At 40.0% G+C, this 144,179-nt stretch overlaps 1 protein-coding gene across 1 annotated transcript; it reads right to left on the reverse strand.

Moving 5' to 3' along the window:
- Positions 1–8,273: 8,273 nt before the first annotated feature.
- LOC126260078 (DDB1- and CUL4-associated factor 13) lies at positions 8,274–68,757 on the reverse strand. The gene is made up of 9 exons (XM_049957283.1): positions 68,594–68,757; positions 65,134–65,333; positions 43,274–43,471; positions 28,003–28,171; positions 27,779–27,926; positions 23,072–23,225; positions 16,064–16,210; positions 8,566–8,729; positions 8,274–8,409 (listed from the first exon to the last, which is right to left on the reverse strand). Exons 1-9 carry the CDS (start codon positions 68,661–68,663, stop codon positions 8,322–8,324), a joined length of 1,338 nt encoding a protein of 445 aa, XP_049813240.1. The 5' UTR covers positions 68,664–68,757; the 3' UTR covers positions 8,274–8,321.
- Positions 68,758–144,179: the final 75,422 nt, after the last annotated feature.

Consider the following 144,179-nt stretch of genomic DNA (forward strand, 5'->3'; position numbering starts at 1 on the left):
ACTGTCCATTCCATTCAATTGCTCTTCCAAGTCCTTTGCTGTCTCTGACAGAATTACAATGTCATCTGCGAACCTCAAAGTTTTTATTTCTTCTCCCTGGATTTTAATACCTACTCCAAATTTTTCTTTTGTTTCCTTTAGTGCTTGCTCAATATACAGATTGAATAACATCGGGGAGAGGCTACAACCCTGTCTCACTCCCTTCCCAACCACCGCTTCCCCTTCATGCCCCTCGACTCTTTATAACTGCCATCTGGTTTCTGTACACATTGTAAATAGCCTTTCGCTCCCTGTATTTTACCCCTGCCACCTTTAGAATTTCAAAGAGAGTATTCCAGTCAACATTGTCAAAAGCTTTCTCTAAGTCTACAAATGCTAGAAAAGTAGGTTTGCCTTTCCTTAATCTTTCTTCTAAGATAAGTCTTAAGGTCAGTATTGCCTCACGTGTTCCAACATTTCTACGGAATCCAAACTGATCTACCCCGAGGTCGGCTTCTACCAGTTTTTCCATTCGTCTGTAAATAATTCGCGTTAGTATTTTGCAGCTGTGGCTTATTAAACTGATAGTTCGGTAATTTTCACATCTGTCAACACCTGCTTTCTTTGGGATTGGAATTATTATATTCTTCTTGAAGTCTGAGGGTATTTCGCCTGTCTCGTACATCTTGCTCACCAGATGGTAGAGTTTTGTCAGGACTGGCTCTCCCAAGGCCGTCAGTAGTTCTAATGGATTGTTGTCTACTCCCAGAGCCTTGTTTCGACTCAGGTCTTTCAGTGTTCTGTCAAACTCTTCACGCAGTATCGTATCTCCCATTTCATCTTCATCTACATTCTCTTCCATTTCTATAATATTGTCCTCAAGTACATTGCCCTTGTATAGACCCTCTATATACTCCTTCCACCTTTCTGATTTCCCTTCTTTGCTTAGAACTGGGTTTCCATCTGAGCTCTTGATATTCATACAAATGGTTCTCTTTTCTCCAACGGTGTCTTTAATTTTCCTGTAGGCTGTATCTATCTTACCCCTAGTGAGATAAGCCTCTACATCCTTACATTTGTCCTCTAGCCATGCCTGCTTAGCCATTTTGCATATTGTGTCTGTTGGTAGTAGTTTATCTTGTAGTGAAGCTGAAATAGATAGTTCCTGTGAATTACTATGGGTAGAGGTTACACTCAACGGCCGTACCAAAATAATAATTGGCTCCTTCTACCAACCCCCTAGCTCAGATGATATAATAGCTGAGCGGTTCAAAGAAAACTTGAATCTCATTACATATAAGTACCCCACTCATACAGTTATAATTGGTGGTGAAAACACATGTTCAAAGCCAGTGGTAGACACAAAACATCTCTTTCTCTGAGAATTACTTTGAACAATTAGTTCATGAGCCCACACAAATTGTAAATGGTTGCAAAAACACGCTCCACCACTTAGCCACGAATAATCCTGATCTAATAGAGAGTGTCATGATGGATACAGGGATTAGTGAACACAATTGTAGCGAAGCTAAAAACCATATCAACCAAAACCACTAAAAATAAATGCAAAATGTATCTATTTAAAACAGTAGATAAAAATTTGCTTGATGCCTTCCTAAGAAAGAGTCTCCATTACTTCCAAGCTAATTATGTAAGTGTGGACCAGATATGGCTCAAATTCAAAGATACAGTGTCGACAGCAATAGATAGATTCATACCACATACGGGACTGATCCACCATTGTACACAAAACACATCAAAACACTGTTGCAGAAGCAACGAAAAAAGCATGCCGAATTCAGAACAATGCGAAATCCTCAAGACTGGCTAAGTTTCACGGAAGCTTGAAATTTAGTGTGGATGTCAATGCGAGATGATTTTAATAGCTTACACAATGAAACATTATCTCAAAATATGGTTGAAAACCCAAAGAGATTCTGGTCATGTGTAAAGTACACCAGTGGCAAAAAAACAGTCAATACCATCACTGCGCGATAGTGATGGAAATGTTACCGATGATGGTGCCACTAAAGCGGAGTTACTAAATCCAGTTTTCCGTAACTCCTTCACAAAAGAAGATGAAGTAAATATTCCGGAATTCGAAACCAGAACAGCTGTTAGCACGAGTGACATAAAAGTAGATATCTTAGGTGTTGCGAAACAACTCAGATCATTTAAGAAAGGCAAGTCTTCTGGTCCAGATGGTATACCAATCAGGTTCCTTTCAGAGTAAGAAGACACAATAGCACCTTTCTTAGCAATCATATACAACAGCTCACTTGACAAAAGGTCTCTTCCTAAAGACTGGAAAGTAGCACAAGTCACACCAATATTCAAGGAAGGAAATAGGAGTAACCCATTGGATTACAGACCGCAATTTGCAGTAGGATTTTGGAGCATATACTGCACTTGAACATTATGAATGACCTTGAAGAAAATGACTTATCGATACATAACCAACACAGATTCAGAAAATATAGTTCTTGTGCAACACAGTTAGCTCTTACTTCCCATGAAGTAATGAGTGCTGTTGACAAGGGATCTCAGATCGATTCCATATTCCTAGATTTCCAGAAGGTTTTGATACTGTTCCTCACAAGCAACTATTAATAAAATTGTATGCATATAGAGTATTGTCTCAGTTGTGTGACTGGATTCGTGATTTCCTCTCAGAGATGTCACAGTTCATAGCGACAGATGGTAAATCAGCGAGTAGTACAAATCTGGTGTTCCACAAGATAGTGCCATAGGCCCGCTGCTGTTCCTGATTTACGTAAATGATCTAGGTGATGATCTGAGCAGCCCCCTTAGGTTGTTTGCAGATGACACTATAAATCATCTAGTAAAATCATCAGACAATCAATACCAATTACAAAATGATCTAGAGAGAATTTCTGTATGGTGCAAAAAGTGGCAATTGGCACTAAACAAAGGAAAGTGCGAGGTCATCCACAAGGGTACTAAAAGAAATCTAATAAATTTTGGGTATATGATATATCGCACAAACCTAAGGGCTGTCAATTCGACGAAATACCTAGGAATTACAATTACGAGCAACTTAAAAGTGGAAAGATCACATAGATAATATTGTGGGGAAGGCAAAACAAAGACTGCACTTTGTTGGCAGAACACTTAGAAGATGCGACAAACCCACGAAAGAGCCTACATTACACTTGTCCGTCCTCTGCTGGAATATTGCTGCACAATATAGATCCTTACCAGGTAGGATTGACAGAGGACATCGAAAAAGTGCAAAGAAGGGCAGCTTGTTTCGTGTTATCGTGCAATAAGTGTGAGAGTGTCACTGATATGGTACGCGGGTTGGGGTGGCAGTCACTGAAACAAAGGCGGTTGTCTTTGTGGTGGGTCCTGGCAGAGGTTCGAGTCCTCCCTCGGGCATGGGTGTGTGTTCGTCCTTAGGGTAATTTAGGTTAAGTAGTGCGTAAGCTTAGGGACTGATGACCTTAGCAGTTAAGTCCCATAAGATTTCAAACACATTTGAACATTTTCTTTGCGGCGAGATCTATTTATGAAATTTCAATAACCAACTTTCTCCTCGGAACGCAAAAACATTTTGTTGACGCCGATCTACAAAGGGAGAAACAATTATCATAATACAATAATGGAATACAGAGCTCGCACGGAAAGATATAGGTGTTCGTTTTTTCTGCGCATTGTTCGGGGTTGGAACAAGAGATAATAGTGAAAAGGTGTTCAATGAATCCTCTGCCAGGCACTTAAGTGTGACTTGCAGAGAAGGCATGTAGATGTAAATGTACTTTTACAATGTATTTTACAATGATACAATTACAGAATTACTGTGTACAATGTTTCTCATCAATATAATTTATTTAAGTAATATTTTTAAATTATGCTTCATTTTAATAAACCTGTTTACAAAATTGGGTAAATCTATGTGCAAAAGAATAAGAGAAAATTAGTATGCAAATGGGGGTGGGAGGGCGAGTGGTGGGTTCAGCTTTGGCAGTTCTGGCAGGGGTGCACGATCACCTTAGTATAGTTGTGATTGGAAGCGTACCATATCTTTTGGGGACAAAATTCTTTCGGAAGTGTACATTCTTTGTCCTGTCCACACAATGTGAGTTTTCGATAAAGACGAGCGTGCTTTTTGTAGTAGACGAGTCTGTGATGAGTTAACCAGTAGGCTGGGTTGCATTGCGAACGGAGGTAACTAGAAGCAGGAGTGGAACAAAGTTACACTTAATATTAGAGAAGATTTAAATGAAACAAGTATGGAGCGGGAATACTATGAGAGGAAGAAAATGAATTAGAGATCAGAGAAAAAAAAGCAAGTAAGATGTTACAATGGAAGCGCACTCTTGAGTCCTACTCCTAAAAACTACGACTAAAACAGCTGTCGAAGTTTCGAGGATTTTATTCGAAATACCGTGGTTTGAATATGGAGAAGATTTTATTCGTTGAGAAGAACAGCGGTATCTTAAATAACCTAGTACGGAACCTCATTATATGATTAGTGATGCGTACGAGTATTCCAACTTCCACAGTCTGGAGAAGCGTAGTTGCTACGAATAATTCGACGGAGGACATCGAAAAAATGCAAAGAAGGGCAGCTCGTTTCGCGTTATTGCGCAATATGGGTGAGAGTGTCACTGATATGATAGGCGAGTTGGGGTGGCAGTCACTGAAACAAAGGCGGTTTCATTGCAGTGAGATCTATTTACTAAATTTCAATCACCAACTTTCTCTTCCGAATGTGAAAATATTTTGTTGACACCCATCTATGTAGGGAGAAATGCTCATCATAATAAAATAAGAGAAATCAGAGCTCGAATGGAAAGATTTAGGTGTTCCTTTTTCCCACGTGCCATTCGAGAGTGGAATGGTAGAGAAATAGTATGAAAATGGTTCGATGAACCCTCTGCCAGGCACTTAAGTGTGAATTGCAGAGTAACCATGTAGATGTAGATAGACGTCAAAGGCCCTTTTTGTCAACTGATATGTGGAGGCCACTGTTTTTTGGGATTCCCAAGGAATAATGCTCACATCTTACTCGAAAAAAGGCAGAACCATGACTGGACCCTACTATGCCTCAATTGTTGGATCATTTGAACCTTGCATTAGCTAAAAAAGACTAAGATTAGCACATAAAAAAGTGCTCTTTTACCAGTATAGTGCAGCATTCCACACATCAGCATCAACAGTTGCAAAAGTGTATGAAGTGGGTTTTGAATTGAACCCTCATCCATCCTATTCATAGACTTAGCCCAAGGAACTTCTTCCTGTTCCCTAACTTGAAACTTTGGTTGGGAAGAAATTTTCATCAAATGAGGACGTGACATTTGCAGTCAACAAGTATTTTACAGAGACTGACAAAACCTGTTTTTTCAATGGGAAGAAAAAGCTGGAGGATAACTGGACCAAACATATATGCCTCGAGAGAGATTGTTGAGAAGTAAGGTGGGGTTGGGTTGGGTGGATTTGGGGGTGGAGACCAAACTACAAGGTCGTCGGTCTCATCAGATTAATGAAGGATGGGGAAGGAAGTCAGCCGTGCCCTTTCAAAGGAACCATCCCAGCATTTGCCCAAAGTGATTTTCGGGAAATCAAGGAAAACCTAAATCAGGATGGCCGGACGCGGGATTGAACTGTCTTCCTCCCAAATACAAGTCCAGTGTACTACCCACTGCGCCACCTTGCTCGGTGAGAAGTAAGGTGAGTTGTTTATTTGTTTATGACACAGAAATTTTTCTTACTTTTTTACTAGACTTACCAAATTGCCCTCATATGGATAAGCAACTGAAACTTGATTTATGCACATCCTAGTCATTCAGGGTTTCTGGAGTGAGATGGACAGCACCAGCAATGTTAATTCGATACTAAATTTTGCAGTTTCCATGTGCTGACAGCAGTCCACTCAATGACATCACTGAACAAAGAGGTGGCACCACATACTCTTTTTGGATGTGTCTAGGCTCTGTACACAACATGATGGGGGTGCATCCATGTGTGGAGTCCCTAGAGAACAAAGGTTGCTGGACTGTATTGACTGCCATCCAACAGGTGCAGCACCTTACATGACAGTATAGGGTGCTGCAAAATTTGAAATTTTCCCAGCGAATCAACTGTTCAAAAAGATTTCGGGCTTGCAGCCGGTCGTCGTAAACTTCATTGCATGATATTTCATCTGGACAACTGCCAGCCATCTTCAGGTGAGCTGAATGAGGACTGACGAAGATGTTCTCCACTCTGTCTTATATAGTGCGCTGATGGTACTGCCACGCGTGCGTTGCAGTCATGGTGACAGAAGGACCACACCGCCCAGCGACAGTGCGCTCACTGGTGGAACTGCAAGACTCAGCTGCCATCAGTATTGTCGCAGGCCGCACCTATCGAAGTCTTCTGGTATCTTCATCTCAAGCAAATTTTGGAGATGACGGGATTCCACGCGTTATTCAATTGGTAACCACTGTCACGGTTCATCAGATTTCCCGCGATGCGTATTTCATGATTTTTTGATAATGGAGTCCCAAAAAGTTGTTGCTGTGGCCAAAATCGAAGTTTTGTCGTACTTGATTGAATGTCCATTGGAAATACAATGTTCTGCAACTGCAGACTTACTGGGTTGCAGTATGCGAGTGCAATGTTGATGTTCCGTACAACGCTCTTTCACTGTATGCATTGTCTGTCCTATATAGGCTCTACCACATTGACATGGTATTTTGTTAACTCCCATCTTCTGCAGTAACAAATCATCCTTCACCAATCCCAGCAAATCCGAAATCTTAGAAGGTGGACAAAAAACCATTTTCACATGAAAATTATTAAGAATGTTCACTTTTTTGAAGGAGATATTTCCAATGAAGGGAAGAAAAGCTAGGGACTTGGCTGGCACGTTCTCTTTTTTATACACTTCCCAGTTCCTGGCTCTATTTGAGAAGGCCCTCTTAATTTGTCGGGTCAAGTATCCATTGTCTCTGAACACCGTCCTTAAATGTGGAAGTTCCTTAGGCAAATTCTCTGCTTCCGACACCATATGTACCCTGTGCACAAGGGTTTTAAGTACAATCATGGTTTGGGATGGGTGATGGCAACTTGAAGAATGCAAGTACAAGTCAGTGTGAGTGGGCTTATGATAAACAGAATGTCCCACCGAGCCGTCACTCTTCCGTTTAACCAAATAATCCAGGAATGTAAGGCAACCATCTTTCTCTAGTTCCATAGTAAATCGAATATTCTCATGGATGGAGTTTAGATTATGAAAAAACTCCATTAACTTTTCTTCTCTGTGGGGCCACACTATGAAAGTATCATTGACATATCTCTAAAAAAAAAAAAAAACAGTTGGTTTACAAACCACTGATTCAAGTGCTCTCTCCTAAAAATCCTCCATAAAAAGGTTAGCCACCAGAGGAGACAGAGGGCTGCCCATGGCGACACCATCAGACTGTTCAAAATATTCCTGGTTGTCCAGCCGAAATATCGTGCAATGAAGTTTACGACGACCGGCTTCAAGCCCGAAATCGTTTTGAACAGTATAGGGTGCTATTGGGCACACAACACTATCATCTCTGATTTGTGTACATGGTAATTTGGACAGCAACATTTTCAATTTTGATGTGTTAAGTCTGGTGGGCATACCACATCTTTGAGGTTTCCATGATGTTACCTTTCAACAAGATAATAAAAGTCCACTTGTTTCCCAACCTGTGTACGACTGTTGCCCTGGTTAACACATTTTCTAACATACTAAAATTATCTGGCCATATGTTGCCGAGAATCTGGCATGCTACCACTCCACCAGCTGCTACAATTTATGAACTGTAGCAAAGAGTGAAGCAGCATGGAATGGCATACCCGTGTCTGTCATCCAAGATCAATTTGACTTGTTGTCCAGCTGGGTTAGAGCCATTGCTGTCCCGACTGTGAAACTGCATGTTGCAACCACTGAGCCATAGGACACGGGATGCTTACTCAGCTTTTTAACTGGTATTCATACTTAACACAGACCAAAACATTTTAAGAAAAATTAATAGAGACTGCAAGTTCATAAGATTTATCATGTGATTTATATTGAAATAACTGCCTGTGAATGACCACACTTTCAGTTGATCTGCATAGTTACACTTCTCCACAGTATTTAGTACAAGGCTCTTGCAAATAAAGTGTGCATAAACACATTTCAAACTTGGATTTCTGTAGATCCTGCACAATCTTGAAAATATTAATCATCACTCACACTAAAAACATTTAAGGCATACAAAATCCAGTAACAAGAAAGGTGTCAGGTTATTTACAAGAATAAAGTCATTACCTTCAACAAAAGAAGTTTTATTCTGAGATGTAGTATACAAAAATGTAAATTATTCTTGTTCTTTGACAATATGCTTTTTCTTTTCGGAAATGAATGGAACAGATCCAGGTTTGGAGTGTGCTCGTCTGCGGGCTTCCCTGAAAAACAGAAGCAGCATTTTAAGACCATAACTACAATGAAGTGGTGATAACACAGAGCTAAGGAAGAGCTACTGATTGGTAACTAATTCTCCAGACATTCAACATAAATAAATTAAACATGGAAACCTTAGAATGATGTGATATAAAACTCACTTTTTCTTTTGTTTCTCTTTGATGATACGATGTTCCTTCTGAGCATTATAAATGTGCTTTGGTACTTGTCTGTGATGTGCTATGCGACGGATATGTGGGTGTGCTGCAAATTTTGCTTTGAGCGATTCATTGTAGTTGAAAGCTGCTTTTTCTCGAGGTCGAAGCTATCGGTAAATGAAGAAGACAGTTATAATTGTCTCAATAAGCATGAATGGAATAATGTTACCTTCCATAGAGGCTACAGTGAAATGCTCTAATTTTGAGATTCTCACAAATTACAGCACATTTGTTGAGATAAGTATAAGCAAAACAACATGTGCATCAAAGCCTGCAGGATCAGATCATCCTTAAAGACCTACACATAATGAAGACGTTTTCCACATAAATAACTTTAATAACATTGAATATTTAACATCTACACAAAAACAACCAAAAATAATTAGGTAATAAGCACAGTTCATAATACAATGCAAATACCAAGGCCACTCTGTTTAGGCAGAGGCATAGATTAATATATTACTTACAGTTTATATCAGTACGTGATAGTAATATCATGCTAACATCTCTCAAATTCATTTTTTTTTACCCTTAGCATTATACATTTGTTATTATTAAAGAAACTTAGATAATATTGTCACCTGTTTTAACCTGTATGTGATGCCTAATGCGAACAAAGTATATCTTTGCTATGCAGTGTCTCCGTGTGCAATCAGTACACATTAAAACACAAAGTGTTCCCGTGACATCAAGTTGGTAAGAGTCCAAATGCACAGAATAGAGTGAAAGTGTATCAATACCACATTTTACAATACACAATATAATGCAGGTTTTAATAAATAATTTGGACACTTTCACCGCATGTAGACGAGCCATGCAGTTATCCTGTTGTTTTTTAACTTTACCCTTGATTTTCATTCCATTTACAATATTTCTCCATTCTCAATTGTTTTTCATTGCAGGACACTTGAAACATTAAAGAGCTGTAAATGCAATGCAGCTACACTGAAGAGCCAAAGAAACTGGTACACCTGCCAAATATCGTGTAGGGCACCTGCGAGCACGCAGAAGTGCCACAATACGACGTGGTATGGTCTTGACAAATGTCTGAAGTAGTGCTGGACCGAACTGACACTGTGAATCCTGCAGAGCTGTCCATAAATCCATAAAAGTACAAGAGGGTGGAGATCTCTTCTGAACAGACATTGCAAGGCATCCCAGCTTTGTTCAATAATGTTCATGTCAGGGGAGTCTGGTGGCCAAGGGAAGTGTTTAAACTCAGAAGTGTGTTTCTGGAGCTATTCTATAGCAATTCTGGACATGAGGGGTGTAACATTGTCCTGCTCAAAACGCCAAAGTCCATTCGAATGCACAATGGACATAAATGGATACAGGTGATCAGACAGTATGCTTACATATGTGTCACCTGTCAGAGTCGTATCTATATATATCAGGAGACCCAGATCACTCCAACTGCACACACCCCACACCATTGTACAGGGCCTCCTCACCTTGAACAGTCCCCTGCTGGCATGCAGGGTCCATGGGTTCATGAGGTTGTCTCCATACCCGTACACGCACATCCACTCGATACAATTCGAAACGAGACTTGTCCAACCAGGCAACAAGTTTCCAGTCATCAACAGTACAATGTTGGCGTTGAAGGGACCAGGCAAGGTGTAAAGCTTTGTGTCATGCAGTCATCAAGAGTACACAAGTGGGCCTTCAGCTCCGAAAGCCCATATTAATGATGTTTTGTTGAATGGTTTGCACGCTGGCACTTGTTGAAGGCCCAACATAGAAATCTACAGTAATCTGCGGAAGGGCTGCACTTCTGTCACACTGAATGATTCTCTTCAGTCATTGTTGGTCCTGTTCTTGCAGGATCTTTTCCCCAGGCACAGCAATGTCAGAGATTTGATGTATTACCGAATTCCTGATATTCACGGAACACTCGTGAAATGGTCGTATGGGAAACTCCCCACTTCATCGCTACCCTGGAGATGCTGTGACCCATCGCTCATGCACCAAATATAACACCACATTCAAATTCACTTAAATCTTGATAACCTGCCATTGTAGCAGCAGTAACCAATCTAACAACTGCGCCACTAGTTATCTTATATAGGTGCTGCTGACCACAGCACTGCATTCTGCATATTTACATGTCTCTGTATTTGAATACACATGCCTATACCAGTTTCTTCAGCACTGCAGTGTATTAGATGATGAACAAAAGGTTGAAAACTGGCAATGGCAAAAAACAACAAAGTTTTTACAATTGTGTCATCAATTTAGTGCTTGCCAACTGTTTTAATAGGTAGCTCATTAGGAGGATTCCTGAGAAAGGTGGGAGGTACTCAGTTGTTACTGTAATCCAAAATTGAAGTGTCTAGATCCGTCCTCATGAAATAGGGCAGAATGTAACAGAACACATTGCTCAGGTACCACAACTACCAGTCAAAGATCCAGCTTTCTGGTATAACAGAGTGTGTAGCCAGGAGGCTCAACTGGGACGTAGGTTCCGCAAGTGGTGAAGAACACAATACCTCCTCTACATGTAGCAACCAGATTCTGCATTGTTCATGGCACAAATGACATCATTTGGTCGCAATAAGATCCACAACAGCACATTGCAACTTCTTATAGGGAGAAGTAAAGAAATCCTAGCCTATCAGGCTGAAGCACTAAGAAAATGTAGCCACACATGTGTTTGTTTTGTATTAACAACCTAATGAAATGAATAGACTGCTACTTAATATAAAGGTGACACACTGAGTTACAGACAGGCATAATGTAAAGACTGCTACATATAAACTTTGTGCCAAAGCTTTCTTTGAATTGCACACACATTCACACAAGCAAGTACACCAGAGGTGTGGCCAAAAGTTTGTATGCAACAGCCTTTCATCATGCCTGTTTGCAACTCAATGTGTCATCTTTACAGTGAGTAGGAATATCTCCTTTTCATAATATTGTTAATATTTCAAACTGGATTTTCCATTATTTGTGTTTTGTATTAGTTAGGACTGAAAAGAACACTGTCTGAAAATTCAGCTATGTTTCCAATCATGTACACTACAGCACCACAAGCACATGCCCTATCCATGTAGAGTTAACTCAGCTTTGGTGCATGTGACAGAAGGTACATACACTTGTCACAGCCAGACAGTAGTTGATCAAGATGTTTGACACTACCTCACCTAATTATAAGGCAGACTGTGTGGCTAGTATAGCCACAAGAATAGCACAAAGATGCACAAAGTCCCCATTGCAGTGTGCACAGGCTCGATGCTCTTCTGTAGGCCTTGCATTGGGTTGTGGCATGGCTGACCACCATCTTTCCTTCGCTGCATGGAAGAGGCCATGTGTCTGTCTGCTCACACTGGGCAAGTGCTTGCCTGCTGAAAGTGAGTGATGCGAACCAACTGCCACTCACTATACTGTGCTCCGGTGTATACCAACTGCTCAATGCATCAAATACACAGGGAGTGGTTGCCTTTACTACTTGGGTTATTATAAATCCAAATCAACCATTTTACTTATACCTGAGTGACAGGGCAATTTCTCAAAGCACAGCTGTAATACTGATGGTATTTTGGTATGAGTGTGTGACAGCAAGGTCTTTCGTGTCTGTACCAAAATTTTATGAGAAAAGTGTGGATAAAGGGTGCAATGTTATTAAAAACTACAGCTATAAGATAAAAATGCAAACAAACAGGCACGCATATGCACACGCACACATGCCCCTACAATAATCATACATGTTGTCAGATTGAAACCTTGCAGGAAAAAATAATACTGCAGATAGCTGTGGCTGGCTGATTGCTGGAATAACAAGGATGAGCCACGAACTTGGCAACACACTAAAATCTCCAGCCTAAAAAATTATGCTGGAGGCCAGACACTTCACAAAACTTTAGAACCTTTACCAGTCTTATCTTGTCAAAAGCTAAAATAGAGGGCAGCTCATCACCAAAATTCATTTCCACCTTCTCATTGCAATATAAAATGCATTCCATTAAAATGTTATGTACAGTGAGTTGCACGCCACAGGCATAACGGACTGGGGGATCCTCTTTCCACAGTATGAATCCATGTATTAGGGAATAGTGCCCAAATCAGATGCATGTCAGGCTCACTGCATCTCTTCTGCGTGACTGACATGAGGAATGCCATAACCAGATAGCTGACTTCACCAACTGCAGCTTATTGTACCTCATTGTCAATCACCCCCTTCTCCCCCCCCCCCCCCCCATCCTCCTGCCACCAATTGCATGGAGAACTGAAGCAACACTGAACTGACAACCTGCAGGCAGGCAAATGGCACACTGATCCTGTGTTCCCTGCAGCCTCCTTGGTGGTTTGGTTCACTTGTTAATTTCCCCAAATTCCCACATGGCCCAGAGAATGATACCTGCCTCTTCTGCTGTTGAAGTACAATTGGTCATGTATTAGATGGACCACTTTCTCCGCTGGGCACATGTGTTGCAATGATTGTAGGGCACTTAGGGAATCATAGCAGATGAGAAATTTTGGCCCTGAAGACCTCTTAATCTGCTCAAGAGCCTTAAGGATCATATGGAGCTGTGTGGTAAATACAGTATATTCATGGGGAAGATGAATCCTAAGACATGGTTGAGGGACACTAGTGAACAGACAAGGAAGTCCCCCTTTTTGGAACCAGCAGTGAACATAACTTTAAAACTGTGATACCTATCTAAAATGTTAAAAAAAGAGATAAAACTATAATATCAGCCACACCCATCTCCAAATGGAAATCCTTCGTGTGATTCCCACAGGGCCTCATTGCTTCTTGTTGTTGATGACAAAAAAACCAGTGTGATCAAAGAATGATATGGTATGCAAATGTGTTTGGCATGGACTTTGTTTTGTAGGCCTGTTGCACCATGAGGAGATGTCTTCTGAAGTGAAGTTGCAGCTCACTAGCCTCAGCATGAAAACTTAGTATGGGGATGGTTTCAAAGGCCCCAGTGGCCACTGAAACTTTCATGATGCATCATGTCCACCTTGAACCATGTAAGGAGCTCCCAACTGAAGCCTAGGAATGCCATTACATGCCCAAATAGTATCACAGCGTTCCCAGAATCAGTATTCCTGGACTACTCTCAAGACTGAATGGTCACCAGTGGCTTGCATCAACCTCAAAATGCCAATAGCACTTTCTGGAGATTAATATACAACAGGCTACTCGGCATTTTCCCCATGACAGTGAGCAGACCTTCTAAACTATTCAGACGCATGATATCGACACACAAGGCTTTGAAGAATGTTATACATGTTTATACACACCTTTCTCTCAGCACTTCATGTTTAACTTATTTAGATCCATTTAAAGATATCTATCTGACCACTTTGAACTAGAGAAGACTGTCCCTCAGCTCATAATGTAAAGTGTGGCTGTCTTAGTTATTGCAATTTACAATACAATGTCCACAGTGAGGAATCCTGTCTTGTGCCCTTTTTAGCTTTTCGGTGGTGAATTAATTTTGTTAGACTGAGGATGAAGTACAATGTTTTAATTTTTTAGGTTATTAATGTTTCTGGGTCTCACATTTGATTTTAAATTTATAGATTGCCACATCATATTAGGGTCCTGAAAGCACAGTCCATAAAAATGTTGAATATTTTAACAAGTTTTATCATAGCGATAAAACATAAGCCCATCTGGTCCAGTTTTACAGACTTTATATAATCCTGTCTTGGTTATGAATACATGAGCTATGGATCTGCCAAACCATCTGGTTTAAAACTGTTAGTTATGGTGCACCTTAGGAAATTAAGCTGGTCACTGGAAGTTTTAAGCTTGATGAGACCTTTTGGGAGATGAGTGATGGGATGCCTTTTAGATACAGCTGTGGCTCATATTGAGAATGAAGCATCTTAAGAGACTCAAAATTCCTTTGGATCTGACAAATTCAAAATTTTGAGTGCACACTTAGTGCACAATATTTTAGATACATGGCACTATGAATGTTCAAAGTAAGAGAACAACTCAGCTGTTTACTTGTTTTCCATGACAATGTCTTCATGATCCTCCTTCCTAATAAATTCATTGTTTGTACCACAGAGCTTTAAGTATATAAGATCCTGAACACATTCAAGCTGGTGTAATAAGAGTAAAACATTTCTCATGTACTCCCTGTCTCTTATGGCCCCACAAGCACTACAAGAAATATATCCAGACGATAAAGTGACCAAAAATATTCAAAAGACATTTCCACTGCTTCAACAGCAGAGGAAGAAAATATAACTGTCCTAGGTATCGGAAGGAGGTATTTACTATCAGCTCGGAAAAATAAAGGTACATAATTAATTTTCTGTTTGTTTTCAAGCATGTATTCAGTCTCGGTACGCAATGAAATCCCCATGACAGAGTCCCATAGCACACCGCTAGAGCGGCTAAAACAAAATGGCACTGCCAATCTGTACTTTACCAAAGGGCTGTGGGATTTTGTTTTGCAGTGCGTTATGTTGCTGGGTCATGGGCATTTCAGTGTGTAGCAGGACTGCAAACATCTAGCTGCAGAGAAACAAAAAATTAATTACATAACTCTATTTTTTTGAGCTGATAATTGAAAGTTTAGGACCAACCCCCACAGACATGGAATTCTGTGGAAAGGAGACAGCTGTCACATCAGTGACAAAGGCCTGCAGGGATCACAATCTGTCATTCCTCCATAGCCTAGGAGAAATGGCTAATTGTCAAGTACAATACAATGCAACTGTCCCACCAAGGCAAACCCCTCACTTACATCTCTGACAGAACAAAGTTAATACAAATAGCTTCTGAACTGGGCATTATCTTTTATGCATGGCTTCATATCCCAGTGGAAGCGACTCCTAATGTATGGTACTCCTGGCATACATATCACCAAACACCATATTTTAAATTTCTACAAGACAACAGAAGCTAATTTAGGTGGAAATCTGGCCTCCACTGTAGCTAACAACAAGAATCAAGATAAAGTCTGTGGTGCAAATCCTGACTGGGCTATTGGCCTGACTGTAAGTATAGGGCGGCCTTTCTTCGCCATGGCACTAGGAGGGGAGAATGGTGGACCCATCACCTAGGCTGCCTTCTCCCCCCCCCCTCCCCCCTACCCCTCACAGAGAGGTCCCCAGTACTCATTTAATAGCAGACTGAGTGGAGCTGGAACTGTCCTGAAGGGACTAGAACAAAGATAAATCACTGTCTCTATCTGAGACTGAACCTGGGACCTTCACGGCTGGGGTCTAGTGCTCTACCTGCTAGACCATAACAGACCCCCTACAACAAGAATGATTGAGGCGTGTGTATGCTCTGAGGGGGGATGGATGGATGAATGGATGCCAAGAAGTTAAAATCAAATAATGGAAGTGAAAATGGAGAGAAAGTCAAAATATTTTAATGTTTACCTTACTTACTACTTATATAAAATGAGGCCTTAGCAACAAAAATGTATGTACTGTAATATCAATATAGTGCTACAAAGCTTACCACTCCCAGTTTTTCAGATGCCCGTGCTTTCCATATTCGAATATTCATTTCATCTGAGCCACTTAGAATGTATTTGTTATCAAGAGACCAAGCAACTGATGTCAGTCTTTGCATTCGTTTTGTGTGGTAGATGTCTCTTGAATGCCCCTGAAGAAAAATTGTACAAGCATGTTTATTTGACATACAGAATGTTACCATTAAAAAAAAATAAAAATATTGAATACAGAATTTTATTTACAGAACCATTCTCAATTACCACACAGGATAAAGTCACAGTTAAAACTTTACGCTTTGCCCTCTTAGTTTATGGTTAATGAGACATCACCTTCAATCACAAATTAGTCCATTATGTAACCTGCAGAGTACTTAGAAAATCAAACTCATTATACATTCTTCTCAGTCTCAGGAGAAGACACATCGACCAAGATTCTAGAGCTGGTGCCTGTTTGAGAGTTACAAGTACAGCACAGCAGTAGATCGCATGGCTTACCTGTCCAGTGCCGCACCATCTCACTTCTGTTTATGACATTATGAGATAAACCATCTGCTCCCTTAACTTTGCTCTTAATTTTTAGTTGTTCTTGGTTTATCTTAGCGAAATGGAGTATGCTTACTTTGTGGATAACCTACAATTTCAGACATGAAATGCAAGTAATAATTATCTGGCAGTTTTCTTTCCACTTACACTGACTCAGCAAATGAATGAACAAACACACAAGTGAAGGTCTAGATTGCAAAAGTGGGGAAATTCATGTTTCTTTAGGACAATGCACCTACCAATGAAGTGGAAAAACTGAGAGATTTGAAATACATATTGTTTGGCCAGCCATCCTGTTCATGATTGGTAATACCTAGACCACTGTTACAAAGAAGTTGTTTCCACATGTTTCAGAACACACTCTCTATTTAAGACTGTTATGATGAACATACATGTGTTATAACAGTCATTTGTTATTTCAGTATTCTAGATTAGTACATAGGGACTTCAGGACGTAAGTTACACATCATCCCACACTAAAGTTGGGTTCACAGACATAACTAATGTGATGCCACAATTTTTGGCTTTCAGTAGTGCCACCATGAGCTACCATTCACACAGGATGCCACAAACTTTATGTAGTTCCACTGCTTGCAATATGACGTCAACTGAAATCATACGGGTGAGTGTCAGTGTTATAGTGCAGATTATGGCATTAGAACTGTGACAAGAGTTAAATACAAAGCACACGAAACCCATCTGTTGGATCTGAAAATAGATGTGCCCACACAATAACAGTAGAAACATATTTGGTTTCCTAATGTCCCCGATGAAGATACAATGCAAAATGAACAAACTTTGTGAGTACTTCCTACACCCTCTGAGAAGAGAGGGATATTTATTTTTTGAGAAGATGTGCTTTAGACTCTTAGGCCATCTAACTTCATGGTCAATGTTTGATGTGTTTGCAATTTAATTTTGAATGCTGAGTGAGAAAAATGATTTTGGTCTTTTAGTAAAATTTCTTTGTTTTGTCCCAATTTTTATACTTTAATTTAGAACTTTAAAAATTCGCAATTTAATTTATTAGCAAATAAGAATTGGCCTTTAATATATAAATTTTACTACCTCAATCCTTACCACTTACTTGTAATGATGGACATCCTTAAAATGTGTTAAAAGTCACTAAAATGAAAAAGGAGGAACAGAGAATTAAAAAAAAAAAAATGCTAATTTATGTCCAAACTCCCCACCACATAATTTGCTACTTCAGACAGAGATTTTAAAAAAAGACAGCTGTCCAAAATCACCCAAATCCATAGGGTTCCTTCTAACACTAGTTATCTTTCTGGCAAGGATCGGTACACGTAAATTTTCTGTTTTTAGCAACGATTTTGTTGATATTCCTACCTGGAGTTTCCACTGTTTGATATTCTCATTTTAGGCTATTTTATTCATTAAACATATACCCCACTACATTTGTTACACACAATGTAACGTAACAATCCTATCCAAGTTAAATGAAAATAACCTCAAAACAATCTGAAATCACCCCCATTTGAAGGTAACTGATGTTCTGAACCTGATGTTGGCATATCACATCATTACTGATATCAGTACTGAGCATTTTGAGTCCACATATTGTTTTTCTCATAAGAGATGTGGACATCAGTTTTGAGTGAGGTTTAATGAAGCTGTTCTAAGCCATGTAGTGGTCCTAGTAATTATTACCAGGTCATCAGCAAAGATGAAATTTCTGATATTGTTTCATTTACTTTTTGTCCTCATATTTATTCTAGGTACTTCTTTCTGTCAAGTTCTGATAACTGGATACAGTAACAAATTGAAAATGAGTGGAAGTAAAATCCATTACCTTGCTTTACACCCATTTTTGTTTCAAAAGATCAAGAGATTGTGTTTCTTCCAGCAGCTGGAGGAGCATTCCAGACAACACCTCCATAAGTTATCCAACTTGCTGACATCCTACTGCTGCCTCAGGGCACCACTATCCAATCCCTATCTTACCCACAGTGTTCCTCCTTGTACACCTCTCATAGCAATAAAACCCTGCCTGGCTGACCTTTTCAACTAACCACATCCCCCAAAACTCCCTATCAACACTCCACCAAATCCAGAACCGAAACATTCCCATAACACTGTTGTTAACCTTTCCACCAAAATCATCAACTCCATACAAGTTTCAGTCCTATCCCAAGGCCGCACCTTTAGACCTACACTGAAATTTAATCATGCTGGAATTGTCGAAAATCTACTCTCCTTCTTCCGATCCCTGCAATGGAAGCATTTCTTTGCCACCAATCTCTCCAACCAAAACCAACCTAACTCCAACACTGAACCCAGCCTCTTCTATTTCATACCACCGTCTAACTGTGATCCTCCCCGGTTCCACCTAACCACCCGCTGGAATTCCTTACCTGAAACTTACCCTCACCATCCTTCCCCAGGTCCGTTCCTCTGAACAACTGTCTTTATGCAGAGGGGACAATAACCATACACAAACTCAAAACAAATCCTGATCTAATCATTCTACCTGCAGACATTAATTCCACCACTGTTGTAGTGAATCGCAGAAGGACTCTGCCACCTATCTGATTCCTCCACCTATAAACTCATCCAAAGTTATCCCATCCAAGAAGTCCACCACAATCTCCAATCCCTCCTTAGAGTCGTAGGCCCTTTCCAGAACCTTTCCCCTGACTCCATTTCCCTACTCACACATATGAAACCTGCAAACCTACCTACATGTTCCTCAAAATCCATGAACCCAACAATCCTGGATGCCCCATTGTGGCTGGTTATTGAAAGAATTTTGGCCCGCATTGACCAAAACCCCCATCAAACTGCCCGTAATCTAGTCTCCCGCGTCAAAAATACCAACCACTTCCTTCATTAACTCTCCACCATCCCCACCCCTTTACCTCCTGGAGCCCTACTCATCATTGTTGATGCCACCTCCCTATACAGCAACAAGCCCCATACCCATGGTCTTACCACTACTGAACTCTATCTTTTGCAATGTCCTTCAGATTCCAAACCCACTACCTCATTCCTCTTACACTGTACTAACTTTATCCTAACCCATGACTACTTCTGTTTTCAAGGGAATGTCTAGAACCAAATCTGTGGCACAGCTATGGGCACCCGCATTGTACCCCCTTATGCCAACCTGTTTATGGGTGATCTAGGGGAGATCTTCCTAGCCTCCCAAACTGCCAAACCTCTAGTATGGTTCAGGTTCATTGACGATATCTTCATGATCTGGACTCAGGACCAAGACACCCTATCTTCATAACTTCATGACCTCAACACCTACTCTCCCATCCACTTCACCTGCTCCTTGTCAACCCAGCATGCCACCTTCCTTGATGACAACCTCCTCCTCCTCTCTTATGGCTCCACCCACATCTCTGTCCACATTAAACTCAACAAACACCACAGTACCTGCATTTCGATAGCACACATAAAAAAGTCCCTCCCATACAGCCTGGCCACCCGAGGATAGTGTGTCTGCAGTAAAAAGAACTCCCTTGTCCAGTATGCTGAGGCCTCACCAAGGTCTTCACAGACAGGCACTATCCCCCAGACCTAGTGCACAAACAGATTTCCCATGTCATTTGCCCTCACACCTCCAATCCGCCCATCTTTCCCCTCTCCTCTCCTTTCTCGCTCCTTTTCTCATCATCTCCCTGCCCCACAACCTCCTGACACTGTATCTGTAGGCATTCTAGTCACTGCAGACTCTGACAGACAGCAGTTCTCTCTCCCCCTACCTGTACACTACTATCCCTTCCCCTTCCCCTCCAGATTGCTGTTGCCATCCCATATGATAGATGCATTCTGACCCGAGCTGCCAAAGTTGGTGGTCGTGTGTGTGTGTGTGTGAGGTGTGCTTCCTTGTGTGTATCAATGGTGTGTGTGTGTGGGGGGGGGGGGGGGGTTTACTGATGAAGGCTGTGGCCAAAAGCTTTGTGTGTCTTAATTCTGCCTGTCTGCAACTTAATATGCCATCTTTATGGTAAGTAGCAATCTATCTTTTCCTACTTTGTTGTTTCTTAAAGTCCGTCACATAAAGTGGTACTTTTGTTATCCAACACCATATTAACGTGATACATTGAAGATGATGGTTGGTCAATCAAGTCAGAGCCTTTTTTGAAATCTATAAATGTGACCATTGTGGAAATTCACTCATGGTATAGTATATCTTGAGGTTTCAGATCTGTACTTGAAAAGATCAGCTAGATCAAAATTCCACCTGACATCCAACTACCTTCCTCTTCATCTGTTGCTCTAATCAGTTAAGAATATCATGGGAGGAGTACTTTGTGAGTGACTGGCAGAAAATAAATACCTTATCCCTCGTGTTGCCTTTTTTGTGAGACAGTAAATCCAAGCAGTTTTAAAATCAGTATGTATAACTTTGTTCCCCCATTTACTCATAATGATGACATGTAGTCTGTCAATCATGAGTTTTCCTTTGATCTTGAGAGTCTCAGCAATTCTTCCTCCAGTGTGTTATTGTTTTTATGATATATGCATAGTATGCCTGTGAAGCTGGGTCTTGGTTCAGCATCGATCTGTGATGTTATAATTTTTCTGTAGCAGAGTCACAGCTGTGTAGTTTCTCATATATGTCACAGTTAGCTTGTGTGTTCATCCTAAGTGTTCCCTCTGTGCAATGGAAACAAATTCTGGGCAATTTCTAATGTGTTTGTTCTTCCGTAAAAGTCGTGCAGAAATTTTTGTTGTTCTGACATCGTCACAAACTTCATCCACTCTATTGAAATGGTGTTGCGTTTAATTTAACCAATTGTTTTGGATGTTTTCTTCCTATTTCTATGAAGTCCTGTCAATTATGTGGAATTTTGTGGCTATTCCAATTTTTCTATGCTTGGACGCAGACTTCCAAGGCTCTACAGTATTCTAAGATCAACAAATGATTATGTCTTGTGGAGGTATACCAAGTTTCCTTGCTGATCCTTGAATGGGCCCAAAAAGTGTATCTCATATTTGTGTGCAGTGACTGTATAAATTCAAATGTATTTCTTTTAAGTATTCTGGGTTAATGTGTAATATTCTAGGTTTGTGACAGTTTTTCTGGTTAGGTCTGAAGCAGACTTTCAGTTGCAAGAAATGATGATATGAACCCTTGATAACCCTTGTATACTAGCAAATGTTTGATTTCCAGAAAGAATTTTATAATGATCGCTACACTGTCAATTTGGTGTTCATACATGTAAGTGATAAGTAATTTCCATGTGGTCACTTTCTGTGGAAGTTTCTTAAAATGTGTGGACATTAGCTAAAGGGTATACCTTTATTAAGCACTGTCCATTAGCATTTGTCTTCTTGGGTGGTGAGAAATTCCTGACGGTGAGGCTGTTTTTCCATTTTCTACCAATTTGTGTATTAAAACCTGCAAATAGGATGTTAACATGGTGTCCAGACATGTTCTACAGTGTTCGTTCAAGCTGTGATCAGAACTGTTTTTTTCAGGTTCATTGTTTGCTGGAGCATGTGTGTTCACCAACGTATAGGTCTTGTTAACACATTTAACTGTGAAAAAGAGACTCATGAAGGCAATGTGAAATTTACCACCTACCACTGGACCGTAGTATGTATATGAAGAAGCCAATATATGTAAATTACTGTTTATGTGTTTAACCACAAGTTTTCTTTTGCATATGATGAAGTAAAAAAATTCCGAATAGGCTGCAGGTATCCATCAGTATTCTGAGTTTCCAGTTTTGGATAAAGTCTCAATACTGAGGGTGCCAATTAATGTTGTTTTGTGGGGTTTGAGAAGCTTCGGGAACCCTCAGTTCTTTTCAATGATTTCTTAGTATCCAGAATCCAAATGATCAGGTCTGTATTTGCTGTAACTGACTTAGCCCTTGAGTAATTGCTCTATTGCTTGTCTTTCCATCATGCTGTGTTTACTGCTGTTTTTAGTCAGTGGGCATGAGACTGGGCTGTTGACCCACTCTCATCGTATGGGTTGCTAATCCATAGGGAAGGGTCTCAAGGCATTTTCTGGCCATAGGTAGGCATTTCCTCTTACCCCAAATAAGTTTAGCTTTGTAATCAATATTTTGGTGACAGATTGCAGTGGTTTCCTACGAAGCCATAAGACTGCCACAACCTTATGCTCTTATTTTGTTTTTAAACAATTGGTCTTGTTTCAATGACACAGTTGTTTGTCTACAGTGACTTGGAAAACCAGAATTGGGATGATTGGATTAGGTAAACAAAGCTGAACTCTCTTTGAACCTATAGCACAAAAATTTATAAATATTTCCACAACTTATCATCATTTCTTAAAGTGTATTATTAATATCTTACAATTTTCTAGGACTTAAGTACTTACAACAACTTTTCCTGTATTTGCAATACAAAATTCCCCATTTTAGCTGTATATAAAATCACCAGCCTAAAATATGCTATGAAGTCACACACGCATGTACATGCCCCCCCCCCCCCCCCACACACACACACACAAACATGAAACATACCTTTGCAGCTTCAAAAATTCTTATTGATTTGTCATAGCTTCCACTAACAAACTCCTTTCCTGTAGGAGAATAGTCGACTGTGATCACAGCTGATGTGTGGTCACAATGAACTTGAAATGGTGCATTTAACTTTCTCATGTCAAAACTGTAGAGGCTGTAAAAGACAATTTTTAATTAATCTCAACGATTACTATACAATGAAAATAACTGTAAATATTATCACACACAGACACTAGCCTAAGCCACTATGGAACGGAGGGAAAATGTGAGTGTAATATGTAACAATAGGTTTTTGATTCTTTCTGACGTTACACACAGGAGTATGTACATCGAAATATAGCTTAACACACCTCAACTTTCTTATGTTGTTTAGCTCATTCAGCTGCAAGACAACCAAAATGTTTGTTCCCAGATATGGTGAACACTGTCATAATCAACACTGCACTGCACTTGTGTATCAAGTCAGTAAGATTGTTTTTGAGTTCCTGAGGAATAATCTGTCATTCCTCAAGACAAGAAATCCTTAACATAACAACTGTCATGGGAGGTACGAATATAGCTGTAATAATACTTCCAAGTGAATTCCAGAGAATTAATGAACAAATAAAATTTATTTTGAAGATTGTGATTTTGATTTCAGAAGCAGACCCTGTATGTGAAGTTCTTGCTAATTACAGGGTGTTTAAAAATTAGTTACATAAAAGCAACCTTTAATTGTGAAAAGAGTAAATAACTTACAGAAATGTTTGATACAACAATGATTAAGTTTTACAATGTTTAACAATGTTTAAGTTTTACTCACACCTAATACTTAGTTACTAAGGTTCCTGCTAGTAGCATGCGCAAATGAGTTATTCCAACAGTTGCCATGAAGTCATACAATGGTGCAGAGCATGTGCAGTGTTGTTTATGGTTTCATGAATCCAAATATGCTACTACAGTTCAGACACAATTCAAGACTAAATATCACACACACACACCAACACCTCAAAGGTAGACTGTTATTAATTGGTAATTGTTTCACCGAAACTGGCTGTATATCACATAGGATGCCAGGACAGGGTCATCCAGCAGCTTTTGATGCAGCAATTGAAAAAGTTTGGCAGTCTTAACACTCATAGTCTGGGTAAATCAAAGAGACATGCCAGCTTAGAATTGAATATGCCTAGTGTTACAATGTAGAATGTATTACAGAAATGCTGGTCATTCAAACCTTACAAACTGCAACTGTCGCAAGTTTTAAGAGAAAGTGACAAAGAAAAATGAGCTGAGATTTATGTAGAAATGTTTATGAAAATGCAGAGTGAAGACAATTTTCTTAACGGTTTTCAGTGTCGAAGGTGCCTTCCATACCTGCAGTAAAGTAAATCGGTATAATGTTCAGATATGGAGTGAGGAGAAACCACGTCACATAATCGAACATGTATGGGACTCACCTAAGGTTGCTTTTTGCGCTGGAAGTTGAAACAAGGTTTACGGTCCTTTCTTTTTTGCCAAGTCAACTGTAACTGGCATATCGTACCTGGACATTCTTGAACATTATCTAATGCCTCAATAACAACAAGTTTAGGCACAGAATTTATTTTCCAACAAGGTGACATGCCACCACATCATCATTGTGTAGTTGTCGCATATCTCCATAGGGACGTGCCAGGACACCACAATCACCTGATTTAACTCCAATAGATTTCTATGTATGGTGTTCCATTAAAAACAGTGTGTCTGTTCCTGTGCTGCCAGCAAACATCGACAAACTGTGACAATGGATAACACAAGTAGTTGCCATTGTACTTGCTTCTTAGGATTTGGCAAGAAACTTATTACAGATGTGACATTTGTCATGTTACAAAAGGTAGCCACACAGAACATTTGTAAATAAAACTTGGAAGATAAACTGCATTCAGTGTTGTATCAAACAAAGAGGGTGACAATTATTGAACTATTGCTTTAGAATGTTCAAACTGCACAGTTGGCCATGGGGCATGATGGAAATTATTATGCGCATGTGTACATGCCTTGTTGTCAGCCATTTGCATGTGAAAATGTCATGGTACAGCACGCCTGAGCATCTAGCACTTGTGAAGGCCTACTATACAATCAATAACAGCCCAACTGAGGCTCAAAGGAAGTTTGAGACCGAGTTCAAGCTGAAGACAACTGGTCCAAGTGTGCTCACAATCAAGAATTTGATTTGCAAGTTTGAGAGGATGGGTTGTGTTCATGATGACTGTGTCTTCTAACCAAACTGCGTGTCTATGGAATATCGCTTCAGTTGTGCGACGATTCGTGATGTCCCCGTCAGAAGGGTCACAAAGTCATCGAGAAAAACAGAAGTAATATCTGACATTCCCCAAGGAAGTGTTATAGGCCCTCTATTGTTCCTGATCGATATTAACGACATAGGAGACAATCTGAGTAGCCCCCTTGGATTGTCTGCAGATGATGCTGCCATTTACCATCTTGTCAAGTTATAAGATGACCAAAATGAACTGCAAAATGATTTAGATGTGATATCTGTATGCTGCAAAAATTGGCAATTGACCCTGAATAAAGTAAAATGTGAAGTTATTCACGAGTACTAAAAGATATCTGCTAAATTTCAAATACGCGATAAGTCACTCAAACCTGAAGGCTGTAAATTCAACTAAATACTTAGGGATTACAATTACAAATAACCTAAATTGGAATGATCACACATATAGTGTTGTGGGGAGAGAAAACAAAGACTGTGATTCATTGGCAGAACACTTAAAACGTGCAATAGGTCTACTAAAGAGACTGCTTGCACCACGCTTGTCTGCCCTATTCTGGAGTATTGCTGTGTGGTGTGGGATCAGCATCAGGTGGGACTGATGGATGACATCAAAAAAGTTCAAAGAAGGGCAGGTCTTTTTGTATTATCGCAAAATAAGGAATATAGTGCCACTGACATGATACATGAATTGGAGTGGCAATCATAAAAACAAAGGTGTTTTTCGTTGTGACAGGATCTTCTCATGAAACTTCAATCACCAATTTTCTCCTCCGATTGCAAAAACATTATGTTGGCATCTACCTACATAGGGAGAAATTATCACCATGATAAAATAAGAGAAATTAGGGCTCAACAGAAAAATTAAAGTGTTTGTTTTTCCTGCATGCCGTTCAAGAGTGGAAAAGTAGAGAGACAGCTTGAAGGTGGTCCACTGAATCCCCTGCCAGGCACTTTATTGTGAATAGCAGAGTAATCACGTAGATGTAGATGTAGATGTTAGCAATGTCGATTGTCCAAAATGGGTGAGAGCGCCTGAAAACATCGAGAAGACATGCACTGTGTTTCAAACCAGCCCCAGGAAATCAATCAAACGAGCTGCGTAACAGGTGAGAATCAACCGGGAGAAACTGCAACAAATTGTTGTTAAAGACCTGCATGTCTTCCCATACCAAATTCAAACTCATCAGCCATTAAGCCTCAGGATCATGGAGCAGCAGTTGTGTTTTGCCAACACTATCATCCACAGAATAGATGAACAGAACTTTGATGTGAATGTGTTTTGGTTTGGCAACGAAGCCCTCTTGCATTTGGATGGGTTCATCAATAAGCAAAATTGGCACATGTGGGGGACTGATAATCCGTATTTCGCGGTCGAGAAATCTCTTCACTGTCAACGGGTGACTGTGTGTTGTGCAATGTCCAGCCATGGAATAATCAGTTCGATATTCCTCGACGGCACGGTGACTGCCGAATGGTACGTGATTGTTTTAGAAGATGATTTCATCCCTATTACCCAAAGTGACCCTGAGTTTGACAAGATGTGATTTGTGCAAGACTGAGCTTGACTCCATCAAAGCAAGAGTGTGTTTGATGTCCTAGAGGAACACTTTGAGGACCACATTCTGGGTCTGGGAAACCCTTGAGGCCAATGGCATGCGCCTCGATTGACCACCACATTCTCCAAATCTGAATACATGCGACTCCTTTTTGTGAGACTATACTAAAGGCAAGGTGTACAGCAACAACCTCAAAACCATTGCTGAGATGAAAACAGCCATTCAGGAGGCCATCGACAGCATCAACGTTCCAACCCATCAGTGGGTCTTGCAAAATTTTGCTATTCGTCTGCGGCACATCATCACCAATGATGGCAGGCATATTGAACATGTCATAATCTAAATCACAATATCTGAAGTGGCGTTTACATGTTGAATAAGGTGTATGCATGCTGTAGTTTGTAACTAATTTATATTTTTTCCCTATAGTTCAGTAATTGTCACCCTGTATCAGTAAGCCATTTGCCGTTCTCCCAATGACGGTTACTTTTGTATAACTAATTAATAAACACCCTTTAATAAACCTGGATATCATTAACTCAGTGGTTTATATGTATTTAAGATAAAACAAAATTGGGTGGACCATTCCAACACCAGTTTTCACAGGCATTATTCAAAATCTAATTTCATGTGGTCAACATAATAACTGCTGCTATGTATACAGAAGATGATTACATAAAATAAACATTAATTATAATGAAAAACAGCTAAGTAAAGCCCTTAGAGTGAAACAACAATAGTAAAGCACATAATTATATCACAGGATTGGACTTACAAACAAAACAAGATGAAAACATTTATGTTTTCTTATATGCTTCTGTTTTTCATTTATTTCATTAGTATGAAAAGAAACAGCAACGACAGAATTACTTTGTTAGGTACGAACAGTGCACTCACTTGTAATCCTCATTTGCTGTAGTAAAAACAAATGGCTCCATCGGGTTCCAACTAATTTGATTTGTACGTAAGGTCATAACAAGTTTTCGCATTGGTCCAGTATCACGTGTATCATACAAAATGATACTTCTATCACTTGCACATGTCACTGCAATCATTTCCACTGTTCATGAACATGTCAGGCATCAGAATAGTACTTAGTTTATGCATAAAAAATAACTTACCTAACAAGTCACTTTCTACAGGATTAAATGCAATGGTATGTAAGCTGTCAACTCCCCACTGATATGAATGAATGGGCTCATTGCGAGAATGTTCCCAAATCTGGCACAGTTCACCACAAGTAGCAAAGACATCTTTTCTGTAATTATGGCTCACTCCCATAAGTACAGTCTGAAAAATACAAATACATTGTTTTTCACATCTCAGCAATGCAACATATAAAAAGTCATGTATGAGAGGTGTTCAATAAGTAATGCAACAACTTTTTTTCTAAAAGCAGGTTGGTTTCACTTAGGATTCCAACACACCATATTATTCCACACTCTTTTGGCTACAAAATTCTGTTTTTCAACATAATCTCTGTTCAGTGGGAGGCCTTACACCGCCTTACTGGGAGGACCTGTATGCTTACATGGTACCACTATACCGGTCCACGTTGGAACCAAGATTTTGCTACATCAATAACATCCCCATCATATACATACAGCCTTCCAGTGGAGTGCATCCTTCATTGAGTCAAACAGATGGAAATCTGAAACTGCGAGATGGATGAGGAAGAACAGTCCAATGTAGTTTCGTGAGCTCCTCTCAGGTCTGCAGATTTGTGTAAATCCTTGCATTGTCATGGAGGGGGAGAAGTTCGTTCGCATTTTTGTGATGACACACTCATTGATGTCGTTCTTCAGTTTCCTGACGGTAGCACAGTACACTTCAGAGTAGACCATTGTATCATGAGGGAGGATATCGAACAGAATAACCCCTTTAGAATCCTTGATGACTGTCACCATGACTTTACCCGCTTAGGGTGTAGCATTGAACTTTTTCTTCGGTGGAGAGGTGGTTTGGAGTCACTCCACTGATCGCCGTTTTGTTTCCAGTTCAAAGTGGTGAATCCATGTTTCATGATGATTGATAAAAAACTGTCACAATCCGCCTCATAATGCACAACCATCTCCATACAGATAGTCATTCGCTGCTCTTTATTGCCTTCTGTTGGATGGCAAGGAACCCAGTGGGCATATACCTTTGAGTATTTAAACTGGTGGACAAATGTTTCAGCACTACCAACAGAGATGTCCAGTTGAGCAGCAAGGTGTTTGATTACGATCCATTGATCATCTCGAATGAGTGTCCACACATTCCAACATTGCAGGTGTCACAGCTGTGTGCAGCCGGCCAGCATATCGGCAGGTTTGTGCAACCTTGTTGTGATTCTGAAAGACTCTTCACCAATGACTCACTCTTCTTTTGTTCACTGGTGGATCTCTGTAGACATTCTGCAAATGTCTATGAATATCTGCGATGCTCTGGATTTATGGTAGAAGAAACCCAATGATAGCTCTCTGCCTGGAATGCATGTCCATTATAGATGTCATTCTGAGGACTACACATAGCTTCAAGCAACTACAGGGGTTGAAGTTGGAATATGTGGGTATACCCAAAAAGAACAACAGAATAACATTGCAGTGGGTGGAGTTTGTGTAGTACGCTTTTCTGCTGCTAGGGGTGTATAGCGTAACTCACTGCCAGTTCAGTGCTGCCAGTGTTGCCGACCTGGCTTGTTCTGTTCATCTGCAGCGATTGTTTTAGTTAGTGCTGTTTTGTTCTTTTTTCCTTTTTTATGATTGCAAGTTTAAGTGAACAACTTGCAGCTGCGAAATTTCGTTTTCCACTTGGTAAAAATGCTGCTGAAACTGTTTTTATGTTGGAAACAGCTTACCACGATGATGCTATGGGAAAAACTGAAGTGTATGAGTGGCGTGCTCGATCTAAAAATGGCAACATGTCAACTGATGACAGATCTCACTCTGTACATCCATCAGCTGCCCGAACTGATGAAAATATTGAGAAAATTCGAGAGCTTATGCTCACAGACAATTAATCAACTGTCAGAAATTAGTGTGTTATCTTGGAGCTTGGTTCAGAGAATTTTAACAGACGACTTGGAAATGAAAAGCACTGCTGACAAGTTTGTTCCTTGGATTCTGACTGACAATCAAAAGGAACATCAAGTTGAAACATGTCGTGCTTTGAAACAACAGCTTGAAACTCATCCAGGGTTTTCGTCAAAGTCATTACTGGTGATGAGTCATGGTGGTGTAGTTACAACTCAAAAACAAAGCAACAGTCAAGCTAATTGATGACGTCGTCAGGCTATCCAAAAAAATGTTGTCAAGTCAAATCAAACATCAGAACAATGCTGATTTGCTTTTTTGATGCCAAGGGGGTGGTTCATTCAGAGTTTGTTCCCTCAGATCAGACCATCAATCAAACCTTTTATTTGGAATTTTGAGAAGATTGTGCAACAGCGTTTGTCAAAAAAGATCGGATTTTTGGCATGTGGGAGACTGGTTCTTCCACCACAACAATTCAACTGCACACAAAGCCATTTCTGTTAGACAGTTTTTGGCAAAAATAGCAGGGTTCAGCTGCCCCATGCAGCTTACTCGCCTAACTTGGCTCCATTCAACTTTTTTTTATTTCCACACATGAAAAGGGACATGAAAAGACACTAATTTGAAACGCAGAAGAAGTATAGGAACAAAAAAAAATCCAAACAAACAAACATGGGAGGAGCTGTCAGCCATTTTTAAAGATGGCTACTAAAAATGTTCTGCACAGTGGGGCAAATGTATTAGTTGTAATGGAGAGTATCTTGAAGGGGATAAGGTTGTTTCGTAAACAATTTGAAAATACATAGCTTTTAAAAAATAATTCCAGTTTTTTGGGTACCACCTCTTTTTTCATATTCCACAATGTCCCACATAAAATCCACATTTTTTCACCCAAAAAGAAGTGTGGCATTGCTTAAGGAACACCACTTGTATAAAGGAAAATAATACTCAATGAGCTACCCCCCCCCCTCTCCCTCCCTCCATGTGTGTGTACACATTTTTAAACTTCAAGATAATGGCACAGAATAACCCCACTTTTACATTCCCGGAATTAACATTTTACCACCATTTACGACATTTTTTATAGGTCTCATCATATTTCCCACAAAGTTAATTTTCACCTGATTTTGCATCAACATATTTATAATTTTCCCAAGATTTACACATTACGAAAAAATGTTTGTGGAGAAAAAATGATGCTGGCATGATGTTGGTCATCATTTACAAATATTACGTGGTAAAGTTTCTTGACACCATGGAACTCTACTTAGCGGATTTGAACCAGTAGACGTGTAAAAGTTGGAACAATTCAATCTCCCGCTGCTGCCAAGCTCTACTTGGCGTGGTGTCTGATGGGAGTAACTAGGTTCATTCGAATGAAGATATCATGGCCAATCACAACCAGTTCCAAACTGTCCCTACTGCACAAACACAGTTTCGTGATTGTTATCACCATTGTGACATCTTTGTCGAACCATATTTAGCATGTTTTGGAGAGCTAGTTGATACCGTCATTCACTTTGTGTTGCTCAAATGTTTTTAGTTTAAACACAGCATCGGTTACGTATTTTATTCATGCTGAGCAAAACGTGTTTCAAGAAATTATTCTCATTGTCAAGTGCAGTATTTATGTATGTATTTGTTGTGATGTTACACAAACAAACAACGAGAGTCACAGTTTGTGTGTGTGTGTGTGTGTGTGTGTGTGTGTGTGTGTGTGTGGTGAGCTACATATCTGATGATGCACAGTACCTGATAACCTTAGAAAGATGACTGCAGTGCAAGAGATGCAGAATAACACATATTCAAACACCACATAATATACTTATGTACATATTTGCACTTGACAATGAGAAAAATTCTTGAAACATGTCATGCTAAGCATGAAAAAATACATAGCTAGTGCAGTATTTCATTATTTAAGTAACAAACGGCAACTGCAGGCTTTCAAAAACATCGATTATGACATAGGAAATTGAGTGAAATGTTCCTACTTCCCAGACAGTTATCAGTTCCAGTTACATCAGTAGTTTTTATTAGATAATAAATCTTCATTAGCTAATAAACAAGTGCCTGACAAGTCTTTTGATACCTGTTACATACATATATCATACATAAAGTGCAAGGGGATACCCTACACACAACTTTTACAGCTTTAATGTTATTTGCCTCATTTTACACCATTTTCTGAAGTCCCTTGAAAAGTGTAATAGCGGAGTTTCACTGTATCTTCCAAAACTTGTACTGCACAACCACAATAAGATGGTGACAGTTTAAACAAGAAACGATAAATAAAAACGTTTACTTTTCAAAACAAAACAAAATAGAATGAGGAACCCCAGACATCATTGTGGCCAGGATTTCTCAAGGAGATTATGACAGGAGGGGAGAAAAGAGGAGAGGAGGATAGAAGGTTGAGCCACTCGTAATTGTGAAAAGTGTATAAAGAAGATTGGAGTAATATATTATTAAGGCAAAAAGAAAAGTAAAACACGAGAAGCTGGTGGCTTTCTGTTATGTGCCTTAATCTTAAGTATAAAATGATTAGTCCTTATTTTCTTTCACTTTTTTTTTAGAGTAAGTTATATTGATTATGTGTGGAAAGCATTTATTATTAAAAGTATGAGCATATGGGGTACCAAGCAAATTTTTTAAACGACTGAGGATTTCTTGTTAGATAGGTTATCTGTTTCATCTTCTATGGACAATCATTGACACTTGTAGAAATAACCTCAGGTGTTTCCCAGGCAAGTGTGTTGGGACCCTTGTTATTCACATTGTATATTAATGACCTAGCACACAATATTAATAGTAACCCTTGACTTCTCACAGATAATGCAGTTATCCATAATGAAGTACCTGTCTGGAAAAAGCTGCACAAATATTCAGTCTGATCTTAATAAATTTCAATGTGGTGCTAAAATTGGCAATGTGCTATAATTGTTCAGAAATATAAAACCGTTAACTTAACAAAACAAAAAAAATGTCGTATCCTATGACTACAATATCAATGAGTCACAACTACAACCAGACAACACATTCAAATATTTGGCTTAACAGTTTGTAGAAATATGAAATGGAATGAACAGATAGGCTCAGTTGCAAGTAAAGAAGGTGACAGGCTTCAGTTCATTGGTATAATAATACGAAAATGCAAGCAGTTTACAAAGTAGACTGTTTACAAAACACTCATGAATATTGCTCAACAATGAAGAACTTGTGCCAAATTGGAATACATGAAATACTGAAATATACAAAGAAAGGCAGCAGGAATGGACACAGCTTCATTTCATCCAAGAAAGAATGCCACAGAGATGCTAAAATAAACTGAACTGGTAAATGTTTGACGACAGACACAAACCATCCTACAAAGTTACAGAAACAAGCTTTCAGAGTGGAATATAAGAATATACAACTACCTAATATTTTAGGCCTCAGAACTAGAAACAGGCTTGATCTTACCGACAGTATCAGTATAGAAACAGGGATTAGTGATCATGATGTCATCAGAGCAACAATCTGTCCAGAAGGCCAGGAGAGTATTTATGCTAGAAAAAGCAGATAACCAGTTGTTACTGTTCCACTTGCACACAACGAATAGCCATAATTTACCTTCCATATGATAACCATAGAGGGACTAAGGGTAAAGTTTAAATCACACTCTGGAGACTTAAGAGCTAAGAAAGCAGATTGAGGATGGAAAGGATACTCCATGGTTTAATAACCAAATTTGGAAACTGCTGAGGAAACAAAGGTTGTAGTACTCTTGGTTCAAAAATGAGTGCGCAAATGTTACCAGACAAATTGTAGTAGAAATTCATGTGCCCACACAAACACTAATGTGCATAGCACGTAACAACTTCCACCACTCTACCTCAGTCTAACTTTGTCGAGAACCCAAGAAAACTATGATCGTACCTAAAATCACTCAGCAGGTCAAAGTCCTCTATCCACTTACTCGTTGATCAGTCTGGGGTGGAAATAGAAGACAGCTAAAGGAAAGCTGAAGTTTTAAATTTCATGTTTAAAAAAGCATACATGCAGGAGGATTGTACAAACATATCATAGTTTGGCTGTTGTGCAAACTTCCACATCAAGGGCATAGAAACTGATATCCATAGCATGCAGAAGTACCTAAAAAAAAGTTGCTAAGTTCAGATGGAATCCCAGTTTGGTTTTACAAACAGCACTCTGCAGTATCTGCCTCTTGCTTAGCCTGCATTTATCATGAATCTCTCGCCCAGCAAAACATCTCAACTGAATGGGAAAAAGTGCAGATGACTCCTGTAAATAGGAAAGGTAAAAGATCTGGTGCCATCACTGATTTATGGCAGTCTGCAAAAGTTAGCTATTCAGGCTGAGTCTCAGCCTGGCAGAGAGTTATAACTTCTGCATCTTCGTCTAAATTCTGGAGATCACTGTGAAGTGCTTGGCAGAGTGCACTTCCCATTGTACCAGTTATAAGGGCATCTTTGCATTCCATTTACATATGGATCGCAGAAAAAATGGCTGCTTAAACAACTCTGTTCATGCTGTAACTAGTCTGATCTTGTTTTCGCAGTCTCTACAGCAGCAATACATCTACATACATACTCCTCAAAGCATTGTACACAACATGATGGAGGGTATGCTGTGCCACTATTGTCGCATAATTACAGAACAATGTCCTTAACATTGGTTTGCTGCAGAATTCTTGAACACATTCTCAGTTTGAATGTAATAAATTACCTTGAGAAAGAAAAGCTAAGAAAGAAAAGCTTTTATCCATAAATCACCACGGATTTAGAAAGCATCGCTCCTGCGTAACTCAGCTTGCCCTTTCCTCATATGATATCCTACAAACCAAGGATGAGGGAAAACAGGCAGATTCCATATTCCTAGATTTTCAGAAAGTATTTGACATGGTGCCCCCCTACAGACTGCTGACAAAAAGACCAAACATGACATGCGAGTGGTTCAAAGAGTCTTTAAGTATTAGAACATGGTCCTTGATGGCAAGTGTTCATCAGACACAAGGATATCATCAGGAGTACCCTAGAGAAGTGTGACAGGACCACTTTTATTCTCTATATACATAAATGCCCTGATGGACAGGGTGAGCAGTAATTTACAGCTGTTCCCAGGTGATGCTGCAGTGTGTGATGTATGGGAAGGTGTCGTCATTGAGTGGCTGTAGGATTAACATGAAAACTTGGACAAAAATTCTAGCTGGTGTGATGAATTGCAGCTCGCTCTAAACATAGAAAAATGTAATTTAATGTGGATAAGTAGAAAATCAGTTCTCTAACACTCAAATATAGCATTAGTAGGATGCAGCTTGACATAGTCATGTCAAATATCTGTGTGTAACATTGCAAATTGATATGAAATGGAATGAGGACATCAGGTTGGTATTAGGGAAGGTGAATCCCCGACTTCATGTTATTGAGAGAATTTTGGGAAAATGTAGCTTATCCATCCATGTAGAATACTAGTGTTACCCATCTTTGAATACTGTTCCAATTTTTGAGGACCCCACAAACAAGATCAGACTAGTTACAGCATGCACAGAGTTGTTTAAGCTGCCATTCTTTCTGCAATCCATACGTAAATGGAACGCAAAGAACCCCTGTAACTAGTGCAATGGTAAGTGCCCTCTGCCAAGGACTTCACAGTGATCTCCAGAGCATAGATGAAGATGCCATTAAGTGCCTCTGAAAGGTAATGTTGGGAAATGGAAGAGCTGACCAAACAAGAAAACTGGAGCAAATGAAACCATTGCTCCCCAACAGCGATCCCTTTCCGCATCAACCTGCTATGAGTTCTGGAGGGGGACTGCTGCTGTTGGAGGGATACTAACCAGCCAGCTCACATATATATTCCTCAAATCACACGTTCATTCTCAGCTGTTTGTTATATCCATTAGTATCCACGTGCATATGGTACACTGTGCAATGCAGTGTACACCAACTGATGATTACGAGACAGAAACTACTTGCAGCACAACCGTCTGCCATCCACGGACTCTACTGCCAGTGCCACTGGTTCCTGCCAGAGCTGCATGCAGTAAACTCCATGCCTCTGCTCCACTGTGTCACCTGGGTGACTATCTACTGTTACCGGTCACCTCCCTGGAGGGCTACTATATTGATCCTGGGCCGGCTTACTTCCCAGCTACAGCTTCGCTGTCAACTGGCCTGTAAGGGCCTACATTCTTGCTTACTTTCTCATACAATAGGTGCTTGCCATCATCTTCGGTCACACCAGGCACTATAGTTTTATCACTGTCTGTCTACCTTGGCGTGTTGTTGCTGCAGCCATGAAGCAGCAGTGCTATGAAGAACGGCCATTGTCATCCCTCACTGACAGGATGTCAATTGCGTCAAGACTCCACAGCAGGGGGAATGTCAGCAGCTGTGGCCTCTTGCACACGATGCTTGTCATTTGAGTGAAGTGCTCATGCCGGAATACCGTATACCCACAGCCACCTATGTCACCAAGGACAATAACCTCCTCTCCGGCTACAGCTATATCCTTGTAAATGACATGAATAAAGGACAGTTACAACAAGGTAAGTTTTACTGATTGTTTGCCGTAAGATTCCAGCTATCAGCCTACCCGTAGCCCACACCAGATGGGGAGACAGCAATCCAACTTAGGTGTCCATACGCCGATCCACCCACTACTGTAGAGGTTACGTCTCAAATTCAACATACAGGTGTCAGAAGTTCTTCATCATCAATGGCTACCATTTATTGAGAGGTTGCTCCAGCTGTGTTGTCATCAGCACGATCTGGTTTTCATCTCCAATGGTTTGAATGTGGTGAGTGAACTTGTTGCTTCTTTTGCTCCATTGTACAAACATGGTAGGGGAAACTGATTGCCGGATTCTGCAGGTGTGATTTTTGAGAACAGAAGGACACGCGAATTTGCTTCAGTTTAAAAGTAACATTAGGGAGGATTATTTTGGCCAATGAGATGCTAGATGTGTCAAAGTAGTGGGCATGAAGCCCATGAGTGTTCAAACAAAGCCAGCTGGCTGAACATCATCCAGTTAGACCTGCTGACCATCCATTTTGGTGGCTTCTGTCCATATAATGCTCCTTCCAGAAGCTGGATCCACAATGGAAAGTGGTCATTGGAATGGAGGTCACCACTTACTTCCCACTGAGCAGAGTCTGCAAGGGTTGGAGATGAGCGAGTTCAATGGCTGAGGACAAACTATTAGCAGCCGAGAAATGAGTAGAACTGCCTGTGTTGAGGATGCACAGCTCCAGAGACATCATGAGGTCTTCCAAGACTCAACCCCTAGGACAAGTATAGTTTGAGCCCCATAACACATTATGGGCACTGAAATCACCCAGTACAAGAAATTGTGGGGGGGGGGGGAGGGGGGTTGTTCTATAAGGTGTGTGACAGCCTCACTGTCTATCATATCTTGTACATGTAAGTACAGTGAGCAGATAGTGATCTTCTGGCCCATATGAACTGCAATGGCTACGGCTTGTAGGTCAGTAACCAAGGAGAGAGCAGAGGAGTGGTGTGTGTGTTACTGACAAACACAGGAACCCCTCCCTTGGCACTTTCTCCAGTCAGACCATCCTTGCAATGAAGGGTATAGCCCTATAGTACAGAGGCATCAGAGGCTTCGAAATGTGTTTCATCCAAACACAAGCACAGAATATGTCTCTATGCTAAGAGTTTCTGTTCCTCCACATGTGTACTGAACCCATTAATATTCCACTGTAGTATGGGAGCTGTTTGCCATGTGTGCTGCAATTTCACTTGGTCTTTCTGGTGGGAAGGAGAGCCCATAGTGGATGGAGGCTCAATCTTGGGGTGAGCTGAGTGCCCTAAGTCAACATTAAGGTCCATCGGCTCTGAAGACAAACCATGAGAGGTGTCAGAGAGAGCAATGAAATCATGATCAGACTACTTACTTCTCGTCTCCATCAGTGGCTGGTTCTTTGTCTTGGACTTCGGTTTTCTTTGCCTGGGAAGGTGGTAGTGCTATTGCTGGACAGTGGACCAGACTAAATTTTTGGAGGAGCAGAGATCTCCACAACATCAGTATTCAGGCCTTTTCTAATGTTCTGGGAGGAGATAAGGACATAAAAGTAACTGCAGCAGCACAGGCTCATTGACAAATGCAGGTACTGTTGCTAACACTAGCAACCTCCATCCATGTAGCAGCATCAGTCTTCTGAACTGCTGTTTAAGAACAGAAGCAAAGGAGGTAGCAAAAGTAAGGGACTGCATGCCCGTTTAGATCTTTTTGGGCTCACCATATGGGATGCACTGCACTAGTTTACTTTCCTGTGTCTTTCTTTCTTCAAGGAAGCAGCAGTGTTCAAACAAAGCCAGCTGGTTGAACATCACCCAGTTAGACCTGCTGACCATCCATTTTGGTGGCTTCTGTTCATGTAATGCTCCTTCCAGAAGGTGGATAATAGAAAATGGTCACTGGAATGGAGGTCACCACTTGCTTCCCACTGAGAACAGTCTGCAAGGGCTGGAGATGAGCGAGTTCAATGGCTGAGGACAAACTATTAGCAGCCAAGAAATGAGTGGGACTCCCTGTGTTGAGCACGCACAGCTCCTGAGACATCATGAAGTCCTCCAAGACTCAACCACTAGGTCAAGTATAGTTTGAGCCCCACAACACATTATGGGCACTGAAGTCACTACTTCAGACAGGGTGATCCCAAGAGCAATTAACACACTTCGGAGGAGACGAATAACTGACTCTGTTGCGGGCAGCCTGACCACATAAGTGGCTTCTCCCTTACAACCAAGAATAGTGTGCCCAAAGTGCTAGCATTTAAAACAGCGCATTGGGTTAGGGACATAAATCTGCCTTGACGTGCTCTGAAAGTTTCTTACTGTTGAAAGTCGGTATAAACAAGTCTGAATTCAGTAAATCACCATCCTCCCTTTTCATAATGTTTCGCACGTCAACAATGCCTTCTTGGATCCACTCAACTTTCAGTTCTTCTCTGGGAATGTTAACTGGATCCCTGCAAGCCACAACATCTTTGCTGTAATTAAATGTGTTCTGTAGCAGTTCCTATCACATACTCCCCACGGCATTGAGCTTTCTGAAGGCTCTTTACTTGTTGGGAACTAGACATTTCTACCAACAGCATTCCATTGTGCAACTGCTTGATAGATTTTAAACATACAGTAATTCCCTCTAAACAATTCTGAATGTAAAAAGGGGAGACCTCATAAAGCTGTTGCCTTTCCTTTTAACTATTACAAACACATTCTGACCAGCAGCATGCGTTCTATTACTATTACGATAAGCACTCCAGCTGAGTCAGGACGACGAGCCCTCTTGTTGGATTGAGTGTTGACACCCACCACTGGCCCACCCATCCTGCTAGGAGGAAGAAGAGGAAATTTTGAGGGTTCCATCTCAGTCCCATGAGCAGCTGGAGAAATAAAAGTCCACCTAGACAGAGCCCCATATGCCTAGGTAAGCCTTACACTACTGAAGTGCAGCATGTCTCCCAGAGGTTGCCCACTGATGAATGTTCCACCTCAGCAGCCATGCATCTCATTAAGTTTTTTTATAGAGGTGTTACCATCCCCACAATCCAGGTGATCAACCCAAGATCCCCGTTCCCTGTGACACACAATGTTCCACCACTGAGCTGTGCAGTGGTCATCAAGAATGTCCAGCGCTTATCATGACAGAGCACTGGTGGCACTCAGGATCCTCGGGGGTTGCCAAGCCCATACCCAGCAAACGAATGGTGAGCCTCTGAGGGCAAGGGTGAGCTGCCCTCAACAAATAGACACAGGAAACCTCCCTTCTCATTGCAATCCTAGCTATTTATCACATTCCTCTGTTTAGTAGTGTTTAAAACTTTGTACAATAGCTATGGAAAATAGGAAGAAAGCATTTTCAATGAGTCAAAAACTGCAAATCACATAGAGGTACCACAAAAACAAGATGCTGCCATAAAAAGAATTTGCACACTCTCTCTGGATGTCATGTTTGGGATTGTGAGGCATTGTTATCCAATGGAAGGAACTTGAAAAATTGCTTGTAAAGGGGCAACAAACTTCCAGAAAGATTTTGTTGGGAGACAATCTGAGCTGGAAAAAATTTAATTCAGTGAATACATCAAGCTAGGGCTGTGTCAGTCTCTCTAAGTGGACTAGTAATTCATGTAACATCTCTCGAAATTGGAAAGAAAATGAAACCAGAAAATGCTGACTTGATAGGTTTAAGCTGGAATTGTTTACCAAAAATCAATGGTGAGGTGAAATCTACAAATGAAATGACATTCTGGCCTTGAAAAACTGTGTCTCAGCAGGCTTGACAACATGATTTGAAATGCGTGATTTGGTTAATCCAGATGGATACACACTGTTCTTGAAACTCATGTATGACAAGTCTTACAAAATATAAACTGAAACTTGCCAGGATGGGAACCACAGTATACACAGAATAATGGTACTCGCTTGTGCCAATGCTGTTGGGACAGAGAAATTGGCATTGCTCGATACTGGTAAAGCTGCAAATCTCTGTTGCTTCAAGAACATACGACTTCACAAATAAGTGACAAGCCTAGATGTCAGAAATACAATTTGTCACATGGTTAAAATGTTTGATCACAAAACAACCAAAAAAACTGCAAGACTATGCTTCTTATAAACAACTGTATTGCTAAACCAAAAGATGTTTCACTGCAAAACAATGAATTTGTTTTCTTTCCTTTCCTAGTGTTGGTAGACAACCAGCAAACTTCTGTCCATGGATGGAGCATCTCATTCAGTGGTATCAACAACACATTAACATGCCAGACTCTGTGAATCTTCTGCATGCACTGACCTATATATCAGCTGTGTGGCATAATGTGGCACCTCAAATCATCGGAAACTGTTTCCAGGAGGCCTGAGTTATTAAGATGAGTTTATGAAGTTCTTGGAAGTTTTAGAGGAATTTTTCTGTAGTCTACATGAATAACTGGATAAATTTTATGTCACAAACATGTGGAGAGGCAAATGTTGATGTTAAACAATACTAGCAGCATAGAACTGCATGCAGTATGTGATAAACTCAGCAATGTCCAGTTCCAATACTTTGTATTGGTTGATAATAATGCTCAGTTTCATTCTCAATTTAAAAAAAATCAACACAACATATTATGTTTTGTAGATGTAGAGGTCCCTATACTAATGATAAGGGTAACATAAAGTGAGAAAATAATAAACAGAGAGGAAGCTTCAGAGTCTTTATTTGTTCATACTGATGAGAATTTAAACTGGAAGAAGCACTTTTGGAACTTCTAAAACAACTTATTTGCAGTGAGAATCATTGCAAATCTTTGGGAGAGACAAATGAGTATGCTGACATATTTTCAGTCAATAGTGTCATATGGAATAATGTTCTGGGGCAATACATTTTTAGGAAAAAAAGTGTTCATTATTCAAAAACAAGCTGTAAGAAGGATATATGGTGCACACCCAAGATCATCTTGTAGACATTTGTTTCAGGAGTTAGGCATTTTGGCTACTGGTTCACAATGTATTTATTCACTCGTAAAGTTTGTTGTAAAAAATCCACTGCACTTCAAAAGAGGCAACGATGTACGTAATTACAATGCCATAGGAAAAAATTATATTCATTATGCCACATTGAGGTTGTCTTTAGCACAAAAAGGAATATAAAATGTGTAGCAAACAGCAACGTACAATTTGAAAACAAACTGGATAAGTTTCTCCTTAGCAATTCCTATTCTACAGCAGAATTTCTATTATTGTAATGTGCAAAGGTGGTGGGTAGAAATTATTAACTCAAATCTGCAATTTTTTTTTTCAAAAAAAGGTTAGCATCTAGACATATTTGCAAAGTTATTTATTATTTGAATGTAAAATGACTCGTTCCACGTCATTATAATTTATCATGCAAATGATCCATGGAACATTAGAACTAGCTACCCAACCAACCCAAGAAAGCATTTTGTACTTTACTGCATGGGTTAATTAAATTTAGATTATAATACTGCAAATATTTTTATAACATCTGGAATCACTTTTGTACGTACATATTTATGTTAGTTTTCAAAGAAGCAGCTGCTATGGAATTTTCCATTTAAGATATTTTCCTGTTTAATGCATGCTTTACCTTTGGACCCATGGAGAGTGTCTTCATGAGATTTTAGTGTACAATTCTCTTTCTATCCTACTAATGTTCAAGGCTTCACGGTTGCCTCAGAAACACTGAGTCTTGTCAGTCCCTCGTCAAGCATTTGAACCTAATTATCTCTGCTGTACCTAACCTACTCAGTATTCTATGACTGTTCATGTCTTGACACAGCATGAGCCTTCATAAGTCCATGAGTGTTACCACTGTTCTAATCCCACTATTAAATTCTACATATTATTTGTATACCACTGAAAAAAAAAGAAAAAAAAACTGACCAAATGCATCCTGATAATATCCAAATATGAACTAACATATACCACTGCACAAAGTTCAAGCAAGAAGGAAGTTACAAAGCTCTAGATGCTCTGTGTGCAGTTGTGTCCACTGATGAACATAATTCTGGGTCCCTCAGAAGGTTATAGAAATCTTCAGATGGTATGTACTGCCTAACATATGCCATAAGTGGAAAAAATTAATGCCATGTCCTCAGGAGACTTATCTATCCACAGTAACACATTGCTGAGTGCACATTCTGAATTTTAAACAAATATTGCGGGTAGGGACTACAAACACTTGTGAACGTCCATAACCTCACTTTGCTTTAATTCATTCAATTTTAGTAGTTCATAAATACCAGGTAATACACCATGAACACATTTAGTTTTCTGTACATCTGTCTTATCTATGCTGCCTTTTGTTTATCTTCCACAGTTTTATACTGCATTTGTCAGAGATTCTGCACCCTGCAATTTCATAGCCCCTGTTTATGGTTCTCACCATAGCCTGTATAAAGCTGACATACACCCCACAGTTACATCAACCGGAAATACTCCAAGAATAAGGACTTTAGCTGGTGTAGTTCTGAAAATTCTGATGAGACTTTGGTGTACACTACATGGTGCTCACCTCAGTATGTTTCTGTAGATTTTTAGTCACTATCAGTGTGATATACATTCAACCCACAGATGACTATTGCACTCAAGATGGTATTGTGACTGACACACACACACACACACACACACACACACACACACACACACACACACACACCGCGCAGAAGTAACTTTATTTATTTTATTTTTTTATTTGGAGTACTTGCATGGACCTCTTGCAGAGCAACAGAATGCTGATAAATAGTATAGTCATTCTCATAACTGCAATGCACTTTTGCTCTGAAAATAAGAAACCAGTGAAAAACTGCCAGCCTGACTTTGACAGTTCAGCATGAGAGTAACTCACCCTACTAAGGATAGTATTCAGAGGCTCCACATCTGCTCCAAGTTTTGGGGCATTTGATGGCCATGTCTTTATCGTTTTGTCATCACCAACTGTAATAAGTTTTTGCCCATCAGAGTGGAAGGTAATTCCTCGCAAGAACCCATCATGAGCCTGGAAAGAGTGAATGCAGGCCTGCTGCGGCAGATCCCAAATGCGAACCTGCAATCAAACACAGTATGTTTCACTACAATTCTAAAGCAAAAATAACAAGTACATTGATCCAATATTAAAATGCTACCCTTTTTTTTTAAACTTCCATGTAAAAACAGTACGCAGTGGAATAAAAAACATTTTTTCACCAGTACTCCCAAAAAATATACAAGCAGGAGTAGGATATCCTGCATCCTAATTTCTTGGCAATAGCCTATTTGGTTGAACTGCATGCCAATGTTGACAATTCACTGACATTAGTTTCAGTCATTCGGCTGATAGTTTAGGTAGCCAATGAAAACGGCTGACTCTAATGACTTCTTTTGGTGGCATATACAAATTGAATGCATCTGTTTTCCATATGGAGTATGGGAAGAAAACTAGATGTGCTGACAGCCTAGGTTGTAGAGAAGCCTGAGGCCTACATTATGTTGGGCAGTGACAATTTGGTTGAGAGTCAGCAAAGCCAACAAATGTGAATGGAAGAAAACTTGATGTGCTAATAGACTTACATGTACTGAAGCCTGAAGTCTACATTAGGCTGGAGTGTCACAATCTGGTCAAGAGTTGGTGAAGCTAACAAATCTCAACACAAAAATATGATTGCAGTAATAGACTGATGTGTCACAGAGTCCGAGATACACAGTCATCATCACAATAACCTACTTGTATGTCTTATTTCCCATTTTGCTGAAAATTATGACAATGTGATTAAACGCTAACTTAATAGAACAAAATTACAGTCACCTTTATTTACAATCCATGGGAAATTATGAATGGACATTTTGACTGGTTACTGACAATTGTCTCACAATTTGTCATATTCAATTCCCATTGTTCAACATGCAAGTTGTTTGCAATATCAGCATACAAAGCAACAAGCCTGTGTGTGTGTGTGTGTGTGTGTGTGTGTGTGTGTGTGTGCGCGTGTGCGCATGCGCGCGCGCGCATGCGCGCGCGCACACACGTGTGGAGGGGGAGGGGAGGTTTTAGGTGCACTCGCACTCAATCATGAGGTCATCAGCACCCTTATGAAATTAGTAGAAACAAATTTGGTTAAAATGCAGAAAATATGAAAAAAAGAGATTAAAAGAAATCTGAGATAAACTCACAATCACACGAGCTCACATCATGGAAGATAAAATTAAAGGAGCTCATATGTTCTAAAACAGTTAAGTAAACCTAAGAGAGGCAAGAGGAAAACTAAAACAGACTCACAGGAGTATATGGCTGACTTATCACTTATCAAAAACATGGATGACCCAGCCAGCATAACAACATACGAGGCATGTTCAGAAAGTAATTGTGCTGTGACCATAATGGGCTGTGGTTTCTTTGTTTTTTGAGTGTTGTCAACACCTAGTGGTAAAGGGGGATCCTCTGACCAGAGCGAGTACTGCAGGAACAGTGGTACATAAACTCACATTGTAGTGTCCAGTTGCGTGAAAGATGACAGTAAGAAATCCCCCCACCCCCCCCACCCCCACCACAACCACCCCCACCACAACCACCCCCACCCCCCAAGTCCGAGCTACGTGCTATGATCTGCTTTCTATTTGTGTAAGAAATAACACAACTCAAATTTTTCCATGAATCAAATGGTGTACAGTGAAGGTGTTATGAACAGAAGGAGTGTGTTTAAGTGGTGTACGGAGTTTAGTGGAGGCAGAAACAATGTTCATGAGGAACAGAGGAGTCCAAGATCTTTTATTTTTAATGATGAGTTGGTGTAAAACATCGACATAACTGTCTGTGGAGGCCACCGATTGACAGTAGATGAAATTTCTATGATGTTTCTACAACTCCCCAAAACTGTCTTATACAGAACACTTACAGAAACAATCCAGCACATGGTGGAAGAATGCCCAGATAGAACTTACATGGGAACCTTTGTCGATTTCCTGGCTGCAACAGAGGAGGTCATAGATCATATTCAGTGTCTGGATGTCAATTTGTAATTAAATTGTATATTAAGTGTGTAAGAATAGCAATGTATGCCATATGATAAATAAAATTAAAACCTCAAAGAAACATTGGGATACCAGAAAATGTGTGGAAGATTGGTCCCAAAAAAGCTGACCGAGCAGCATAAGGAAAATCGGATCAATAGCGCATGCGAGTCAAGGCACTCTTGGACTCATCTGGTTGTGATGTTTTGAACCACCCCCATATTCTCATGACTTAGCACTTTCAGATTATCATTTTTTCAACTCTCTGAAGGCACACATGAGTTGAATTAAATTTTAAACTGACAAGCAAGTGCAGATAGAGATTTTCATGTGGGGAGAGGAGTTGGCGGAAGACTTCTTTGAGGAGTGTATAAAGGAGCTTGTGCCACAGCTCACCACATTCATTGAATGGGATGGCAAATGTATGGAAAAATAGTCAACTATATCCTGTCAATTTTTCAAATACTCTTTTCCTAAAAAAAATTATTAAAATCTACTACACTTACTATCTGAGCATGCCTTATATTAAAAACATCATCCTAAAATTTTAACAAACAAGCTGGACAATTCATAAAGCCATATCATATTTTTCTGGTTGTCAACTAAACTAGACGGTACACGTGTTGGCAAATGAGCTGCTGCCCTCTGGCTGGAAAATAAAATACAGTCTAGTAAAATGTGGCATACTGTGCTCTTTATGCTAAGGGCACCAAACACTCAAGGATCCTCTCACTGGAGCATGAAGCTATGTATGTGCCTTATGGCTGTGGCTTATGTGTAGATGTGTAAGGAGGACCTCATCACACCGGCATGGCTGGAAGGGGGTACGCCATGGCCGTATTGTGGACTTTGCTAGATGCAGCTTATTATCTGTTCACTTCCATTCTTATTCCCAATGATGCACAACTCTGTTCAACAGCAACACAATAGCTTGCAGGAGGATGGCACACTGAACTAAGATCATGACACACTTACTTAGTTACTACATGTGCCCTTTTGTTCCCTGCGATACCCGTGTGCCCTGCCGTTCAGCAGAAAGACATCTCATCCCCAGCCTTTGTTGTTGGAGGAGGGCGTCCTGGATATGCTAGATTACTTTATATGCTGGGTACAAGCATTGTAGAGTCTGAAGGGCATTCAGGGAATCTGAACAGACATGTCTCATCTGCTACAGTTCTAGCTAGATTGCATAAATTTTGCATTGAAGATAGTAAAGTCCTTAGGCAGTCAAATCTTGGGGACACAATGAGGGAAAACAACAGAGCAACCAATGGCGTTTGGTTGGTTGGTTGGTTGGTTTGGGGGATCAAAGGGACCAGACTGCTACGGTCATCGGTCCCTTTTTCCAAAGACAAAGAACACCCACAGAGAATAAAAACGAGGAACAGAATAGAACACAGACGAAACAGAACAAGAGAAACTCAGACAAAGACAAGACAAAACGAACTAAAACCACACAGAGTGTGACGGTGGTTGGCCGACCATAGAAATAAAAAAGGAAAAGTCAACCACTGAGAAAAACATTAAAAAAATCAGTTTAAAATCATAGGCCAAAGGCCAGAATCAACACAAAACAATAAAATAAAACAGAAACACTCAGATTAAATGATAAAATCCCCCTGCCCGAATAAAACGTAAAACTAAGTCAGCCATAGTGGAGTCGTCTGTTAAAAGGGCAGGGAGCGTATCAGGCAGCGCAAATGTCTGCCTGACCACAGCTAAAAGGGGGCAGGCCATCAAAATGTGGGCCACTGTCAAAGCAGCCCCACATCGACATAGAGGAGGGTCCTCCCGGCGCAGTAAATAACTGTGTGTCAGCCGGGAGTGGCCAATGCGGAGCCGGCAAAGAACTACTGAGTCCCTGCGAGTGGCTCGCAGGGATGACCGCCACACAGCCGTCGTCTCCTTGACATCACGGAGTTTATTGCGCGTTGTCAGTTCGCGCCATTCATCGTCCCATAGCGCCAAGATTTTGCGGCGGAAGACTGCCCGCAAATCAGTCTCTGGGAGGCCAACGTCCAGAGATGGCTTACTGGTGGCCTCTTTCGCCAGGCGGTCAACATGTTCGTTACCCGGGATACCGACATGACCGGGGGTCCACACAAAGACCACAGAGCGGCCGCTACGGGCAAGAGTATGCAGAGACTCATGGATAGCCAGCACCAGACGAGAACGAGGAAAACACTGGTCGAGAGCTCGTAAACCGCTCAGGGAATCGCTACAGATAACGAAGGACTCACCTGAGCAGGAGCGGATATGCTCTAGGGCACGAAAGATGGCGACCAGCTCAGCAGTGTAAACGCTGCAGCCATCCGGCAAGGAACGTTGTTCGGAATGGTCCCCTAGAGTTAGCGCATAACCGACTCGACCAGCAACCATCGAGCCGTCGGTGTAAACAATGCCAGAGTCCTGATACGTGGCCAGGATGGAATGAAAGCGGCGGCGGAAGGCCTCTGGAGGGACTGAGTCCTTCGGGCACTGTGCCAAGTCGAGCCGAAGGCAAGGGCGACGAACACACCATGGGGGTGTATGCAAAGTAGCCCGGAAAGGAAGTGGAACAGTGAAAACCCGAAGCCCAGAGAGAAGCTCTTTGACGCGGACCGCTATTGCACAACCAGACCGGGGCCGACGTTCTGGCAGACGGACGACCGATCGCGGGAACAGGAGACGATAGTTAGGATGCCCGGGCGAGCTTAGAACATGGGCAGTATAAGCGGCCAGCAAACGTTGGCGTCGGAACCGCAGTGGAGATACACCTGCCTCCACTAGTACGCTGTCCACAGGGCTGGTGCGGAAAGCACCAGTGGCAAGGCGTATCCCGCTGTGGAGAATTGGGTCCAGCACCCGTAACGCAGATGGGGATGCTGAGCCATAAGCCAGGCTCCCATAATCCAGGCGGGACTGGATGAGCGCCTGGTAGAGCCGTAACAGGGTAGAGCGGTCGGCGCCCCAGCGGGTGTGGCTCAAACATCGCAGTGCATTGAGATGCCGCCAACACGCCTGTTTGAGCTGCCGAATATGAGGCAGCCAAGTCAACCGAGCATCAAAAACGACCCCCAAAAACCTGTGGGTCTCAACCACTGCAAGGAGTTCGTCGGCAAGATAAAGCTGCGGCTCAGGATGGACTGTCCGGCGCCGGCAGAAATGCATAACGCAGGTCTTGGCTGCCGAAAACTGAAACCCATGCGCTACAGCCCAAGACTGCGCCTTACGGATAGCGCCCTGTAGCTGACGTTCAACAGCTGCAATGCCTGTAGAGCTGTAGTAAAGGCAAAAGTCGTCAGCATACAGGGAAGCGGAGACAGAATTTCCCACGGCCGCAGCAAGCCCGTTAATGGCTATTAAAAACAGACAGACACTTAAAACAGAACCCTGTGGCACACCGTTCTCCTGGACGCGGGAGGAACTATACGAGGCCGCGACTTGCACGCGGAAGGTACGACACGACAGAAAATTGCGGATAAAAATCGGCAGAGGACCCCGAAGACCCCATCCATGAAGCGTAGAAAGGATGTGATGGCGCCATGTCGTATCGTACGCCTTCCGCATGTCGAAAAATACAGCGACCAGGTGCTGACGGCGGGCAAAGGCAGTACGGATGGCCGACTCCAGGCTCACCAGATTGTCGGTGGCGGAGCGGCCTTTACGGAACCCACCCTGAGACGGAGCCAGAAGGCCCCGAGACTCCAGTACCCAATTCAAGCGCCGGCACACCATCCGTTCAAGCAACTTGCAAAGAACGTTGGTGAGGCTAATGGGACGGTAGCTGTCCACCTCCAGAGGGTTCTTTCCAGGTTTCAAAACGGGGATGACAATACCTTCCCGCCATTGCGACGGAAACCCCCCCTCGACCCAAAGACGGTTGTAAAGATCGAGAAGGCGCCGCTGGCAGTCCACTGAAAGGTGTTTCAGCATTTGACAGTGGATGCCATCTGGCCCAGGAGCGGTATCAGGGCAAGCAGCTAGGGCACTGCGAAATTCCCACTCACTGAATGGAGCATTGTAAGATTCTGGGTGGTTGGTGCGAAACGAAAGGCTCCGACGTTCCATCCGCTCTTTAATGGAGCGGAAGGCCTGGGGGTAATTCGCAGAAGCGGAACTCATAGCAAAATGGTCTGCTAAGCGATTTGCAATGACGTCGGAGTCAGTACAAACTGCTCCACTCAGTGAGAGCGCAGGGACGCTGACAGGTGGCCGATAGCCGTAGACGCGTCGAATCTTGGCCCAGACCTGCGATGGAGTGACATGGAGGCCAATGGCGGACACATACCGCTCCCAGCACTCCTTCTTGCCTTGGCGGATAAGGAGGCGGGCCCGCGCATGCAGCCGTTTGAAGGCGATTAGGTGGTCTATGGAGGGATGTCGCTTGTGACGCTGGAGCGCCCGCCGGCGATCTTTAATCGCTTCAGCGATCTCAGGCGACCACCAAGGCACAGCCTTCCGCCGAGGGGACCCAGAAGAACGGGGAATGGCAGATTCAGCGGCAGTAACGATGCCGGTGGTGACCGATTGAACCACCGCATCAGTGTCATCAGTAGAGAGAGGCTCAAAAGCGGCAGTGGAGGAGAACAAATCCCAGTCAGCCTTATTCATAGCCCACCTGCTAGGGCGCCCAGAAGAGTGGCGCTGTGGTAGTGACAAAAAGATTGGAAAGTGGTCACTACCACACAGGTCGTCATGCACACTCCATTGGACAGATGGTAAGAGGCTATGGCTACAGAGGGAAAGGTCAATGGCGGAGTAGGTGCCATGCGCCACACTGAAGTGTGTGAAGGCACCATCATTTAACAGCGAGAGATCGAGCTGCGACAATAAATGCTCAACGATGGCGCCTCGACCTGTTGCCACTGACCCACCCCACAGAGGGTTATGGGCGTTGAAGTCGCCCAATAGCAAGAAAGGTGGCGGCAATTGGGCGACCAGTGCAGCCAGGACTTGCTGCGAGACATCACCATCCGGTGGAACGTAAAGACTGCAGACGGTAACAGCCTGTGGCGTCCACACGCGTACAGCGACAGCCTCTAAAGGCGTCTGGAGAGGGACAGACTCGCTGTGCAGAGTGTGAAGGACATATATGCAGACGCCACCAGACACCCTTTCATAAGCTGCTCGGTTCTTATAATAACCCCGATAGCCACGGAGGGCGGGGGTTCGCATTGCTGGAAACCAAGTTTCCTGGAGAGCAATGCAAAAGAAAGGGTGAAGGCTGATAAGTTGGCGGAGCTCAGCTAGATGGTGGAAGAAACCGCTGCAGTTCCACTGGAGGATGGTGTTGTCCATGGCTGGGAAAGGCGTGACGGGACTGGGAAGGCAGATTATGCCGCTGGGTCACCTGATGCCTCCGATGGAGCACCCGTGCAAATGCCATCCATTGCGTCCGAGGGACCGGCAAGAGCGAGGTCCTCAGCGGACGCCAGAATCTCCACCTCGTCTTCAGAGGCAGAGCTTGTAGGAAGCGGTGGGATGGGTGCCACCGCAACATCGTTGGACTTGGGGACTTTCTTCTGTTTCAGCTCGTCGCGCTGTGCCTTTGGTGGTTCAGGCTTCATGGGCTTCACTGGGTCGGTCTCAGGGACAGACGACGACCGCGAGGCCCGATGACCAGGGACTGGCGGTTGTTTCAAGCCCTTGCGGGCGTCCGCTTTTCCACTGGTCGGGACTGGCGAAGGGAGGTCCCCAAGGGATCCCTTCCTGGCAAGAGTAGCCGAAGAAGTCTTACGCTTCTCCGGCTGGGAAGGGGGAGCTGATGTCCCCGATGGTTTAGAGGGTGTTGCTCCTGGAGAAGATGGAGCAGGAGCAACAGGGTGTGAAGTGCCCCCCACAAGCAAGGGGGGTTTTGGATGCTGACCAATCATAGAACCAACCGTATGGGACGACACAGGAGATGGAAGAACCGTCGTAGCAGCAGCGGCGTACGTTGACGGCATTGGCACAGGATGGAGTCTCTCATATTTCCGCCGAGCCTCAGAGTACGTCAGGCGGTCCAGGGTTTTATATTCCATTATCTTCCGTTCTTTCTGGAAGATCCTACAGTCCGGCGAGCAGGGGGAATGGTGTTCTCCGCAGTTAACACAGATAGGAGGCGGGGCACATGGAGTATCAGGATGCGAAGGACGTCCACAATCCCGACACGTGATGCTGGAAGTACACCGAGATGACATGTGCCCGAACTTCCAGCATTTAAAACACCGCATCGGAGGAGGGATATACGGCTTCACATCACAACGGTAAACCATCACCTTAACTTTTTCGGGTAAGACATCACCCTCAAAGGCCAAGATGAAGGCACCGGTGGCTACCTGGTTATCCCTCGGACCCCGATGGACGCGCCGGATGAAGTGAACACCTCGTCGTTCTAGGTTGGCGCGTAGTTCATCGTCGGACTGCAGAAGAAGATCCCTGTGGAATATAATACCCTGGACCATGTTTAAACTTTTATGGGGGGTGATGGTGACGGAAACATCCCCCAACTTGTCACAAGCAAGTAACCGCCGTGACTGGGCAGAGGATGCCGTTTGTATCAGGACCGATCCAGAGCGCATTTTTGACAAACCCTCCACCTCCCCAAACTTGTCCTCTAAATGCTCGACGAAGAACTGAGGCTTTGTGGAGAGAAAAGACTCCCCATCAGCTCTCGTACAAACTAAGAATCGGGGCGAATATTTGCTACTGCCATCCTGAGATTTACGTTCCTCCCACGGCGTGGCCAGAGAGGGGAACGTTTTCGGACTGTACTTTTCAGCATTAAATTGAGCCCGAGAACGCTTAGAGACTGCTGGCGGCTGGCCGCCAGCGAGAGATGATGTACCACGCTTCATTGCGGGTCATCCGCCCTGATGCCACCCACTCCGACCAAGGGCCCTCCCCACGGGCGCCACCCAGCCGCAGCAATAGCCACCTGGCAGGACGGCCATTGCCGGGAGTCCCGATGCCCCAAGGAGATGGGCATCTACTCCTTGGCATACGTGGGGAGTTAACGGCGCAGGCATCAGTAGAGCGATCCCTGTGTTGTCAGGGGGCTACAACCAAGAGGGTACATGGCGGCCCCACCACAACGGGCTGGCTACCGTGCTGGATCTTAGGTGCAAAACTGTTTAAGGTCATCGTCGTCGCAGGTAAAAGAAACACTGCAGAGTGCAGCGTGGTAATCGCCCAAGAGATCGAAAACGAGCGGGACACCATTGCAACGACGAGAAAGCCGGCTAAAGGTCTAATTGCACGACGGATACAGTGCACCATGTAAGGCGCCCTTCCCCAATTGGCTCGCTCTTCGGAAGAATTTAGAAAGATGGAGGTCAAACCCGAGAGGGGACCATCACATAAAGCCGAAACATTTGAGACTCCTTTTAGTTGCCTCTTACGACAGGCAGGAATACCGCGGGCCTATTCTTACCCCCGAACCCGCAGGGGGGAATGGCGTTTGTTTAGACCCATGCATAAATAGAGCTACAGAGTTTGGTGCATAGTTAAAATGTTATAAAACAATGCATTAAAAACATATGCAGGAGTGCAATCTCTCCTGTACTACATCAAATCTAAAATTACTGTGGGCTTCTGTAATAACCATGGCGGCATGGAGTTAAAAGCCTGGATTTAGGATTGTACATGCTCTGGCACACACTGCACGCAGATCCCAAACAGCATCATTGCTTGTGGACAATTGGAAAAAAGGCATTGCAAAAGTGGACAAGAAAAAGTACAGTATGCAGATCAGTTTGGAGCGGCAAGAAACTTAACACGCCTGACACGCCACGAGAAGCTGCCACCAGAGTAGCGGTTCTACAGCATCACCACCAAGACAATATCGGGCCGGTCCTGTAAGCACACATGGCCAGTCTAATCCCATCATGTAGTGGAAGCCCATCATTTTCACAAGTGTGGAACAGCAGCTACATAGCACGCTTTCCTGTGCTATCACCACCTAACGGATGTATGTTTGGACATCAAGAAAGCCTAAAATGCTATTTGGAGCCACAATATCTTAAGAAGTTCCATCAACTGATGACTTCTCTGTCTTCTGTTCCTCCTTAGGCCTCACAATTATAACTAATCAGTTGCAAATGGAGGAATTTATGAGACGAGCAGTTTTAAATTCTAAAACATGAAATGTGTGAGTGTTTTTCTTTTTAACTGTTCACATACTGTTTTGAATTTCCCTGAGTTGAGGATTGTGGACATAGTTCTTATTTTTAAGCACACAGTGAGATTTCTAGGCCTCACATCTGACTCTAGTTGCCACACCTCAAGGACCTGAAAAAACAGTCCCTCAACACACTCAGTATTTTAAAATACATGAGTTTTCGGCTTGATTGTAAGTGCACAATGTACGGATTTGCAAGACCCCCTGATTTTGAAACATCAGACACGGAGCAGCATGGAGGACTGGTCAGTGGGGCCTTTAGAATGAGCCCTGCATTGAGCTTCTATGCTGTGACTTGTGAGCTGCTGCTCCATGTTAGAGGTGAGTGTGGCTGATTTTAAAGTTTTACACTAAGCTTGGAACAGAACCCAATCTTGGCTCCTAAAGAGGCCCGGAATTATTTTAGACTAGATGAATCACAGGAAAGATTGTGCCTTTTGGTCTCTGCTTTTTAACATTTTAAATAAGTTTTAAAGTTGTCTGCACTGCTGGTTCCAAACAAGGCAACTCTCGTGGCTGTTCAGTGGTTTTCCCCAGTGATGTCTTCAGGATTCACCTTCTGTGTGAATACACTGTAGTCCCTACTCACCGCAAAGCTCCATGTAATCCTGAAGGCACTCAGGCAGATAAGACATCTACAAGGCAAGCGGTTTCTCATCTGCTCTGATTCCCTTACTGTCCCACAATCATTGCAAGACATGTAGCCTACAGAGAAAATGGTTCAGGTAATATATCACCCAACATACTTTCTTCAACAGAGGGGGAAACAGGCATCATTCTGCTGGATACTAGAACATATAAGAATCAAGGGAAATGAATAAACAGACCAAGCCACCACGCAGCCCTGCAGGGAACATGAGGTGATACAACGTGGCATTTCCCTGCAGTCTGTCAATTTGCTTCCATGCAGTTGTAGCAGAAGATCAGCTGGCAGTGAGGGACAATAACCTGAAGTTGGTAAAACCAACTATATGACAGTGCCATTTCTCATACTGATCAGTCAGGTAGGATGAAGTGACCCTGATCTGCCATGAATTGGGCACTGTTCCCTACGGCCGGTATTACACTATCAAATTTCTTTGTCAAATATCTTTGTCCAATATCTTTGTCAAGGATATTTGATGGTGTAATAGGGAACTTTGTCAAATGTTGTCCAATATTTGATCAAATCTAGGGCCTCACTGTAGATTTGATCAAAGAAGTCGCTTGTCTTCTGTTCACCGCGATGTGACATGTTACCACATGGAGCACTAGCATTGCTGCATTCTGTCGTCTGTAGTGTTTTTATAAACATTGCTGGTAAATATAATTGGTGTTTGCCGACAACTACAAAATTAATAGAGATGTATGAAGCTGATGAGGTGCTTTACAACGTGAGGCACGCTGAATACAAAAATAGATTCCGAAGATTGGAGACCTGACCTGACCTGACCTGACCTGACCTGACCTGACCTGACCTGACCCTCTCCTGTAGCAAGGAATCAGTGTGTTACAATGAGCCTGTCTTCTGCAGATGTAGCAGTTCTTAAGTGAATATTTTGCTTTGTGATATGAGGATACACTTCACTGAGCACATACAGAAATGTATGCTCATCCATTCTTAAGTAATTGATGTACAACTTGACGTCCTCCACTATAAGCTCACGTAACAAGCTTTGTTGAATGCTTTTATCGTGTCATCGTAAAACCCACGGCTTCACCCAGGTATGTTTCCTTTTTTCCCCCCACTTCTTTTCCGCATGTGCACACAGTACAATTGTGGTACATGCAACTACTGCGGTTAATAACAAGTTGTTGTTGTCAGCCATCTTGAACTTTGATGAAAAATTTGATGACAGTGTAATAACCCTTCTAGCACAACGTCAAAGATCTTTGTGAAATATATTTGACAGAATATTTGATCACATCTTTTATCAAATCTTTGACAAAGAAATTTGATAGTGTAATACCGGCCTAATACGTGGCTTCTTACTCAAGGAAGAGAGAGCCTCCCATCTCCACAGTCTGTGGAACCTGTGGCATGCAAATCACTGTACGCCACATATATTATTATAAGCAGGCAGAAACGAATTTATGTTTTTCTTTTCAATTCTCATTTTAATAATTTTGCATCCTATAGTCACATTGGTCTTATAGAATTTTGTGCTGCAGCTGCGCGTCTGGCTGGCCTGTCGAGCACGCCCTTGAGGTCGCATAATGTGTTTACCTGCACTGGTAGCCATCTCCACGGACTACTGCCTGTGCCTGAGCTCTTCCCTCGTCCGACCTCGCCCTTTGTTGAGTTTTTCGGGAGCAAGGGTGGTCGCAACTGTCTGGCAGTCTGAGTGTGATTATCGACGTTACAAATAAACACTGTGTATCTGGATACTTATTCTTTAGCTTTGAATCTGGAGATGAATTGCTCAACAGATATAATGTTCACTGAAACTGCTGATTCTGCTAACTCCTCATTAAGGGCTTCCTTCATTTGCAATTAGTTCTTGTGAATCATCATAAGGTCTCTGTATACATCTGAGTTTTATTTCACATACTGATACTTAATTATCAGCTTTTTGTACGTAACTTACGATGTAAACGCTGGAGAATCCATAACAATCAGACGTTGGCTTTCATTTGTACTCGCACAATAATTAGCCTGCAAACAACTTTCGAGCAAAGTGTCTGGATGCCGACACATACTTTCAAAGATAATCAATATACTGTATTTTGACCTCATTGACCCAACAAATTATCACCAGGGAAACTTCAAAATCAAAAAGTTTACAATTCTGAGTTCGTTTTATACAGCACACAAATGTAATTATACAGCATAAATAAATTATGATGCATTTGTTTAAGAATTCAATAAAGAAATGCTAAAGTTTCTTTGTTACCTAATTAAATGCCACTTTTAATTCGTAATGACCTCTTGTGCCTCAGAAACGGGCGAGTATGTGCAACTGACCATATACAAAAATGAAATGCTGTGTGTTAGTCCCACTAAACACAAAAATGGCTTAACTGATGTGGGTGATGCTTTTTTTGTTGAATTTTGTATGAAAGAAAAGTTTGGAAAAGTTGCCTAGAAACCTGGAAAACTCTGGAAATACTGGAAGAGCTTTTTTCTATAGGATTTTCATGAATTTCGTCATTCACGACTGAAATAATCAATATGAATAATTCATTTTTTTTTTTTTTTTGTTCATTATGGTCTTGGACTTGGAAGCATCTGGTCTGTGTGTCAGCACGGACTGGATGTTTCACACGTTCATACATAATGTGTTTGTTAGAACAGTAATTCATCTGGAGAGCTTCTTCCAGCTCAGATAAGTCTGTGTTTGTATTCATTTATTTTTATTTTGCACTGTTATATTTCCATCCTTCTCCTCATCTACGCCTTGGACCAGCAATGGTAAAGTTAATAATATTTTTTTATAATTTTTGTACAATTTCATTTTTTTTTAGTTTTATTTTTTAAATAATTTTGTCAGAAGTTAGGACTTAATTTCATCTTCCAAATGTAGAAACTTGGCTAAAAGTTGTTCTTAGTGTGGTTCGTTTCAAAACATGGTACAGCACACAAGGATACAGTGCATATTTTGCATTCATATTTCTCTGCGCTCATTCTGTTTCAAGTAGACTGTATGTCTACGCCACAGTCTGCATTTCTTGAACCAGTCACTTGGGATGACATTTGGAAAGCGCCTGCCAGTAAAGTGCACAGGATTCACATCATCCTTTCCTATCTCTTCTCCGATCTGAAGCAAATTTTTCCAAGAATTTCTCATACCAGACATGAATGAAAATCTGCTAATGGTATTTTTCTCCATGTCAACGATCTGTGAAGAGTGTGAGCATTCAAAACACAAGATCCACACCACGAAAAAATAAATAAATAAATAAATAAATAAACCTTTTTGTGTCATTTAACAGATTTACGTATAGATCCAACTGAGCTTAATAGCATGTCAGGGCAGTCTACTGCACCCATACTTGCACTGTACTCATAGTCGACAACTCACTGCGGCTTCATTACTTTCTCGCCAGCCTTCCCGTTTGTCTTTCCCGGGTCACACAATTCTGTAGTGTTACAGAACAGTCAACATCAACACTTCTCTCTTGTTGCAGAACTTGATGACAAGCACTTTGACAGTTGACATAAAATCAACTTCTCCTCATTTAAATTCAGAAAATTGCGCCTGTTGCTACATGCAGTACCACATGCTGCTGTTCTATGGCTGTGAAGCCAGAGGAACAGATCTGGACTTGTACACCAATTGTCAACATACAGGTTATGTCTACATTCACAGTATGGTTCATTAGTGTTGCCACTATATTGCCAGATTTCCCCAAATTATGGATTTCAATTTCTGTTGTGCCTGCATATACAATGAAATCAAAGACATTTTCACTTTTACAAATCATACAACAGAAATGCCTTGATTCTAAATCTACTTCATTTCGAATGAATGAATTGTTTAAAAGATACGCAACCTTTGAACAATAATGGAGTTTCATAGACGCAGAGCTTTTTGTATGGATTAAATGCACTGCAAAACGAACAGTATCAATTATTTTGCTAATTTCAAACAAACTGACATCTCTATGATTCAGACATAACTTCATTGAAAAATGGAGTGCTCTGGACTAATATTCCTTATTCTTAACTTTTTAATGCGGGGCACAAGAAGCCACATACCAATGAATCAATACAGTTCCTCAAGACCAGTATCTTTCCAGGTGGATGGTCGAGAATGATTCTAACGTATTTGCAATGGTGAAAGTGTAAGATCAGTTCATTTCAAATGCTATAAATTTCATCCCATTTTCTGACTGAAATAGCACGAAAAAGGATAGAACACTTGAATCAGGCGCTAGTTGGCAGTTATGTCCTGCAGATGAGTAATAAAATGCATGCAGTGCTGGACTGAAATCATGCTTTTGCCAATCAAATCTGTCAATAAGGCATGGCCTTTTACAGATTGATTGGTCTTCACTTTCAGAATCTGAAGAGGGTCGGGGGTTGATTTGAGTGGAAGAGACCGAACTGCGAGGTCATCGGTCTCATCAGATTAGGGAAGACTGGGCAAGGAAGTCAGCCATGTCCTTTCAAAGGAACCATCCCAGCATTTTCCTGAAGCGATTTAGGGGAATCACGGAAAACCTAAATCAGGATCGCCGGATGCGGGATTGAAACATTGTCCTCCCGAATGAGAGTCTAGCGTGCTAAACCACTGCGCCACCTCGCTCAGTCAGAATCTGGAGAAGAGCTATCCTGGCGAGCTCTATTAGGTGAAGTATGTAGATTCATTACAACAGGTTTATTCTGAAGAATCATCATCGTCACTACAGTTATTGAAAATGCCTCACAGACTGTCACTATCATTCCTCATGAGTATCTCCAGAATCTCTTCGTCAGTGCATCCATGCCAATGTGCCATTTGTTTGCACAACAAAAAATCCAGATGAATAGGCAGAAAGCTAAAAGACACCACAGAAGCAGAATGCGGATGATCACACAAATCAGCTACCATGAATGTCGAACAGCAATTGTGAAATCTGACAGAAATACTGCTGATAGTGGAACCGGCTGATGGTAAAAGCCATCATTAGGACTCAGGTACTAGCCAGGCTGCAATGGTGAATGCCATCTGCAGTGCCCATGGGAAATACCACTGCAGCGGCTAATGAGGTCCACAGCCCCCAAGGAAAGGTGGAGTGTGGCCGGATATCACATCTGCAGCATTCAAAGGGTTAATGACCTTGCTCCTGTGTGCCCACACCACCATTTTATCATGTCCTCAAGATTACAATGTCTGTTGGATTCTACTCACTGTCTCCAACTTTCTGTTTGCTGAATATAGTCCTCCTTTACCATATTGCCTGTCCCCTACCGGTTTTCATTCCTACCTAACCACTATCTGACTCAGTACGAATAAACGTATGATCACCACTCCAAAATTCCCTCCCCCCCCCCCCCCCCTTCCTCTCTGATTCCTAAACTCTCTACCTACATATATGCATCCTTTCCATTTATAGCTCCCCACACAGCCTTAGCACCCAACATTCCACATGTTCACCCTGATTAGCATTTTATTTTTGTCTAATAACTCTTTCTAAATAAATTCACCTACAGATGCAAATGGGGCTATTGTACCTTCAGGATACTTTACCCATGAGGAAGCCTTCATAATATCTTTAGCTGAGAGGTGCATGTACTACATAAAGATAATGGGATTCCGCTTTCAGTACTGTGTCCTATTAAAAGTTGTCCTGACCATGGCTGCAGGTAGCATCACAGTTGTTATACCAATCACTTCGGTTTTTGCAGACAAGTTGGAGCTTCTCCAAGTACCAACTCAACAGAGAGGACTGTTACTTCTGCTCTGTGAGCTAACACCCAAACCTCCAGATGTCAGACACTCAGATCAGTACCAAACGTTATACATCATTAGAGTATCGACTCAAAGCCTGATTCAGTTCATATTATGTGCAGTTGTCCAGTGGAATGGGCATAAACGTTAATTTAAAGTAATATCAGAACTATGGAGCACAGAAAAAGCATAATTTTGAGTAACTATTACATATAGCTTCCTCTTTACAAGAAGGGGGATAAGGAGATACAATCAAACTATCAACCAATCTCACTTTCGCTGGCTTTCTCAAAAATATTTGAAATGGTTGTGTTCAAGCTTCTCACTGCAAATAACATATTGTCCAAGTCGCTGTTTGGATTTCTTAAGGGTTCTGAAACAGATAAAGCTATTTGCACTTACAGTGAGAATGTACTTAATTTGTTAGATAATAAATTAGAGGCTACTGGCATTTTCTATGACCTGTCAAAAGCCTTTGACTATGTGAATCACAGCATTCTCGTAAGTAAATTAGAATCTTATGGTGTCACCAGCAATGCTGCGAAATGGTTTGACTTTTTTCTTTCTAACAGGAAGCAAAGAGTGTCATTCCAAAATACCTGTGCAGTAAGCTGTCAGTCTTCATCTGATTAGGAATCAATTACACGTGGTGTTGCTCAAGGCTCCACCTAGAGTCCATTGCTTTTCCCTGTGTACATTAATGAGCTCTCATCTGTTACATTGCCAGATGCTAATGTTGTTTTGTTTGCAGATGATACAAAAACATTGCAATAAGTAGCAAGTCAAGTACAGATTTAGAAATAGCTGCTAATCAAATTTTCACTGACATTAATAAATGGTTTAAAGCTAATTCATTGTCATTAAACTTTGAGAAGACCCACAATATGCAGTTCAGAACCTATAAGAGATTTCCTTCCAGCATGTGTATAACATATGAAAACATGCAGATCGAAGATGTTAACCGTGTTAAATTTCTGGGATTACAACTAGATAATAAATTCAGTTGGGAAGGACATACCACAGAATTGCTCAAGTGCCTAAACAAGCTTGTATTTGCAGTGAGAATGATGTCAGATGTAGGAGATATAAATATAAAAAAAACTTGCATACTTTGCTTACTTTCATTCTATTATGACATACAGGATCATATTCTGGGGTAAATCATCAAACCGAGCAAAAGTTTTTAGGGTGCAAAAGCATGTGATAAAAACTATTTGTGGTGTAAATTCCAGAACATCCTATAGAAACCTGTTCAAGGAACTTGTATTCTCACCACTGTTTCTCAGTATATTTATTCCTTAACGAAATTTGTTGCAAGTAATATATCTCCATATCCAACCAGTAGCTCAATACACAGTTTCAATACTCAGAATAAGAACAATCAACATAAACACCTAAAATCACTCACCTTGGTCCAAATGGGGTCCAATAGTCAGGAATACACATTTTCAATAAATTTCCAGTAGCCATTAAAAACTTTTTGTTTCAGAAAAAGCAAGGTTTAAAGAGAGTTCGAAAGACTTTTTGATAGGCAACTCCTTCTACTCTATAGAAGAATGTCTTAACAGACACCGTTAAGCCAACTTCAGTAAAAATGTCTGTTAGATTTCAGTTTTGACAGCACTCAGTCACAACAGTCAAGATTAGGTATTTCTGTATGATAAATTTATTAATAGTGCACAACAATGTTTCATTCTGGCAGCATGTTAATTCTGTAAATATTAGCTGTTCCAGTTTACCGCATTGTACTCACCTATTTCGACAATCTCCTGACAAATGATCAGGGTAGTAAGTATTATATTCAAATGTTTTATGTTATACTTTATGACATGTTCCACACCCACGAAAATCATCTCATTTTTTGGATCTATGGAACAAAAACTGAATTTAATCCTATCTAATTTCACAGGGAAATTGGTAGAGCATTACACTGTTGTACCTTGGGTCATAGATTCATATCCCAATGACGACAAATTTTTACTGCATTATGCACGAAAGTGTTATATGGGACTATTAATACTTCCGCACGTGGGATGGAATTGTTTCTTTATTCTACTATTCAGATTGTTTATGTTTATTCAGTGAAACTACAAATACATTAGCTGCTTCATCACGAGTGGTGCCTGTTCTAACGGACATGAGCAACAGAACACAATACCTATCTATACAAATGTACTCTATAGGTTTGCTACTTTCACCCTAACAAAGCAAAAGCAGACTGCCAAAAGAACATTGCTACAGACTCCGAAAAGTCCTTTTACATGTCAGAAAAATGTTCTCCCCTGTGACAGTTTCACACATAAACAGTTACAACAAAGTCATCAGTTAGATCTGAACACAGGACGTTTAGTACGACGGCCTCACACTCTACCAACTTATGCACATGAGATTTACAAAACCACCGTTCATGCATACACCTTTCACGTGCTTTGTAGTTCTGGTGTCACTTTCAATCACCGTTTACATTTGGCACTGATCTGAGTGTACGACATCTGTAGGTTTTGGTGTAAGATACTTTACAATAAAGAAAGTAGTCTTAATAAGACTTTCATTACAGTTGCAAAAGACATTGATTAACCTATACAACTTGCATATCTGCAATGGCAAAAAAAAGACAACATGTAATACATTTCTGTTTGGTCACATTAACAACTATAAACAGTGAGAATTCAGTAAGTAATATTTTTTCCTTCAAAGAACTGAAATGTATCCAAATGGCAATAACACGGTGCACAAATGGAAAATGGGGTCAGGTGAACATTTGTGAACCGTCTGTATTTTTTTGAAGTATGACTTCAAATGTCATGTAGATGACATTTGTGATGTATCTGTTTGTTTCAATAGCAGATGCCATTGGTGTGTTTTGTTCATTTGGTTCTTGTATCAGGTTATTTACTATACCATGTTGAACTAGTGTAGATAATGAGCGAATTGAAGAGCACAATACTGTCATTCCGTTTTGACCAGTGACGGTCATATTACTGGAGGCCAACTGAAGATGAAGGTATCACGTGTCTGTTTTGACCCATGACGTAACTGTGTGGTGTGACATATTTGAAATGGATCGTATCTGTAGAGGGTGTGTTGCAGTATATGGTGGTGAGCTGTAGTGTGGGATGTTTGTTTCTAAATTTTTTGTGACTGCTGTCGGTGATTCATTGGACTTCTTGAGTGCTGTTTGCGAAAATAATACTGGATGAGTTTGCAGCAGTTCGTTAGTGAGTTATTTTAATGCTGGTGGTTTGGGCAATACATTTATTTTTAGGTTTAGAATTATTAGTGCTGTCTGTTGTTTATATTTGGAGACTTAAATTTATGTTTCATCTTTTGATAGTTATGGATATGAGAATTAAGTACACAAGTATGTCCCTGCATGCCACAATGGGGACAACATGTTGACCATGATAAAATTCCTACAGTTATTTGGTTTAAATGCCGAGTATGTGAAGTGTTACATTTGTGGAGGAGGTACGAGACTGACCGAAGCTGGTATATGTGGTGCTGTCAGCATTCTATGTGGAGGGGTTCCTAGTTTGAGAAGTTTAGATTGGCCATTTTAGAGATTGTATTGATGATATATTACTTTTGCTACCATTGGTTTTCTAGATTTACATGATGGCTGATTTGGATGGTTTGCCGTCTTATTTTTATTGAAGTATGTGTGAGATGTGTGTTCACGTGCATTTACTGTGTTAACAAAATTGGTGTATTGTGTTGTTAGCTGCTTGTAATTATGTTTGATTGTGATTGGGAGATATTGTGGAGTTGATTTTATGTACATTACTGGTCTAAAACTTTCAGTTTTAATTATGTGAGCGAGTTTTGGTTTGGTGGCATTGTGGACTTCGCTTTAGCTATATAAGCCAACTGACCTACCTACGTAGCCAGACAGTTAATGTCATTGGCTTCGGTGCGGAAGGACCTGATTTCAATTCCTGATACCTCCTCAGATTTTTTCTGAGATGTAAGAAGGTCTGGTACAGAGTCTACTCAGATCTTCTGAGGTCAAATTTGGAGCTGCTTGACTAAAAAAGCACCAACATTATCAGGATTAATCTATTTGTAATAATGGCTGTAGGGATTGCAACATGCTGATCACGTCACACAATCATGGAACTGCTTTGGAGGCACAGTCAGCCAGTCAGAACAGGCCTAAGACACAACCCATCAGTGGTGTTTACTTACTTTACTAGACCAACTGAAGTGTTAGATAACAGACTTGTCAAATTGTGTAGGGTTTTGTGAGTTCATGGATTTCTTTGGAGCTACTATATAAGTCAAGCAAAATTACCGACACGAGTTTTTGTTCAGGTTTTTTCATTGTAGTTTTGTTGATTGCTGAGGATTTTATTTGCTTAATCTTTGAGTTAGTATTTGTTTTGGTATGTTTTTATTATTAGGACTGTCATATATTTAGTTTATCCACACCCAAAACCACCCAATTCCTGTGGTTGTTCCATTAGTTTAATGATTTTTCTGCAATTAAATACTGTTTGTATTATTTGTTCAAACGGCTCTAAGCACTATGGGTCTTAACATCTGAGGTCATCAATCCCCTAGAATTAGAACTCTTAAACCTAACTAATCTAAGGACGTCGCACACATCCATGCCTGAGGCAGGAATCAAACCTGCAACCGTAGCAGCAGCACGGTTCCGGAATGAAGTGCCTAGAACCTCTTGGCCACAGCAGCCAGCATATTATTTGTGTCTGCTTGTATGTGTAACGAGCAACGTCATGGTCATCATATTGTATAAGCTCAAAATAGACGTTTCAACCATCTTTATCAAGGGTTAAAGCTGACAGGTGGTACTGCATTCTCCAGTTTGGCCTTTTATAGTTACACTGACGCCCACAATGAAAACCTTTATTTTCAAAGTGTGGTCTGACATTTTCTGCTTTTTAATATGTTGGAAGGCATCAACAACAAGAAAATCACTTAAAATCTCGCATTTCCAATGAGGTATTGTTAGTTCACTGGTTTTTGTTATGTTTTCGTGTTGATCATTTCTTGAGGCTCATATTTTCACCAGGCTGAGTGTGTCACATCTACATAGGCGCAATGTTGCATTGTTTACTACTTATAGAAAATGAACCTAAACCGAGTTCATTAAGGTTCTATGGGCAGATGCTTGGGGATGTAAACATTTTAATCACCATAAATCACAAAAAGTAATATACTGAAACTTACCTCTCCATAAATCACAAAAAGTGATATACTGAAACTCACCTCTCCATCATACGAACCACTAGCTACTGATGAAAGACGAGCAGGATGTTTTACAATGCAACTGACTCCTTCTTTATGACCTTCTAAATTTCCAATAAATGGTTTTGCAAAGACTCGCTCAAGCTTCACTGCATTGAGTGCACGTATATATTCTCGAGGTGCTTCAAATGGATGAAGATTTGGATCATAGTTTCTAGGAACTGAAATCAAACAGACAAAGCATTGCAGGCAATGATAAGTTTTTCGCAGTCCAACATTTCTGAAAATGTAGAAAAAATATTAGTTTGTCAAATATGCTCATTTTTACAGCCATTCTGATTACAACTTATTACATGTTACACACTATTAATCTCACTTATAGAAAAATGGGTTTGATTGATAATGAAAGACATTACAATATTTACCTTTCAAAATTTTCGTTCCATTAGAGGCTGAATTGGATTGGCATTGGAGTATTTGCAGTAGGCATAATAGACAAGAATTTTAAATCAACTGAGATAGAAACTGAGTCTGTATGTGAAATAACTGTGGCATTAACTGTAACAACTGGAATCAAAGCTACAGAAGCAAATGATTACTAAAAAAGTAAAAAATGAATTATGTCCCCTAGTATGTAAGTATACAAGCCATGTTATACTGGTTGGAGGAGATTTCCATAAGCCCACACTTGACAGGCAGCATTGATACTTCACAGGTGGCAGACAATATAAAACTTCCTGCAAAACAGTCCTAAAAGATTTCTCAGAAAATTATTGACATCAGATGGGTTAGCATTCAATCCATGATGGAAATATAGACGACTTGTTGGTGACAAATAGATCTTACTCCTTTGACTGTGTCCACAGAGAGATAGGAGTCAGTGATCACAAATAAATTGTAGCAACAATGAACACCAATATAAAAAGCACTAGAAAAGCCTATATGTGCAGTAAAATTCATAAGGAGGTGTGTACCTTACTTCTCAGGCATGTGTAAGTGGCAGTCAAACGAAAACTCAAGATCCGATATAATGGGAACATGGAATGGTCGGGTTAACCGCAGCTGACGATACCAAAACACCAATACCTACGCATAAAACTACGAAAATTAGAATCCGTTATTTACCTTGACCTACCAACATCCACAACTACGAAAAATGAAACCAAAACCACAACACCTCAAAAATTCAAAAGGCAAATATCCCTACGTAAATTAAAATACATTCAAAGCACAATAAATACACAAAGCATTACATAAACTCCACGCCTTAATGACGTCACACACCATGACACCCTTAAGTCATGAGTCAAAGCAGACGGGTGGAATCGGACGCTTCGTTGACCTGACTCGGAAGCGTCCGATTCCACCCATCTGCTTTGACCCATGATTTAAGGGTGCCATGGTGTGTGACGTCATTAAGGCGTGGAGTTTATGAGTTGGTTGTTGCTTTTGACGGCGCCGTGTGTGTGTGTGTGTGTGTGTGTGTGTGTGTGTGTGTGTGTTTGGGATGACCGACATACTCTGCAGCACCCAAATTTGTTGGTGGTAAGTAATTGTTTTGTAGTGTCTTTTTTTTATCGAGTTGTAATGTTTTGTGTATTTATTGTGCATTGAATGCATTTCAATTTAAGAAGGGATGTTTGACTTTTGAATTTTTGAGGTGGTGGTGTTTTGGTTTCGTTTTTCGTAGTTGTGGGTGTTGGTAGGTCAAGGGAAATGACAAATTCTAATTTTCGTAGTTTTATGTATAGGTATTGGTGTTTTGGAATCTTCAGCAGCGGTCGACCTACATAGATCAAGGGAAGTGTCCGATTCCTGTAGATTTTGTAATTTTTTTCTTTTGTTCGTCATTTTGTGTGTTTTGGGATCATGGTGGTGGTTTTTTTTCTTTTTTTCTATTATATTTAGCTTGTCCCCTCCCTAAAGTCACATTGCACAGTAATCCTGTTGAACAAAATCTTACTGTTGCAAGATAATGCCCTCCCCTACACTGCCAATTGGACAAAGGCTACAACTTTTTGGTTGGGAAACACTGCAAAACCCCTGTATAGCCCAGATCTTTCACCATATGGTTTTCACATCTTTGGCGACATAAAGAAACACGAGTGGGTGTCGGTTTTAGTCAGATGAAGAAGTGCAAGAAAGAGCGTGGTTTTGGATTTGTCAGCAGTCGCTTGAATTCAATGAAACAGGAATTGCTCATCTTGTCTCCCAGTGGGATAATGTCTTAATGAATGATGAAATTACTTTTCAATGGAACCATTCTATGGTCTCACTATGGTGAGTGTTCAGTTTATATTTGACTGCCCCTCATAAATGAGTTGTCTGAAGTTACAACAAACAGTCAACCAAGCTCTAGAAAACATGCACAAAGCACAACAATCAGAGAGCTACAACAGCAAAATATTATCACATCAGCTGTAACAAAACTAAAAAAAATACAATCATGTGATAAGGCTGCCAATGTCACATAACAGTGCCCAGACACCTGAAAGAATCTCTATTAAGTTCTGCTCCACGCTAGATCCATTGAGTAGAGACACGTTACTTGTCACTGGCAAAGAACACAAGTCACATCTACATAAAAAGGAAGCAGAACTGAATGACAGAACTAAAATTTAATATTACATACTCATTTGCAGCAGATTCCTAGAATATATCTTCATGTCAAACATTATAACCTATCTCATTCAAAACAGCCTTCTCCGTGGAAACCAATGGGGGTCAGGAAACTTATTAAGATACTAAGCTTGACTCTTCCCACAATACCATTGGTGCTATGGATATAGTAATCCAAGTTGAGTCATCGTTTCTACGCTTTTGATTAAATACAACAATAGCTTTTGAAGAAAAAGAAAACCTTGATGTAGGGTAACTAACCGGCTTTGTGACAAGCAAAAGTCCTGTCAGGTAGGATACAGCACATTACCCTGGACGGAGATTCACCTATATTGAAGCAGTTATCTGATGTACCCCAGTGGAAGGTAATAGGGCTGTTAATGTTCATGTAACACATCAACGATTTAAAAATTTAGAACATTGCATTTGTTGCAATCGCAGGCTTTAAAAAGAGGAAAATTCTATCTGACAAATTTGTAGTAAACAGTCAAGTTGGATATCGACAGGACAGTAGCCTGGTGGAAAGACTGGCAACTTGCTCTTAATACAAGGTTGTGCACTTCACGAAAAGTAAAACGTCATAGCTCTAACAGTTGACTTCAAATCGCTTCATTCAGGGTTGATCATGGAACTCACCTTCTGCTACCATCCATTGTTATGATACTGTGTACTTAGGGGAGAGCATAAATTATACTCTAGTCTTCTAAATGATTGCATGTCAAGTACGATTTTCAGTTAAAATTAACTGTAAAATCCACATGCCGTATGACTGATTGCGTCTCACTTGGCGTTTGTGTCACAGCAACTCTCAGCGCAAATCACATCACACAAATTTGGCACAAAACAAGAATAATAAACTCACCTTTGTACAAATCACGTTTCGTTTCACGCAGATAATCGTCTGGATTCCGACAGAGAACTTTAACTTTCATTGTCACTTACAAACAAACTCTACACACACACACACATCTCAAGTAAACATTGCAACCACGCTTTACTATCCGTATTGCAAAGACATTTGCTACTTTACACCAAAGTACACATTGTCATTTTGAAGTGATCACCACAGTCTCATGTCAGGTTGTTGTGACCACTACATAAAATTCTCGGCAAGTAATAATTTAATAATTGTTTTTTGTGTACAAGATATTTAAAAAACAGCACATATTTATATAGGACGTAGTGTTGGTCAGAAATAGAAGAAAAGATCCGCAAACTTATGTCTGACAACCAGATGTGAGTCGTTTTGTTTGTAATGAGTAACTGATGGTTGAAGTCATTGTGCGATAAATTACTAGCACTGTCGAAAAATTTTACTCTTGTTGGTAGTCAGCGACTATGATTTATGAACGATGGGACATCAGCCCATCGTGCGACAGTACCTCGTCGCAACATTATAAGGGCGATGAAATGGTCGGGGAGATCCAATACCATGAGCTCCCCCCCCCCCCTCCCTCACACAATAATCTGCTTTGCTTTGGTAGTTTAGTTTTTCAGTTTCTTTGTGTCAATTTTATATTTACTGGACACAGTTTCTCGCGTTTTCGTTTGTGTCAGAAAGTAACCAAACTCGTGACATTTTACAAGTTCCTAACGAGGGGCGAATTATTTAGTCTGACCTGTGTGCTTTGTTAGGTTACTTTTTTAATTTCTGCATGTTAGTTTAATTTACTAGACACTGCTCTTTCCGTCAGTGTTTACAGTAAAGTTCTGCCGCACATATTTGTCCATATAGTGTAGTTTTCCACCGTCTTTAGTATGGATAGGTACTGTGACTGCTGTGTGCGGATGCGAACTGAGTTGATGACATTTTGTTCTCAGGTCCAGGCTGTGTTAGATTCCGCTACATAGCTAGAGGCTGCAGTGGATGGGATTCAGCAGACGTGTAGCACGAATCATGAGTCTGCCGATTGGTCGGCACCATTGGCCAGACAACTTACTGCTTGTATTATGATTGATCACTCACCCATGGTCGAGTGGGAGGTCGCCTCGGGACATGGCAGGCTGTGAAAGATTTCCCATGAGGCAGAATGTAAGGCCTCCCCAGTTAGTCTGACAAGCAGGTTCCAAGTGCTAACTGTAGCTGACAATGTCACTCAGCCACATGCAATCACTTGTCCTGTTTCAGAGGAAACCTCTCAGCCTGCAATATCTGGGCAGACAGAGAGGGTGAGTTTGTTAGTAGTTTGGAGCTCCAATGTAAGGCAGGCTATGAGGCCCCTTAGGGACTTAGTTGCCAAGGAGGAGAAGAAAGTCAGTGTGCACTTCTGTGTGTGTTGCTTTGGACTGGAAAAGATTCTCTCTGGTTTTGTGCAGCTATCTGAAGTTGTGAAGGCTGCCACTCATGCTTGCAAGATGAAAGCAGAGCTCATCACTTGCAGCACAATCAACAGGACTGACTGAAGACCTCTGTTACAGAGCCAAGTGGAGGATCTGAATCTGAGGCTCAAGTGGTTCTGTAACTTTGTAGGTTGCAGGTTCCTCGACTTGTGTCACAGAATGGTGGAGTTTCAGGATCTGCTAAATCAGTCAGGAGCTCATTACATGCAGGAGGCAGCTACACAGGTAGCAGGGGCTGTGTGGGATGGACTGGGCAGTTCTTTAGGATAGAAGGTCTTGGGGAGACACAAAAAGGACTTCAGTCTCAAAGGGTGTAGTCGAACATATGAAGAATGTAGATCTAGGAATCATCGGTATAACAGCCGTAAATTGTCATACCTGTGTTGGGAAAGCATGAGAGCTCCAAGCACTGATAGAAAGCATTGATGCTCAAATCGTTGTAGGCACTGAAAGCTGGCTAAAGCCATAGATAAGTTCAGCGGAAATATTTGTGAATGACCTAATGGTGTTCAGAAAGAATAACATAAGTACATTGGACAGTGACGTGTTTGTTGCTGTTAGAAGTAGTTCATCGTGTAGCAAAACTGAAATAGACATTTCCTGTGAGATGGTATGGGCAGAGATCATTCTTGACTACCAGGATAAAATAATATTTGGATCCTATTATCGCCCTCCCAACTCAGGTGATACAGTTGCTGAAAGGTTCAAAGAAAAGATTTAAAATACTTACAAGAGTCATACAATTATAGTTGGTGGTATATTCAATTTACCTTCAACATGTTGACGATAATATATGTTTAAATCTGAAGGTATGATAAAACATCATCCAAAACTGTGTTGAACTCATTCTCTGAAAATTATTTCAAGCAGTTAGTTCATGAGCCCACTTGAATAGTAAATGGTTGTGGAAACGCACATGACCTCTTAGCAGCAAATAACCCTAGCTAATAATGAGCATCAAAATGGGTAAAGAGATTAGTGAACACAGGGTGGCCATAGTGTGACTGAATACAATAACTCCCAAATTCAACAAAAATAAACGAAAAATATATCTATTCGAAATAACAGATAAAAATTCGCTTGATACCTTGCTGAAAGACAATCTCCACTCTTTCCAAATTAATAATGTAACTGTAGACTAGATGTGGCTTGATGTCAAAGACATAGTATCGACAGCAATCGAGAGATTTATACTAAATAAATTAACAAAAAGCGGCGCTGAGCCCCCATGGTACACAAAATAGGTCAGAATATTGTTGCATAAACAATGAAAAAAGCATGCCAAATTTAAGTGAACACAAAATCGCCAAGAATGGTGATCTTTTACAGAACCTCGAAATTTAGCATGGACTTCAATGCAAGATGGTTATTATAGTTCCCACAACGAAACTTTGTCTCGAAAACTGGTTGTATGTAAAGCATACTAGTGGCAATAAACAATCAGTGCCTTCTCTGCATGATAGCAATGGAAATACTATCGATGACAGTGTTGCTAAAGCAGTGTTACTAAACACAGCCTTCCGAAATTCCTTCACCAAAGAAGATGAAGCAAATATTTCAGAATTTGAATCAAGAGCAGCTGCTAATATGAGTAACTTATAGGTAGATATCCTCAGATTAGTGAACCAACCTAAATCACTTAGTAAAAGCTAGTCTTCGGGTCCAAATAGTATACCAGTTAGGTTCCTTTCATAGTACACTGATGCAATAGCTTCATACTTAACGATCATATACAACCACCTACACGATGATGGATCTTGTTGAAAGACTGAAAAGTTGCGCAGGTCATACCAGTATTCAAGAAAGGCAGTAGGATTAATCCAGTAAATTACATGTCCTTTTCATTAATGACAATATGCAGCAGGATTTTGTAACACATATTGTATTTGAACATTATGAATGACCTCAAAGAGAATGATCTATTGACATACAGACAACACTGATCTAGAAAACGTCATTCTTGTGAAACACAACCCACTACATATTCAAATGAGGTGTTGAGTGCCATCGACAAGGAATTTCAAATTGTATTTGTAGATTTCCAGAAGGCTTTTGATACAATACCTCATAAGTGGCTTGTAACCAACTTGTGTGCTTATAGAATATCGTCTCAGTTATTTGATTTGATTCATGATTTCCTGTCAGAGAATTCACAGTTCGTAGTAACCGATAGAAACTCGTTGAATAAAACACAAGTGATTTCTTTCAATACCCAAGGTAGTGTTATAGTCCCTCTGCTGTTCCTTAGCTGTATAAACCATTTAGGAGACAGTCTGAGCAACAGTCTTACATTTACTGCAGATCATATTGTCGTTTATCGTCTAGTAAACTCATCAGAAGATCAAAATCAATTGAAAAACAATTTAAATAAGATATCTGTATGGTCAAAAATTAACATTTGATCCTAAAAAATGAAAAATTTCAGGTTATCCACATGAGTACTAACAGAAATCCATTAAACTTCAGTTACATGATAAATCAATAAAATATAAAGGGTTTAAATTCAAATAAGCACCTGGAAATTACAATTACAAACAACTTAAATTAAGAAGAATGTTGGGCAGTAGACAAACCAAAGACTGCATTTTATTACTGTAACACTTAGAGGATCTGCTAAAGAGACTACCCACACTATGATTGTCTATCTTATTTTGTAGTACCGTTGTACGGTGTGGGATCCTTACCAGATAAGATTAACAGAGTACATTGAGAAAGTTGAAAGGAGGCCTGCACGTTTTATATTACTGAGAAATAGAGGAGAGAGTGTCATGGACGTGATACAGGATTTGAGGTGGAAATCATTAAAACAAAGGCGTATTTCATTGCAGCAGGATCTTGTCACAAAATTTAAATCACCAACTTTCGCTTCCAAATGCGAAAATATTTAGTTGATACCGACTTACATGGGGAGGAACATTCATCATAATGCGATAACAGAAATCAGAGCTCTTGTGGAAGGATGTAGGTGTTTTCTGTGGGCTGTTTGACTGTGGAATAATGGAAAATTGATGTAAAGGTGGTTCAACGAACCCTGTGCCATGCCCATAAGCATGATTTGCAGAGTATCCATGTAGATGTAGATATCGATGCTGTAATAGTGAGACGTTTGGTGAGCTATATTCTTCTGTGTATGTTACTTTACCTTTTTATTAATATAACTTATGATTATCTTCTGTTTAGAATGTTATTTTAAATTGTGGGCAACTGCAGCCAAATTTTCAAATTTTCGATGAAATGATCCACACTGGCTGTAAAATATATTTTATTAAAACTTACGATTGGTTTCACGCCTTCAATTGATGCAAAACTAGGCGTGACTTTTAATAAAAAATATGTTACAGGCAGCACGGATCATTTCATTTTAAATCTATTTATAAGGTTAATGTTTACCGTAATGCACTCATCAAAAAACGTTTTGCATCACCTCGGTTGCAAGAGTGCCGGAATCTGTACAGAAAATTGGAATAGAGATCAACATAAACATCATTTCCACCTTTTTTATTGCTCATGAAAATCACACATACATGTTGTACCACCCTACAGTGAGACCTTCAGAGGTGGTGGTCCAGATTGCTGTACACACCAGTACCTCTAATACCCAGTACCACATCCTCTTGCATCGATGCATGCCTGTAATCGTCGTGGCATACTATCCACAAGTTCATCAAGGCACTGTTGGTCCACATTGTCCCACTCCTCAACGGCGATTCGATGTTGATCCTCAGAGTGGTTGGTGGGTCACATCGTCCATAAACAGCCCTTTCCGATCCATCCCAGCCATGTTCGACAGGGTTCATGTCCAGAGAACATGCTGGTCACTCTAGTCGGGCGATGTCGTTATTCTGAAGGAAGTCATTCACAAGATGTGCACGATGGCGACGCAAATTGTTGTCAATGAAGACGAGTGCCTCGCCAATAAGGTGTCGATATGGTTACACTATCGGTCAGAGGATGGAATTCACATATCGTATAGGCATTATGGGGCCTTCCATGTCCACCAGTGGCGTATGTCGGCTCCACATAATGCCACCCCAAAAAGTAGGGTATCTCCACGTTGCTCCACTCGCTGGACAGTGCGTCTAAGGCGTTCTGCGTAATCAGGTTGCCTCCAAACACATCTCCAACGATTGTCTGGCTGAAGGCATATGCAACACTCATTGGTGAAGAGAACTTGATGCCAGTCCTGAGTGATCCATTCAGCATGTTGTTGGGCCTATCTGTACTGCACTGCACGGTGTTGTGGTTGCAAGGATGGACCCCACCATGGATGTCGGGAGTAAGGTTTCGTCTCGTGCAGCCTATTGTGCATACTTTGAGTCGTAACACGACGTCCTGAGGCTGCATGAAAAGCGTTATTCAACACGGTGGTGTTGCTGTCAGGGTTCCTCCGAGCCATAATCCGTAGGTAGCGGTCATCCACTGCAGTAGTAGCCTTTGGGCTGCCTGAGCGAGGCATGTCATCGACAGTTCCTGTCTCTCCGTATCTCCTCCATGTCTGAACAACATCGCTTTGGTTCACTCTTAGATGCCTGGAGATTTCCCTTGCTCAGAGCCCTTCCTGGCACAAAGTAAAAATGCGGACTCGATCGAACAGCGGTATTGACCATCTAGGCATGGGTGAACTACAGACAACACGAGCCGTGTACCCCCTTCCTGGTAGAAAGACTGAAACTGATCGGCTGTCGGACGCCCTTCGTCTAATAGGCGCTGCTCATGCACGGTTGTTTACATCTTTTGGCAGGTTTAATGACATCTCTGAACAGTCAAAGGGACTGTGTCTGTGATACAATATCCACAGTCAGCGTCTATCTTCAGGAGTTCTGGGAACCAGGGTGACATAAAACATTTTTTGATGTGTGTACATACAGCCAAGACGAATATGTTACAGTATTTTACATCAAATATGCACATTTAACTATACACTGGCCATATTCAGTTATTTAGATATGTGGGTTAAAAATCATAACTAATTTTTTTAGTTTATGGTGTCTTTAGTACACAGTGGAACACTTGTATACAGAACTCAATGAAACAGTGTATAGACTTCTGGATGCCGAGAAAGTTGGGCCTACAGCAATTCATTAAGATTGGTAATGTGTTGGCGAAAGCTTTCCTAAGACAGTGACACAAATTATGTAACTTCTGGTTCTAGAAAACGTGGAATGAAATCCATTTTATGTCAGCATCTTCAAAGAGTCGGATTTCTTTGTGTCGGCACTTTCAGACATTCTACATTGTGTTGTGGCTAATCCAGTAGATCTTTTGCATTCAGATAGATGTGTGACCCCTCAAAACGCTATGGAAGATAATATACAAAATGTTGAGGCAGCCAGTTGCAGTCTATACACTGATAACACTGTCTATACACTGATAACATAGCACCAGCAAATCATATATCGCACTGAAGGAGTTTTGTGACTTCCCAAAACCTCCCCCTAGAAAAGGGAGAAGCATCATACTGACTACAACATTAGAGAAAGAGGCTACTGAAGAAAAAATCTTTGAGGAAAGAGCCAAGAACAAAAAAAGTAATCAATGTAAAAATAAAATAGCTCTAAGCGAAAGTCATCACAAACAAAGCGATAAAGATATGTGCCATCTAATGAATCAGAGGGGTTTCATCTTTAGATATTTTTACTTTGAACTGTGATACTGTGTTTGGCTATTATATTTTGGTAAAGTATCCAAGTGATATCTTTTTGTAGCATAAGTATTGAAGCTGTCAGATGGTGATGATGCAGACGAGATGTCATATATTCGTAAAAGTAAAATAAAAATAGGTTTTGTATGCAAAGAAGTGGAAGACAGTTTGTATATCACATAAGGATATCATGATGATTATGTGTTGCCTGTGGCTACTAAGAGGCTGCCAAATTATGCTCTATGTTCAATCAGTTTTGGTAGACCTGATGTTCATTGAGCAAAGCCTATGGTATGTCAATGATGTAATTGTATTTAACTTATATAATAATTTTTTCTGTGATCTAAGCTGGTCAGGCATTAATGATGTAAAAAATCATACCTGCATCACTATGTACTATAAATGACATACTATAAATGATACTGAGGGATAACATACTACTTTGGAGAGAGTGGTGTGTTACTCCCACTGTCTCTCTAGTCGATGAAGGATAGTAGCATGCATTTATTTATTTTAGTAAGTAAGTGTTTGTTTTTCGACTGCATAAGATACAGGAAATTTTTTACTTCTTTTGTGGATGTCTTGAGACCAAAAGAGGACACAGTGTATCTGCAAGGCAGGAGCGAATAGCACCTGAACTCCTATGCATGGAGACACTGCAGTTATTCCATTAAAACGTCGTCCCACGTCAAATATTTGCTGGTGACAACACAATGAGGACATACAGAGTGAAAATGACAAGGGTAATATGTGTTTTGACTTTGTTAAAGTCATATGCTGTAGCATGGAATGTAATAACAGAGGTGAAATACATGTGCAATAAAGAAGCAGCACGCTAATTTATTTTGTAGTGATAAGTGTTTGACATTTACAGCTGTCATAAACTTGGCATCTTCGAGAAAGCTGTCTGCTGCCTCGAGATATGGCAACACAGTTCCATCAAACAGTTGATACAGATAAGTAATGGTCACCACAAAGTACTTTTATGTAATCCACCTCCATACAACGGCTGAAAAATGGTAGGTACGCTATCTTCCATTCTGGCGCACTTTGAAACAAGGTGTCTGGACGCGTTTGTGCCAGCAAATAGGCAGATTTAATTGAGAAAAAGAAATAAGTTTAATTTAAAGCATAAATATAGCAAATGCCTTAAATATACTATCAATACAGCTGCTGTGTAGATGGTCAGACTTTCACAATAGACGTCTCATTGCACATTAATAACAAAGGCTTTACTCTCTAGTATGTACTTTTAACACTGACATCTTCCCATTTTATCAGCCACAATGGAATTTTAACAAGTGTTATAATTAAGGATCACGAATACAGAACATTCTGCAGAAGTCAAGTAGATGGCACTATGTGTCATATGCAAACATTTAAGCACTGTACTACAATTACCACATTTGTACAAGAACGAAATAGTAATATTATTTCTATTTAGCAGTTCAAGAACGCAATTTCAAGAAATGACAGAAGCTACAATACATGAAAATAACACATTGTGTAACTGTCAAGCATTGGACGACACATATGGTATGCACATACATAACACTTTAAAATTTTGTGTATGTGAAGTTCAGATACACACTATAGACTTTTCATGAAAATGTCAGTATTAAATCACATCAAGTGTTTCATATTAATATATAAGTTAATTATCAATCTCCTTAAGGGGAGCCAGAACGATCCATTTCCTCCATGTTAATTTTAGAAAAATAGAAGGAACATTTTTTTCTAAATCCATTAAACATGTTACTCTGAAATTGGGACTGCATGTTCAGTGAACATTTCTCTACAAAGTTATAATGTCATGTTAAGAAATATTGATTGGTTTTTGTTTTACAATTTTTTTAAACATATGCTCACTTTTTTATCCAAAATTTTGCACTTTTCTTTCATAACTCTTGAATTATACAATATTTTTTTTAGTTTGTTATAAAAATGAAGGAAAAGAAGTAAACAATATTGTGTACAAATGTCATTGATATACTATTAGCAGTTTTTGAGAAAATGTTCCTCAAAGATGAAAATTTTAAAGTTACTGGAAATGGCTTCCAAAGTTTTTTAGTACATTCCTGCCCTATATGATTGATTATCAGCACCCTCTTCTTTTTTCCAGTATTAGTTTCCTTTTCACTGGTCTTTTCTTCCCTTTTGCTGCATATTGTAGGCTTTTGTCTCTTCCTCCTGCACCTCTTAGTCTTTCTTCATCAATTAGGCGCATTGGGGAAATGGTGTTGTGTCCTGGTTGGAAACCTAAACGTTTCAGCACATCACATTTGATAATGTTTCCTTCATTGTACGTTGCCACTGCATCATACACTCCAAAATACAATGTTTTTATCTTTACAAACACACTTTTGGGAATCCTAGTCAAAATTAAATTATTTACACTTTCATTTGGATTTTGTGTTTTCCCATGTAAACACTTTTCCAGTAAACTTGGCTGTGATAAATCTCTGAATATGGGCTTAATTACATCAATTACAGCATTTGGCAAACTATTTTTATGGGCATATTCCTTTCCTGATTGGTACTTACACCATGAGTCATCACCTGTGGGGCACAGTGCATGTTGTAGGTGCTCATTTGTTGATGCAGTATGAAAAAATAATGCCCATACTGCTCTCCTCATATGCTCAATGCTTCTTGTATTTTGCCTAATTGCACACCCATAATACCTCTGCAATCTGTCAATTGCTTCATCTGTCAATCTTCCTCTTCCTCCAAGGGTGTTACCACCACTAAGTTTCTGGGATCCTAATGTCTGCTTTAGTTTGTGCAAGCGAGCTCCCATGCGTTTCTGTACATGTCCAGTGCACTCCTGTTTTTTAATGTGAATTTCAGTGCCATAAGGTTTGAGTTCCTCTACAGCTTTATATCCCTTAGAATCACCATCTCCTAGATGGTTAGTGTATCGTACATTATACCACTCCAGTGATCTGGAAAAAATTGCTTTCATTCTCACTACTTCCGTCACTCCACTCATGCCATGAAAATTTTCTTCACAACTTTCACTATGTTCGTCCTTGGTATTACCCTTACATTTACAATGTTTTGAGAGAATAGCAACATCAATTACTTTGCAACTGTCTCCACTGGTAGCTATCACAACTCCATTTATAGATTTATGACCTCTACGTTGCCATGATCCATCTAAAGCGATAGTTACATCTCTACAATTCTCATTATCTGTTACTGCTTCTTCAACTGCTTGCTTCATTGTTGCTTGAGCAATATCTTCAGCAGAAGATCCCACCACTTCATTATAAAATCCAAACTTGGTTGGCGGTTTTGGCAAGCTCATAATTCCACATAACATTGTCCCTGCAGCACTGCCTTTGCCAATGCAATGCAAGCCATACACTAGCCTAACATTTATATAATGCACTATTACCACTACGAGGAATACTTTTAGAATTAGAAAACGAAATTTCTGAAGCAAATTTGTTACACTTCAATAACATTTTACATGCCAAACTAATGTGTGAAGTTATTTTCAATTCCAGTCCTCTTTCTTTGCAAACTTGGCATAATACATTATGTTTCAAAATATTAGAGAGCAAAGAAATGTTAATTATTTCATTCACATCACAACTGTCACTTTCATAATTTTCAAATTTTTCTTTACCATCACAAATTTTCTTGATGGAAGAAGTTCTATCATATTCATTTGGAGTAGTTGGTAAAGCAGTCTGAGCAGCATCTCCCTTCGAAACAACAGAAGATTTCTTCTTCCAGTCATTGTGCCGTTTCTTAAACGATTGCTGAAACGGGGTGTATTGATACCACAAGCCAAATATGTATAACAGGTACAAGCAAAATTCGTCAACTACGCAAAATTGAACACCTAAACAATACAAAGCAAACTCCACAAGTCAACACACACGGTTAGCATTTATGTTTACCGATATGAAAAGTCACTTGTCATAGTGATAAAACCATACAACGTTGGAAAACAAAACACTGTCTAATTCCGCAAAGATACCCTGCTTGCAGCCAGTGAGCGGCGACGCCAGAGGTGACACTCCAAATCGCTGCAACCGTTTATGCAGTGTGTCAACTTTGCAGCGATAAAAAATACACTTATAATTCACTTAGAAGGATGAAACCTGATTTGTTTTATTCAGAAAACTCCAAACAATTTTATAATGAAAAAACCAAAAAACGTTAATTTTGTCATTTTCATCGTTCCGGCTGCCCTTAATACAGTGGTTACACAGAGTAGTACAACGGTCTCAGAAAAAATAACACACTGTTGCTGACCTCTGTATGCCCAATAGGCCAACTACATGATGGTATTGAATCATTTTTGCATTTCTTTTCTGACATTGTCGTAGGCCTTGCATTTACTGAGTAATGGAATTTGTCGCTTTTATTTCTTTCGACATTAGCTTTCCTCTGACAGGCACTTTCTATGAATCTGAGCATATCTGACAGTTTTATGAGATGACAAATTTCATTATTTTGTAATTTTCAGTTTTACACAGTTTTCCTCTTATATCCTGGTGGCATGCATATCCTATAATTCTGAGCATATCTGTCAGCCAAATGAGATAACAGCTTTAATTATTTTGCAATTTTCAGTTTTATACAGTTTTTCACTTATATTCTAGTGAGTACTTTTATTGTCGCATTTGCGTCCTAGTAGTGATGCACAAGCTCTTCACAATGACGCACAAATCAATGCCCTAGTTTAATTCTGAATTTCTGCATATATTTGCCAGATGTATAAAATGACATCTTTCATTATTTTGTAATTTTCAGTTTCATACCATCTTACACTCATATTCTGGCGAATATTTTTATTGTCTCACTTTGAAGCCTAGTAGTGCACCACACACTCTTCACAATGACACCTGAATCAATGTCTTAGTTTAAAAATATGTTTCCACACTATACTAACAAATAACTTTACCATAAGCTAATGCATAACAATCATACACATGTGTGTACAATAAGATGATACCATAGGCAAAACAAAACTGTGCAACAAACATGTACAGAAATGATTTAGTCATTGTGGGCTCAACTACTGTTTACGCATTACTAACCTCATAGTTATTAGTGTTTCAAATCTGATAGTATGTTGTCATGCAATAAAGTTCAACTGATGTATGAACAAACATTTTCACATCAAAAGCCATTGTTCCATAGCAACAAATGGAGAACATAATGGCAACTTGTTATCATTTATTAAATATAAGATGCACCAAGTGGTTTGTGATGTTATTGTACGTCTACTTAACTCCATGTATCCAAAAGCAATTACACAAGGGGATATCTGAAAAATTAGGGAAACCAGGAAAGAACGTACTTTGTGAACAGAGGTCCCATTTAGATACTGTTTTCAAAGTTTGTGGTGGAATAAGGTTTTTTGCAGTATTGTCTGAAAGTGCTATTTTCCTTACTAGATTTACAACCACAGTTTCTTAATCAGAAAAACTGTTAAAACCACAATTTCTTAATCATAAAAACCAAAAGGTAAACTTGATTCAAACATAAGGAAACATCTTATGAGATTACTTGGATATTGGTTTATTTGACTTATTTTTAGCTGAACAGTGTAAGGAGCTGCAAGTTTATAACTAGCAATGTTTCCCTACTTCGAATTTTTTGAATCCCTTGACACATATCTTATAGAAACATACAGCTTGTCATTTCCTACAATAACACACAATGTTCCAAACTTATTTTTACTGCTAGTATACATCACCTAGTATTAATTAATGTCTTCAACCACAGCAGCTGCTTAAGACTCAGAATCATATTGTAGGATGCATTTCTGCTTTTCATTTATTTAAGGTTACAGAACACGAATTTGCTCTGTCTTCTTCTGTCTATTGGGTATCAGCATTATGCGTATTAGAGCTAGGTGGCAAGTGTGATTGCTGTGATAATTATTGCACATAGATCTCATATTCAGTAACACACAGCAACATTCTGATCTATACATATACACTCAGTGGCTTTGCAACCGGCATATTTTGATGTCAAGGACAAATATTTACTCAATAAAAATATTTAACGTAACTAATTTTCCAGCATTCATTATATGTGTTATTATACCTTCACACCACATTATTCATTGTTGTACTCTGCCCAGTATGTGCTTAAGATAGTGCCCACTCAATTTTATTGTGTTGACGTCTGATTTATATGAAGACAAAGTGTGAATGCTACAAGGTAGACGATTTCTTTCCTCACTGATCATCATGAATAACATTAAGAGAGAGAACCAGCTGCAGATGGTCACAATTGATATTACATTTCGCTGAAATACTTAAGGTACTTTGTGAGTTTCATTAATATTAATTTTAACACTGCATGTATTAAATTCTAGCCATTGCATATTTAAATGTCTGTGAACACCACACTGGTGACACATTTTTAGGACTTTCTTTGCTGTCTATTAATACATAATTTTCAGTTTTTTCGTCGAGTGTAATTATAATCGACTGCAGAGCATATAAACCAAACCATATGAAAAACAGATAATTCCGCATAAATACTGAGGATGACTGTTTCTGTTGCTGGAAAAAGAATTAAAGTCAGAGTTTCCCTTTTTATTAAAAGCCAGAAACCTACACAAGGTAGTGCATAGCTATAATTTATTCACCCAGGAATGATGGTCTGATGTGTCATTTCATTTCGTTGCAGGAGTCCTTTGGTTGTCATGCACAACTCTCTTACAGCACAGCAGTATGTCGACGATATTATACGCCACATTATGATGCCCTTCATGGCGGGCCATCCTCAGCTAACATTTCAGCAAGATAATGTCCGTCCAAATCTCTCCCCAGTCGCCAGCCAGTATGGTCAAGCGGTTCTAGGAGCTTCAGTCTGGAACCACGCTACTGCTACGCGTCACAGGTACAAATCCTGCCTGGGACATGGATGTGTGTGATGGCCTTAGTTGGGTTTAAGTAGTTCTAAGTTCTAGGGGACTGATGACCTCAGATGTTAAGTCCCATAGTGCTTAGAGCCATTTGAACCATTTGAACCATCTCCCCAGTCGAGAATGTTTGGAGAATTATGGGCAGGGCTCTCCAAACAGCTTGGGACTGTGATGATCTAATGCATGAATTTGACAGAATTTGGCACGCTATCCCTCAGGAGGACATTCAACAACTCTGTCAATCAATGCCAAGCTGAAAAACTGCTTGCATAAGAGCCAGAGGTGGACAATACGTTATTGACTTGCTGAATTTGTGAAGCTCTTTCTCTTGAATGGATAATCAGATTTTTCTGAAATTGTAATCATTTGTTTGACTGAACATGTACATCACATCTACTGATTTCCGTCCTATTTGGGTAATTCGTTCGTGATACGTCGTTCTTTTTCTTATAGTGTATATACAGATGAAAACTTTTCCTGTTCAGTATAATGTATGCACAAAAGATGACAGTGTAGAACACACAACACTCATGAGGTGATAATTTAACACCATCCAGCAGTCCTTAGGTCTAAGTTTAAAAATAAAAATCAGCAGAGCAGTACTGTTCTAATGCGCTGTAGGTGCACTTACACTAAGGTGACAGAGCTCATGGGGTACCTCCTAACATCGTGATGGGCGTCCTTTTGCCTTGCATAGAGAGCAATTCAATGTGGTATGGACTCAACAAGTCACTGGAAGTCCCCTGAAGAAATATTGATACATATTGCCTCTGTAGCCATCTACAATTTCGAAAGTGTTACCGGTGCAGGATTTTGTATATGATCTCTCAATTATGCCCCATAAATGTTCTATGGGATTCATGTCGGGCAGTCTGAGTGGTCAGACCTCTCGCTCAACTTTCCATAAAGTTCTTCAAAGCAATAGTGAATAACTGTGGCTCAGTGAAACAGCACACTGTCAGCCACAAAAATTCCATTATTTTTCGGGAACAAAACGTCCACGAATGGCTGCAAATGGTATCCAAGTAGCCAAACATCCAAACGACCTAGTCCACTCCATGCAAACGCCGCCCAAGTAATTATGGAGCCACCACCAGCGTGCACAATGCCTTGTTGACAACTTGGGTCCATGATTTTGTGGGGTCTGCGCCATACTCGAACATTACCATCAGCTCATACTAACTGAAATCGGGACTCATCTTACCAGGCGACGGGTTTCCAGTCGTCTAGGGTCCAACCGATATGATCATGAGCCCAGGAGAGGTGCTGCAGGCGATATCATGGTGTTAACAATGGCACTCACAATGGTTGTCTGCTGCCATAGCTCATTAACGCCAAATTTCGCCACACAGTCCTCATGCATGCGTTCATGGTACATCCCAGATTGACTTTTGCAGTTCCTTCACACGGTATTGCTTGTCTGTTAGCATTGACCACTCCACGAAAACTCTGCTGCTCTCGGTCGTTAATTGAAGGCCATCGGCCACCGCATTGTGAGTGGTGTGAGGTAATGCCTGAAATTTGGAATTCTCAAAACACCGTTGATGCTGTGGGTCTCGGAATAGTGAGTCCCACAACGACATCTGAAATGGAATGTCCCACACGTCTAGCTCCAACTACCTTCCTGCGTTCGAAGTCTATTAATTCCCATTGTGATGCCAAAATCTGGTCGAAACCTTTCCACATGACAAGTACAAATGACAGTTCCGTCAATACATTGCCATTTTGTATATTGTGTATGCAATGCCACCGCCATCTGAATATGTGCATATCGCTTTCTGTGACTTTTGTCATCTCAGTGTATAAGTTCTGTAAGGCACCAGACATTTTTCTCACAGCATAGACGACGTTACTTGACAGAGAACATTTAATGTACGAAAGGACGCGATCGCTCTCCAATAGCGCCATTTGCGAGTGAAATAGGAAAGGGAATGACCACTAGTGATGTAATATACATTATAAAATGCGCTGTATGTAGGTTTTTAGAGTATACATGTACACTCGAGTTTTGGAATGAGAAGTGGTAGTGACACACCTTAAAACATAGGTCAGAGCACTTTAAGGAAGAAACTAAGTCAGATATCGAAATATCTCGTGCAAAGCGAAATCTCTTGCACAGAAATCCGAAAACCCACATTCAGTCAACGACACTCAGAAAATGTAAGAAATTGCGTTATCATTCTAAACACATGAGCGAAATAGAAAAAAAAGCCTCTGCACAAGCGGGAGTAGGACTGGCAATCTCAGGGTTCTGTACAAATGTAATTATCTTTATAGATAGTTCATCTACAGGTTTTGATGAGTGAGTTCGACAGCATCAATATATGTGACATAAACGGGCGTCACATATTTCAACTTGATACCTCTCTCCATTGCTGAGAGAAGGGGTCTTAACTGATGGATGGACAGATGGACAATTAAATAAACTTATAAGGATTCCATTCTTACCGATTGAGGTACAGAACACTAAAAATGGTTGTGAAACCACACACGCAGAAGAACTAAATACTTATGGGAATAACTTGGAATAATATAGCAATTTAACATGTTTAGTGGTATGATAATCTCCAGTCATAACTGCTATATGCGGGAAGCTGTCTAATATTCAGGCTAGAATCGTAATTTTTAAGCGGTTTCTTAGACAAATTGTAAGTGTTTTACATTGTATACACCATATCCAACATATTCAACGGATTTCTAATAGTACTATCTTCTAAGGTTGAACATCGGTTGGACTGGTGACCATGGAACTCTATATCACCTTAAGCAAAATGAACGTAAGTACTTTACAGACAGTCCTCATGAGAGTATATCTGTTGTAGCATCTTGTTTATAACAGTGGAAACATTGAAATAGAATGCGCTATTCGTGATTTTGGTCACTAGATATTTCTATGATCTCCGTTTGTAGCTTAACAGAAGAAGCATGAAAGTCTTGCACCAAAAACGCTACAACTCAAGAAAGATACTATGCACAGTGCCCACACATTTCAAACCTGCTGTTGGTTTTAACGTGTGTCTATGGTGAGACGCCAGTTTTTCACAGTTTGTCATCAGTCATACTTACAAAAAAACGATTATTATCAATATGTATCTCACCCTCCAATGTAACAAATATGACCTCCTTCGCGGAAACCGACAAATACAAGATTTGAGGACCAAACTTAACAGATATCTATTGATACGTACAAATGTTGTGAACAAGAACAGTGCAGAACACCAGATCACATCAATCTCTTTGACACACACTGTAACTGTCAAGCAAATATTAAGAGAAATGTGCACATAGTGCTGACATAAACTTACCAGTTGGTGTCACTGTTTCAGAATCGATTTACTTATGGAACTGAATGACTCACTTTATATCCATTTATATATAGAATATCAGATATAGTATATGTATAGTATACTAGATACAACAGAGAACTGTAATGAAGTTCAACACATATTTACAATGAAGATTGGTCTTATTACTTTGGTCTGCTGGATATACATCTATAAGTGCAGTGTAGACATAGCATATTTCCACAAAACGTCTGAATAATTACTGAAGAATGAAGGTGCGTTTCCTCAGGAAAGATGCTTGTATGGGAAATCTTTTGCTGACTAAAGTTGCAGATGATGGTGATGATAGAGGGGCTGCTGTTATAACTTACCCCACACTCCACATGTAGTCTTACAGTTGTCAGCAGATCGAGCATGCAGACAAATCAGCTCTACAACAGTTTCTTCGAGATGTATCGCGTTTTTACACACAACTTCAGTAAATTGTGAGTGTAGAGTTGACAACCAAAACCGTTCAGGATGCATTCAGACCAGACGAATCTGATGGCTAAAACACCAACACGAGTGCTCCTCAGAGCACAGTCGTATGATTGAGTATTATACCACAGTCAATTATAGAGGTACTTGTGTGGGAAATTGCACTGTAATAGCTCTTAAGGATGTATGGTCAGTGTGTTGCAGTTGGTGGAGCTGATTGTTGTTGTTGTAGCAGATCCACTCCATAGATTCAAATAGTAGGACCCATATCGAATTCAGTATGGGAGTAGCAGTAGATTCATGCTGTAGATTCAGATAGGTTCCCAACTAGCTGCAGTAAATTCATACCATAGATTCTCAACTACCGGTAATGCAATGACAATACTCGTTATAATAGATGACTGTGTTGTTCTTTAACTAACACTAACTTCTTATTTGATGGAAATTTGATATTGATGTCGGTGGAACTCCACTCATTTCTATTATAGACAGAAAATATTTTAATTTCCTGGCTAGTATTACATCTTTAGTCATTTTTAAGCGTGTCTTCACATGAATTGTAAGCTTTTTACGTTATACATAAGAGACATAACATTTACAGAGGATTTCTAAATGGTGACAGTTGGGGAATCTAAAGGAGTATGTGATATGTGAAACATTTTTATGATCGCAATCACCTGTTGGGAAAGTGGGATTCTATTTGTGAATTTAAATGCTTCCATACGCTTTCTAAACAATTTTGAAAATAACACAGGTATAATTCTTTCAACAATGGCACTTGTGCAGGAGGTCTTTTTCTGATCGTGATACCAGGTGTCAGAAGATGTGATGTGGGAAGACACCTGTCTGTGGACTTGGTGAAATTCTAGAAACCTGTTAGGTATAGGAAATTGAGATATTTACAGCTGTGATGAAATATTTCTGGCAGTCGTCGAACTTGGAGTTATTCAAGGTTGTCTGTTGTCATGAAGGCTACTCTGATATATTTTGTGCGAAATTTGGATTTTGATTGTTTTATATGAAGTGGGAATATTACAGGGAAATTGAACAAGTCATACACTGTACAGTGGAGGCTACATAAATCTTCACCCCATACATATACATGTTATAGCAAAATTCTAACAAAATACCCCCAAAACTGTAACAGTTTGTCCCTAAACTGTAACAAATTACCCAATCTTTCAGCAAAAATTGTAACAAAATGCCCTCAAAACTAAAAAATTGTCCCAATACTGTAAGAGTGCTACTCATGAATGGCAGTCTTCCTCACTCTCACAGACATCTTTTATGGTTCACCTGTTCATATTTTATTTTTTGAGCAATCACATTCCACTCATTCTTTGTCTGTCCTAGTAATGAACATTGCTTCAGTTGAACTGATAAGTTTAATTTTATGTAATATGTGCTAATTCCTATCACCATAACAACAGCTTGGACTGTGAAGTCCCTTTCTACATATACTCTTAAGCTATTACATCTATTACGCAAGAATTATCTGAGGTAATCAGTTATGAGAATTATCTACAAAAATATTTTTGTGTATAGGGAGGCAAAATATTTCTGCTGTAACATAGAGAATTTTGCTATGACTTTAACACAGGCTATTTTTTTCTACAATTGTTAAGTCTCTCCCACACTCTGACACTGCAACAGCTGAACTACAAAGTTTCATCTCATGTAAAAAAAAGTCTATTCAGCACAGCAATAACTGGACTTTAAAGTCATGGTCCCTCACATCAAGAACTGTTTCTTTACATATGTATATATCAAGTGTGTGAACAGCTATTTGTTCTTCTATATGCTGCTGCCCATAGGTGAGTGTTTCCACTTTCTCCTTGAGATGTGTCTGCCCAGTCTCTTTATTTAGATTACTGAACATGTGAATCATTCTAGTTGTTATTTGTACTTTAGTAATCTTAACTGCATATTTTTTCAACTTATTTGAAGTTTTCGATGAAATGAAACACAGTTCAGGGAGACAAATACTCATTTATTTTCACTAGAATGTACAGAACACGTCTGCCGAATTCACTTGATGAGTGGATGTGTGAGGGAGGAAGCGACTGTGGCACCATGGAACTTGTAATGATTATTTTAGGCTGTGCCCATATCTTCAGGTCTGCCATCATTGATCGCTATCTTGGATCGTTGTCATAGACTGTGACATCATATAGATATGCCATCTCAGATTGTATGTAAGGTTGTTTTGCGTAATCTCTAATGACATTCGCTGTTGTAAGCACCAAAAGACCCTCCACATAAGTGCCCTTCTTGGAGGAATTATACCAATATTACTCTGAAAATGATTTGCAAATCCTGTTGAAGCATCTAAACTCACAAGTGGAAGTCTCTCTTTCCCACCATTCGGATATGGTTATGAAAAACTTTCAGATAGCGCTCATACCTTCAGATTCCTCAATGGTCACAATTTTGAAACCTGTCAGAATTATTAGATGAGCTATTTTCAAAGTAAAACACTTTCAGTTTATGTGTACTAGATTCAAGTCGTGCTACAGTAGTTTGAGGAACACACATGTTGATTCGTCTGCTCTGATAGCATCATAGATACTATTGGGCGTCAGTTCTATACTCATGACTTACAGGAACTGTGTGTAAATGGCATTTAATTTGGGTAATGATTTGTAGAATAAAACTGTGAATGCTACAGAATTATTGCAGTCAGTTTACTCTCTCAGTGACAAATACTGAATCGAAATTTGTGTATGTACATTTACGATTCTCGGTGAACATGTTTTCCCTGACTGCATTTCATGCTTGGTTTGAAAATTGATCTTTAACCTAATTAACTGAGTGTGAAAGGTAATAGACAGAGTTATTTAGACACTTTTGTTCAATGGAAAGGCTTATCAGAAATATTATCATTATAGATATATATTAAAGATGAAATTGCAAGCAGAGCTTAACAAACTGTTTGGCTATTAATTTATTGGGACTCCATTTGTTTCACAAAATTGCAGATTGAACGGAATTCGGAATTCTATGTCCAAAATACTTCTGGTGCTATGTCTTGTTAGCAACAATGGTCTGCTATTCAAGAACTAAAGTTAATAGAAGGAGAATTGATTGCAAGAAGATAAATGGAGGTTCATTTTGTTCCTGGTTCGACTACACTTGTGCACCTAAGCTGCATGATCACAACATCAACTAAATAAGAAATAAAAATTCCCTATGCATTAAAGAATTTTGTGGTGTAGCTGACATTAGGAGCAAGTCGGAACTGTGCAGATGGGCCTGGTGAAAGAGTTTCTTTATATCACATGCACCGTTGGCTATTAAACTGAACTATATACCTGAGCTAATCAGTGCACTATATCCTGTATGTATAGGGAACTATATACAGCGATTGTTCTGAAATGATAGAAGCTACTCAAAATAAACAGCATTTAATTTTTCACCTGTAGCAGCAGTCTCTCTCAGTCCAACATCACTCATCCTGCTTAGCTATATAAGATGTCTCTTTTATCTATTTTATGGCATGGATATTTCAGTTACTTAGTAACTTCGCCCAAAATTGTTCAAGACTTCTTCTGATATTCATCTTTTATGCACAGTAGTCAAACAAATTAGTTTGCTGTGTGCTACTAATGGCTGCCACACATGTAGCATTCCCCATCTTCAAACTGCTCAAAATTCACACACTTATTGTTCAAAAAATTTCTTACTATTTAGTTACAGACATGACTCCTTATCAGTTCCAAATTCATTGTAATTTTATTAAACTTCTGTCTGCACTTCTGGGCCACAGCCTGATCATCACCCTTGACGAGTAAATAAACGTCGTTGCGTTTGGTTGCTCACTCACTCGCTTGCTCTCTCGTTCCCTTCCCCCACTGCTTTGCTGCCTTGTGTTACACTGGCGCTATTCAGTTAGTACTCACTACTTGTCACAGAGTTTTGGTTTTTATGCAATTCATAAAGTAAATAGTGTTTAATGTGTTGTTTACACTTTGCTATTGTTATTTTTGAACTGTTTGTTTGGATTTGAGTCATGACTAATGCAGAAACGATTGACAGTGACAGGGAAAAAGTAAAACACAAAAAGTGTAAACTGATGTGTTGACATGTTCTGTCAGGAAGAATAGAAGAATTGATAGTATTTTTTTAAAAAAGTTGATACAAATGTGCATAAGACTTTGCAACCTGTGTATGAAATCATTTATGAGATCCCATGGAGATCTGAATGATGTTAAACGGCGTTTAGCGTCTCGGAACACTAGCTGGGTGAAAGAGCTTGGAAGAGTACTCAGACTTTACAACAGTTTTCAAAGTGCGGTGTGTTGACGCAAACAAGGAAAAAACAATAGCTACAGAGTTGATAAAAGTTTATCATGGCATAAAACATAACATGCCATACAGTTTTATGGACTCGGATTCAAAGTTGTGCACTGTAAACTTCAATGATTTCTAAATTGCATCAAAAATATTGCTTGGTAGAACTAAGGTATCCTCTTTAATTTATAATGTTCTGGCCCCAGCATCAATCGAAGATAGTGTTGAAAAATTAAGGTGAAGCATGTTTTATAGCATTTCAATGGATGTGACAAATCACAGACATATAAAACTATTTCCAATAATTAACAGATTTTACTATTCAGAGAACGGAATCTGCACTCACCTGCTTAATTTTTATGAGGACCTGGTTAAAAAATCGATCGATATTTATAATACTATAAAAAAACAGAGTCCAAGCGCTGGATTTAGATTTCACAAATGTATCTGCTCATTCAGATAACAACCTCAATGTTAATTCTGGTGAAAATAATTCAGTTTACAAACTAATTTCTCAAGTTAATGCCAACATCTTGCTGCAAGGTATTCAGCGCACATGGTATGCAGTGATGTCTGTCATACTATGGAGAAGTGCGAGTTTGACATGGAGAATTTGTGTGGGCACTTATCCTATTACCCCCAGAGAGTCCAAACCTTTAAAGAATACTTTGCTGGTTTTGGAACAGAATATGAAAATATTATAAGAACATTGAAACAAGGGGGCTGTCATTGGATCCCATTATTAGGAAAATTCTACGTTGGTTTTCAGTGTTGAAGTATTATTTTATGACTCTTATAGATAACTGTCCTGTTGTATTAGGAAAATATTTTGATGACAGACATGCAAATAAAAGAGAATGTTTTCTTGGGTTTCTACATAATACTCTACAAATGTTTCAGAACGCCATCACGTTTTTTGAACAAGATAATGCTTTATCCTATGAAGCCTACAACATCCTAACAGATCTACACCTAAAAATAGAGCAACGGATTAATGGCAGATTCTTTATATTTATTTGCTTAAATACCCTCACAAGTTTCACAATTGATGAACAAGAGTGTATGTAAATTGTTTTGATTACATGGTACAAAAATGCATTGAAATACCTGAACAACCACTTTGATTTTTCCGGAAGATAATAAGTTGCCAATCATGTGCATATTTGCTTTCGAGAATACATTTATTTACAAGGACTTGTCATTGTACTACAAAAAATTATCATTCACCAAACTTATTGATGTGGACAAACTTTATAATGAGTTACATTGTGTTAAGGAAATTGGAAATAAAATTTCTGAGGAACGTATGCAAACAGCACTGTCAAATGAAAAAATCTAACTTTGTTACTTGGTATGAACTATTTCAGCAGTCGAATAAAACAAATTTATTAAAAATTTTCCAGTTTACTGTGTCTCTTTCATGTTCTAATGCCACTGATGAGAGGGTATTTCCACTTTATTGAAACACCTGGAGTGATTCAAAAAATAGGCTGAGTGTGGAACATGTAGAGGCAGAAGTGCAAGTAAATATTAACTTTCAGTACAGTTGCAAAGATTTATATAATTATGTTTTGAAGAATAAAAAATTGCTCAAATGTGCCAAGTACTCCTTCAAGAAGAAAAACTAATTGATTGAGTAAAGTGCTTTATTTACTGATTTGTGTTAAAAAATTCTAAGATGATTAATTTGTAATAGGATGAGTTAATTTTGTTAATTTTGTTTCAGATTTTAAATAAAACTGAGAAAAAATGGTTACAATTGTTTTCTCTCGGCTCTGCACATTTGGAGGCAGGTCACACTTTTTTTGGTCAAGTCCCACATATAAATGTCTAATTTCTTGCATATCTGTGATTTACCATTGTCAGGCGTATGGCTGTTGCATTCCTCACAGAAAGAGGTGTATATTTCCCCTAATCGTCTTTGCTGTGCTTGTATCTTCGCCGAGTTTGAAGAGGCCATGACAAGGAAGAATATGAATGTCATTGCTGCTCGTTTCACTTGCAACGATCTAAGCCATTCTCTTAGGTTCCTGCCTAACCACACACTAGTAAACTGTCACATATTTGGAAATAAACAGTCGAATACTTATTTCATTAGATTAAAATGTAAATGACAATGAATATTCCAGAATATACTTGTATTACATTCACAAGGACCCCAGAACGTGTTAAAAACGCTAAGAGGAAAAAAAAGGTTATAGCAGGACACGGATCTACTTTCTTCAGCTCTGTAAATCGCGACTTTATCCATTATGCCACTGCAAGACATGAGTTTTTCGTCTTTTGTGTCAACTCTTATAGTATCTCTTGAAGGCTTATATATCGTTGATGTATCATTAACTAATGTTTAATTAAAGGAAGATATGGCTGCAATAAATCTTCAGTGTCTTGCTACCTCAAAACAGCATACTAGTGGACACTGGGGCCATAGTACAGTACATCTAGTTACACCCGTATTCAACTGGTGTACTGAATGAGTCACATTACAATTATTATACCTATCACTGATAAGCTTAAAATTCCATCATGGGTTCTTTGAACAACGTCAAATCTAATCAGAAGGCTGGAACTGTCATATTGTGATTGCAGAAAGTAACAACACATTAACAACACTGTGCTGGTTTGTCAGCCTCAGAAACTAGCAATGGGCATCATACTTCAAACGTTGCTAAATATGGAATACAGTGATTCTCATAGCATCACAACTTTTCTGTCTAGTGCTATTGACCTTTTTTACTGAAGAGGGTGTGAGATTATGACAATGAAGCGTATAAAATATCTGTGATGGCTTATGCATAAGAGCTACAAGATTATGAATTATGATGTGAGAATGCCGATGAATAAGCAGGGCAAAAGTGTGGTTGCTGGATGAAACTTAGGTGAATTCATGCTGTCCACAGCTCGTGGTCGTGTGGTAGCGTTCTCGCTTCCCACGCCCGGGTTCCCGGGTTCGATTCCCGGCAGGGTCAGGGATTTTCTCTGCCTCGTGATGACTGGGTGTTGTGTGCTGTCCTTAGGTTAGTGAGGTTTAAGTAGTTCTAAGTTCTAGGGGACTGATGAGCATAGCTGTTAAGTCCCATAGTGCTCAGAGCCATTTTTGAATTCATGCTGTAAACAATAGAGATAATTAAAATGGTTCAAATGGCTCTGAGCACTACTGGACTTAACTTCTGAGGTCATCACTCCCCTAGAACTTAGAACTACTTAAACCTAACTAACCTAAGGACATCACACACATCCATGCCCGAGGCAGGATTCGAACCTGCCACCGTGGTGGTCGTTTGGCTCCACACTGTAGCGCCTAGAACTGCTCAGCAACTCAGCCTGGCGATAATTAAAGACCTTAGCAGTAAACAATGGTTAGGGACAAGTTTGTTGTTTTGAAAATGTGGGCAGAAAAAATTCAAAAAAATCTCACAGATAAGATATTTCAAGAAAATTCAGTGTATTTTTTTCTGATAAGTTATTATTTTTAGATACTTCTAGTGAGCCAACACATTTTTAAAATCTTAAATTCAGTTCAATGTTTAATCTTGAAGACATGTCAGTGTTTTCTCGACATTGTTTACTTGCAACTGACTGCACTAAAATGTGTTAGCACTGACTTACTACTATTTACTTGCTAGGCAAGTTAATGAAACTGTTGCTCTGAAACTTCACAAAAATATTAGTTTAAAAGGTGTGAATTGTTTTGGATTATGATACGAAGATCTGCATTACGAATCTTTGCAATAATAAAGCATAAAAACATCAAATATTAACGTATGATCCATTTCAGTATCACATTAATTTTATTGCCACCTTACTACAGAACACAACCAATATCAAGCATTGCCCTTAACATTTCTGCCATCACACTGTCATAAATTCACATAAGCTATAGTAATGTACTCAATGTAACATCGTTTACTTGTATAAATAATTATTCAAATATATCTGATTAGCAACGACTTTTGCAGCACATTTGCGCCCAGAATCATATTCGGGATCTTTATCTGGGTTGTGGTTATCCACATCATCTTCAGATATGTACAAATTGTCCCTGAAAAACATTTTCCTAGCACAAGCACTGCAGAAGTTGCTATTATTGGTGCCTATGTTTTGGCACTAACCACTGTTTACATGCACATATCCTGACAAAGTTAGTGAAAATCTGAGATTATGGCAGGAGCTGCCATTTCTAAGTTTACCATGGATCTGTCAACTAATATGAATAAAGCACATTACATACTATGTTTTACATGCAATAATACTGTTTCTTATGGCCTGTCATGTGCCACTGTTTACAGCCAAGTTCTGCAGTTAATTGTATGATGTCGGACATTTCTGTACGGTAGTCAAAAGAAAAGTTCCACCAACCAGTGGCTAGTGGAAAACCAGATGCTTTTTCCCATCTTCATTAATCATCGAAATATCGGAATTCTCTTTTGTATCTGTGTAGCAGAGCTGTCCAAGACAAATTCAGTGACTAACGCTTTTGCTGGCCTGTCACGAAATTAAGTAGTTAAACTACACTGAATATGGGGATTGCTGTACTGTTGTTGTGGCCATTTGAACCATGCAAAACCGAGAAAATTATAGCGTTCTACATAGAAACTTGCACCTTTGAGGAAACTGATATGTGATGTTTACGCTACCTTCAGCACATACTTACATGGTAAGAAAGGAAATTTTTTTATTAAATTCTTCTGTTTGTTACACATTCCTTTGAAATTTCCCGTAAACGAAGATCATGTCAACTAATTCTTCTTTAGTGATGAGCAGTGGGTGCCTTAAAAACGATTTATGCATGACTAAGGATTAGAATATTTAGATGTTTCACTAGCAAAAAAGTGTAAAGGGACTGTAGCATTCTCCGTAACCAGTCTGATCTAGACAGACAATGGCTGCACTATACTTCAGTTAACTTCTCCAAAGGTTAACACAAAACTGATGTATTACTCCTTTCTCAACGACACAAGCATCAGTCAATAATGGCGGAAACTTATCAACTCTTAAATATCCCTTACAATTTCTTACAACCCCAGGCTGACACTTACAGCCCAGCCACCAAGTGCACAGTGATATACTGCTGGTTGCTGTGCTTCCAAGGCGCCTGCAACATAACCGATGGACTTCATGCCTACAACAGCCCCTGTGGTACCTAGTGGCGCCACATTCACCGGATATAACGGTATTATGGAGAGTACTATACTCAAGTCGGCGTAAGCTGATCACTGATAATTGCTATGGGCTGACTGTGGCAGCTTTGCATGCCTAGCTCAACCAATAATGTAACGCGATTTTGTAAATGTGTTTATGGTAATGCCTTAGTTTGTCACAGCTCTACAGATGGAGGCTTTTTTCGCCTGCAGCCATTAGCCCTTTGCAATTGAAAGCTTGCAACAGCACTATGGGCTGTCACAGATCTTGAGTATAGTCTGTGAACCATGTGCTACCACCTCAATTTCCAGGTATTCTTACGCCAGTTCGCTGTAGATGACGCTAGTCGACCACTCTCCAGCGAATAGACAGTGGCAATTCACAGCTATAGTTCTCTGGGCTCAATGCCGATTGCATAACACACATTGACAAGAGCTTACGTCCTCGCATCATATCCAAGTTCCCACATCATCGTGGATGTATCAACATGGACTTTATTACATCAGTGATACCCTATTAGCATTGACAGTGCACTTAACTCAGTGACTATATTAGCATAACAATGCTGTTTGTACTCTCAAGAAATTGTCATTGTATTTGGAGTGAAACTCTTATCAGATCAGGACGATGTTTTAGCTGTATTAATTTGGAAGCTGGTTTCTGATATACTTGCTTAAGGCTTGGTGTTAATAAAGTTCCACTGTTGTTTGGCTGCCTGGACAAATTAGCAGTGTTCATCACTTACAAAATCGATTTAACAGTGGCACTGAGAGTAAGCTTGTTTTCTTTTGCTTTTCTCTTTTTTCCAATGTATATTTTGGTTCCAGGATTTTGTTCGTAGTGTCTTTGTGCTCAAACAGGTAGCCTCCTTCTCTGCATCCAAGTGCACTCCGCACAGTGTTTTCACTGTTCTGACCAACATTCAGACAGCGACCATTTGTTGTTAGAAATATAGTAAGGAGAGTTCAGCACGAAGTAGTTGACATGACATCACTGGAGAGACATGGGTTTTTCTCATCTTCTACCCCACTGCCCTCTGACAAAGGCCAAGTGATCTATGTATAAAATGGCGAGAAATTAAAATTTTCTAAGGAAATTAAAAAAATAGTCGAATAGTGCTAGTGTGCTACATGTGGAAACAGGAATGTTGTTCTAACTATGAACTGGGGGAAATGCAAGATGGTGCATTGTCATGCTGGCTGATTTCGTATACTGGCCATGACCCTATGACATCAGAATCCGTGGTCTGGAATATGGGCACCAGCCTAACTTTGAAGTCAGAATCCAAGATGGTTGCCCTGGAATACAAGATGGCGATCGAGCATAGCGACCAGGGCATACTGGCGCAGCTCCATGACATCACAATACGGCTCAGAACTATCGGGATATTCACAACGATGTAGAATTCTGGCATACTGGCCCAGTCATGAGATACAGGAGCAAGTTCTGTGATGTCAGAATCCATGTTCCAGAATACTGGCACTATGAAGTCCAAGACAAAGGATAGGTGTGCGGGTTTTTCCTGGCTACTACTCACTCAGAGGTGTATGGTCGCTCTTTCTCCCAACACTAAGTTCTAATCCCTCAACATTCATTATTTAAAAAAAAAATTCAGAAGGGCAGACCTTCTGGAAATGATGACCCTCAATTTACTCCCGTAAGTTAAAATTCAAACTAAACATCATTTAGTAGGAACACTTGTGTCTTCATTCAAACAACTACCGCTTCCATGGCCAAGAAGTCTGCCAACACGTTATTATATCTCTTAAAAAAATAATGTAACTATTTATTTAGAGGAAACACTCTCCTAGTAAATTTGTTTGTCCTTTGATTTATCGTGATCTGTTACTGATTTTTAGTGGAGTTAGTTTTTACTTTTAGCTTTCAAAAAAATACAAAAGAGATATAATAAGCAAAATAATGAATTTCGTAGGTTGCCAATTACGTATTATATCTGGTTTTATCGAGTGCCAGGCTCCCTACAAATTACTGTAAATGCAATAGCGTAGTATTACTCAGCTCCAGTTCACTATCATAGAAAATGGACGAGTTTTAATAAAATTATTTCACTGGATTACTTCTATTAATCTCACTGAATATTTTTACATAATTTCTTCCGCTCCGGCTAGCAGACATTGTGCTGTGAAAAAATATTTTTAAATGTACCGCGTAATGGCGGCTAATTGTTAACAATCAGAGATCACTGTTACTCGCTCCGCAGCAGCTGGAAACATGCTAAATAATTTTCATTAAATATTCTTTTCATAAGATAAATGTGGTGTGGGTTCTTGAAATAACACACGGAGATCACTTTATACTAATATTTTCTTACTAGGACACAGTTTACACCATTAAATATTTGCAATTACGCTACGACAGAAACAAATGCTAGCGCAGCAAAATAGCTTGCGTACCTTATTCCAGCTAACACCAGAACGAACAGAACAAAACAGACTAGACAGAAGAATGAACATTGCATTGTGTTTTATACTCTTACAGAGATGATAATACTTCTTTTAATTACTTACACATTATAATCTCATACACTAAAAATAATGTCTTTTCTGCATTTATCGATGTATATATTGTATATTTTTACAGTTAAATCAATGTTTGCAATTCATTTTGAGTCACACATTTATGCTTCATCTCGATAATGGTGAATATTGCAAAAGGGACACTACATGGCCCCCTGGGCTACAAGGAACACACTATTTAATGTTTGGTCCTTGTAGACCACGAGTGTCACTTTTCTGTCGTTCGTTGGTCACTTTCAGTTCACTTTACCGTGTATTAGGTCATGGGTACACATTCATTTTGAGTCTTTTTACATAACATGGCTGGGGACAGTTGCAATATAACAATCTCTTCCATTTGGACGAGGGCCGCAGGGAAACCCCAGAAAAACCTCGGCAGAGCTGATAGATTTAACCCTTTGTGTTACTTTACATAAGTTGGTTCTACATGTTTTGGTATTACAAGTATTTACATCAAATATAAAATTTTCTGAAAAAGAAACAAACATATAGTTTTTATATGAAAGTGTTCATCAAATTTTTATATTGTGTTGGTAATATTTTGAGTTTTTTTTTTTATTTTTGTCGGCGAATTTCTCGTCGTGTGGTGTGGATGACGCTGTATGTCGCTACCGCGATGCCTCGTGCCCGTTGCCGTGGAGCGTCGGTTGGAAACTGTTGTCTTCTTTCTTGTCCGTAGGCTGCGGTCAGGATGTGGAGTACGGAACGACGTTATTTTGTCTGCGTGGTGCGTCTGCATTGTTGCGCACCGCTCGTTAAAGTTTTCAGCATGGGAGAGGATATTGACTCGTGCAAATCATGAAACAAATGCACATATGTTATAGAACGGATTTTGTAAGATGTTATTGGTTGTGGGTAAGAATTGATTAGTCAACATTATTGCATCATCGAGGCACAGGCTCAGTTACTTGGTATTTTCCTGTTCGTTTGCATGTACTGTTGCTGAATGATGCAGGAGATATGATGCTGAAGTAAGCACTGCACATCCCTGTTGTCACCATTTCGTATGGAATATTTATGTTTCACAATTTTTGTTTGACGGCGTTCCACCGTAGTTGCCATTGCAGTAACGTCCTACTACGTGGTCCGTGACGTCATATTAATTGTTGGTGCACAGGAGGTAGCGTCCAACCTAAAAATGTTGTCTGTACAGTTTCGAACACACACTAATCACAGTTTTGTGTTTTGGGTCACTGCACACAGGTATGTTTAGTTAATGTTTGTACCTCGCGTTTTTGCAGTTGTACAGCACATAAGTGTTCACTGTCCAAGTTGATCACTAATACAGTTCTCAAAGTTCACACTTCCTCCACGAATACCAACACACTATTATAGTTCCTGTTAGTATTGCTTACAGTATGACTTTGATACAATTGTATTACATGATTACTGTTTTTTTTATATCACATAGTGACACAGATGTCTGTTCGTTTACACAATATGTTACAATGAAATTTCACAGATCAAAAGCACTTTTGTTCTGTTATTGCATACAATTAAGTGTTACGTCATACATGCAACGGATTCTGGCCTGACTTGCAATACTTTTATATTTGAGCATTAATAAATTTGTCATAGGATATATTCATTTGGGGATTAGGACCGCCGTGCATGTGCTTGCTCCATAAGCTGCTAGCGTAATCGCGTATCCTATAAAAGGTTTGCGACTGTCAAAAACAGGCTCTAAAGTAGAGCTCTTATTTAATCTGAAATATTGTGGCTAGATGCTTATACTTTTTCTTTTAAGGTCAAAGCACAGCATCACAGATGTCACATGGTATGTGAACAGTCTTTTGCATACACCATTTCTGTTCATTTTTCAAGTGACAGATTAGAATATTTAGTGCATTCTTTAAATAAACATTTATCACACAGCATAATAAAATTTATAGTTACTAACTCTAATAACCACTGAAAAACATCTTACACTTACTGATTATGTTTCTAAACAAATACTATCATTGGACTGATGGTCCTTTAGCTTCTTTTTACTCATTTTTGAAGGCTGATGTGTAAATCATTCATTGAAATAAAGACTAAACATCTTACTACTAAGCACAAACAAAACATCAAATTCTTACAACTACACAAAAATATATATTGAAGTCTGTGCACAACCTACATATTACACAAAAATACGGTAAACCATTCATGTCCTATTGTCAGGTACCACAAATTTCTTTAAGTCCTTATAGGGATACAATCCTTTGATCTTCCCGCTCATCACATCAGCTATAAGGTAGCTACAGCCGTGCGGTATTTGTATAATTTTAAAAGGTCCATTATACAGCATTTGCCATTTCTTGTTCTTCTTTGCTATGAGTGGCGACTTAGGATGGTTTCTTATCAAAACTAAGTCGTTTATCTGATATGGGACTGTTCGTTTTATTGACTTGTCATATCGACTTTTTCGTTGGGATTCAGTTAGATAACATGATTCTTGTGCTTTGTTGTTAAGGGTTTCGTTCCAGCGAAGCGTTTCATTGTGAGCTACGTCCGAATAATATTCGCCCTGGCCCCTTAAATTGCTGCTTAATTGAAATATGGGCATCTCTTCGCTTTTTACTCGTACGCTCGGGCAATCTTTACCGGGTGTACTTACTGTTCGTGTTAAATCCAGTACAATCTGCTTATTTTCATTCAGTAGGGAGATCTTCCCGCTGCAGAAATCAATTTTTGCTTTCTTCTCGCTCAGGAAACCTCCCCCCAGGATGCAAGTTGCTCTCAATCCTTTGACTACGAGAAAGATACATTTTACGTTATCTTCCCCTAGGTATAAATCTACTATCACCTGATACTGAACTTTTTGTGCTTGTGCACTCATGGCTCCAATGACACAGCAGTTTTGTACAGGAAATGTCGGTAAGTTGCGGTTTTGGCTCAAGGTTTTGAATAGATCATAGCTCATAACATTAGTAGTGGCACCTGTATCTATATATATTTCTACTGGCAATTCATTAATTCTAGCTTTTATGATGGTTTGTACTTCAGTTATTTCTTTTTTGTTACATTGGTTTGATCCCATAAGTAAATCATGTTGTGTACTGTTTCCATCTTGGTACCTCAGTAATAATATATTATCTTGTGAATTGTTTTTAGGTGTGCCCCCTGTTTTTTCGTCGACCATCAATTGGGAGCTTATTGTGGCCGTTGTTCGTTTGACGGTCTTGAACTATGGTGGTTTCCGTCGGTGGGCATTTCTACTATCCTTACGCTGCTATTCGAGTCTATCCATGTTTGTGGTATTGCATCAGTATTCTGCATAGAATTCCTATTGCCACACTGGTACTGGTTACCGTTAGGAGGCGGTGGTGGTGGCACAGAAGTTTGCATCCACTGCACCGGGTAAGTGCGGTTGTTGGCACTACTGCTTTGTTGTGGCCATTGACCTTCATTTCGACGTTTGTTATTGTAATTATTATTACTGTTACTGTAGCCGGGATGTCCTCTATCTTCCCACCTACGTTTTTGATTGTAAGATGGTTGACCGTTGCCGTTCTTCCTGTTTTGTTCTGCGGATTGATCTTCCTTTCCATTTCCGTGGCTTCCAAAATTGGAATTGTTTTTGCCCTTTTTAAACTTGCGTGTTGAACCATTACTTTTCTCCTGGTCTTTATTTATCCTATTTTCTTCCTAGGAGATATCGATTGCGTCCACCAGAGACAAGTACCGTTCCAGGTCATTTTCGGGTACATTTATTAATTTGTCTCGTATATAACCGGGCAATCCTAATTTCAAGATTCTGATCACATCACGGGCTGATATGGGGTCATCCTAATATCTAGTTTTGTTGATATATTTTTCAAAATATTTACGGAGTGTACCCTGTTTGTGATTGTACATTTGCGGGCTGTATACTTCAGTCCTCAGGCGTTCTTGAATAGCATTAGACCAGTATCTGTCTAGAAAATATTTTTCAAATTGTGCCGGGCTATGGCAATTTTCTATGACTTCATTTGCCCATAAGGCAGCGTCGCCTTGTATATGTGCAATTATGAACTGAATTTTTTGGCGTTCATTCCAGGCACGCGGTAATAGACTTGGCCAATGTTTCTATGTTTCGATACAGTGTATCGATACGTGGAACTGTTTCAGTGTTTCGGAACGGCTACGGCTCACTGTTTCGAAACAGTGGTGTTTCATTCCGCCCCTGTCTCGGATAACTGGACCAGATTCGATCTCGAGCCAGACACAGAAACTGTATCGTTGTTTCAAAATAAGGCTGTTTCAGTCCACCTGTTCTATGAACGGACTAATTGTATCGAAACAGTGATGTTTCATTCCCCTCTGTGTCGGACGAGATTCGGGCTCGGCACGGGTACAGAAACACATTTAACATACCACTTCGTGAAACTCTTTCAAGAGTGTCGAAATCTTTTTGACAAGCAATAGCATGAAGCTTAAGATATCCGAAAATAAAGCTTCGTTTCTAGCTGACTGTCATATTCCGAAATGGCGTAACACCTGCTTTATAAACACTAACCAAACAATAAAACAACGCATACTATTCACATTCAAAATAATAAATATGTGAAAATCATTCAGTTAAATTACACTTTTTGATAACATACGCTTCTGTGTTTATGTACAGTAATCATATTAAGAAACGTAAGTAAGCCTACAACATTTTGAATAAAAAAAGGCGTAGAGTGACAGTTATTAGACATATACATAAATTTGATGTAGTTATAATTGCAAGCAATCTGTTCGGCATATAACTGATAGTGTAATGGTGAACGGGAAGGATTAGGAAGCATGGTGAATTTAGAGTAACGGTTCGAAACACTTTGAAAGACAAAATTTTTTCTGTTATATTTTGTTATTTATTGGAATTATTTGGCGTTACTTGTGAGTCTATAGTCACTGTGCCTTTTATCCTCAATGATTCCCTTTGTGTGCATGGAAATTAGCAGGATGGGTATATTACCCATACTAACGGAAAGTGGGAATCCCAGTAGCATATCCGTTGTTTCTGCAGTTTGCTCCCACCTCCAGTTCCGTTCGTGGTGGCTCTTCCGTCTTCAGCTATGGCTGTCCTCAGTCAACCGAAAAGTATGAAAGTAAAACGACACGAAAGCAGCGCATTTGCTGCAGGAAATACGAAACTGCCAAGACGCCTAAGTGATAATTTCATACTTTCTGCGATATGATTAGCGCTCTCGCACCTCATCTGTGTTTATTGGACATACTTATATAGTAGACAGTCAAGATGATAAAATGTGTAGGTTTATTAGATTACAAAACACAAAGTGTTTCACTGTTTCGAAACAGCGTATCGAAACATTACATTGTACTGTTTCATTCGTTTCGAAACAGTTACGTGTTTAAGTTTGCCCATCTCTATTCGGTAATACATTTCGGAATCCTTTTATGAATTACCGGATGCACTATCTTCTTTTCCGCGTTAAATACTTGGAATTGTCTGTGTTTTATTAAGCTTTCATCAATGTTATTGCTTGTGGGAGTAGAAGCTGCCCCCACGGGGTTATGAATAGGAATGCTTCCCGTAAATTGTGTTTTCTCTTTCCGAATCGCTTTTTTGTTAGTATGAACTGTACGTAACTACGTAATGTTCTCATTACCGTACACGCTCCTAACAGGCGTGCCACAGTTGTTGTTAAGCGTTTGCAAATGTGTACGCTCGAGTTCGGCAATTCTGTCATTTCTTGCTGCCACAGCGGTACTGGCAATTTGTATCTCGCTTCGCTTTTTTCACCTGCGAGTGGTTGCGTGTCTACTGTGGGTTGTTTACATACAGCTGCTCCGTTAGTTACTTTTTGCAGAGCAGACTGTATTTTGCTTCCTACACGTTCTGTGATCTGGCTTTCTTTTTCAGTGAGCCAGTCATGGAACTCTTTTTCTACTTTCTGGGCTTGATCATTTAAATGCATTTCTATGGTTTCTTTTTGTGTCATTTCTAAATTGTCCATTCGGTTCGCAAGCTGTTCTACTTCGTCCCGGATGACTGTGTGTGCCGTCTGAAGCGTTTGCACATCTTATACTATGTTGCTTACAATGTTCGGCAGTTCGGCTTGGGCTTTCTTTATTTCTGTCATTTATGAATGTATCTTTTCGAACAGTGTACCTATACTTTCTATTAAGACCTTTTCTCTTTCTTCATTTTGTTCGCTTATCTGACTGACTAGCTGGTGATTCCTCTCTTCCCTCAATCTCTCTCTTTCTTCGTTTTGTTCCCTTATCTGATTGACTAGCTGTTGATTCCTCTCTTCCCTCAATCTCTCTCTTTCTTCGTTTTGTTCCCTTATCTGATTGACTAGCTGTTCGTTCTTTTTCTCTAATTTCCGTAAAAATTCAGCAAATGTATCCGGTATTGGTGAGCATACCGGTGTGGTAGTTGTTCTAATCATTGGAAAATTATCACTAGCCCTACTAGTAGTACCTATCGGTTTTACTGTTTTCGTCTGCTGGCTACTTCCTGGCGTATCACTGGAAACTACATTGTTTACAAATTTTCTCCCCCCCCCCCCCCCCCCGATCACTATTAATGTTTAGTAAGTCAGTGTCACTATCCATATCGGTCAATAATTGCACATTATTTGTAACATTGGACACATTATCTGGTTGCAAATCTAACACAGGTCTAACTTTTCCCATAATAACTCTCACTGGGCTAACTACAAAAATTGTTCCAAACTACAAATGCGGAATAAGTTCACAAGTCAAACTGCTTATTGTTTCCAAAATCACACAGTATTAATATCTACACCACTGTACACCATGTACCATCTATGATACCATACTTTGATGTTACGGGCCTATGTAGCAAGCTTTTATGCATAGTGGTCCTTACCTTGATTTCTTTTTTCTTTCTTTTCTTTTTGCTATCTCGTCCTCTCAGGGTCTATACAGTTCTTCTCCGCTTTCCTCGTTCAAGTTTATACATGAAATGGAATTTGCTAGACATTAGAATACATACAAAACATGTTAACAATTACATACATACAAACCCTAAAAAAAATATTTTATCTCTTCGGGCCCCACGTAACAGGGCGCTATTTATTATATCTCTTAAAAAAAATGTAACTATTTATTTAGAGGAAACACTCTACTAGTAAATTTGTTTGTCCTTTGATTTATCATGATCTGTTACTGATTTTTAGTGGAGTTAGTTTTTACTTTTAGCTTTCAAAAAAATACAAAAGAGATATAATAAGCAAAATAATGAATTTCGTAGGTTGCCAATTACGTATTATATCTGGTTTTATCGAGCGCCAGGCTCCCTACAAATTACTGTAAATGCAATAGCGTAGTATTACTCGGCTCCAGTTCACTATCATAGAAAATGGACAAGTTTTAATAAAATTATTTCACTGGATTACTTCTATTAATCTCACTGAATATTTTTACATAATTTCTTCCGCTCCGGCTAGCAGACATTGTGCTGTGAAAAAATATTTTTAAATGTACCGCGTAATGGCGGCTAATTGTTAACAATCAGAGATCACTGTTACTCGCTCCGCAGCAGCTGGAAACATGCTAAATAATTTTCATTAAATATTCTTTTCATAAGATAAATGTGGCGTAGGTTCTTGAAATAACACACGGAGATCACTTTATACTAATATATTCTTACTAGGACACAGTTTACACCATTAAATATTTGCAATTACGCTACGACAGAAACAAATGCTAGCGCAGCAAAATAGCTTGCGTACCTTATTCCAGCTAACACCAGAACGAACAGAACAAAACAGACTAGACAGAAGAATGAACATTGCATTGTGTTTTATACTCTTACAGAGATGATAATACTTCTTTTAATTACTTACACATTATAATCTCATACACTAAAAATAATGTCTTTTCTGCATTTATCGATATATATATTGTATATTTTTACAGTTAAATCAATGTTTGCAATTCATTTTGAGTCACATACAGTCATTTTTATTTATGTTTCATCTCGATAATGGTGAATATTGCAAAAGGGACACTACAACGTACCACTGATGCTCCCAAAAATTTGGCCTGAGCTATCAACCGCTGAGCTTGCTTGTCGCCTGAGACATCAGAGCCCATCACCCGGTAGTCAGCTCTATGTCTGTCAGTAAAAACTCAGGACAGAGAGAGAGACACCATATGCATAGTACCGATTCGATAACCTGACACCTAATGGATCATAGAACCCCTGAAGTAAAAACAAAATACAGTTTAAGGTGCCATGATCGTAAAATACACCACAAAAACAAAGTTTGGGTGGACTGGACGGTTGCTACTTACCATCAGTAACATAAACAACTTCACAAAGCCACCAAACACGTATAATTGTATGTATCAGGCATGTAGCAACAGCATTTGAGAATGAAACATGCTCATACTTATTTACAACTCTGTGGCGATAAAAAAACGGCAAATAGATATGAAGGAAAGTGCTATATTTTCTACGAGAATATTGATCAATACCGTACTTGTGCATGATATTTCAAGATGACAACTGAACTACAGTTATGGACACAGTCAGTCGTCACCCAGGGTATTGCCTCACTATAACGGAAAATGTTGTTACCATACTCAAAATGTGACTAAAGATACGTGATTCACAGAGTTCGACACGCAGTAAGTCGGTGGTGGATGGCTGCTGCTGGCAGCTCTCACTCCATCGGCCACAGCAGGATACGCTAACATACTCTATGTTACTCCCTTTACAGCACGTAACAGCGCAACACTCTACATTAGATAGGAAGACATCAAAACGAACTGTTATCACCGAATATAGTACCGAAATCAATGAAAATTTATACCTACATAAGTGTAAACACTCTGTCCAGATGTTTATGAAACGAATACTGTACCCACAACACTGAATTTTCTACATCTACATCTACATCCATACTCCGTAAGCCACCTGACGGTGTGTGGCGGGGCGGACTTTGAGTACCTCTATCGGTTCCCCCAGTCTCGTATTGTTCGTGGAAAGAAAGATTGCCGGCATGCCTCTGTGTGGGATCTAATCTCTCTGATTTTATGCTCATGGTCTCTTCGCGAGATATACGTAGGAGGGAGCAATATACTGCTTGACTCCTCGGTGAACATATGTTCTCGAAACTTCAACAAAAGCCCGTACCGAGCTACTAACCGTCTCTCCTGCAGAGTCTTCCACTGGAGTTTATCATCTCCGTAACGCTTTCACGATTACTAAATGATCCTGTAACGAAGCGCGCTGTTCTTCGTTGGATCTTCTCTCTCTCTTCCATCAACCGTGTTTGGTATGGATCCCACACTGGTGACCAATATTCAAGCAGTGGGCGAACAAGTGTACTTTAACCTACTTCCTTTGGTTTCGGATTGCATTTCCTTAGGATTCTTCCAATGAATCTCAGTCTGGCATCTGCTTTACTGACGATCAACTTTATATGATCATTCCATTTTAAATCACTCCTAATGACTACTCCCAGATAATTTAAGGAATTAACTGCTTCCAGTTGCTGACCTGCTATATTGTAGCTAAATGATAAAGGATCTTTCTTTCTTTGTATTCGCAGCACATTACACTTGTCTACATTGAGATGCAATTGCCATTCCCTGCACCATGCGTCAATTCGTTGCAGATCCTCCTGTATTTCAGTGCAATTTCCCATTGTTACATCCTCTTGATATACTACAGCATCATCCGCAAAAAGCCTCAGTGAACTTACGATGTGATACACACGGTCATTTATGTGTATTGTGAATAGCAACGTTCTTACGACACTCTCCTGCGGTACACCTGAAATCACTCTTACTTCGGAAGACTTCAATCCATTGAGAATGACATGCTGCGTTCTGTTATCTAGGAACTCTTCAATCCAATCACACAATTAGTCTGATAGTCCATATGCTCTTACTTTGTTCATTAGACGACTGTGGGGAACTGTATCGAACGCCTTGCGGAAGTCAAGAAACACGGCATCTACCTGTGAACCCGTGTCTATGGCCCTCTGAGTCTCGTGGACGAATAGCGCGAGCTGGGTTTCACACGATCGTCTATTTCGAAACCCATGCTGATTCCTACAGAGTAGATTTCTAGTCTCCAGAAAAGTCATTATACTCGAACACAATACGTGTTCCAAAATTCTACAATTGATCGACGTTAGAGATATAGGTCTATAGTTCTGCACATCTGTTCGACGTCCCTTCTTGAGCGATTTTAATTGTTTTTCTGTCCCTCTGTCATGTATTTCGATATCTACCATTTTGTCATCTGTGCGACAATCTAGTGCAGTCTTCCTCTGTGAAACAGCTTTGGAAAAAGACATTTAGTATTTAGGCCTTTAGTCTGTCATCCTGTTTCAGTACCATTTTGGTCACAGAGTGTCTGGACATTTTGTTTTGATCCACATACCACTTTGACATAACACCAAAATTTCTTAGGATTTTCTGCCAAGTCAGTACATAGAACTTTACTTTCGAATTCATTGAACGCCTCTCGCATAGCTCTCCTCACACTACATTTCGCTTCGCGTAATTTTTGTTTGTCTGCAAGGCTTTGGCTATGTTTATGTTTGCTGTGAAGTTCCCTTTGCTTCCGCAGCAGTTTTCTAACTCGGTTGTTGTATCACGGTGGCTCTTTTCCATCTCTTACGATCTTGCTTGGCACATACTTATCTAATGCATATTGTACGATGGTTTTGAACTTTGTCCACTGATCCTCAACGCTATCTCTGCTTGGGATAAAACTTTTCTGTTGAGCCCTCAAGTATTCTGAAATCTGCTTTTTGTCACTTTTTCTAGACAGAAAAATCTTCCTACCTTTTTTAATATTTCTATTTATGGCTGAAATCATCGATGAAGTAACCGCTTTATGATCGCTGATTCCCTGTTTTGCGTTAACCGTTTCAAATGTAGTTCGGGTCTGTTTGTCACCAGAAGGTCTAATATCTTATCGCCACGAGTTGGTTCTCTGTTTAACTGCTCAAGGTAGTTTTCAGATAATACACTTTAAAAAATTTCACTGCATTCTTTGTCCCTGCCACCCGTTATAAACGTTTGAGTCTCCCAGTCTATATTTGGCAAATTAAAATCTCCACCCAGAACTATAACATGGTTGGGAAATCTACTCGAAATATTTTCCAAATTTTCCTTCGGGTGCTCTGCCACAACAGTTGCTGCGCCAGAGGGCCTATAGAGACTTCCAATTACCATGTTTGAGCCTGCTTTAACGGTGACCTTCACCCAAATTACACTCCTGGAAATTGAAATAAGAACACCGTGAATTCATTGTCCCAGGAAGGGGAAACTTTATTGACACATTCCTGGGGCCAGATACATCACATGATCACACTGACAGAACCACAGGCACATAGACACAGGCAACAGAGCATGCACAATGTCGGCACTAGTACAGTGTATATCCACCTTTCGCAGCAATGCAGGCTGCTATTCTCCCATGGAGACGATCGTAGAGATGCTGGATGTAGTCCTATGGAGCGGCTTGCCATGCCATTTCCACCTGGCGCCTCAGTTGGACCAGCGTTCGTGCCGGACGTGCAGACCGCGTGAGACGACGCTTCATCCAGTCCCAAACATGCTCAATGGGGGACAGATCCGGAGATCTTGCTGGCCAGGATAGTTGACTTACACCTTCTAGAGCACGTTGGGTGGCACGGGATACATGCGGACGTGCATTGTCCTGTTGGAACAGCAAGTTCCCTTGCCGGTCTAGGAATGGTAGAACGATGGGTTCGATGACGGTTTGGATGTACCGTGCACTATTCAGTGTCCCCTCGACGATCACCAGTGGTGTACGGCCAGTGTAGGAGATCGCTCCCCACACCATGATGCCGGGTGTTGGCTCTGTGTGCCTCGGTCGTATGCAGTCCTGATTGTGGCGCTCACCTGCACGGCGCCAAACACGCATACGACCATCATTGGCACCAAGGCAGAAGCGACTCTCATCGCTGAAGACGACACGTCTCCATTCGTCCCTTCATTCACGCCTGTCGCGACACCACTGGAGGCGGGCTGCACGATGTTGGGGCGTGAGCGGAAGACGGCCTAACGGTGTGCGGGACCGTAGCCCAGCTTCATGGAGACGGTTGCGAATGGTCCTCGCCGATACCCCAGGAGCAACAGTGTCCCTAATTTGCTGGGAAGTGGCGGTGCGGTCCCCTACGGCACTGCGTAGGATCCTACGGTCTTGGCGTGCATCCGTGCGTCGCTGCGGTCCGGTCCCAGGTCGACGGGCACATGCACCTTCCGCCGACCACTGGCGACAACATCGATGTACTGTGGAGACCTCACGCCCCACGTGTTGAGCAATTCGGCGGTACGTCCACCCGGCCTCCCGCATGCCCACTATACGCCCTCGCTCAAAGTCCGTCAACTGCACATACGGTTCATGTCCACGCTGTCGCGGCATGCTGCCAGTGTTAAAGACTGCGATGGAGCTCCGTATGCCACGGCAAACTGGCTGACACTGACGGCGGCGGTGCACAAATGCTGCGCAACTAGCGCCATTCGACGGCCAACACCGCGGTTCCTGGTGTGTCCGCTGTGCCGTGCGTGTGATCATTGCTTGTACAGCCCTCTCGCAGTGTCCGGAGCAAGTATGGTGTGTCTGACACACTGGTGTCAATGTGTTCTTTTTTCCATTTCCAGGAGTGTATTTCACATTTCGGATCTCCATCAATTTCCTTCGATACTATTACACTTTTTATCGCTATAAACACACCTCCCCCTTCACTGTCCAACCTGTCTCTGCGGTATACATTCCAATCTGAGTTTAGAATTTCATTACTCTTTACATCTGGTTTCAGCCAACTTTCTGTTCCTAGTACTATGTGGGCATTGTGACCGTTTATTAATGAGAGCAGTTCTGGGACCTTTCTATAGACGCTCCTGCAATTCACTATTACCACATTAATATTTTTATTCCCTGTTGCGTTTTGCCTACTACTATCTTGTCGCGTCTCAGGAGGCGTCTTGTCAGGCTTAGGGAGGGAATTCTCTAACATAAAAAACCCACATGTGCACCCCACACGTACTCCGATACCCTTGTAGCCGCTTCCGACGTGTAGTGCACGCCTGACCTATTCAGGGGGACCCTACATTTCTCCATCCGATAGCAGAGGTCGAGAAATTTGCACCCCAGATCTCCGCAGAATCGTCTGAGCCTCTGGTTTAAGCCTTCCACTCGGCTCCAAACCAGAGGACCGTGATCGGTTCTGGGAACGATACTACAAATAGTTAGCTCAGATTCCACCCCACGAGCGAGGCTTTCCGCCTTCACCAACTCCGCCAACCGCCTGTAGGACCAGAGGATGACCTCTGAATCCAGATGGCAAGAGTCATTGGTGCCGACATGAGCAACAATTTGCAGTCAGGTGCATCCAGTGCTCACTATCGCCGCCGGCAGGGCCTCCTCCACATCTCGGATGAGACCCCCGGCAAGCAGACAGAGTGAACACTGGCCTTCTTCCCCGCCCTTTCCGCTATTTCCCTAAGGGGCCCCATCACCCGCCTAACGTTGGAGCTCCCAATCACTAATAAACCCCTCCCCCCATGTGCCTACTCAGACCTTGCTGAAGGAGCGGCCACACGGCCAGCCTCCACATAGACCCTCCGCCTCGTGCGCCGCGAACGTCGCTGAACCTGTCACTCCCCTTGGGGAGACGGTGGCCCAACCGCGCCTGGTACCCGCGAAGATGTCTCGACAGCAGGAACCGTGGGTGAAGCATGCAACACCTGTGGTGTACCATGCGACGCACCAGACTCCCTTTGCTACTACACTCCGAGGCAGCAGCCTGAAGACAGCTGACCACGGCCATCAACACGTTCAGCTGTTCGCGAACAGTGGCCAGCGCCTCCTGCGTCTGTACACAGCGGTCACACATCATATCCATACTAAGAAATCAACAATTTACTGTTGAGATTTAATCAACTTTTAACTAGACTGCTAATTCACTAAAGGCTGCTGATAGCTGACTAAACTGTAGTTACTAGACACTTCTTGTTGAAAACAATGAAATAAGCACTACCTGTCTCTAGATTGTATTCAAAACAAACACTAGCACTACTGGCACTACAGCTAACTAAAGGGACTCTCTCTGACTGTATTCAAAACAAACACGAAATCTATGGAACACTATTACTAGTACTCGAAAATTAAATCTTCCTAAAAGCAAAAACACATGGACGAAGAAGTGACAAGTAAGAAAAATACAGTTAATACTTAAATTAACGCAGCCCGCTGCACAGCAGATGTGAAGCAGACGGCAGTTACGACGACACTTACGTTGCAAACAGCGAATATAGTGCCGAAATCAACAAAAATTATTTAATACTTGCAATCGAGTGTGTGAGTCACTTTCTTTGCCTGGAGGTGGCAGATCTTTGATGATGCTTCATGATGATGGAGATCGACCTCTCACTATGGAATACAGAGCACAGGTGGTGTGTCGACTTGATGGTCAGTAAGCCTGTAATGAGGATGAGTGGTGGGGTTCATTGAACACAGAGCCACAGGAACTGGAACGACTATTTTGTACAGTTTTCATATCTATAGAGCACCCATCTGAGGTTCTGATGTCATCAAAGTGTAATGGATTCTAAACTTAGAATCATGGAGGTTAGTATCTGTAGGGTCATGTCAAAGACATCTCGTTACCTTCCAGAAGCTTTGCAGTGACGTCACTCTTGATGGTAGAAGTCTGGTTGCTAAAGATAAGTAATGGATAGAAATCTTCTGGAAGTCTTAGAACTCCTATGTGCAACGTAAATCACTTACAATTTATATGAGGAATCACTTAAAAATGCCGTGCCAGCTCTGACATTAGATCACATTCTGTTTATAGGAAGGGTGGTTGAAGTTTAATTTTTTACCTACATTGATATCAAATTTCCATCACAGCAAGTCATGTCTACAGTGAAAACCGGTGTTAGTTAAAAAAGTTACAGTGTGCAATGTCTCCATTTGTTTCAATTTATTTTATCCTAATTAGGATGTAATAATTGCTTTATGAACTGCGTGTGGCAATCAGACTCGTCAATTATGGGAGCCTGTCGTATGCAGTAGATGCTTAGCTATGTGATGGCTGACCACTCTCTTTTGTCTGTGAGAGTTTGCAGTCTACTGCACAAATTAGGTTAAATAATAGCAAACAGATGTTAATAGCAAATGATCATAGAGAAAACCTAGTAATTTTAATGTCAACTGCCTTTGAGGTGACGATCATACAGGATGTTAATTCAACAAGGAGCACTTAAATTCACAGGAATACCTAATATTAATGTGCCTATATGCACACAGATGTAATTACTTTAAAAAGCACAAAACGTTTCATCAAAATTAACATAACAAACTTTTTATGAATAACTTGATAAGCATTGAAGATATTTATTTACTGTGTTGTTAAATATTTAATGTTAATATCATAAAAATATTTCAGACAAGATGTGATAAACTTTAAGTCACTTAACAATATATGATCTAAAACTACATAACGGGTCTCAATTACTATCTATACCTGAACTTAATTAATACAAGCTCAGTTTTCGTCACACACCACTGGTTTTAATCTGAAAAGCACTCAAGCGACCACAGTTTCTTGAGGAAAAGGAACAGAAGTGTCACTTCATCTTGCGATGTCTTCTTCTCAACAGTAACAGCGATACACAGCATCCATTACGAAATTTGGCTAGTTTATACTTTATGTATGAAATCTCACTGTAAGTTCGTGAACAATTTGTATTCAAATAAATTTCAGCTTTTATCACTGTAAAAATCTGCAGTTTAAATCACTGAAACTATAGGGACGTTGATTTTTACATACGTAAATGAACATACAAGATACGTGTTTGATTTATAAATAACCAGTAAATTATTTTTCAGTTTAAAGTTACAGTTATGTCATGGCTTTTACACGTTTCGCTAGCATGGCTTCCATATTAGAAGTCCACTGTAAGTTCTAACACAGACAAAATAAGACTGTTGCATGTTGTAGCACAGAACAAATAAAACTGTTGCATTTCACACGATAACAAGCTATGTTCAAATCTCTTTAACAAATGCTACTGAAATGTGAAGTGGCAGCTTACTATTTGTGGTGCTGAATCTACAGGATCTTCAGTTGTAAATACAGCAGCAAAATGTCTCTTGCAGCTTGCAGAGACCCATTATCCACAATACAACTGGCTTTTTACTCCACAATATGTCAGAGCAAACCTCTTCTGCCATAACACACAGTTTATCTGCACTTTTTAGAAAATAGTAGCAGCATTCAGCAAACATCCAAGGCTAATTTTGCCAGTGCCTGGTTTGCAACTCGCAAACGCCACACACATGCACTGTGCTCACACTACTGATGACTCCTTAGATAATCTTTGTTTGAGATTATCTCTTCCCAAAAAGGGCGAGATAGTCTACCACCACTCAGATGAATGTACAGGAATTCACTTAACAATATTACATATTCCTAAAGCTATGAGGTGTTTGTAATACACAAAATATAATTTTACAGTCATTTTAACTCTCTAAGCTTTTTAATGAAATAAACAGAACATAGTATATTTAATTATTTCTTAATAGAGTTTAGTAACTGTGTAACTTAGGTTGTTTGTCATTTCTGTCACAAGGTGGCAGCACATTACAGTAATTCATAAATCACCTGTTTTTTCCAGCAAATTGCGTCATTCCAACCGCTAGTTGGCATGAGCGTCTGCGGGCGTGTATCATACAGCGCCTCTTTCAGTGCCAGCGGACCACTGCTTCAGTGGTGCCAAATGTTACTTTTCAAATTTATGATGGATCAAGATGAACAATTTACTTGATCGTCATTTAGTAATACTGTTAAAAACGATATTGTTTAGTGTTGTAATGACACATGTATCTTTACAACTGTCACCCCGTGATGACTGGGTGTTGTGTGCTGTCCTTAGGTTTAAGTAGTTCTAAGTTCTAGGGGACTGATGACCATAGATGTTAAGCCCCATAGTGCTCAGAGCCATTTGTTTGAACTGTCACTCACCAAAAGAATGTGTGGGCAGTTGTTTATCGTATTGAAATATTATGGATCTGAAGGAAACAGGCTATTACTCTCGTAAGATGTTGCTGTTTCGTCACATACATTTACCATCGCTGACAATCATTCTATATGAATGATGTGAAAATACCATAATTTTCGAACCGTAATCGGACATGAATTGCGTAAAACTTAGACGTTATACGCTTCCAAAAATTGCACTACTCGTCAGAAATGTGCACGGAACATTCACTTTGCAAGTTTGCTGATCTCAGCTCTGTGGTGCAAATGCGAATAGCTTAATAAGAGTTCAAAGTCATAGTAGAAATGTAAATTGTATTATGTGAAATATCACTGAGTTGACGCACACAACCAATGGTCTAAATCTCTAGTTGGCTGCTCAGTTTTGAAAATCGTTCTATGCGCTTTCTGGGGGCAGAAAACAACACTTATTCCAAAAACATTGATTGTGTGGATCCCAGCTACTCTATTTGTTCACGAGACCCAGAAGATGATAGATATACAAGTGCAGTACTGCTCTACTGATTTTACTTTAACATAGCTATGGTGAGGTTTCCTTAAACTCTATGCATATGTTTATCTAACGATTTGCTTGACAGCTATTTGTGTGTGTGTGTGTGTGTGTGTGTGTGTGAGAGAGAGAGAGAGAGAGAGAGAGAGAAGATATTGTGGTGACCTGCTGTTCTGTTCACGACGTTAGTGAATCATGATGTTTAAGCTTGAACATAAAACGCCAAATTTTACAAACAATTGAAAGGCATAATAATGCCTAAATACGTAAACATCATGTACTTGAAAAATGTAGTAACGTCTTCGTCTGTAAGACAGAATCTACACTGTAATGTGCACTGAAGCGTCAAAAAAACTAGTACAGGCATGCATATTCAAATACAGTAGGCAGAATTTGGCGCTGCGGTTGGCAATGGCTATATAAGGTAACAAGTGTCTGGCGCAGTTATTAGATCGGGTACTTCTACAATGGCAGATTATCAAGATTTAAGTGTACAGGTGCTGACAGATTGAGTACGGGAGTCCTTTATTTTCAATAAAAGAAAAGGGAAATTTTTTTAAATGCGTGAGCTATGGATGGCAATGGATCTTCACAAAGCCGTGCACGGGCCCTGGGTTGGCGACACATCAGATTTTTCCAGTATGTGCCGCTATCCCACGGCTTGTTCACGTGCTCGACGAACAAACAACCTTTCTGCCGACGGGAAGCGTCACTTGCCTAGGCAGAGCTCCTACAGGAGCCAATCAGAAAGGTCCAGGAGATCACGTGTGAGCGCCCACCGCACCGAGCTGCGTGAACGAGGCATGTGGATCGCCCTCTTTTACTGACAGGCCCCCGACGAGATCAGGTCTGTCAGTAAATGTTTTCTCAATAAACGGGAGGCAGTTTGCCTACCGGAGTTGAAAAATTAACACCTGTTCTTTTTTAGACCCCAGTTCCACCTCAGCCACACCCTGATATGCACATGAGTGACTTTGAACGTGGTGTTATAGTAGCACGAGCAATGGGACACAGCATCTCCGAGGTAGCGATGAAATGAGGATTTTCCCGTACGACCATTTCACGAGTGCACCGTAAATACCGGGAATCTGGTAAAATATCAAATTTCCGACATCGCTGCGGCCGGAAAAAGATCCTGCAAGAACTGGACCAATGACGACCGAAGAGAATCGTTCAACGCGACAGAGTGCAATACTTCGGCAAATTGCTGCAGATTTCAGTGCTGGACCATCAACAAGTGTCAGCGTGCAAACCATTCAACCCAAACATCATCGATATGGGCATTCAGAGCCGAAGGACCACTTGTGTACCCTTGATGTCTACATAACACGAACCTTTTCGCCTCACCTGGGTCCATTAACACCGACATTGGACTGTTGATGACTGGAAAATTGTTGCCTGGTCGGACGAGTCTAGTTTCAGATTGTATCAAGCAGATGGACGTGTACTAATACGGAGACAACCTCATGAATCCATGGACCCTGCATGTCAGCAGGGTACTGTTGAAGCTGGTGAAGGATCTGTAATGGTGTGGGGCGTGTGCAGTTGGAGTAATATGGGACCCCTGATACGTCTAGATACGACGCTGACGGATGACACGTACGTAAGCAGCCTGTCTGATCACCTGCATCCATTCATGTCCATTGTGCATTCCGACACACTAGGATAATTCCAGCAGGACAATGCGAAACCGCACACGTCCAGAACTGCTACAGAGTGGCTCCAGGAATACTCTTCCGAGTTTAAACACTTCGATGGCCACCAACCTCCCCAGACATTACTTATGGACAGTCCTGCAGCATTCATTGTGTCTGTTCCCTCCAGGACTACTTCAGACATTAGTCAGCTCCATGCCACGTCGAGTTGCGGCACTTCTGTGTCCTCGCGAGGGTCTTACACGATATTAGGCAGGTGTGCCACTCTTTGGCTTTTCAGTGTACATCGATACGCTGTTCAAAAGCTATTCCCATACTTCACAATCTCGCATTAAATTTCACACGTTTTCTGACATCTGTAGAATCGATACCGCTTTTCTCTCGCTATTTCGACCTCCAGTTAGAAATTCAGTGGAAACGTCTGCTGTCATTATACATCGCATAAGACATATCAAACCATGAAGTAATGATGCTTTAGTGAGGTCTTTATGGGAGATATGAATTATACTGCTACCTGTCTCGACTGTGGATTCCGTAAAATTTAGCATTAATGTTTCATGAAGTAAATTGCCATGTCGGAATAGAGTGAGGTGAATGTAGGATCTTGCATGCTTGTCAAAAGACCCTGAATATTTTACATATGCATCTGCCATACAACCCTTCAAAAACATACCCTGCTGTCAAACACAAGTCCCGCCTCCGGTCAAACCATTATGACTGCAAAATCCTTTTGCCATTAGTGACAAAGTTCTTTGATTTCGTAAAGTACAGCTCTTATTGTGAAATAACATGTTTCACAGGATGGATTCTACATTATGTGTGTCAAATTCGAAAAGTGTCAGTGCCATCGGCAATATTTTGATCTTGTGTAACACTGAATCAACGTTGTAACCTATACCGATATGTAAAATTCAATCGATTGTGATCAGCTATGTGATAGAACACATAGTGAGGTAGTGTCTGTCTGTAAAATATTCGTTACAGGAAGTACAAGATCACATCTGGAGAATAGTTTAGACTCACTTAGTCAAAGAGAGTAGCATAGAAGTCGCTAGTACAGCCTGCTGTGGCTGGTTCGATGAGAGCTGCCAGCAACAGCTGTCAGCCGCCAATTACAGAGCTGCATCCGTGTGGTCAATCTGTGTGAATTCAGTTTGTCTAAACACTAGTTATGCAGCCACGCAGAGTGGCCGCTCGGATTGAGGGGCCATGTCACGGATTGTGGAGCCCCTCCTGCCGGAGGTTTGAGTCCTCCCTTGGGCTTGGGTGTGTGTGTTGTTCTTAGCGTAAGCTAGTTTAAGTAGTGTGTAAGTCTAGGGACCAATGACCTCAGCAGTTCAGTCCCTTAGGAATTCACACACACACTTTTATGCACACGCACATGGATGCACGCGGCCGGCAGTTCACTCTGAAATGTCCCCTTCAAATAATTTACGAGGCAATGCAGCACAAAACAATTAATACAAACAGCAATGAAAAAAATGCAAATTGGCAATTCTAGCAGCAGTAAATCTAAATTAGCATAGCAAATGCAACATTACAACTAATATGAGCCAATGTGCTGCAACAAGAAAAATAAATCAGTCGTAAAACAGAGTAATACAAACTGAAATTTAGTAGCACTATGCCTGGCAAACAGCAGCAGCAAATGCAGTAACTAATATCTAAACATGACAAAGCTCAAGCAGAAAAAATATTACAGTAAAGATGGTCATGTCTAATACCTATGTCACATCTTAACACTAGAGTGATGCATCATGATAAGTTACTCTACGAAACAAGTTACCCAGTCATTGACAAAAATTATGTATGTCGTTCCTGTGAAGGGTAATGTCTTTTTGTGCTACCTCGTTTTTTTGGAAGTAGATCATAAAATTATTATTTACTGGATCTGTAGGCATAAAATGTCTATATTAGTACATCTATTAAATTTTATTTTAACCAATGCTGCAGTGCAGCTAGAAACTAGATATTAAACGAAATGAGCAAATATATATATATGTAAGGCAACATATGTAACGTCATTCACTTGGCAAATGGCGTCTGCAAAGGCAAAAAAAAAAATCTCTCAACTAGAAAGACAATAGATGTAAAATGTTTCTCATCATTTTATTAGGCATTTTAGTAAATATCATAAATTAAGAGCTCCACAGTGTAATCATATGTTTTCAAGTTTGAGTGTGTCGTAGTTGCGATGCTTTCTACAAAGAAATGTCAATAGCGAGGATAATGGCCTCTTTTTTTCTCTACCTAATGGCTTTCTTTTTTCAGATGACTATCTCTCAGCTGGGCACCCAAAACGCAGTATGTCAAGGTCACTAACCTTTGCTACCGAAATATTCACGGCAGCAGTTTCCGCTGCAGTGACAGTCTCATATAAAAATTTCACAGGTCGAGAATTTGCGTTACAAATGTGTAGAAACAAAATCCTGTAAATATAACAGTGTCCAAAAAATTTTCGCCGGCATTGTGATACATTCATGCATATACACACATTTCATAACTCTTAAAGTACGATTCTTGGTTTCGAATGTCCTTTTTCACAAACCATAGTCCCTAACCAGTAGTCATTAATCCTTACTTTATTACACATACACATACTTGTAGACACTTCTTCAATATTTGATCATAATAAATACATAGCATATTCAAATTCCTCATATATTATCAGCTTATTGATCATAAACAAACCTCAACAGCATGATACACATCGCCATCGTAATAATAACATCATAACACCTCAGTCAAATCTCAAAAATGTCATAGCTTTCTGCAATAATTTCAAAACCTAAAAAAAATTCTCTGCTCATTTAAATAGTGTCATCTACCTCAAACGTACTTTAAAAATCATGATCCCATACCAAAGACATCATTCAAAGCTCTCATAGTATCACAATGGTTCCGAAAAAAATATGGACAGTTCACAAAGTACAGACAAAATACAATTTCATAAGTGTGAAGTTATCCCACTGTGTAATTACGTAAACATGTGTCACTGATGTAGTAAAAAAATGTTTGTTTCTCTGTTAAATAATCAGATAGCTGTGTAATTCTGTGTCAGAGAAATATGGTACCGATGTGTAAAGTTGTATAAGCAAATACCATACTAGCTAGGGCTCCTTGTGCTTGCCAGACACATGGCACACAAAGTAGGCGTGTACCCCTCTGAGGATTAATGTAATTATACCCTCAGGTGTTACAGATTACAGCAATGGAATGAAATGTATCACGGAAAACTTTCTTTGTAATTCAAAAATCTATAAAAATAAATGTTTTAAGTACAAAATTAATCACTCAAATGCGTGACCTGTAGCGCTAAATGTGCGTCTTGCTGTAAGATAATTCTGTGGAAGTGTCGTAGTTATCGTCCTCTGTAAGCAAAGTTCTGCTGAAGTCAATGTGCTCAGCTCATCAGAAACAAAGTGAAATGCTTTGCGTATAGATATCGTAGTTATTACGCTTATTGCCATGATGAAGAAAGTATTGTACTGTAACGTATTGTTGCGCCACAGAAAAGGCTGTCTCATTGTAGCTATATCACAAAAGTTACGACTAAAACAAGTTTTCCTTTCCAGAATAATACAGAAAAACTGTGCAGATATAAAACAGATACACTTTTAACAGACCTCTTCCTAAGATTTCCACAGTTCTTTGAGTTGTCCTACTCCTTTGCCCACATGGTGACTTCAGGCACTACAGGAGATTCAAATTTATAGTCCGAGGTCGTTAACAAGTACGAACAGTTTGGTACTTAACTCATATCGATGGCTGCGTTGTTGTCTTCGTGAAGTCTAGAGGTGATTCCACTGCGATGTTCCCGCGGTTTTTCTTTGTGTTTGGATGAGACTAACTGGTTTGTAGGGCGACGTGGTATTTTGATTTTTAGAGAGCAAACGTTACATTAGTTTTGCACATCAGTATTTAATTCATTTATTCACATTTAACACTTCTACAAAAATATCAAATACGACATTGTTTTACACCACATCTGTATCATCACCTCCTCCAGCCCACACTTCCTCTCCAAACCCCTCAACCACCTCTGCCAAAGATCGACCTCCTTTCCGCATGACCAAAGATAACTGTCTCTTAGTTGTTAAACTCGCAGTCAAAGGCTATATTTACATAAAACATTACACGTAAAGAAATTACTGACATACACGATATTACGTTCTGTTATAATACCCCCCACACACAAGTCCATGCATGGCATGCATGGGGTTGTGTGTCACTATGGAATAAAATATATCTAATACACACATCATAATAAAATTTCCAGTTCCGAAAGTTAGTAATAAAATTGGTTTCCCAAGTGATCTTAGTTATATATATACACTTTCCATGATATACAATTTGAAAGTTACATTGGCTGAATTGAGCAATAAGTGTAATGAGCTTATAACTAATAATAAAATATGGCACCTTATATTTAATTGATCATGGTAGCTGCAGAGCCGTGTTAAGATGGGTACATAATTATATAGTATATGCATAAACTCAAGTTTACTTCAATACTGACTTAATGCATCTTAGTTAACCTCATTCTTCTGATTGTCAGTGGTTTCTTTAGAATATATTAAGTGAACTGTGGAATGCAGGCATCTCTCACAATCTTTTAATATAAGTGCTTCAATAAAATACCTTATGGCATGGCTTGTGCCCAAAACAACCATTAAATCTAAAGAAATCATTATTCTAAAATAAACAGGTTCTTTTAACCACATACATAAAATAGACATAGTTCAAAATATTGTAATACTTATACACTATGTTAAGTGGTTGTCTCTTAGGGAAAATTCATGTATACGTAATGAATGGAATCACATGGTGAATCCAGTGCAAATTCAATTATGTGTGATCAGCACTGTATTTTCAGAGTCAGATTGGTTTACATATTTATGATTTAATGTTTCCTTTATAATGAGATAGCTGAGACGTTCCATATGATTGTGACTATAATTGCAGTATCCTCACATTGTACATCTATTTCAGCTTTATAGGTCAAATTATGACAAACTCTACACTTAAATTGTGTAAGATTGTTAGTATTTATACCTTAACTTTACATCATTATTAAGCAGTGTTTCATTTTTATTTACTCTCCTGTGCTCAAATAGCATATTGCCATAAACAGAAATTATTCCAAATTGTGTAACAGGGTATGGGATAAATTCCTAACAGCTCTTCATGCACTTTAACATTAAATTATCTAAACTATTACAAAATATTCTCCGATAATATAAACTTCAAAATTAGTATCACATAACCTTCAATCCATCACAAGTGTTTCAAACGTAATACACCAACATCTGTTTCCATAATGCTCTAAACCTCAATACATTCTTAATTTGCATGATTAAATTTCATGACTACCCACTATATTTTTAACCCACTACAACATATCTGGTCTTTCAAAGTACACTCTCATAATCTGACAAGTACCTCCAGTTTGCTTTATCCATTAAATAATGTTCCATCTGACATAGCTTACAAATGACAAGGTTTTGTCTTCTTACACACAATCACTATTCATATCTTATTACTTTAAAAGTGTCCACATCATTAACTTTGGTTTCTGTTAAGAGACATTACTATGACACTGTAGAATGGTTCGTAGTCCGACACACTGATCTTGTACCAAATTTAATAAATGGGTATACTAGAGAACAAAGAGAAATTAGTACAGACATAGTTCACATTAACACAAAATCTACTTCATACTTTTAGCTGACATAGTCCCACACTTTGACATGAAGTTTTCCTTGAATGATAAAACAATAAAGTGATGTAGTTGGGCCAGTCACCTAGTTCTTTCCGAGCAGCATTTTACTTATTAATGACTATTTTATGGGTCATGTTTGTAGAGTTTTAACTCTGTAACATTGCGCAGTCCAAATAACTTCTTGGATTTTGGGTAGATTAGCCTATAGGCATTAGGGTGTGGGTTTTCCTTGATTTCAAAGGGGCCTATATAAATGTCAAAAAATTTCTTTATTTCAGAACTCATCAATTTAGATTTTTCCTGTGTTTTTACTAAAACCAGATCTCCTGTCCTGAACTGTACTCCTTTACTTCTTGCATCATGTCTCTGTTTTCTTACCTCTCCTTGTCTTTTCATAGTGTTCCTAACAGCTGTCTCTCTTTCCTGGGGTGTCATAGTTTGACAAGGTGGGAAATCAACATTCTCAGAAATCAAATTTGCAGGTCGTCTATTAAACATTACTTCATAAGGTGAAAAACCCGTGGATGAATGCTGTAGGCTGTTCATTATATCCACAAAGTCAGTAACATTTTCAATCCAATTAACATGATTTTTACTACAGTATGTTCTGCAGAGCCTTCCAATTTCCCTCATGTACCTTTCTGCTGGGTTACTTGATGGGTGACAAACCGAAATCAAAATATGTTTTATTCCTGTATCTTCAATAAAATTTTTCCATAATTTAGATGTAAACTGTGACCCATTATCAGACATGATGGCCTGGGGTATACCAACATTTGTGAAATAATGATTCGTCAGCTTGATGATAATTTGTTTACTGGTTGCTCTCTTTAAGGTATACAATTTTATAAATTTAGAGAAAACGTCAACTATAACGAAGATGTAACTATACCCTCCCCTTGACCTTGGTAGTGGTCCATATAGATCAATAGCTGTCAATTCAAGGTTTTTATTTGGTAAAATATTTTGCATCAGTCCTTTAGGTGTTTGGTTGCTCACTTTTACTCTCTGACAACGATCAGAGGTTTCAAGTTTTTTCTTCACTCTCCTACTGATATTATAGAAGTATACATTTTCCTGTATCTTCTGTATACATTTTGTTGCCACGCAGTGTCCGAAGCTTTCATGTATGTAACTGATTAACGTGTCAATACATTGCTCAGGCCAACATAGTTTCCAATTGTCTAAGTCAGGTCTAGGTCTCCTAAACAAAATCCCTTTTTGTACTTTATAATACTGATCTACCTTTTCTCCTCCCTTTTTCCCTATATAACTTTTAACCAACTTCCAATTTTCATCATGGTTTTGGTTTCTACGAATATCATTACAGATTTTCAGTATTTCAGCTTCATCTTTTATACCCTTTATGTACATAAGTTTGAACTCTTTCTCCTCTTTTCCATAAGTATTTTCAACATCTGCACCTACTGGTAGCCTGGAAAGGGCATCTGCAATGACATTATGTTTACCCTGAATAAATTTGATCTCATAGTCAAACTGTTGAAGGAATAAAACCCATCTTGTTATACGGTCATGATAGAGTCTGCACTCCTGAATGTACGATAGAGCTTTATGGTCAGAGAAAACAATTACCTTGTGCCCTAAAAGATAACTTTTAAACTTATTAAATGCCCAGTGGATGGCAAGTAGTTCCTTCTCTGTGACTGTATATGATTTTTCATGCTTTTGTAAAACCCGGCTAGCAAAAGCAATAGAATGGTGTTCTAATTTTCCTTCTACTTCTATGTTTTGAAACAAGTGTGCCCCTAAACCTGTCTCACTACTGTCTGTCATTATACAGAATGGTAACGACATAACAGGTCTATACAACATTTGACTTTGGGACAGTTGTTGTTTTATTTCCACGAATGCATCCTGACATTCTTGTGTCCAATCCCAAACAGTATTCTTTTTTAGTAAGTTACATAAGCAGTTTGCATTTAAAGCTTGGGTACTAAGAAATTTTCTATAGAATCCAGTGAGACCAAAAAAGGACTTGAGTTGTTTTTTGTTCTTGGGAGTAGGGAAGTTTACAATGGCCTCAAGTTTATCCTTATCAGGTAAGATTCCCTTTTCTGAAATATTATGCCCCAAAAATGTCAGTTCATTAACTCCAAAACAACATTTTTCCACTTTTACGGTCATTCTCCCTTCCCACAGTTTTGAACAGACTTGTCTCAGAAGGTTTAGATGATCTTCCCAGGTTTTTCCAGTTACAAGAATGTCATCTACATATACTATTAATTTTGAAGACAATTCATCACCTAATACAAAATCCAGTGCTCTGATAAATTCAGCCACAGATACATTCAATCCAAAAGGGACAACACAATATTGGTAACTTTTACCACCATACAAAAAGGCAGTATACTTCCTAGAATCAAGTTCAAGTGGTATTTGGTGAAAACCAGATGTCAAGTCTAGGCTACTCATAAATTTTACATTATCAAATTTGTGCAGGAGTTCATCCATATTGTCAGGATCGTCATTTTCTCTAATTGAAAACTTATTAAGGTGCCTAGAGTCAAGTACAAGTCTAACCCCACCATTTCTCTTAGACACAACTACTAATGGGTTGTTGTAAGCACTTCTACTTCTTTCTATAATCCCCCAAGTTTCCATTTTTTGGATTTCCCTTTCTATATCTTTTTTCCTGGAGAATGGAATGCCATATGGTTTTAGGAAGAAAGGATGATGATCTCTGAGTTGAAGTCTGCACTGATAGTCTTTTACCTTCCCTGGTCTCTCACTGAATGTATCCTGAAATTCCCATAACACTTCTCTTAACTGATTTTTCTGACTTTCACTTAGATTTACAGCTTCCTTCAATTTGACTTCGACTAATTCTTCGAAATTTTGTTCATTTATAAGATAAAAGGATGTGTTATCACTTATGGCTTGATTATCTACCTTGCTTACAACAGCTTTGATATGGTTGCAAGAATTACTACAGTTACGAATGTACATTTCTGTTTTCAGAATACTATTTTTCTCAGGTTCAGTAATTCTAACAGTCTTATCCTCCCAAGAGAGGCTTACACCCACTTTTAAGACCCAATCCATGCCAAAAATGATATTTTCTTCTAACCTTGGGACCACAAGGCAACCCTGCTCAAATTCCACATTTTCAATTTCAAACGTTAACAATACTTGAATCTTAACTACCTTACTTTGCCTACCAGTGGCACCTCTGATTTTTACCCCTACAACCGGCATTTCTACAAGGTTCTTACAATCTCTAATTTTATCTCTTAATTTTTCTGATATTGCACATATGGGGCTTCCTGTATCAATAAGACAGTGCCCTTCCCACTGATTTACTGTTATTTTAATGTATGGACAGCCTAATTCCTTTTCATCTGCCTTCCCCTCGGGGACTTCATATAATAAATATTTTCAATTTCTTTATAATTTCCATCTACTTCCTCCCTTTCAGTCTTCATCAGGTTTACCAGATTTTCAGATTCTAAGTTACTAGTGTCTAGTTTACACTTTGGCTGCACACAAAATATCTCCCTACTGTTTATGTACCTTTCACTCAGACTCTTTCTTTTACTCTCCCACCAGCGTGGGCATAAAACTCTACTAATTATACTTAGATGATACCAAAACACTTTGCTACTACAACTGTCATTATACTGGTTCCACAGGATTTCTAAGAATTGGCTTCCTTTACTTTCAATAATATCACGCAAATCTAATTCTTTCACAATATTTTCACTTTTGTTATCACCACTTTGATTAACCATGAACTCATCAGGACAGACATGTAGCAATTGATTTTCAGCTGTCACTTCATTATTCTTATCATATTCCTGTGCTTCGTCACCACACCTATCATCAAGTTCCAACACTTCATTATTTATTTCAATAAAAACATTGTACTCACTCACTGGTTTGCTTACCATACTTTTCACCTCAAAAATACTAACATCATCACTACTATGGTATACTTTACTGCCAGTTTCATCTATTTCTCTCTGTTTTTCACTTTCTATGGTTGATTCTTTTTCCTTTTGCTTAGGTTTATCATCAGCTGATTCACTATTACCCTCTTGTGTGAACAACCCCCCCAATTCTGAACTAAAACATTTATTACTCTCTTCATTATTAGCTTGCTCTCCCCTTTTTGCCCACCTGTAAAAATCATTTAACATCACATCCAGAATTGAGTCAGAACTTTGATCTCTCCTATGTTTATTTTTTGGTGGTCTACTGCGCCACATAGCATCCCAAAATTTTTTATCAAAATTTATATAATTCATTTGGTATTCCTGGTTTTTAACCTGTTTGTTAATGGTACAGTTATTTACAGTGTTGGGTTTTGTGTGAAAGTTATTGGTCCTATTATGTTTAAATCTGTTCGCCCCAAAGCTGTGGACACTCATTGAGGCGGTCCGGAGTTTTCCGGATGTCTACCTCTATTGTCACTCCTCCAATTTGTATTCATTCTGTTGTTACCTTCCCATCTGTTGTTCCTAGTTACACCATTGCTTTCCCAGTTACTCCCTCTCCAATTAGCATTGTACTCTCTTGTTCTATCATATTGGTGTTCATTCCAAAAATCTCTATCGTCCCTTCTAGGGTTCTCCCCACGGTAATCAGAATTCCACCTCCCACTGTAATGGTTTCCGTTACTAAACTGTTGCACATTTCTCTCCATTGCCCTGTCTAATTTGTCTATATATTTTAGAAACTGGTCTAAACCGTCGTCAGGTCCATGCACTAATTCCCACTGTATTCTTTCAGCTAACCTCCTTTTAAAGGCATCAATTTGCGTCATGTCGTCGAAGGGTTTATCTAGATGCACCAATTTCCTAAGTTGATCCCTGCAAAAGTCTTTCATTGAGTGGGTTCTCCCCCTGAAGCTAGGCCCATTTAAAAATTCACTTTTTATTCTACCCTGTTCAGTCTCAGACCAAAACTTATTTAAGAAACTCTTCTTAAAATCATCAAACGATTTCCACTCATCAAAATGTTGGTTTGCCCAAGACAAAGCTTCTCCCTCAAGAAATTTTTTGACAAATTTAATCTTTGGATTATCAGACATGCCAGGTACAAGGTTGTCGGAGCAGTGTTGTAAAAAATCTACAGGGTGTAAATTATCACAAGGAAAACTTTTTACAGGTGAATTACTCCACACACTTCCACCATTCATACATAAATTTCTAGACACAAAATTATCTTGCATTTCAGTGAATCTCTTGTCTATTACACTTAAATTACATGTTACAGACTCTTGTATCTTATTTAATTCAGCATCTAAGGAGTTAACTTTTGATTCTGTATCTAGACTTAATTTGTCTACCCTCTCCTCCACAGTTCTTTGAGCTGCAGTTAACCTTTCAATCTCTTTCCCTTGACTTGAGCTAACTGTGGCTAACTTATTTTCTAAGGTCACAAACTTATTTTCTATAGCTTCAATTTTGGAGTTCACGCCCTTCAAACTTTCTCCTAACTGAAGTTTTAAATTTGAGATCTCTTCTTTCAGTACATCCCTGTTGCTTTTCATTTTTGCTTCCAGCGATTCACTGGATGCATTTATTTTCGATTCTAGGAATTCACTATTTGAGTTCATTGCCCTTGTTAATTCGGACTGCATTTGTCCCATTCTGGCAAAGAGTAAACTTACCCAGTCCTGTTGATCCGGTTTTCTTTCGGTTTGTGAGACATCTGGATCGTCACTTACACCACACACGTTCGAGTCTAACATTTCTCCAACTTCCTTTTTAACTTCTTCTGATAGTGTCATGATGACACCACGTGTTTGGACACAGTTTTGCCGAAAAGTTTAAAACAAAGCAGAATTGTACTTATCTTTTCACACCACGACGTCGATCACAGGTCCACCTCTCCGATAAGCCAGCGCGTTGTTGGTTCTCACACTACTTTTTCTGGTGCAGGAAACATGTACAATGTTATTCACGTTTTACGAATTATAAAGTTTGTAATGTTCCGCAAACGAAGCACAATTAGTCCCGTCGCATTTAACTGTAATATCCCGCACAGGCCCCCAAGTTTAACAGACCTCTTCCTAAGATTTCCACAGTTCTTTGAGTTGTCCTACTCCTTTGCCCACATGGTGACTTCAGGCACTACAGGAGATTCAAATTTATAGTCCGAGGTCGTTAACAAGTACGAACAGTTTGGTACTTAACTCATATCGATGGCTGCGTTGTTGTCTTCGTGAAGTCTAGAGGTGATTCCACTGCGATGTTCCTGCGGTTTTTCTTTGTGTTTGGATGAGACTAACTGGTTTGTAGGGCGACGTGGTATTTTGATTTTTAGAGAGCAAACGTTACATTAGTTTTGCACATCAGTATTTAATTCATTTATTCACATTTAACACTTCTACAAAAATATCAAATACGACATTGTTTTGCACCACATCTGTATCATCACCTCCTCCAGCCCACGCTTCCTCTCCAAAGCCCCTCAACCACCTCTGCCAAAGATCGACCTCCTTTCCGCATGACCAAAGATAACTGTCTCTTAGTTGTTAAACTCGCAGTCAAAGGCTATATTTACATAAAACGTTACACGTAAAGAAATTACTGACATACACGATATTACGTTCTGTTATACACTGCAAAAGCAACAATGTAAATTGTCACTCATTAGTAGCATCGTGATATAATCGTGTAGCTGTCACATAAACTAACCACTGTGACATCTGGTATCTCTCAGAAAGCACTTTAAATCTATAATGTATTTTCAAGTAAACCAAAATGTTGCAGTAAAATCTCATTAGCAGTAATAGTATATGTTCTAAGTATGTAAGCCTTATAGTCGTTACATAATTGTGCAACTAACAAGCAAGAATGTACACACACAATAACACTGTGTCGTCTGTTCGCTATAACAATGCATTCGTAATTACTGTCTAAATATGTTCCCTAGGTTCTAGACTGGATAGTTTATTTTAAAACATAGTTGCATGTTAACATTTTCTAAGTGTGACAAAGACTACTAGTAAGGTGAAGTGAAAAATTTTATAGCAAAGACTAAGTTAAAAACAGATTATCTCTCAATAAACGGTTTTACACGTGAAATGTGGTGCAACCCTTACTCTTCCTAGTGCGCAGAGTTTCAGCTTCAGAGCAGTTATCATGTTGTATACGTCGGTAAGGAATGCTAAAATTTTTCTCAATGTTAGCGTCTATGTTATTTTTCTCTGAGCCAGACGGCGCACGTGGCTGCCTGCGGTGCGAGTCATTGACTGTCTCTTTGTTGGCGCGCGTCGTTATTGGGATTAGGAGACCTAACTTCTACAAATTCACCTTGTCGAAAGGGCCCTGCCCTGTTTGAATCCCGCCAGTTCTGATGCAATTCAGGTCTGTCGTTTTGTTGGTAGTTTACATTGTTTCTTTTTTGTCGATCATATGGTGGAGAATTTATCCTGGAATCGTAATTGTGCGGTGGATCGTTGCATCTGAAGTTATTCTGTCTCCCTTGATAATAATTATTTTGGTTCCCATATTGTCTGTTTCTCTGATTATCTCTGTGATAGTCATTACCGCGGAGAGGTGATCGTTCCCTGTAATTATTACTACTCTGCCAATGGTTTTCATACGGGTGGTGTCTGTTTTGGTCACGATTTACGTTGAAAGAATAGCCTTGTCGTGTCCAGTTATTATTTCTTTCTTCACAGAATTGTGACGGATGTGACCTGCAATTGTTGTGTTCCTGTTTTCGCGTCCCGCGGTTGTCAGTGTCAATTTCTAATTCTTGTAAGAGTCCCTGAAAAGCTTCAATGTCGTCTTTGCAACATCCTGCCAAAACAATATGTCGTATATGTTCAGGCAATTTGATTAAGCAAATGCGGATGAGTTCTGAGGGGCTGTAAGGGTTTGACAGGTACTGATTCTTGTGCAACATGTCTTCAAAATATTTCTCAACACTGGGAAATTCAGATTGTTCGAAATGTCTCATCATTATGATGCTATGTTTTACTCGGTCTTGTGTAGCTTGAGACCAAGCTGGTTCATTCTCTAAGTAGCCACAAATAAATTCTAACCTGTGCTCCAGTGACAAGTTGGGAGGAAAACAATGAGAGAATTGATGGAGCCACGCTTGTGTATGAATGTCGTTGCCAGAATTCTTAAATGTTTTGAATTTACGTGTAGTAATGAACAGCTTATAGTCAAAGTCACCGTGTCGGCGAGTCGCATATCGGTCATTGTTACGTCGTTTCGGCGGTTTCAACTCAAAATTCGGTGTACCTTGCCAATTTCTTTCATAATTTCCGAAGTGCCCTGTGTTATTATTTTGTGGCTGTTCCGTATTTCTATGTCCCTCTCCCCGTATTGGAGCGCGAGTGTCCTCTGAAATATGTAATTCTTGTATTACCTGCGTCAACTGATCTTGTACTACCCGGATTTCTCTTTTGTACTGTGTATTGATTTGATTTTGATTTTGTTTGAATTTTCTAATTTGTTCATACTCATCTGTGTCAGTGAAGGCTGCAGGTCTTGTGTCATTCAGATCATCATCTACCTTTGTAGATAAGTTAGTGAACTGATCCGAAAGTTCGGCTACTTTCTGCGATAGTGAACTGATTTCCTCAGTAAGTTTTTCTAAACCAAGTTTCAGAGTGTCCATTTGTGTTGAAAACGTATCTACTGCGTCCTTTAAGTTTTCCTGAGTTTTTGCAAGTTGTGTAACCGAATCGGTAGATGCAACTGAGTCAATTTCAGCTTGCGAGGTGTCGTGATTTTCATGAACAATAGTTTGCAGTTCCTTTATGGCTGCTTCGTGATTCTGTTATGCATTTTCATGACGCGAAAAAATAGGTTGGAAATGCTCACAAATTTGTGTTTTTACGTCATTACAGACTTTTTGACATTTCGATTCGATTTTATGTAACTCAGTAGTTAAATCTTCATGTGTTTGTTCAAGCATGGTGTCTAACTTTTGAAGATTTTGTTCCATTGCGTCTAACTGTTGCTGTGTTTGTCTCTGGTGTTGTTCCATTGTGTCTAACTTTTGAAGATTTGGTTCCATTGTGTCTAACTTTTGAAGATTTTGTCCCATTTGTTTCTGATTTTGTTCAAGCATTATGTCTAACTTTGTAGCCTTTGTGCCATTTGTTACATTTACTGTAATAACAATGCACTGGTGTCTGAAACATGTTCCTCAGTGCTATTCGGCAGTGCAATGGAATCGGCAATATTCGCATTTTGAAAAGCAGAAAATGTGTCTTGACTTATTTGAGAAAATGGTGAGGACGCAAAACCTGAATCTACAGTATTTGCAAGATTGTGTCCTGTCATTTCGGATTCCTGAGGCGAGCTGTTGCCGACCGATCGATCGATAATGCTTCCCTGTTCACTAATTCTTTCACTGTCCACACCATTATTTGCAGCCCACTCCATTTCCCTATGCACAATTACCAAATTATTATTTTGAACATTAGTTAATTCATTACACGTTGGCGCTAACACACTGCTTTCGTCTTCACTGTCATTCCTCAGTTTACTTTGGAGCCTAGTGTTACGTTTTTCACACGCCATTATTGTCACAATATTTCACACGATAACAAGAAAAGCACAATTTGAAGAGCAAAAATAAGAAAACACATTAACATAGCACTGAAAATAATATCTAGGTAATTGCAAGCGCAGCTGCGAAATACTTGGTGCAAATCTACATGCATGCCACAACTGTTTTACTGTATAACAATGAACAACTACAACTACAATGGAAATTCTTTCTATAATTACGCGGTAGCAATAAACAATAGCTACACTAATCACACAAACTGCAAGGAAAAAATCAGAAGATTCCAGTGAGGTATCCTCGGCTAAGGGACGACATATGAAACGTCCCCTTAGAAAAATTTAGTGAATGACTGTGCTGATAAAATTCTTACGCTATTTGATTTTCAAACAGCTGAGCAGAACTGAACGTACTCAGACATTTCGCTCTTTACCTATTCTGATCAACACTAAACTGACACACAATGTTTTTAGCGCAACGCAATCTGACTTTCAATAATCCCTACAAAAGAATGGCCGTGACTAACATTAACCTATACCTTTCACAAATCACTTACCTCACAAAAATCTTCGTTACTCGAACTACTGCTTTGCAGCGAGCGCCATTACTGCCAGCTAAATAAAAGATTCAAACTACTGAAGGCACTAACTACTGATAGCCATAGTTAGCAAATGAAAGATTTTGATAGAGAACAAACAATGTATTTACCTTAATAGTGTTCAAAAGTCATAATATATATAGCAGTTCGTGACATCCAGTCTTACAAATTTACTCCCTCTGATGGACGCACGTCCAGATCATCCGCTATCAAAACTCCGCCATCTCACTCCCTACATCCACCACTGCTGGCAGCTCACCTCCAACTACGCAACGCTACGCGCTGGTAACAGCCAATTGCCCAACACTACAATAGCATATACTCCAACAATGCAAACCAACCACAGACTTCACATAGCACAGTCAGTGATTTTCATATAGAGCGCTACATGGCGTAACCAACATAAAAACCTAAACAGCCTACTTACAGCTCACTCGGAGGAGTGATGAGCAACAGTCGGAGAGACTTGCCATGTGTGTAGGGAAACAGGGACCCTAGACAGCTCTGAATCTATGTAGTAGCGCTAATGTGCCAGGCAAGCATTCGAATACATTTTGAATAAGGATGTCTTTTTAGCTCTCGGTTTTCCGTGTTTTCTATGGAGAAAGTGTGTGCTGTACACCTGAGCTTCAGCAAGTGTTGCCACAGTATAACGAAAATTAAAGTGATAACTGAACTGTGAATATTATTGAAGGTCCTTGTTTCAGCTGTGGAACCATATATTTATGTGAAATAATACCTGATGATATCATGCTGTGTTTCAGTCAGCTGCTAAAGCCACACTGATATTTGCACATATTTTCAACACAATAAACTAAAAGGACTCTGACAATACACTATAATTGTCAACTGTGTTTGTAATTAACAAAAAAACTTTAATCCAGCTACAGTGTAGTCTTTCGTTGGTAAATCGAGCAAATGAACTTGTAGGACTCGTTACAATTGATGATATGAACAGAAAGAGAAAGGAAGTGTAAGGTGTAATTCTGTAAAGAGATGGGTAGTATTCGAATAGACTTCTGTCTGGATAATTATTCGAAAAAGTAGATCATTCAAACAAATTTATTCGCCTAAAAATTATCTGTAAATTAAATAATGAATAACGTGTAATGCCACCATATTCTCTTCGTTTAGTTCTGGTACACAGTGTCTGTTCCATTGGCTCAGTGCAGTTTCGCTTCGATAAATAATAAATAACTTACTAATGTTGTGGAGGTGCAAGCTGGCCTATGGTGGCGGCCGTTCTCCGTCTGTCAAACGACTAAAAGGTTGTAACCACCACACCCAAGAGGTGCCACGTTTATCAATAGCGCAAGGAAATCTGACATTCGTTAAATAGTGTCACCTGTGTGCCTAATGAGTTGACTAACTTGACACATAAATTAATTTAATTCCTTCAAACCCACAAAAAAATAAATGACATTGTAGGGAATGAGAATGGGTACCATTGCAAAATTAATAACAAGGACCTACGGTTTCATAAAGAGATTTATTAACTAATATCAAGGTCAAGAGAGAACAAACATATAAACAGAAACTTGAACTGCACAACATTTCATTAACATGAACTCAGGTGGTTGGCAATAGACGGGGAAACTAACTGGAATTTACATGTATATGAGACTAGCTACTGTGAGTGGAAGAATGCGAATCTAGGCAAGCCCACTCTGTTGCATCATTCCACTGACTGGTCTCTCACGACAAGATATAATTAAGTATGCAATGGATTCTGCGAGAGCCTACTGCGAGTACAAGGTTGTTATAAAAAAGATGGCCATGGAAGCGATTGATAAGCTTCTGAATTTTGCCGAAGCTGTGCAACGTTACCCATATATCCGGTGAAAGACGAGATGCCGTCATCTGTGTGCGGGTGCTGCCAAAGGTGCAAGTTTTGGTGGCGCGACGTACTGCAAGAGATGACCCCCCACGTCTGCCGGTGATTGTCTCACGTCCGCGAAAATATTAAAGTTTCGCCCGGATGTCCAGACGAGATTACAACTAACTGCTCGCTCCATAGAGACGGTAGAGCTCTCTAGCGTCTGTGTTCCGCAACGGTCGAGAAGCAGGTCCTCACCTCTAAAGTTGCTCAACACCTTCCGAAAAACAGCCATTCCCCCGATGGTCTTGAAAAAGCCTGTCATGGCTTTACCGTGGCATTACCGTGCCAGTCATGTTTTCTAGTAAGGAGACCTGATCTTCCTCTACGAATCACTGCAGTTCAGTATACATTCTATTCTCCGAAAAAACAGCACACAATGTCCGTAGGTCCTGCAGCCAAACCCCTGGCGCATTTCACAAAATGAGGGAAGGTTCCTAGTGACAACAAGCTCCGTCTTGTGGATTTTTGGGGTTGTGGTTTTGGTTTTATTTTTCGCAGTTGTAGGTGTTGGTTTTTTGGCATCAGTAGTTGTGGTAGACCTATATAGGTCACCGGAAATGACCGATTCCCATTTTCATAGTTATAAGTGTTGATATTTTGGTATAGTCATCTGAGGTTGACCTATGTAGGTCAAGGGAAATGTCTGATTCCAATTTTCATACTTTTAGTTGTGGGTACTGGTGTTCTGGTATATGGTTGACTTATATTGTTCAAGGGAAGTGTCCGATTCCTGCAGATTTTGTTGGTGTAGCGGAATGCTTTTCTATATTTATGTCTCCTACATCTAACATCATTCTCACTGTAAATCCAGACTTGTTTAGGCGCTTCATCATTTCTGTGGTATGCCCTTCCCAACTGAATTTGTTATCGAGTTGCAGTCCCAGAAATGTAACACTGCCAACCTTTTCGATCTACATGTCTTCATATGTTATAAATATGGTGTAGCTGGAGAAATCGAGCAATTTCCAAATCTCACATAAAACTTGGATTAGCGTACTCACACTTTCCCCAATCGGCCTATCTTGTACAGGACAGGAGTAAACGAATCCGTCACATTACGTATATTTTTTGTTGTATTACAAGGCTGTACACTTATTCTATTAAGTGAGCAGCACAGGATATTAATCTTCGAATTTAACCTACAGTATTCAGTTTACATATTACTTCATAGTTAAAAACGCATGTTGTTAACATTTTACTTAAACAGTGCTGTGGCGAAGTTCCGCATACTTTCTGTTGCAGCTGCGAAGATAATATTTCTAATAGCGACCGATAACCTACATACGTATGATATGAAACACTAATAATCGTTCTAACATCAACTAAAATGTAACCAGAGTCAATTAGGTAAGGTTATGACACGATTCATACGACATTCCTGCCATTTCACACTACTCGCAGTTATACTGATAACTAAACTGATGGATTCCAACTATGTCGGAGTATTCAGTTTTCGGTAGCGAAAAATAACTTGACAGTTATTAATAACCGTTAAAAATAACGGTTACCAAAGAATAACTGGAACTGTGATAACCGTTACTCAAGAATAACCATTTGGCCTACCTCTATAAAGAAGTGTCATTTCGCATTCAGCCACGGTGTTCCCTCCCTCTTGCTTCGGCTGCTAGCGGAACAAGGCCGACCGCTAGAATGGCGGCCCATATACCATTGCCCTGCAGGGCCCAAGGTCAGTTTCAGTGGCAAAAAAAGGAAGGCTAGCAATTAGAAGGTTCCGGGAACTTGCCTGCTGCTCGGGGAAAGTTCTAAAGCTGGCCCTAATGCAATGGTCACATCCAGTCTCCAAAAATCTGTCTCAATACCCAAGTTTAATTCTACTACTGCTACTCAAGTCATGCAAGTACTGTGAGATCAATCAGTGGTTTACGCTAACCCTAATAGTCTATCAGATTAATATCAATCAGGGAAAATTTTGATACACCAAAGACGAATGAAATTGTATTCACTGAAACAAAATGAAAGGGGTATTACCATGACAGTGGCCTGCCCAGAAGTCACCGCCATCTTTCAGAGGTATGTTCCATTTTTGCTACTTGATTAAAAATAGTTCATGTGGCTCTGAGCACTATGGGATTTAACTTCTGAGGTCATCAGTCCCCTAGAACGTAGAACAACTTAAACCTAACTAACCTAACGACATAACACACACCCATGCTTGAGGCAGGATTCGAAGAGGCGACCGAAGCGGTCACGCGGTTCCAGACTGTAGCGCCTAGAACCGCTTGCCACCCTGGCCGGCGACTTAATTAAAGGCAGTTTCTTTTCCGATATGTGCGTTTCGCCTCTTTTATTTATGAAGCATCTTCAGTGGTGATTTCCATTGTTGCTAGTCCATTTCTGTGGTCCTGCAGAAGTATTTACTCAGTGCTCATACTGCAAATGGCCAATTACCAACGAGACACGTATGCCTAAAGTAAACTGCCTTTCATTTAGTTGCAAAGGTGGAACATACCTCTGGGAATTTTGAAGCAACTAAGGAACCCCCATGAACCATGGACCTTGCCATTGGTGGGTAGGCTTGCGTGCCTCAGTGATACAGATGGCCGTACCGTAGGTGCAACCACAACAGAGGGGTATCTGTTGAGAGGACAGACAAACGTGTAGTTCCTGAAGAGGGGCAGAAGCCTTTTCAGTAGTTGCAGGGGCAACAGTCTGGTGATTGACTGATCTGGCCTTGTAACACTAACTAAAACAGCCTTGCTGTGCTGGTACTGCAAACGGCTGAAAGCAAGGGGAAACTACAGCCGTCATTTTCCCGAGGGCATGCAGCTTTACTGTATGGTTAAATGATGACTGCGTCCTCTTGGGTAAAATATTCCGGAGGTAAAATAGTCACCTATTTGGATCTCCGGGCAGGGACTACTCAAGAGCACGTTGTTATCAGGAGAAAGAAAACTGGCGTTCTACGGATCTGAGCGTGGAATGTCAGATCCATTAATCGGGCAGGTAGGTTAGAAAATTTAGAAAGGGAAATGGATAGGTTAATGTTATATATAGTGGGAATTAGTGAAGTTCGGTGGCAGGAGGAACAAGACTTTTAGTCAGGTGAATACATGGTTATAAATACAAAATCAAATAGGGGTAATGCAGAAGTTGGTTTAATAATGAATAAAAAAATAGGAGTGCGGATAAGGTACTACAAACAGCATAGTGAACGCATTACTGTGGCAAAGATAGGCATGAAGCCCATGACTACTACAGTAGTACAAGTCTATATGCCAACTAGCTCTGCAGATGATGAAGAAATTGATGTAATGTATGATGAGATACAAGAAATTATTCAGATAGTGAAGGGAGACGAAAATTTAATAGTCATGGGTGACTGGAATTCGAGAGTAGGAAAAGGGAGAGAAGGAAAAATAGTAGGTGAATATGGATTGGGGATCAGAAATGAAATAGGAAGCTGCCTGGTAGAATTTTGCACAGAGCATAACTTAATCATAGCTAACACTTGGTTCAAGAATCATAAAAGAAGGTTGTATACATGGAAGAATCCTAGAGTTACTAGAAGGTATCAGATAGATTATATAATGGTAAGACAGAGATTTAGAAACCAGGTTTTAAATTGTAAGACATTTACAGGGGCAGATGTGGACTCTGACCACAATCTATTGGTTATGAACTGTAGATTAAAACTGAAGAAACTGCAAAAACGTGGGAATTTAAGGAGATGGGACCTGGGTAAACTGACTAAACCAGAGGTTGTACAGAGTTTCAGTGCGAGCACAAGGGAACAATTGACAGGAATGGGGGAAAGAAATGCAGCAGAAGAAAAATGTGTAGCTCTGAGGGATGAAGTAGTGAAGGCAGCAGAGGATCAAGTAGGTAAAAAAACGAGGGCTAGTAGAAATCCTTGGGTAACAGAAGTAACAGAAGAAATATTGAATTCAATTGATGAAAGGAGAAAATATAAAAATGCAGTAAATGAAGCAGGCAAAAAGGAATACAAACGTCTCAAAAATTAGATCGACAGGAGTGCAAAATGGCTAAGCAGGGATGGCTAGAGGACAAATGTAAGGATGTAGAGGCTTATCTCACTAGAGGTAAGATAGATACTGTCTACAGGAAAATTAAAGAGACCTTTGGAGATAAGAGAGCCACTTGTATGAATATCAAGAGCTCAGATGGAAACCCAGTTCTAAGCAAAGAAGGGAAAGCAGAAAGGTGGAAGGAGAATATAGAGGGTCTATACAAGGGCGATGTACTTGAGGACAATATTATGTAAATGGAAGAGGATGTAGATGAAATGGGAGATACGATACTACGTGAAGAGTTTGACAGAGCACTGAAAGACGTGAGTCGAAACAAGGACCCGTGAGTAGACTACATTCCATTGGAACTACTGACAGCCTTGGGAGAGCCGGTCCTGACAAAACTCTACCATCTGGTGAGCAAGATGTAAGAGACAGGTGAAACGCCCTCAGACTTCAAGAAGAATATAATAATTCCAATCCCAAAGAAAGCAGGTGTTGACAGATGTGAAAATTACCGAACTATCAGTTTAACAAGTCACAGCTGCAAAATACTAATGCGAATTCTTTACAGACAAATGGAAAAACTGTTAGAAGCCGACCTCGGGGAAGATCAGTTCGGATTCTGTAGAAATGTTGGAACACGTGAGGCAATACTGACCTTAAGACTTATCTTAGAAGAAAGACTAAGGAAAGGCAAACCTACATTTCTATCATTTGTAGACTTAGAGAAAGCTTTTGACAATGTTGACTGGAATACTCTCTTTCAAATTCTAAAGGTGACAGGGGTAAAATACAGGGAGCGAAAGGCTATTTACAATTTGTACAGAAACCAGATGGCAGTTATAAGAGCCGAGGGGAACGAAAGGGAAGCAGTGGTTGGGAAGGGAGTGAGACAGGGTTGTAGCCTCTCCCCAATATTATTCAATCTGTATATTGAGCAAGTAGTAAAGGAAACAAAAGAAAAATTCGGAGTAGGTATTAAAAGCCATGGAGAAGAAATGAAAACTTTGAGGTTCGCCGATGACATTGTAATTCTGTCAGAGACAGCAAAGGACTTGGAAGAGCAGTTGAACGGAATGGACAGTGTCTTGAAAGGAGGATATAAGATGAACATCGACAAAAGCAAAACGAGGATAATGAAACATAGTCGAATTAAGTCGGGTGATGCTGAGGGAATTAGATTATGAAACGAGACACTTAAAGTAGTAAAGGAGTCTTGCTATCTGGGGAGCGAAATAACTGATGTTGGTCGAAGTAGAGAAGATATAAAATGTAGACTGGTAATGGCAAGAAAAGCGTTTCCGAAGAAGAGAAATTTGTTAACGTAGAGTACAGATTTAAGTGTTAGGAAGTCGTTTCTGAAAGTATTTGTATGGAGTGTAGCCATGTATGGAAGTGCAACATGGACGATAAATAGTTTGGATAAGAAGAGAGTAGAACCTTTGGAATGTGGTGCTACAGAAGAATGCTGAAGATTAGAAGGGTAGATCACATAACTAATCACGAGGTATTGAATAGAATTGGAGAGAAGAGTGGTTTGTGGCCCAACTTGACTAGAAGAAGGGACCGGTTTGTAGGACATGTTTTGAGGCATCAGGGGATCACAAATTTAGCATTGGAGGGCAGTGTGGAGGGCAAAAATCGTAGAGGGAGACCGAGAGATGAATACACTAAGCAGATTCAGAAGGATGTAGGTTGCAGTAAGTACTGGGAGATGAAGAAGATTGCGCAGGATAGAGTATCATGGATAGCTGCATCAAACCAGTCTCAAGACTGAAGACCACAACAACAACAAGAAACAATGAAAAAAATTATGAACTTCTTAATTGTTTCTTCAGAAATGGGCGTTTGTGGCTCAGTGACTTAAGTTCCAGACTACAAAACTATAGGCTAAGGGGTCGGTCATACGATTTTCTCTGTTATTATTGCTTCTTTCACCTCTAACAATGACAATAATGCCAAGTCCAGCTGCACCGTATTTTGGAGTAAGTGTTGAGATGTATATCCCCCTCTGACTGGGTGTTTAAGTTCAGAGGTGGGAGGAAGACAAGGGCACACCACCATTGCAGGTGGAGCACTTCAGTGCTAAAACCAACCTCCGAGTTGAGCACAGCATCACTTGATTTACAGCATAATAAATGAAACATAGAAATACTTACAGGCAGACTCCGCAGTTTCGGTTACAACACACAAGACAGCCACAATGTTGAGCAGCCATTTTATTTAGCCAGCTGAGTGTCAGTCGTGACCGATCAGCCGAGCGAGATAAATTTTGGAATATGTTCTGCTTTTTTTCTCAGAAAAAAGTACTGTACTATAAATACAAAAAATTACTTCTCCACCGGTTTACCTGCTTAATGCACTGCCGATTATAAATTCAGTTACATAGATGCTGGCCCAGATGGGCAGTCAGTACTGCAATGAAAACTCGTTGGTAAAATCTTACGAATATCAGAGAAAAGCCCCTTGTCAAATAATGAAGTACCAGCACTCTGCGTCATTGTCGGATGCATTTGGAATATCTGAAAATATGATGTGTCCTTACGGAGGAAGGAGTTTAAGAAACAATAAAGGAACATTCAGTTACCGACTGTCTTGAGCTAGTCGGTTTATAGAATGCACTTTCGGGACTCTGGAAAATGAATGGTGAACGGAGAAGATTTCATTGGTCAATGGATGTTCCAGAATAATTTGCAATTGCCATAATAAATGCAATCTGTTTTTTTTACAGAATAATGTGCCAGAAAGAGATGGCCATAAATTTAAAGACATATTGTATGTCCCTCCAGAACTGGAAATTTTCGCAGCTCCTACAACCTGTCGAAAGTCATTGTGAAATTTGTTTCAGAATGCAAGCAAGACTCTGGCTGCTTCGACAAGTGCACAGAGACTTCAGGCAGCTGTATAAGTTTTCCAAGAGAAAACCTGCTCACAACTAGCAGCGCAAAGCCAGGAAATCTCAGCAGTCCAGTGCGCGGTCTACAATACCGTCTTTGTCTTATTGGCTGTCGCAGACGGGCTGCCGAGTGCGTTACAGGTGTAACACGACAGACTCGGCCCCTATGTGACCTTTATCACCAGCCGGCCGTTGTGGTCGAACGGTCTAGGCACTACAGTCTGGAACCGCGAGACCGCTACGGTCACAGGTTCGAATCCTGCCTCGGGCATGGATGTGTGTGATGTCCTTAGTTTAGTTAGGTTTAAGTAGTTCTAAGTTCTAGGGTACTGATGACCACAGCAGTTAAGTCCCATAGAGCTCAGAGCCATTTGAACCATTTATTTAAATTAATGTGTACAATCAAATTCTCTTCATTATCAACACCTATCACCTCTCCTACAGTAATGTAACTATCAGTACAGTTGAATATGGAAGGAAAATAAGCAGGTTTTGTCGATTCCCCTCCTATATTTACACTCACTGACAATTCTCCATTGACTTCTCTTTCTTCTTCTTTTTCTTCTTCTTCTTCATCGTCATCATCGTTTGCACTTACCATGGGGCTCATATCTACTCTTCAGTAAAGATTTAATTTTTTTCCAGTACCCCTTTATTTTCTGTCAGTCATTTTTCTCTCCTCCATCCTTTTGGCCCTGTGGTATTCTTACTGATAACAGATATTGTGGAAACTCCCCCTCAGATGGCTTGCTAGAACTACAGTTGGTCCTGTGTTTTCTCCAGTGGGGTCTCCAGTTATTGCAGATCCTATTTTACCGATGTGAGCCATTTGTTTTGGAGGCCTTCCCTTTACTTGGCACTGTGAAGATTCTGTTGATGTGTCTTTCAGAATTCATGCAGGTCAGGTGTTTGTGTTCTCTTATATAAATTCAGTTCTGCCTCTGAGAGTACCTGATACTATTAGTCTGTGCTGTTTCCATTTCTTTTCTGCACTGCTTTTGCTGATATTAAACATGAAAACGATTTGTCGGATTGAGTACTGCTTAAACCTCGATTTGTTATAACCCACACTTCACACATTTCTCAGGTGCTCATCTATTGTCTTGACATGACAACAAATACTTTAACTTCTCAGACTCTATGAAGCAACACAGTTACTATACTCCATTACACAAAGTCGTGAAGTAAGTCGTTAACATAGACACCTGCATTGTACACTAGCGTGGAGCAGTAGTAGCAGGCCAGGAATATGTTTCCTTGATCTGTGTAAGCACAGTCAGGGATACCTTTTGCTGTGTTTTCAACACATTGCATACATCCATAGACCAGCAATAGCTGTAAACAAGTGGCAAACATTGTTGTGAAATATGTTCAGAGTCACATAAGGGCAAACACAGCTTTGTTTGAATTTATAATTTTTGAATGGAGCTCGCTGTGTAGATCAAAAAGATTTCGAAATGAGTTTCTGCAATTTGAAACCGATTCACTAAAGCATCTTTGTGTTGAGGCTAAGCTTATTTTTAAGTGTGAATCATTTCTCATGATACTGTTGCGTGCAATCCACTTTTGGACCCAGTTTTGCCATTGTTTTTCTTCAGTATTGACCCCCCCCCCACCCACCCATCTCTGCATACCATCCAATTGTACATTGTACGCTTATTAGGTTTTCTTTGTTTTGCTTTTGTGTACTGAGCGAAAGAATAGTGACTGATTAAATGCTTCTGTGTGTCCAATCTTGTCTTAGCAGTTCCCATGCGTGTAATACACCTAAGACAATAGTATTCACTAATTCTTACACGGTTCTTGAAGTAGCCTCTTGCAGGATAGTTCATGTCTATATTCTAGTGTCTGTCAGTCCAGCTTTTTCAGCATTTTCCTTCATAGTTGAAGTCAGAAAATACAATGTTTTACGTTTTTTGAAGTCCACAATTTTACATTTATAAACATTTGAATCAGGTTGCCAATCTTTTCCTCGTTTTCAGCCCTTATCGAGATCTGCCTCAATATTTGTACAGGTAGTACTTTTTCAGATAGTACTTCGTTGCAGTTAACTGCATCATTTGATGTTACTTATTTTGTACTTACTGGTGCAGCTTTAATTCTGTA

The sequence above is a fragment of the Schistocerca nitens genome, chromosome 5 (genome assembly GCF_023898315.1).
Source record: "Schistocerca nitens isolate TAMUIC-IGC-003100 chromosome 5, iqSchNite1.1, whole genome shotgun sequence".
NCBI lineage: Eukaryota > Metazoa > Arthropoda > Insecta > Orthoptera > Acrididae > Schistocerca > Schistocerca nitens.

What these genes read in the sequence shown, in the direction of transcription:
- LOC126260078 (XM_049957283.1), bottom strand. Translation starts at nt 68,663, where the DNA reads ATGAAAGTTAAAGTTCTCTGTCGGAATCCAGACGATTATCTGCGTGAA. An exon ending in GTGGTTCGTATGATGGAGAG is followed by an intron (nt 43,472 to 65,133) that starts GTGAGTTTCAGT and finishes GTTTGATTGCAG; the next exon opens with GTTCGCATTTGGGATCTGCC. An exon ending in TGAATACTATCCTTAGTAGG is followed by an intron (nt 28,172 to 43,273) that starts GTGAGTTACTCT and finishes TGTATTTTTCAG; the next exon opens with ACTGTACTTATGGGAGTGAG.